This window comes from Staurois parvus, unplaced genomic scaffold, assembly GCF_062004578.1.
Source record: "Staurois parvus isolate SC_StPar_1 unplaced genomic scaffold, SC_StPar_1.0 ptg001275l, whole genome shotgun sequence".
Taxonomy (NCBI): domain Eukaryota; kingdom Metazoa; phylum Chordata; class Amphibia; order Anura; family Ranidae; genus Staurois; species Staurois parvus.
Window position 1 is genome coordinate 11,745 of NW_028319071.1, and position 144,179 is coordinate 155,923.

General features: G+C 43.9%; 2 protein-coding genes across 2 annotated transcripts; one reads left to right on the forward strand and one right to left on the reverse strand.

Moving 5' to 3' along the window:
* Nucleotides 1–15,888: 15,888 nt before the first annotated feature.
* SLC39A6 (solute carrier family 39 member 6) lies at nucleotides 15,889–69,554 on the forward strand. Its single transcript, XM_089660795.1, has 9 exons — nucleotides 15,889–16,474; nucleotides 24,722–24,917; nucleotides 28,428–28,597; nucleotides 41,435–41,623; nucleotides 43,683–43,782; nucleotides 48,342–48,716; nucleotides 57,342–57,422; nucleotides 59,203–59,393; nucleotides 63,080–69,554. The coding sequence occupies exons 1-9, from the start codon at nucleotides 15,950–15,952 to the stop codon at nucleotides 63,230–63,232; spliced, it is 1,980 nt and encodes a 659-aa protein (XP_089516921.1). The 5' UTR covers nucleotides 15,889–15,949; the 3' UTR covers nucleotides 63,233–69,554.
* A 43,596-nt stretch (nucleotides 69,555–113,150) lies between these two features.
* On the reverse strand, nucleotides 113,151–115,600 carry LOC149437654 (olfactory receptor 1E16-like). The gene is made up of 2 exons (XM_089660797.1): nucleotides 114,906–115,600; nucleotides 113,151–113,286 (listed from the first exon to the last, which is right to left on the reverse strand). The coding sequence occupies exons 1-2, from the start codon at nucleotides 115,598–115,600 to the stop codon at nucleotides 113,151–113,153; spliced, it is 831 nt and encodes a 276-aa protein (XP_089516923.1).
* Nucleotides 115,601–144,179: the final 28,579 nt, after the last annotated feature.

Sequence of the window (144,179 nt, forward strand, 5' to 3'; positions counted from 1 at the left end):
CAGTATATGTGATCCTTTCTCTGATTTTGTGCACATCCTGGCGCTGTATAATAAAATCTAATTTCAACTCTTCAACTTTTCCCAGTAAAGTGAAGTGGTTTACCTGAATGGCTTGCAGAAAATCGGATACAGTAGGTTCAGAATTACCACTGGATGTCTCAAGGTTGGGTGAGGAGGGAGTGCACAGATGCAATTATGTTGGAGTTGATATGCAGGTAAGTGGTGACAGGATTGGAGGCTCCTCAAACAGATCTGGAGTGGAGGCAGGGGAGACACATGGAGGTGTAGTGCAGGTGCCATCTTGGCCAGAATGGGAGGGCATACTCATTTTTGCTGGCAGTTGTCTTCTGCAGCAGCTCATCCACCAGGGATCTAATGCACCCCTAGGAGGCTACAGTTTAGGTAGGCGAGGTTGCCAACTCTGTACAAAATGAAGAGTTGGTCAGGATAATGAAAGCAGTGTGCAAAAGCTGACAGGGAGGAGAACTGTTTTGTTTACTAACATTTCTCCCCCCCTCCCATTGGAGATGCTCAGCAATCACTGGGCCGGGACCCGGTGATTGACAGCTGCGGCACCAAATGGCAGTGCAGGTAGGGCACGCGTGTGCCTTGCACGCGCCCCCTACCTGAAAGTGTAACATCACGTATATACATAATTTTGTGCGCCCATGCCACCCTGTAACAGTATATCTGCTATAGGGCTGACGGGAAGCAGTTAACTCTAGAGTACCACCAGTGGAGCCGCTTGTATTTTTGCCCAGGTCTCCCCTTGCTTCATCCCACAGCCAGGCACAAAGTATTTTCCACAGTCAGGCGCACACACACTTTTGCTTATTGTCCCCAATGACCAGTCTAGAGCGTGTTGTTTTTTGAGATTTATTGTAGAATTAGGGATAGGGATTTTTGTAGGATACTCCAAAATGAAAACTTTTCACACTGAGGACATCTAACTGATCTCCTAGTTAATTACTGTTGATGTCCTTGCTGAAGGCAGATGGAAGACTTCTCTTTAGATTACAGCAACAAGTAGTTTAGGATTGAGCAAAGGTCCTTGCAGTAGCAATGATTGGACAAGCTATTCAGAACACCAGCCAGTGTTCCCTTTTCTCAGACCAATGCTGACTGACTATCGAGCACCACAGGTGTAGCCAAGTACATAGAGTCCCCAAGATCTCTCAGTGTCTGTACTCACAATGCCCAAGGACAGAATGGTAGCCTCCTTCCAATCTTCTCACCGACACCCTTCAGTGATACCAGACAGATCCTTGGCAGACAGCTCCCCTCAGTCAGCGTACAGGAGAACCAGGATCATTCTTTCTAGCTCCAGGCCCTCATACTGCCCACCCGAGCAAATCCCAGGTGAGGCAAGCCTGCCTCCAGCCTGGCTTGGTGTAATGCTCTCCAGGAAAAGACTCAGCCCATGTGTTCACAGAACTTAAATACCACTCCCAGAATGCAATGGGGCCACATTCTGATGCAATTGGCCAGGGCTGTATCCAAATTCATGCTGTTCATTTGCCTAGCTGCTACCCATGTTCTGGAAGGCTCTCATAGCTTCCTGAAAGTAGGTGAAACTCAAGACAAACTTAAAACAGTTTGAGAGCTGCATGAGCAGACCTGACTAAACAATTACAGCACTCTGTTAAGCAGAATACCAGGCTGAATTTACCTTACAGCCTCTCTGTTTAAATAGAGAAACACAACTATACTTCTCCTAACTATACAGATCCTAGAACCCATCTAGGAGAGTGCAACAGAATGTTATTGAATGTTACAAAAAGACATTTCATTTAACTTTTATGCACCAAAAAAAGCTGCAAAGATTGGGACTTTTCAGGAGCTACTTTGGATCAAAACACATACAAACGTATATACACACAAAGATAGTGTAAAGCAACCACATACATGCATAAATAAATAAATGTTTAGCAAAACCTGGTAAATAAATGAGTGATATATAAAATAAATAGTGTAGCACAATCAAATAAATAAATTGTGAAACACAACTAATGAATACATAACTGTCCATAAATAAAAAAATAGGTCCAATAATGGGTCTGATTGTCCCAAAATCCAATCACCAATGTGTATTCAGTGTTGAATTAATCTTCATGGAACAACACCCACTGCACCAATAACCTCCACCAAAGAAAAGACTGTCTGCTCACCTCCAAGGTATGACCATTGAGCTAACAGTAGGTCTAATGCGCGTTACCTTAGGGGTCAATCTCCCATTCACATGCCCCGTTCCTATGCTCCAAAGTTTCGAACATGCAGAGACATCCATGCAAGATAAAAGAACAGCCAATATTGCTCTCTATTTACATTTTTTTTTAAAATACTGCTTAAAGTAAAAATGCCACTTGCAAGATGAGGCACATAACCGTGCTGGGATAAACACTCAGTACAAAATTCCACTAGGCAAGATTGCCGCGGGATGACGTCAGTCATGTCTCACACCTGAGGAAGTCCTGCCAAGGAAGTAATGCGTATAGGTGGGTGGAGCTACACACATGACATCATTTCTCAGCCATCTTACCCCACTAAATATATTATTATTTCTGTCTGCGATAAGGCTAGGGTTGCCACCTCATCCTTTAAAACCGAACACATATTAATTACACAGGTTCTGTGGCCAATTTAACTCATATAAGGTACTATGTAAGTCTAATTACCAACTTAATCAGCCAGAGAAGCTGTGAAATTAATATTTAGGTTTGAAAGGATGAGGTGGCAACCCTAGAAAGGGTATATTTATGAATTATGGGATTCCATAGCAAAATTCTAATGGGGCCCTTCTGCGAACTCTCTCTAGAGTCGAATGTGACAATATGTATCATTAGTTTTAACGAGGTATGCCTAAATCAAGGACAGGAAGCAGGAGCACATAGTTAGTAGAATAATAAAGAGCATTGGATAAAAGGTATAGTTTTAGTAGCAATTATAATAATAACTATAATGATATTTTATATTATGACAAAATGAATAATTCTCCTGCACACATTTACTATCTAACCCTGAGGGCTCGTTTACACCAACCTGCACACTAAAACAGGTTCAGTCTTGTGTCCATTGTTTACAAGTGGTACTTTTACTTGTTACAATACAAGGCACTGTTTGGCCCCTCTTATATGGGACATCTGTCAGTTCTTCAGGCAGACCTGATTGGAAGGTCTATGGAGCCCTCCAATCCAAGCTGGTCCAGTCAACTCCAAAAAAAATAGAAAAGTACTGCATCCTTTTCTGTTTTAGCAGACTGGATTGGAAGTACCATGATTTAAATGGACGGTGGAGTTCGATTATACCTGGCCACCCATGGAGCTCAGAGAAGTCTACCCATGTCAGCTCTGTCTTGCTTGGCTCCGACCAGCAGGGAATCTGCTCACAGATCCCCTGCTGATCAGAACGTCCTCTGCTCAGTGTGAAAAGAAGCCTTGCCCTTTTACCTATTTTTTTTAAACTTTATTGAAATGTCACAAAATGGCATTTTATTCATGTATGTGCACCACAGCTTCACTGCAATGGCATGAGGTGAGTGTTGCAAAAAATGCAATATAATATAATGAAGCATATCTGAATTTTTATGCAATACACCACAACCCATCTCAACGCAATGTTAAAGTGACACCAAACTATATTCTTATTCTCCAAAAAAAATCCATACACATCCATGACATTACCCAGCATGCCTTGGAGCCCCTCACTCTGGGATAGGCTGAGGCTGTATCCATATTCAAAATGCATAGCTTCACACCTATCATCCAGAACATTCTGCAGTAACCTGGATACAGAGGAAGCTAGGCAGGCTACCACTTATTGAGCACACAGAGCAGACCTCACTAAACAATCTCCGCTCACTCAGTACAGTGAGCCAACTATACTTTTACCTAGCAAAGATTACAGCCACTCTGCCTACAACTTTACCTATTGTGACATGGGATAGTTAGCTCTCGTGGTAGGAACTATTTTTAAGCGCTTTGTAGCCCACTTTTATGTAAAGGAAAGTGAAAGTTCACAAACGAATGATTTCCCACACATGGGATTTTCTCCAATTTCAACAGAAATCCATACATTGGAAAATGCTGAGCTGCCTGGTTCGTAAGCTCACTCATCTTCAATTGCAGTACCTTTGCTGGATACTTGGCTCCAGGGGCGGACTGACTATTTGGAAACTCGGGCACTGCCTGAGGGCCGGGGTCAGTAGGGGGCCCCATGAGATGCCCCTGGTACCTTTTTCATAGGCTTTTTTGAGTTTGGGCAAGGACACAGGGGCCCCATGATCCCCTATTGCCTGGGGGCCCCATGAGTTGTCAGTCCGCCCCTGCTTGGCTCTCTAGCCTTCAGAAAAAGCATCCTGCAGTGATGACCAGCTCTGGCCTATGGATGGGGGTTCTCCCACTCCGATAGGAGTCGACCTGACTCCTGGAACTGAGACCTCTATCTTTTGGCTTCCAGCTGGGTCTTCTGACCCCTCCATGAGACCTTTAGTCTCCCCCTACTTGCCACCCCCTGCAGGCTGAACAAATGTTTCTCCATGATCACCAGAGGCAACAACAGACACTTTTGCAAAAACATCTTCACTCCGAATTTGAGCTACATCTGCACTTTCTCCTGTTGCCAAGGTTACCGGGTTACCGGTTTTCCCTTACCATAGATTTGCTGTCATTTCCAAGCACAGCAATTCCAATCTATTTCATGAATTTCAGCTTTAAGGGTGTTGTAATTCTGGTGACCTCGGGGCAACCCTCCAGTACACTGCCTGATACTTTATCCCCAATAGAGACAGTAACTGTACTAACCAGCTTTCTTTGGGCCAAGCTTCCTTTACAGCAACACTCTCAAACTTGGCAAACAATTCCTCTGCGTCATTAGCAGGCAACATGAGCTGGATGAAGTCAGCTATGGGATTGTAGACAGCATGTTTAAGAAACAAATACTAAACAGCAGTGGAGGTTAATTGGCAGCGGCCTCTTCATTATTGGTATAAATAACCTTTATTAACCACTTGCCCTCCAGAGGATTTACCCCCCTTCCTGACCAGGCCATTTTTTGCATTACGGCACTCATCCAAATAAAATTTACATCCTTTTTTTCCCATGAATGGAGCTTTCTTTTGGTGGTATTTGATCACCTGTATGTTTTTTATTTTTTGCACTATAAAAGAAAACAGACTGACAATTTTGAGGAAAAAAGCAATATTTTTGACTTTTTGCTATTTAACATGTCCAGCAAAAAAATTTAAAAAAAATTAAACTTTGTCATAAATTTACCCCAAAATGTATTCTGCTACATGTCTTTGCCAAAAAAAAATCCCAATACGTGTAAATTAAATGGTTTATGTGAAGGTTTCAGTGTTTACAAATGGCGGTATACAGTAGATACTGGAGTTTTATTTATTTTTTCTTTTATTAGTAATGGCAGCGATCAGCAACTTATAGTGGGACTGCAGGACTGCGGCGAGCATTCTGACACTGGGGGGAACTGACTTGGTGTCACTGGCATCCTCAGTGACACCAATACAGTGATCAGTGCTAAAATAAGCACTGACACTGTACTAATGGCACTGGGCAGGAAGGGGTTATCATGAGGGGCGATCGAAGGTTAACTGTGTGCTGGGAGTGCTTTACTAGGGGGCTGTGTCAGTGTGCTTCACTGTAAGCAGTGTGCCTGAGCTAACAGGGAGGAGAACTGTTAGTAAACAAAACAGTTCTCTTCCCCATCGGAGATCGTCAGAAATCACCAGGCACCAACAAGTAATTACCAGCCGGGACCCAGTGATTGACAGCCGTGGCCGCGAATGGTGGTGCAGGTAGGGCTCATCCCCTACCCGGTAAAGCAAAATCACGTATATAATCGTGATTTTGCACACCCGTGCCACCCTCTGCTACAGGGCAGACGGGAAGTGGTTAACATACATAACTATATCAATAAACCATATAAATAATGAATTTCAAATAACATTGACCACTTAACCACTTCCTTACCACGCTATAGCCGAATTACAGCTACAGCATGATAGTCCAGAAGAGAGGAGAGCCGGTAATCGGCTTTCCGCGGAGGGGACATGTGCCCTGATGAACAGTGTGGCCCCAGAAGTGCCACCTGTCAGTGTCCATCAGTGCCAGCAGTCAGTGCCCATCAGTGCCACGTGCCAGTGCCCATCAGTGCCACATCAATGCCACATATCAGTGCATACCAGTGCACATCAATGCCACATATCAGTGCCCATCTGAGCTGCCTTTCAATGTCACCCATCAGTGCCAGTCAGTGCCACCTATCAATGCCAATCAGTGCCACCTATCAGTGCTGCCAATCAGTGCCACCTATCAGTGCCAGTCAGTGTCGCCTATCAGTGCGCATCAGTGCCGCCTATCAGTGCGCATCAGTGCCGCCTATCAGTGCCCGTCAGTGCCGCCTATCAGTGCCCATCAGTGCCGCCTATCAGTGCCCATCAGTGCCGCCTATCAGTGCCAGTGAGTGCTGCCTAAGAGTGCCAGTCAGTGCCGCCTATCAGTGCCAGTCAGTGCTGCCTATCAGTGCCGCCTATCAGTGCCATATATCAGTGTCATGCATCAGTGCTGCCTTTCAGTGCCCATCAGTGATGCCTGTCAATGCCCATCAGTGCAACCTACCAGTGCCTCCTCATCAGTGCCCATCAGTGCCACCTATCAGTGTCCATCAGTGCAGCCTATCAGTGCCCATCACTGCAGCCTCATTAGCGCACATCAGTGAAGGAGAAAAATCACATATTTACAAAATTGTATAACAAAAACTAAAAAAAACATTTTTTTTTCAAAATTTTTAGTGGTTTTTGGTTTAAGAAAAAATAAAAAACCCAGAGGTGATTAAATACCACCAAAATAAAGCTCTGTCTGTCACAAAAAAATGATAATAATTTCATATGGGTACAGTGTTGCATGACCGCGCAATTGTCATTCAAAATGTGACAGCGCTGAAAGTTGGGAATTGGCCTGGACAGGAAGGGGGTATAAGTGCCCTGTAGGCTAGTGGTTAAATACGTGCAACAAAAACAAAAACAGATTCAACTGTGAGTAACAAGTGAATCGTGCAATCACTCTGTGTGCACTATTAAATAAACTAATAAATGTGACAAACAGTGTACACTCCAAAATCAAAACAAATAAATAAATAAAAACACTAAAACTAAATAAATAAATAAATCATAAATAAACAAATTAAAATAAAATAAATAATAAAATAAAAATATAATACAAAAGGTGAACACTCCGTGAACACTTCTATAGGGCAAGAATGCATACAATTACCCTCATAGAGTAATATCAAGCCTTTAAGGAATACTCAGGTGTTAGCATTCACTTCCAAGCCTCCATTATGCTGTATATAGGGTAAGCCTTTATACCTCCATCATCCTCAAGGAAGGAAGGAAGGAAGGAAGGAAGGGGAAAAAAGGAAAGGGAAGGAAGGAAGAGGGAAAAAAAGGAAGGAAGAAAAGTGAGGTAGGGGAGGGAGAAAATAAGGAACGGAGGGAGTGGATGAAGAAAGGAAAGGAAAGAAAAGGGAGGGAGGAAATGGATGGAGGAAAGAAGGAAGAAAGGGAGGAAAGAAGGAAGGAATAAAGAAAGAAAGAAAGGGAAGAAGGAAGGAAGTGGATGGAGGAAGGAAAAAAAGGAAGGAAGAAAAGGGATGAAGATAGGGAGGGAAGGAAGGAGGGAAGAAAGGAAGGGAAGGAAGGAAGGGAAGAAAGAGGATGGAGGTAGGAAGGAAGGGAAGGAAGAGGATGGAGGAATGAAGGAAAGGGAGGGAGGGAGGGAATGGATGGAGAGGGAGGGAAGGAAGAGGAAGGAGGGAAGGAAGGATGGAAGGAAGGAGAGAAGGAGAGAAGGAAGGAAGGAAGGAAGGAAGGAAGGAAGGAAGGAAGGAAGGAAGGAAGGAAAGGGAAGGAAGGAAGGAAGAGGGAAAAAAGGAAGGAAGGAAAGGGATGAAAGTAGGGAGGGAAGGAAGGAGGGAAGGAAGGAAGGGAAGAAAGAGGATGGAGGAAGGAAGGAAGGAAGGAAGGGAAGGAATGGATGGAGATAGGAAGGAAGAGGATGGAGGAATGAAGGAAAGGGAAGGAGGGAATGGATGGAGAGGGAGGGAAAGAAGAGGAAGGAGGGAAGGAAGGAAGAAAGGAAGGAAGGAAGGAAGGAAGGGGAAAAAAAGGAAAGGGAAGGAAGGAAGGAAGAGGGAAAAAAGGAAGGAAGGAAAGTGAGGTAGGGGAGGAAGGAAATAAGGAAGGGAGGGAGTGGATGGAGGAAGGAAAGGAAAGAAAAGGGAAGGAGGAAATGGATGGAGGAAGGAAGAAAGGAGTGGATGGAGGAAGGAAAAAAAGGAAGGAAGAAAAGGGATGAAGGTAGGGAGGGAGGGAGGGAAGGAAGGAAGGGAAGAAAGAGGATGGAGGAAGGAAGGAAGGGAAGGAATGGATGGAGATAGGAAGGAAGAGGATGGAGGAATGAAGGAAAGGGAGGGAGGGAGGGAGGGAGGAAGGAAGGAAGGAAGGGGGAAAAAAGGAAGGAAGGAAAGTGAGGTAGGGGAGGAAGGAAATAAGGAAGGGAGGGAGTGGATGGAGGAAGGAAAGGAAAGAAAAGGGAGGGAGGAAATGGATGGAGGAAGGAAGAAAGGAAAGGGAGGAAAGAAAGGGAGGAAAGAAAGGGAGGAAAGAAAGGGAGGAAAGAAAGGGAGGAAAGAAAGAAAGAAAGAAAGAAAGAAAGAAAGAAAGAAAGAAAGAAAGAAAGAAAGAAAGAAAGAAAGAGAAGAAGTGGATGGAGGAAGGAAAAAAAGGAAGGAAGAAAAGGGATGAAGGTAGGGAGGGAAGGAAGGAGGGAAGGAAGGAAGGAAGGAAGGAAGGAAGGAAGGAAGGAAGGAAGGAAGGAAGAGAAGAAAGAGGATGGAGGAAGGAAAAAAGGAAGGAAGAAAAGGGATGAAGGTAGGGAGGGAAGGAAGGAGGGAAGGAAGGAAGGGAATAAAGAGGATGGAGGAAGGAAGGAAGGGAAGGAATGGATGGAGGAAGGAAGGAAGGGAAGGAAGAGGATGGAGGAATGAAGGAAAGAGAGGGAGGGAATGAATGGAGGAAGGAAGGGGAGGGAGGGAAGGAAGGAAGGCGAAGGAAAGAAGGCGAGGGAAGGAAGGGGAGGGAAGGGAAGGAATAAAGGGGACGGGAAAGGGAAAGGAAAGGGCCAGAAAGGAAAGGAACTCACATGGATCCCGGCTTACTGGCACATTCAGAAACATCACACAGCTGCTTCTATTCTGGTATTTTATACACTATTCTTTTCAAATTTGAAATGATTCTATTCGAAATTAAAATTTCCGAAGACAGTTATATTCTTTCTATTTTATTCTATTCTATAGTTTTTCTATTCTATTCCTTCCTCCATGGTATGTTGGTTGCTCTCTTCTTGTTCCAGCTTTCGTGATTGGGGACAGATTTAAACCTTGGGGTTCCCAGGGGCATTTCAGGTTCAGGGGAGCCTTCATACATAGAGTTGGTTTACATGCTCAATGACAGTCACACATTTTCAAAATACATGATACAATGTCATTCTGAGGTCAAGGGTACATACACATGTTGTTATATGCTACCTTCCTTAAGGCTAGATTCACACCTATGCAGTTTGTTTGATCTGTTTCTGCAGTGCTTTTTGCATGCGTTTTGCTTTTTTGCACATGCGTTTCTAACGCATTTTGACTGCATTTTTTATGCGCTTTTTTAACTTGTTGCTGGGCAGAATAAAATGCAAAAAGCATCAAAAACGCACAACATGCTTTTCTGCAGTGTCTCCATTGAAGTCTATAGAACCAAAAATGCACCGTTTTGCATTTAAAAAAGTCCCTGACCCTTTCCAAAAAACTCACCGGGTAAAAACGCAGAGATGTGAACCTGTCCCATAGAAAATCATGTTAAATGGATTGCTGTGCATTTCTGCAAAACGCAACAGAAAACACAGAGATGTGAACCTAGACTAAAGCGGAGTTCCAGTGAAAATAAAAAAAAAAATAACAGTCAGCAGCTAAAAAACTGTAGCTGTTGACTTTTAAAAAAACAGACAGTTACCTGTTCCTTGATCCCGCGGTGTCCTCCCCGCAGCCTGTTTCACCAGCTCCCCTGTGTTTCAAGCGCCGGCATCTTCAATGTGGGCACCCGGCTGTGACAGCTTGTGGCTTCACAGCCGAGTGCCCACTGCGCATGTGAAAGTAGCACTGTGCTTCTCAATGGCCCCGTAGTCTTCTGGGACTTGTCACGTGTCCCAGAAGACTATGGGGAGGGAGGGGTGAGGATAACTTCTGCTTCTGATTACCTAGGTGATCGCAGCAGAAGTAGGAGCGAGTACCTGTCAATTTCGTGTACCCGCTTCCCAAAGGTGCCAATCCTTAACGGGAAGTGGGGGACTAGTCCTTAAAGCGGAACTTCCCCTTTTGGTTGGAGCCCTGCTTTCAGAGTATAAGCACTCTATATGTGGTTCGCTTGAGCTTGCAAAATTAATTTTTGAATATGATACAGTTGCAAGAAAAAGTATGTGAACCCCTTGGGATTACGTTGAGTTTTGCATGAATTGGGCATAAAATGTGCTCTGAACGTCATCTAAGTCACAACAATAGAAGAAAACAGTCTGCTGAACATAATACTACACAAACATTAGATGTTGCCATGGTTTAATTACACATAACATGTAAACATTCACAGTGCAGGGAGGAAAAAGTATGTGAGGCCCTAGCTTAATGACTTCTCCCAGAGCTAATTGGAGCCAGGAGTGAGCCAACCTTGACTCCAATCAGTGTGATGATATTGGATGTGTTGCTGACAGCTGTCCTGCCCTTAAAAAACACACACCTGTTTTGGGTTTACTGGTTTCAAGATGCACTGTCTGATGTGAACCATGCCTCGCAGAAAAGAGCTCTCAGAAGACCTACAATCAAGAATTGTTGACTTGCATGAAGCTGGAAAGGGTTACAAAAGTATCTCCAAAAGCCTTGATGTTCATGTGTCCACGGTAAGACAGACTGTCTACAAATGGAGAAAGTTTAGCACTGTTGCTACTCTCCCTAGGCGTGGTCGTCCTGTAAAAATGACTGCAAGAGCACAGCGCAGAATGCTGCATGAGGTAAAGAAGAATCCCAGAGTGTCAGCTAAAGACCTACAGAAATCTCTGGCACATGCTAACATTTTTGTTGACACATCTACAATAAGGAAAACGTTAAACAAGAATGGAGTACATGGGAGGACACCACGGAGGAAGCCATTGCTGTCCAAAAAGAATATTGCAGCACGTTTGAAGTTTGCAAAAGAGCACCTGGATGTTCCACAGCACTACTGGCAAAATATACTGTGGACAGATGAAACCAAGATTGAGTTTTTTGGGAGGAACACACAACACTATGTGTGGAGAAAAAAAGGCACAGCACACCAACATCAAAACCTCATCCCCACTGTAAAACATGGCGGAGGGAGCATCATGGTTTGGGCTGCTTTGCTGCTTTAGGGCCTGGACGGATTGTTGTCATTGATGGGAAAATGAATTCCAGAGTTTATCAAGACATTTTGCAGGAAAATGTACGACCATCTGTCCGCCAATTGAAGCTCCGCAGAGGATGGGTGATGCAACAGGACAATGACCCAAAGAATACAAGTAATTCAACAAAATAATGGCTGCAACAGCACAGAATACGCCTTCTGGAGTGGCCCAGTCAGAGACCTGACCTCAACCCGATTGAAATGCTGTGGCATGACCTTAAGAGAGCGATTCACACCAAACATCCCAAGAATATTGCTACACTGAAACAGTTTTGTGAAGAGGAGTGGTCCAAAATTACTCCAGATCGTTGTGCAGGTCTGATCTGCAACTACAGGAAATGTTTGGTTGAGGTTATTGCTGCCAAAGGAGGGTCAACCAGTTATTAAGTCCAAAGGTTCACATACTTTTTCCTCCCTGCACTGTGAATGTTTACATGTTATGTGTAATTAAACCATGGCAACGTCTAATGTTTGTTAGTATTATGTTCAGCAGACTGTGTTCTTCTATTGTTGTGACTTAGATGACGTTCAGAGCACATTTTATGCCCAATTCATGCAAAACTCCACGTAATCCCAAGGGGTTCACATACTTTTTCTTGCAACTGTACAATATTAATGATACATTTTAATAAAAGAAAGTATTTTTTTTATTATATATTTTATATTATTTATTTGTTATTACTTTATATAGCTTTTTAAAATAGTTTTATATTATTTTGTATAGAGGGGGTATCCTTCTGTCAAGGGGACCCAGGGCTGTTGACCCTTTGCCCCCTTATAAATCCAACACCATTCGCGATGGGTGGTGCTGGTGGGCGGTACTGTGGACACTATGGGTGGTCTAATCTGTTAGAACATGACAGCTCTGGCTGTGTGGGCACCTATAGTTGTAGTCAATGCTGTGAAAGAGCATAGGAGGGAGGCTACATTCACACACAATATGAGAGCATGTACATCAAATGTAGCCACCCTTAGGAACGAAGACACAACACTAGAGATTGTAACAGAATTTTAGAAAAGATACATTGTGGTGCTGGATTTCAAGGAGGCAAAGTGAAAATGTTCTTAAGCTTTTGGATATGATGTTATTCTTTTCAATTTAGAGTTTACTGACACTTTAAATCTCAATAAAAGGTCACACCTAATTTTTTCAGTATTAATATGTGTTACTAAACCCAGGACGCTGCATTTACTATATCTGGTCTCCCACAGTACTCAGAACATGGAAATGCAATTTATTAGTAAATATAAACTGTTAAATACCTTTTCTCATCAGCAGTTAGAGCAGTCTTGTGACTTATATCAGTCTCTTGCTGAGCACTGGTTAAAGCTTGTAGGAAGAGTTTTCATTCTCCTCTGATTTTCCTATGAGGCTGCATAACGATTGACAGTGCTGATTGGCCCTGTACTGATCACCTGCACTCTCCCAAGAAAAGAAAACTCTCTATAAATACACACCAGACTGAGCATGTGCAGCTTGCCCCCAAGGCTCTGTTCTATCAGCAGATGGATGAGAGACAGTAGAAGAAGGGCAGGATCATAGAAGTCAGGATCAAACATCCTTTTTACTTAATGCAGAGGATTAACCCCTTAGGTTCCTGACTGATTTTACTGTAGTGGGTTTAGTAACACTTTAACCACTAGCCTACAGGGCACTTATACCCCCTTCCTGCCCAGGCCAATTTCCAGCTTTCAGTGCTGCTGCATTTTGAATGACAATTGTGCGGTCATGCAACACTGTACCTATATGAAATTTTTATCATTTTTTTTGTGACCAATAGAGCTTTATTTTGGTGATATTTAATCACCTCTGGGTTTTTTATTTTTTCTTAAACAAACCAAAAACCACTTAAAATTTTGAAAAAAATGTTTTTTCTTAGTTTTTGTTATAACATTTTGTAAATAAGTGATTTTTCTCCTTCACTGATGTGCACTGAGGCTGCAGTGATGGGCACTGATAGGCTGCACTGATGGACACTGATAGGGGGCACTGATGAGAAGGCACTGGTAGGTGGCACTGATGGGCAATGACAGGCATCACTGATGGGCACTGAAAGGCAGCACTGATATATGGCACTGATAGGCAGCACTGACTGGCACTGATAGGCGGCACTAGCTGGCACTGTTAGGTGGCACTGATTGACACTGTTAGGCGGCACTGATAGGCGGCACTGACTGGCACTGATAGGCGGCACTGATAGGTGGCACTGACTGGCACTGATGGGTGACACTGAAAGGCAGCTCAGATGGGCACTGATATGTGGCATTGATGTGCACTGGTAGGCACTGATATGTGGTATTGATGTGGCACTGATGGGCACTGGCAGGTGGCATGGATGAGCACTGACAGCTGGCACTGATGGACACTGACAGGTGGCACTGCTGGGGCTACACTGATCATCAGGGCACACTGATCATCAGTTCTCTGATGATCAGTGTACATGTCCCCTCCGCGGAATGCTGATTACCGGCTCTCCTCTCCCCTCCTCTTGAGCTGTCAGCGTGGCAGCTCGAGAGGAGAGAAATGCTGATAACGGGGCATTTCCCTATTTACATGTGATCAGCTGTGATTGGACACAGCTGATCATATGACCGAGCGGACATCTTCGGCTCTTTCCGTGGTTCGGTGATCCGCTGTGTCTGAGGGACAAAAATCTCTGTTGGCCATCTCTTTCCACAACCTTCTGGATTCCCAGCATGCTTTGCTGTACACTTTCAGTTTCTAAGGACTACATGTAGGCGAGTTGTATATATTATGTTTTGGTAACACTTATGTTTGCCATGTAAAATGCTGCTTGTTTTATCTATGGTTGCCCCTGCTGCCTAAGGAGTTAATGTGATCAGTCATGTGGATCTCCAGTATTCTAGGAGCCCCCTGCCCCAAACCCCCCTCCCCCCATGTTGAGGGCATGTGGTCTAGTATGGTTTGGGGGGAAGGTGCTCGCTCACCCCCCCCTCCCTTTCTTGTCCTGCCAGGCTGTATGCTCAGGTAAGGGTCTTACATGGATTTTGTAATGCAGCAAAATACAGTATGGCCTAAATTTATGAAGAAAGATTACGTATTTGCAAAATTCTATAACAGAAACTAAGAAAATTTGATTAAATACCACCAAAAGAAAGCTCTATTTGTGTGAAAACTTATATACATTTTATGTGTGCACAGTGTTGCATGACCGCGCAATTGTCATTCAAAGCGTGACAGCGCTAAAAGCTGAAAATTGACCTGGGCAGGAAGGGGATGAAATTGCCTGGTCGTCAAATGGTTGTAAACGTCAGACATAAAATATGAACAAAGCATATCCTTCCATAGTGTGTACTTGTCTTCATTAAGTGTCATTTCTGTCTGGGCTTCCTTCCTTTACTATGAGTAACTTCTGACAAGTTTTCCTGACACAGAGAGAAAAATAATGCCAGGGGGCGGAATCCCTAGTAGATTGACAGCCTTAGCTCTGTTCCTGTGAGCTGTCTGGAGAAGGGTGTGTCTCTTCCCTCCAATCAACTCTCAGAGCTCTCCTCACTGAGTGCTGCAGAGTGTAATTTCAACTCCCCGCCCCTTTTTTTCTGAGCTCTCAGACAAGCTGTATAAAGTCAGCACTTTGAATGGATGTAAAGAAGATAATACCGCAGATAAACAGGTACAACTTATGTAGGAGGATTTGTTCATCTCAGTGTATCACCTGAGGCCAGTCACTTCACTGGTCACTTTAACCTTTTTCTCTACAGGTTAGTAAGTTGAGTGCAGGGGCGGACTATTTGGAAACTCGGGCACTGCCCGAGGGCCCGGAGTCAGTAGGGGGCCCCATGAGATGCCCTGGTACCTTTTTCATAGGCTTTTTAGAGTTTGGGCAAGGACACAGGGGCCCCAGGATTCCTTATTGCCCGGGAGCCCCATGAGTTGTCAGTTCGCCCCTGGTTGGTTGCTGTGGGGTCTACAGTTCCATGTGATTAGGACCCCAACAATATATGTGGCTGGGTCTGCAGTGGCTGAATATAAACCTGCACACAACATACAGTCAAGAAACCAGGACCGCTAACTATAATGGAGCAGATCCCATCACTCATGGACCATCATCACATGGTTGTAATGCAGACCTGTCTCCATGGCTCTGGGTGACACCTGCAGGCAGGAAATCCTCCGTTCAAGACTGATATAGGAAGAATCGTCTGTATCTGCAGATATATGGATAAAACATATGGTGATCCCTCTCTTTCTTCTGATCCCCGGGGTTGTCAGCTAGAACACAAGCTTCCACCCAATCAGCACTCACCACATGGGCGGGGCTGTACGGCAGGGCCACGACAAGTCTCGAGTCCCCGCCCCTATCCGGTGACAGGGCAGACACGGCGTGATGTCACAAAGTATGGAGGCGTGTCCCTGTCTCCAAGAGTGCGGATGAGAAAGACTACACGAGGGAAAGGATGCGGCCGCTGTTCATTGTGTGTGTGGCCGCTGTGATGTGCCGGCCGGGCACCGGGACCGAGGCCGCCGTCACCGTCACGTTACCTCCGCAGGGCGGGGAGACGGTGAGCCCGAGTGCCGGCCAGGTGTCCGCCTCTAGCCCGGTATCTCCGGGGGTGGACGCTGTGCTGGCGCTGAGGGCACAACGTCATAACCTGCTTCTCCTATTCCAGAGATATGGAGAGAATAACCAAAGCCTCACCGTGTCCGGCTTCCGGCAGCTGCTCCGCAGTCTGGGGGAGGAGAGGATGAAGAGCATCGCTGTACACAAACATCATCATCACCACCACGATCATCACCATCCTCATCATCATCAGGATCCGCATCATCACCACCACCACCATCATCATCATCGTCACCACCCTCATCCTCCGATCCCCACCACATGTGAGGAGAGGAGGGAGAAGAGACATGTCACCTCTGGGAGCCAGGAGCCTGGAGAGAACCCAGCACACAGAAACATCACCCTGGGAGCTGAAGTGGAGGTGATCATCCTACTGTTCCATGGATCATCACCCACCAAGGACACTTACACCTCACTCACACCGATCCCACGCTGAAGTCGTGACGCTTTTCACGATTTCAAAGTCCGATGTCATCCCAACTTGAGGTGCGACTCGTAAGACACAGGTGTCTATGCAAGTCGCACCTGAAGTCGTGTGTGCACTATGTAAGAAATCGGTGCGGCTCCGACCGAGTCGGAATCGCACCGATGTGCCCGCTTTAATTGCGGACATTAGGGTGCGACTTACCATGCAACTTGCATGACAGATCGCATAGCAAGTCACACGCGGTGTATCCAGGGTGGTAGTGCCCCGTCGTACCGGTGTGATTTGGGAATTGAAATCGCATCTAATGAAAGTGAATGTCAGTGTCCTAACGTGTGATTGGCTGCGGCGCGTTTTCTGAAGTAGTTCTTGCATTACTTTTTCTGCAGTTTTGTTGCGATTTCACACACATAGAATGTAATGGAAATCGCACAGCAAATTGCAAGAAATCATTGGAAATCTGCACAAGTAGTAATAAAGTCTTCAGAAATCGCACTGAAATGGCATGATTTTATATCACGGCGGTGTGACCGGTGACTTAGAAAAACAGTCCAGATGCGTTCCGGATGCGTTTCTGTATGCGCGTTTTTGATGCTTTCCGGTTCTTTTTTTTTTTTTTTCCCTTTTTCTTCAATTTAAATGGGGATATGTGCGTTTTTGGTGCATTTTATTATGTTCCAGTTCAGTTCTGTGCAGGAAAAATGCACCCTGTTCTACTTTTTTTTTTTTTTTTTTTTTCCTGGAACGCACTGGAACTGGAGAGAGCCCAGCACACAAAAACATCACCCTGGGAGCTGAAGTGGAGGTGATCGTCCTACTGTTCCTGGAACACACTGGAACTGGAGAGAGCCCAGCACACAGAAACATCACCCTGGGAGCTGATCACCCTACTCTTCCTGGAACACACTGGAACTGCAAGCGCTGATGTTTTTTTTTCTTCTTCATTGACAACCATATAACCTACTTTCTGTGCGTTTTGGATGCAGAAAAAAACACACTGAAACGTATGTACTGTGAACTGGCCCTTAGCCCTGGTTCACACTGATGTGGTGTGGAATTCGCACCAGTTTCTGTGCGATTTCCAAAGCGCATCATAATTGCACCTTGTTCATGCGAACTACTGCGGGTGTATATTTTAGGTTTAACAACACCCTGAAATTAGTTTGCAAAACATGGTGTGATGTGTGGAATCGGATCGCATGGGTGTGAACACCCATGTGATTTGGTTCTGGTGCTGAAGAATAAAAGGGTCCTGTACTATTTTTCATATGGATGCTTTGCAATTTGAACCATACAAAATGTAAGGCTCAAATTGCACCGCACAGAAATCGCATGTGATTTGCACAGGAATGCGGTATGGTTCCTGTGTGAATCACTTGCGATCACTGTGAACCAGGGCTTAGGGCCGGTGCACAAAACATGCATTCCAGTGCACTTTTTTCAGCATCAGAAGCACATAGAAAGTAGGTTACATGGTAATCAGTGGCTTTGTTCACACCAGTTCTATTGCGTTTCGGTTCCAGAAAAAAAAAGAACATGCTGCATTTTTCCTGCACAGAACTGTACTGGACTGCATCAAAAACTCACCGGACCCCAGTAAAGTGAAAAAAACAGGAAAAATTAAAAAAAAAGTCTGGAACACATCAAAAACCTGTTAAAAAGGTGCATGCAGGAACGCATCCAGAACAGATCTGGATTGTGTTTTTGTGGTGTGAACTGCTCCGTATGATCTGTGTTGTGTTTTTTTTTTTTTGTTTTTTTTTTTTTTTTTGTTTTTTTTGCATTGGTCCAGCATAACTATGACTATTTCATACAAGGAGGACCCCTGACAATCAAGTAGTTGCTGCTACTAATTGCTGCTATTTTGCAGGTCTCCCGCTTGATCAGACTGCCCCACTGTGTACTGACCACAGATCCCTTGCTAAGCATTGCCTCCCTTCATAAAATTCATAGCCCTTTTTCCCCTCCCCATCTTTCAGGACAGCACCCTTGACAGACCTGGGCTCCTCCCCACCTGAGGAAACACCACCTCCACCCAGATTAGTGCGGCCTCCCCACTAGGACCTCAGTAATGGTGTTTCCTCCTGTGGGGAGACATGTTTTGGAAGCCCTTCCAGGGTGGCCAGGGGGCTGTGTTGTGCCTGGAAGACAGGGAGGGCCGTGTGCGGTCTGTGTGCCGTTCCTCCCAAGGTGGGGAGGTAGGCACCTGGTCAGTCCTCTGGGGGCAGAGGGGGGTGTCCCTTACCTCCTGTTGCCCTGCCCCCACCTGTGGAGGAGTGCTGGGCGCCTGCATTTAGCCCATCCAGGGGGACCCAGAGGAGAGGTACCGCCCCATCATGATTGATGCTTGCGGTGAAGCTTTGCCGGGCTGGATGAGGGGGGATGTCATTTCCACTTGAGGAGCAGAACTTCCTCCTGGGACGTGGCTTCCGGCCTCAGTTCCTGTGAAGTGTGGAATGGAGTTGGGCTGATGCAGGGAGCTGCATCCTGACAGGAAGGCCACGTGGACCCCGGGACAGACCACCACTACGAGCCATGTCCGGAGCGAAGGGACCAGGTGATGCTGGCACAAGCTAGTCTCGGGTAGGTGACTCAGAGGAGCCTCTTCCCCTAACTGTTAGGCCCCTAGCTCCAGGGGGTGTCCTCAGCCCTCCTGGTGGTCAGAGGGGCAGGGGGTGGGGGGGTCTCAGCTTAGGAGTTTCCCATGCCCTGCCAAGTGCTGCACGGAAAGTATGCAGGGGGGGGGGGGAGCAGGATGGCTATGGTTTAATGGGCAGCCTGTTTTTGTGCTGTTTTTAGATGCAAACCAGAGAGAAGCCTAAACCACACTGGGGCTAAAAAGAAGTGCGCTTTATGCAGGGTGACACTCAAAGACTCCTGGACTCACATGCAGGTTCTCTCGGGCAACTCCTCAGTCATGGCGTATCTTGTGGTCCCTTGCCTTGGAACTGCTCACCTGTGCCGAGGCCAGTGTAGCCTCCCTATCCACCGTCCACCTGAATGGGGATTCAAACCAGGTGGCAGACTATCTTAGCAGAAGGCAGCTGAGGGAATCCGAGTGGGTGCTCAGTTGGCAGATTTACCAGATCATTGGGAAGTGGGGGTCTTCGTCACAGACCTTTTTGCGTCGGGCCAGAATGCCAAGGTCCTGGTATTTTACTCCTTAAACCGTTGGGACGGGTGTAACATAAATGTACAGATTTGAGTAGCTGAAATGTGACCTTTAGCAATATGTAATCGTAAATGTAGTTTAATTCCTTGTCATTAAAGAAATATTCAGCCATAGGTATTCAGAGACAGATGGTCACCCATTAGCATCAGAAAAGAGAGCTTCCTCAGGCTGGAAGTGACACCTGGGTGCTAATAAGATTTGTCACCTTCTGGGAAACCTGGAAGGAAAAGACTGGAGACAGGTTGGCTTCATGACACAGCGGGAGACCAGAGCTTTGACGTATATCAGGAGATCAAAGGAATAGGCTTCATCTCTCATAAAAGCTAAAATATTAGTTGCAGAGAGATGAAAATACTTCCTTCTGATTGGGCACTCTGTGGGCTACATCGGTATGTAAAAACTGTATTTGTGGACTATGTAGAATGCCAGAAAAATGCAGGAAATGGTTGTGTCGCTGGATCGCGATAGCTGAACAGTGATTGGTATTGTCGCGATCGGACTGATGCGTTGGTGTTGGAAATTCAATCCCTGACTTAGTGATTCAAGCCGGTCCTAGTCCAATTGACTTTGGGCAGTTCAGCACCCAGAACATCCTGTGGGCAGGTACAGGAACACATCCCCCCCCAGAGTCAAAACAGCACCGGCCGATTTTCGTGGTTCCTCCCCATTTTGTTTATCGGGCATGTTGGAAAATGAGTGATAAACAACCAATTTTTTTTTGGGAGTTCCACCTATGGATGGCCTGCTTTAGAGAAAAAGTTTTATATATAAATGTTTTTTTTGCCAACTGTGTCACTCAAAGCAAGAAGTGGGAGGCAATCCCTCCAAAGTGAGTTGTCATCGTAACTAGTGTCCCCTTTAGATTTCCCCTCTGTTCCTGTTCTGGTGGCAACAAAATTGTGGATTTCCTTTTTCCACATCTCAAGTGCTTGCTTTTACCATGTGAACAAGCTTATACAGTTATATTTTCAGGACAAGCTTTTGGGGTGTACCTCCTTTCAAGTCTGAATAGTACTGCTTAGATTTTAGAAGGGGGTAAACCCCAAAAGCTTTTGCCAGAATTCCTTAAAATCGTTTGTTAGAACATTCTTTCTTACCATTGTTGTCAACTAATTTCATAAAGTGGTTGTAAAGGCTGAAGGCTTACCTTCATGCATTCTATTCTAATCCGTGTGCAGCTCCCCCTAATACCTACCTGAGCCCGATCTCAATCCAGTGATGTGCACCAGAGCAGCTCTCCTTGGTCTCTCTACCCTCATTGGCTGAGACACAGCAGGGGGAGCCATTGGCTCCCACTGCTGCCAATCACAGCCAGTGAGCAAGGGGTGGGCTGAGCCATGCTCTGTCGGCTCGGAAGCAAGCAGCAAGTGCCACAGAGCAGGTAAGTATGCCGTGTTTATTATAAGCAATCTTTATAACCACTTTACAGTTTCATCCAGACTTGCTGTTTGAGTGGAATTCCAGCTTGCATTATCTGTTGTGTTTTTCTTTTTTTTTTTTTTTTTTTTTTGTCCCTGAACGAAAACCATGATCACTTAATTTTGTTCAATCTGAGAAACCTTTTTAATCCTGCTCCTTCAAATCTTGATTTTTGTTGAAAACGAAAGTCAATTTGATCCCAGGCCGTTGGCAGATGAAAAATGTAAAAAAATTCTGTGGGTGTATGGCCGGCTTTATAGCCTGTTCACACACATGCATTGCAGTAGCACATCATATGCATTAGTGTATTATGGTGACCTTCATTTTGTAATGAATGAATCTCAGCACACCACATCAGATATGCAGTGTTTTAGAAGATGCATTGCAGCTTGTTCATTTTGAGGCATACTGCTTCTCAGTATGGTATGAATGGGTTCCTAAAGTTTGTGTATCCCAACACTTTATTTTGTTTTTATTTTGTTTTAGTTTTGTATGGAGTAGAGATGGTTCAACACTTCTGGTCCTATTTCACTTGTCTAGTGACAGAACAGCTGTCTTCATTTAAATGTTTAGGCTCCATTCACACTTCTGAATGCGGCCTTTAGGGACTACACATGGGAGTTTCCATCGATTAGCTGCAGTTGGCAGCCTTGTTGAAAGTAAGAGAGCTGACCGCTCCCGCAGCTAATCACAGCTACTTTAAGTGATCACTCATTTAGTCCCCGGTCACACTGGATGCGAATTGGCGTGCGATTTGAAAATCGCATGCCAAGTTGCACCCTATTGTCTGCAATTTACATTGGTCATGTCTGTGCGGTTCCAATTTGGTCGGAGCCTAACTGATTTCTAAAGTAGCACATGCACTACTTTTGGTGCGATTTGCATAGACATCTGTGTCAGATGTCTTGCAAATCTCACCTGAAATTGGCATGTCATCCGACTTTGAGATCGTGTGACTTCACTGTAAGTCGCACGATTTCAAAGTTGACTTTGGTGTGATCGGGGTGTTAGTCTGTATCCAGGACCGTTCACCACAGGTAATCTGTCCATAAGCAACTGTGATTAGCTGTGGGATTTTCAACCTCCTATTGCTTTCAATGGGGCCTATTGCCTTCAGCTAATTGCCAGTGTCTCCCAGCTGTGAACAGGGCATTACCCTCTCTTTTTTTTGTTTTGGTAAAAACTGTAAAATTTGGGATTTTCCATCACTTGCTGTCTTAGCGATACTTGTAACAAGGACAACTAGCCACTTGAAGACCTGCTAATGTGTATATATACGTTGCAAGTTTGAAATGGTCTACCAGGGCAATGCAGCTCTCACCCCATGTAAAGTGCATCAAGAAAGAATTCACAGCGCTTCACTTTTGCCACATTTTGTTATGTTACAGCCTTATTCCAAAATGGATTAAATTAATTGTTTTTCCTCTACATGCTACAAACAAATACCCCATAATGCCAATGTGAAAGAAGTTCGTTTTGAAATCTTTGCAATTTGTTAAAATTTAAAAAAACACATGTACATAAGTATTCACAGCCTTTGCTGAATACTTTGTTGAAGCGCCTTTAGCAACAATTACAGCCTCAAGTCATTGAGTATGATTCTACAAGCTTGGCACACCTATTTTTGGGCAATTTCTCCCATTCTTCTTTGCAGTACACCTAAAGCTCCATCAGGTTGGATGGGGAGCGTCAGTGCACAGCCATTTTCAGATCTCTCCAGAGATGTTCAATCGGGTTCAAGTCTGGGCTCTGGCTGGGCCACTCCAGGACATTCACAGAGTTGGCCCATAGCCACTCCTTTGATATGTGGGCTGTGTGCTTAGGATTGTTGTCCTGTTGAAAGATGAACCGTCGCCCCAGTGTAAGGTCCAGAGTGCTCTGGAACAGGTTTTCATCATGGATGTCTCTGTACATTACATTCGATCATGACTAGTCTCCCAGTTCCTGCCGCTGAAAAACATCCCCACAGTATGATGCTGCCACCAACATGCTTCACTGTAGGGATGGGATTGGCCAGGTGGTGAGCGTTGCCTGGTTTCCTCCAGACATGACGCTTGGCATTCAGGCCAAAGAGTTCAATCTTTGTTTCATCAGAACAGAGTTTTGTTTCTCATGGTCTGAGAGTCCCTCAGGTGCCTTTTTGGCAAACTCCAGGCAGACTGCAATTTGCCTTTTACTGAGGAGTGGCTTCCATCTGGCCACTCTACCATACAGGCCTGGATTGGTGGAGTGCTGCAGAGATGGTTGTTCTTCTGGAAGGTTCTCCTCTCTCCACAGAGAAACGCTGGAGCTCTTTCAGAGTGACCATTGAGTGCTTTGTTACCTCCCTGGCTAAGGCCCTTCTCCTTCGACAGCTCATTTTGGCCGGCGGCCTGCTCTAATATTCCTGGTGGTTCCAAACTTCCATTTACAGATGATGGAGGCCACTGTGCTCATTGGGACCTTCAATGCTGCAGACATTTTTCTGTACCTTTTTCCTAAGATCTGTGCCTTGATAAAATCCTGTCTCGGAGGTCTACAGACCATTCCTTGGTCTTCATGACTTGGTTTGTGCTCTGACATGCACTGTTAACTGTGAGACCTTATATAGACAGGTTTATGCTTTTCCTAATCATGTCCAATCAACTGAAGTTCCCACAGGTGGACTCCAATCAAGTTGTGGAAACATCTCAAGGATGATTAGTGGGAACAGGGTGCACCAGAGATCAATTCTGAGTGTCATGGCAAAGGCTGTAAATACTTGTGTGTGGTGTTTTTTTATTTTTTTATTTTTCAAAAAATTACAAAGATTTCAAAACTAACTTCTTTCACGTTGTCATTATGCGGTATTGTTTGTAGAATGTTGAGTAAAAAATGAATTTAATCCATTTTGGAATAAGGCTGTAACATAAAATGTGACAAAAGTTAAGCGCTGTGAATACTTTCTGGATGCACTGTATGTGCAATGAACAGGGGTGGACTGACCATTTGGAAATTAGGGCACTGCCCGGGGTCAGTAGGGGGCCCCATGAGTTGTCAGTCCACCCCTGGCAATGAATCTCCTTGCTTCCTGGAATACATTGCAATTGAATTGAAATCTCCACCTGGGACACCCAGTGCATGCCTGCAGTTGTATTGAGGCAAGAATGCTCCTCCAGATCTGAACTTTGCACAATCTTTCAGGATGCGTTCTAATGGTGTCCAATAAACAAACCTCTCACATCACTTCAGAGACTTTCAGCGTGCTCAGCTACATTCCCTCATTTCCAGGGAGACTTAGTTTCTTGAACCGGTCTGCATTTGATCCTTTGATCTGTTCCGTGAACGTTTCTCCATATTCACTTTTTTGCTGCCTTTTTTAAAGCTATATCGGAGAGAGTGTGTGTATGTATGTATGTGTGTGTATGTGTGTGTGTGTATATGTATATATATATATATATATATATATATATATATATATATATATATATTACACATACATACACACAGTTTTTTTTTTTTAGTTTTCTTCACCTTTCTTTTATATGAATTAGAAATGGTATTCCAGTTCCCATATGATTACAGCTATGTAAATTCACTTTGAATTGAATGTAATTTGTCTTTTCTTCTTGTAGTGTTTAAATGCCTCACGTCTGCTGACATTGCATGGAATGGACATGCAGATGATGCTTGATGTAGATGAGTTTAGATACATCTGCCCAGCTATTATTAATCAAATCGACAGAAAGTCCTGCTTAATTAATGCTCCTGAGGAAGCTGCTGATGAAGCTATGGCTGAAAGTAGCCATGGTGTATATTCTGTGAAAGTAGGTAAGTAGCTGGAGAAAATGGTAAGAAAAAGGCCACTGTGATCAACTTGCTTCATTATCTTAAAGAAAACTCCAGGAATGTATACACTTTTACAAATGTGTTGGCTTTATAAGAGGATACATCCAAAAAGGGAAATGCCACCTCGTGGACTTATCCCTTTTAACTTTTCATTTTGAGCACTGTGGGGAGTTATTGCAACATTCCCATCACTCTGACAGTAGATGCAGTTGTGCTACACTGCAGCCTCTCTGCCTGCCCCTTGGCTGTCCATTCACAGCATACTTTGTATTTTGCAAATGAGTTTACAAAATACAAAGTGCTCCATGACTGGATAGAAAGAGAGAAGGGGCAGGCAGAGTGGCTGCAAATGACTCTGCAGCTGCAGGATTGGAAACCTGAAGACCCAGAAACATAACTGTACCTCTGGCACTCTGTAAAAGTGTACATTGTACACAAGAGGTAAGTCCATGAGGTGGCATACACCTCACTGGACTTAACCCCTTAAAAGCCAGCCCATGAATACTGTAAGTGCATATATTCCTGGCATTCCTCTTTAACATTTTAATCTGCAGCATCTTTTTTCTGTAATAAAAAGCACTGGTTTATAACCTCTTTCATTTAAAGTATAACTAAAGGTAATTTTTTTTTCAATCTGGTGGTGAGGGGTTGGGACAACTGTGAGGTTATCTCTGTTTGTGTTCCTGTTAGGGAGATTTAACATACTGCTCTGATCACCAAAGTCACCAGGAATAGAATTGAATGTAGATCCAAAATTGTGAGGTGTTACCAGAACAGGAATATAGGGGAAAACTTCAGATGTCTTCCTCACATTGGAAAGAGATCCTCTCACTTCCTGTTGAATCTATAGGACAGGAAATGCAAGGTAACTTCCCTAATGAAATATTGATGGCAAAAAAACTGACAGCAGTTGTATACCTTTCCTATTATCCAAAATGAAGAAAAAAAGTTTTGGCTTCAGATTTTTTTTTTTAAAGGCTAACTCCACCTTTTAGACCTTGTTACATGTGAACACCCGTATTTGGGATGTGGTTCCAAGCAGTCCCCTACAACCACAAAATGCGCCCCCCCCCCCCTTACAGCATGCTGGGGTTCTTCTCCCCACAGCAGCTGTCATATTAGAAATGATTGTGGCTGTTCATGGCTCCACCTACACAGCTTTATCATTCATTTATAGAGCTCTATGAGTAAACTAAGTCCCTTCTGCCACTGCAGCAGATGGTATTGTAGTTCTTAATGGAACACAGATGTGGCGATCACCTCACTCCTATTTCATTGAAACTTCTTCCAACTCTCTACTATAAAGTCTGCATGGACATAAAACTGGAGGAAGAATCTGCAGGAGCCTGACATTGCCATGATTTGCAGGCTTATTTTGCAGAAATAATAAATGCACATTTGTTGCTGAAAATATGGATGTATTTAATACTTTAATTTTTTTTTTATAAGGCGGACGTGGCCTTTAAACCTCCTGTCCTTACCTGTATAACGTTACCTTTTTTGAATTGCTGTCCTACTGCTCCATTCAGTGTTGGAGCTAACAGAAATACCAGTTGTTTTTTTTTGTTTTGTTTTTTTTTTTTTTCGGGTTCAAATGAGTATGTGACTTGCTCCAAGTGACAGTGCTTGGCCAATTGGTGTTGTCACATGGGGAAATCTGTAGTCTGTGAAAAATTAGGTACTCATAACTTAAAGGATAAGTTTACCTTTGGGAACGTGTTTTTAGAGGGGAACATGTAACATGTTCCCATAGCTGCAGCTGCCGGACGCCACCCCCCTTTAAGTTATGTGAAGTGCCGTAGTAGTTCTTTCAAGCTTCTTGTCTGGTCTGCAGGAGATCTGCATGGCATCATTGATCTACTGATCGCTGGTGCAATGCTTTCCAGGCTCCTATAGAGAAAAATAATAAATGCACATTTTTTTTTTTTAACTGCAAAAAAATGTGCATTTATTATTTTTGTCTAAAAGGTGAACTTCTCCTTTTTAAATGGTGCTTTCTGCAGTGGTATAAAGAAGATGCATAGGGTGTCTACTTTAAAGGGTAATCATTTATGCCTTGTGAAACTGAGGTCCCCGATTTGAATCCCCACGATCTGCTTGGTCTTTTCATGTTCTCCTGTGTGGGTTTCCTGCCAGCCTAATTTCTCCTGTCCAAATTGACCCATGTGCATGTATGCATATGAAACCTGAATGTACAATATGTATAGCACTGCATAAATGTTTGGCACTGTATAAATGTGTAATAAATATTTTGTAGAAAATAAAACCTAAATAAATGAAATTATTATTATTATTATTATTATACAGGATTTATATAGCGCCAACAGTTTGTGCAGCTCTTTACAAGACAGTACAATTACAATGCATTTCAGTACAGAAGGAATGTGAGGGCCCTGCTCATGGAGCTTACAATCTAAAGAAAGGGGGAGGTGATACAAAAGGTGATAACTGAGGGGGATGATCAGGTGGAGGTGATTCAAGTACAGTTCTTAGGTGGAGGTGGGGTAGGATTCCCTGAAGCAGCGAGTTTTCAAAGATCGCCTAAAGGCAGGCAGGGTGGGTGCTGACCGGACATGCTGTGGTAGGAAGTTCCAGAGGATGGGATAGGCTCTTGTGAAGTCCTGGAGGCGAGCATGGGAGGAGGCGATGAGGGAGCTAGAGTGGAAGATATCTTGGAAGGAGCAGAGTGGGCAATTTTGGGCGGTATCTGCGGATGAGGTTGGCTGTGTAGCTAGAGGTAGTGTTGTGGATGGCTTTGTAAGCTGTGGTTAGTATTTTTAATTTTATATGTTGGGTTAGTGGAAGCCAGTGAAGGGATTGGCAGAGAGGGGTAGCAGTCATGGCAAAGCACATGTTCACTTTAAGCTGTAGTAATTGGTGACTTTAATACTTAGTGTTACTAAACCCACAACAGTAAAATCCGTCTGTATATGCAGTCAGTCATGCTTGTTATACTCACTGTGGAACCTGAGGGGTTAATCCTCTGCATTGTGTAAAAAGGCTCTTTGATCCTGGCTTCTCTGGTCCTCCCCTTCTCCCATTGTCCCTGTCTCCTTTTCTGATAAGTCTTTGGAGTCACTCTGCACATGCTCAGTTTAGTGTGTATGTGCTAGAGTTTTTTTCTATTGGGAGAGTGCATGTGATCAGCACAGGGTCAATCAGCACTGTTTAAACAGAGGGTCAGGGGTTATGTAGCCTTATAGGGCAGTCATAGGACAATGAGAACTCTCCTTACAAGCTTTAACCAGTGCTCAGCTGGACATTGATAGAAGTCACAAGACTGCTCCAACTGCTAATGAGAAAAAGGTATTTTTGCAGTTTATATTTACTAAAACAATTGCATTTCCATGTTCTGTGTACTGTGGAAGACCAGATATAGTAAATGCAGGGTCCTAGGTTTAGTAACACTTTAAATGTGTGATTTTTGTTTCACAATTCGTGCATCTTTAAGCCTGGTAATCTATTTCTTCTTTTTTTTTTTTTTTCCCACAGCATGGGTCGGTGGCTTTATATCAATTACTGTTATAAGTGTGTTGTCATTGCTGGGAATCATACTGGTTCCTCTGATGAATAAAGTGTTCTTCAAATTTTTGCTCAGTTTCCTGGTGGCGTTGGCAGTTGGCACTTTAAGTGGGGATGCATTTTTACATCTACTTCCTCATGTAAGTAGTTAAACCATTGTTAAATCTCATTTTGTGTGTGAAATGACTATATGTTAACTGCAAGTGGTGTACAGGCTTTAGGGTTTTTTTTAGGGTTTTTTCACACTACCATTACAAGAACACTCTCTGGGTGGAGATTTGCTCTTTTATTTATTTATTTTTTGTTCTAATTCTTCAGAGTGACATTTCATTAATTCCTATGTACGACAGCTCAGCTGCAGTGCATAGAAATACAAGGACAAACAGTGAGCTCCAATGTGAAAAAATGCACACACAACACAGACTTTCTAGTGCAGAAAACACTGGTCTCCAAATAAATGTGAACAATCTCTTAATGTTTTGCAATTAATAATACATTGTTCACTAGCTGCCCAAGATAAAGCTACAGAGCTCATTATAGCTTTCCAGGCCCCTGCTAGGAATTGAGCTTGTGATCTCAGTGCAGCAAGGCATTTGACGCTGACATTTGTCTTTAGCAGTAGAGGTTTTGGCAATCATTTTAAGATTGGAAAAACAAAATGAACAGTAGCTATTAGTTACAAATGATGATCAGGGTCGGACTGACCATTTGGAAACTCAGGCACTGCCCGGGGTCAGTAGGGGGCCCCATGAGATGCCCCTGGTACCTTTTTTTTGTTTTGTTTTGGGTTTTTTTTTCGTAGGCTTTTTGAGTTTGGGCAAGGACAGAGGGGCCCCATGATCCCCTATTGCCCGGGGGCCCCATGAGTTGTCAGTCCGCCCCTGATGATGCAGCTATTTTTAACCATGATTAAAGGATAAGTTCACCTTTTGGACAAAAATAATAATGTGCATTTTTTTATTATTTTTGTCCAAAGGAGCCTGTAAAGCATTGCACCAGCGATCAGTAGTTCGCTGATGCCATGCAGGTCTCCTGCAGACCTGTCAGACTATCTCCTAGCCGTATGGGATGTACGGCCAAGCAAATATTCTGACAGGAAGCTTGAATGCACTACCTCGGCTCTCCACAGCGCTGTGGCAGTTCATTGAAAACTACAAGCCGACAGCTTCTAAGGCTGTTGGCACTTGCAGTTCATTAATTCACAGAAGTCCGTGAATGAATGATGCCGCCATGTAGGCAGAGCCGCGCACAGCCACGCTGTTTTCAAATTTGACAGTATTTTTCACTTTCAATACATTTCTATTGAAACCTGTAAGGTGCAGAACATGGTGTAAATAAAACTTTTTGAACTGGCCTAGAAGATGTTAGACAGCAGGAACTTGGCTGCCAAGAATGTAAAAAACCTCCAACAGTATAAATAGCTCATTAATAAACAACATTCAGCTTTTACAGGTGGAGGCCACTGACATTTTTTTTTCCCTACTCATCTTTTCCAATTGTTTTTCACTAGTTTTGCATTTGGCTAGGATCAGTGCCACTACTGGTAGCATGAGGCAATACCTGGACCCTATAGAGGTTGCACAGGCAGTCCAACTCCTCCAGGATGGCTCCTCAATACATGCCATTGCCAGAAGGTTTGCTGTGTCTCCCAGCACAGTCTCAAGAGGTATGGAGGAGATTCTAGGAGACAAGCAGTTACTCTAGGAGAGCTGGACAGGACCGTAGAAGGTCCTTAACCCATCAGCAGGATCAGTGCAAAGAGTAACGGGATGAGCACTGCCAGAGCCCTACACAATTACCTCCAGCAGGCCACTGGTGTGAATGTCTCTGACCAAACAGTCAGAAACAGACTTCAGGAGGGTGGCCTGAGGGTCTTCTAGGGGGCCCTGTGCTCACTGCCCGGCACCATAGAGCTCGATTGGCATTTGCCATTGAACACCAGAAATGGCAGGTCAGCCACTGGCGCCCTGTGCTTTTCAGATGAGAGAAGGTACACCCTGAGCACATGTGACAGATGTGAAAGGGTCTGGAGAAGCCGTAGAATGTTATGCTGCCTGTAACCTCTTTCAGCATCACTGTTTTGGTGATGGTCTGGGAGGCATATCCATGGAAGAATGCACAGACCTCTACTGGCTAGACAGTGGCACCCTGACTGCCATTGGGTATCGGGATGAAATCCTTGGACCCTTTGTCAGACCCTACACTGGTGCAGTGGGTCCTGGGTTCCTCCTGGTGCACAACAAAGCCCGGCCTCGTGGTGAGAGTATGCAGGCGGTTCCTGGAGGATGAAGGAACTGATACCATTGAATAGGCCCCACGCTCGCCTGACCTAAATACAATAGAACACCTCTGGGATATCACATTTCGGTCCTTCCGATGCTGCCAGGTTGCACCTCAGACTGTCCAGGAGCTCAGTGATGCCCTGGTCCAGAGTTGTTTTTTTTTTTTTTCCCTTCGACTATTTTGCAGATAATAAAAAAAAACGGTGATTAAGTAGCACCAAAATAAAGCTCCATCTCTGCGAAAAAAAAATTATAAAAGTTTTTTGTTGAGGTACAGTGTAGCATGACTAAGTAATTGTCAAAGTGCGAGAGTACCGAAAGCTGAAAATTGGTCTGGGCAGGAAGGGGGTAAAAGTGGCTTGTATTGAAGTGGTTAATATGCAATGTCTGAATAGGCTTGTAAAGTCACTTTAATTGTTGTGGATCATTGTCAAAGATTACTGTCCCATAGTACAGTCACTCTCTTGTGTACTTCCTGGGCTGTTATGCAATTCGGTTTCTTGATCATGTGTTTAGTGTTTGGTTTCTGCTTGTTTCTATGTGGCTAAGCTTTTTTTTGGCATCTTGTAAAATGTATTGGGCAATGTCTCCATTCAGTTGTGGTGGTTTTTTTTTTTTTTTTTTTTTTTTAAACTATCACCATTTTTATTTATTTTTTTTGAGTAACATTTTGGTATTGCTATGGGAAATGGGGAGATTTTATGGGTACCGACCAAAACAAAAAAAAGTTAGGCCCTTTGCAGACTCCACTTTGATCAGTATGGGATCTGGACACTGATCAGAGCAGGCAGATGAGAGTACTTTGTCCACTCAGTTTATGGAGAGCGAACACGCATAGAGTCTGTTCTGCTCTATGGACAGTTGGATGTGAATGGACTCCGCTGTCTGTGTGCACTTGACTGCCCTTCAATCCACCTAGGTGGGGGGGGGCTGATTCCCCCCCCCCCTTCCGTGTGTGTGTGTGTGTGCGTGTGTGTGTGTGTGTGTGTGTATTTATTTTTATTTTTTTTTATTTTTGACACTCTCTCTTTTTGCAGGTTAAATTTGAGGTTGGTGTGTGTACACCTGCTGGTCACCTGGGTGAATGGAGGGTCCGATCAGGTCCGCCTAAAAAACTGATAGGTGGACCGTTCGTGTGAAAGGGACATTATTGGGGATGTGCTACAATGGTAGGACGACAAGTTTCTTCAGGAGGGATGCGCTGTGATGGAGGGGTGGGGGATGAGGTGGATGGAAACTGATGCACTGAGATGAATGGCATGCGTTTGAGTAAAGATGTGCCTTGATAAAGGAGGTGAGCTGGTCAGGAAGGGTTACACTGCAATGAGGTTTGCTAGAGAGGGATGAGCTGTGTTGGGAATGTGAGTTGGATGGAGATGGATGTGCTGTGATGAGGAGCAGTATCTGAAAGGGTTGAGAAAATTTAATTTCATACAATGCCATGAAATACTATTTGCATTCCTTCTAAATTTCCTCTGATTGACAAACTCAGGACAGGGAGGATTCTAATGCTTTAGAGACATCATATGTATCTCTTGAATTAAAATCCTATTACCTGCTTGTATGCCCTGAGCTATGTGCACAGCTCAGTGTACATATTTCAGCAATGCCAAAATGAATGACCTGCGCATGCACAGGAGTGACATCATCTCAGTCGGGTCAATGAAATTGGCCAAAGATCAGTACCCGGAAGCCTATTCAGCCGATGATGATAGCGGTCGGTGGGGAGCTCTAAGAGACCACAGCACTGGATAGAAGGGGAGTATAGTTCCGCTTTAGGGTGGATTCATACCATGTCTGTTGCATGTAGTTTACATTGAAGCACATTAAATGCACTTTAAAGGGTAAACACAACATTTCATATTCCTGATATGGGCCTGCTATACCATATACTTGTTTTAGTGCTGGTTCACACCATAGAAACACAGTTTAGATTAATTTCTATATGCACATTTTTTACGCATTCCGGTGTGTTTTTGATTCCTTCTGGTTCTTCTTTTACCCTCCCTTTTTTTTCAACTTAAATAAGGACATGTGCGTTCTGATTCGTTTTAATGCGTTCCAGTACAGTTTGGTGCAGAAAAAATGCAGCTTGTTCTACCTTTTCTCAAAACCATCTTCCAGGACAGCCCTTGAGATGTAGATCTCCTCCCTCTGGGACAGGAAACACATAAGCCCAGAACTTTAAAAGGTGTACCTCCAAGGCCTCCCTCTTCAGTATTCGTGTTTCCTCCGGAAAGGTTAGGATGCACATCTAAGAACCTGTGTGGAAGCCCTTGGCACAAGGGCAGTGCTGATAGCTCCTGATTTAGAAAGTTACCTCCTCCTCGCCTTGCACAATCACTCCATTAGAGAATAGGAGTGGGGCTGCGCTCTTGTTGCCTTCAAATCCTCAGGGGAGAGAAGCCCACTGATTTGGTGTCCAGCTGACACAGCTGAAGAATCCTGGCCAGCTCGGCGTCCTCCACTGGGCGGAAAGGTGAAGTTAATTGTGACTTAAGGTAGGTGGAGTAGGCTGCTCTCCAAGCTGGTTTCCTGGAAATTCCGGCTGGAATTACATAATCAGTGGGCGCCGGGGACTCGTGGTTCCGGTCTCCACGGTGGTGCAGGCAGCAGTGTTCTCGGGCGGTCGGTGCTGTGTGATGGAAGACCTAGCAGAGGCTATGGCCATCTCACTACAGGAATGGAATGGAAATTGCTGCCCCTCCCCCCCAGCAGGCAGACCCTGGTGGTTCCTTGGGCACCGGCTCCTCTCAGATAGACTTGGGGACGATTTGTTTTCCCTCTTGCTGATCCTGGGGGTGGTTTTCCCAGTCTCTGAGGGCTTTTTGTGAGTCTCAGGTGGTGGTGGGGCACGCTTCTTATTTTCTTCCCCCAGCACAGGGTTGTCTGGAGTGTAGGAGTCTGAGCTTATTAGACTCTATATTATGTTTTGCTTGTAGGTTAAAGCCCAAGACAAGAGACAGAATCGGACTTCCAAAAGGAAGTGTGTACAGTAGTTTGTGTGGCAAAGTTAGGTACAACATGGGAGAAGCCCTTTTGCCGCAGTTGTGTGGATAGCCTAGTTAAGGATGAGTCATCTACGGCCTGTCATATAGTCCTCCTTTTATTAAGGATGATGTGGCGACTACAATTCAGTCGTTTAAATCCCTGCTAGACAAAATGCAGATGCCTCTGGTGCTCTTGACGCAGTCTGTGGGTACAACTCCAGCAGCATAGTCATTCAGCTGGGGGGAGTAAGATCCGGAAGAGGATCCCAGATCCCATGCTTCCTCACAGGCAGGGTCAGACTCTTAGGGAGAGGATAGAGAAGGTTACTCCTCCAGGGGTTCTAGGTACAAATTGACCCTTGATGTAGATGACCTCCTTAAAGCTCTTTTGAAGCCTTAGAAATTGAGGAGGAGGATGTTCATTAATCTAAGCACTACCTCATGTACACAGGTCTACATGCAAAGAAGGCTGGGGTTTTCCATTTCATAGTTCTCTGGTTGATACTATCTTGGAATTCTACCTCCATCAGCTTAAAACCAGCTTTGTCAGCCACCTGTGTCACCAGAAATCTTGAGTGCTGGCTTACTCAGTTAGACGCATCCCTTGGCAGGGACCTCCAGGCAACAGATTTTGAATTATTTTCCTTTGCTGTTCAGAGCAGTAGGTTTCCTTGCAGATGCTTCTGCCATATCGGTCAAACTAGCCTCAAGATCTATTGCCTTAGTAAATTCGGCAAGAAGGGCATTGTGGTTGAAAACCTAGTTGGGTGATTCAGCATCCAAGCTGCGCCTCTGTGCCTTACCTTTTTCAGAAGATAACTTTTTTGGTTCAGGCCTCCAAGAGGCCTTGGAACGTACGGTGGATAAGAAGGCTTTTCCTGAGGGTAAAAAAGTCTTGCCCCACAAGGTTTTTTTCGTGGCTAGAAAATGCAGAGTCAGCAAGACAAAGATGTCTACCCTAAAACATTGGACAGGACAGAAAAGTAAGGGAAAGGGGGATCCTATTCAATCCTCGGGGCCTCAACAAGTCTCCATGACTCGAACGGCCCAGTGGGATGAAGACTGAGGACCTTTCTTCCTCAGTGGGCTTCAATTTCCATACATTTTAGACTTAGAAAAGGGGTACAGGTTGGAGTTCCACTCCAGTCCCCCCTCCAGGTATCTAGTTACCAACCTTCCCAGGGATCGGGAGAAGGCACAGATTCTGTGTGGCCTAATGGGAGACCTTGTGGATCAACAATTCCTTACTCGGGTTACCCAGAAGGAGCAGGAGATGGGATTTTATTCACGTGTTCATAGTGAAAAAACAGTCAGGCAAATTTTGCCTGATCTTAAACTTGTGCCCTCTCAATTGGTCTATAAGGAACAAGCACTTCAGGATGGAATCAATCTTCTCTGTAAGGAACATCCTTTATCCAGATTGTTTCATGGCCACGCTAGACCTACGGGACGAATATCTTCACATCCCCATACACCATGCGTTTTAGAAATACTGAAAGATAGCAGTAAAAATCATGTCGGAGATCCACCACTTCTAGTGTCGGGCTCCACCTTTCAGTCTAGCGTCAGCACCAAGAATTTTTACTAAAGTGCTAGCAGAGGCTTTGACCCCCTCTAAGAATGAAATCTATTACAGTTTTTCCCTATTTGGACAATTTGCTCTTCTTGGCCAGTTCTTATCAAAAGCTGATAGAGCTGTAGAGCTCTGGTCCTCCAGAATCTGGGGTGGCTTAGCAACAGAGACAAGTTGTACTTGACTCCCGCCCAGAAGGCCTATATGGGATACAAGATTTCCTCGGTGGAGAGGAAGATCTTCTTTCCGCAGGAAACATTTTTCAAAATGGACCAGGCGCTGGTAGGGCTAGGTTCTGGGCTTACGTGTTTCTTGTCCTGTAGAGAGGAACTACATGTCTCAAGGGCTGCCCTGGAAGACTTTATAGAGAATTAGTTACCTGTAAGTCTAACTCTGTTTTTTTTTTTTTTATCTGGAACTGACTGCAGGGGTGTGAACTATGCCATTGGGAACCATGTAACCTATCAATGTGTTTTTGGTGCAGAAAAAAAACGCACTGGACTGCATGTGGTGTAAACAGGGTCTTAGTCTTGGTTCACACCTATGTAGTTCGCTTTTGATTAGTTTTTATGTTTTTAGCATGCTTTGTGCTTTGATTTTTCTCAAGCGTTTTTTGCCATGTTTTTACCGTGTTTTGCATTTTTTTGGTTTCTGGTTTGTTTTTTTGTTAAAGTGGAAAAATTTTTGTTGCTGGGTAGGAAAAAAAAGCAAAACGCGGTAAAACGCACTACATGTGTTTCAGCAGCTTCTTCATTGAACTCTCTTGTAGCAAAAATGCTGCTTTTTGCAATTAAAAAAAAAAGTCCCTGACCCTTTCTCAAAAAACATATATGTGAACGTGTCCCATACGAAACCATGTTCAATGGACTGTAGTGCAATTCTGCAAAAAAGCACTAAAATTGCGTTGGCGTGAACCAGGCCTTAAACTTTTTGTTACATTTCTTCAGTTGCTTCCTAGTTTCCATGCCTAGGAAAATAATGTAATACATCCCAGGAGCTTACAAGGGAGGAGGGTTTTTTTTTTTTTTTTTTTTTTGCTAGGCACACCCACCTGCCTGCAGGCCTGAGCTAAGGGCAGATGGATTACAGGAAGTAATTGCTACATTAATTATCTTCCCTTACTGAAGATTACCACAGCCAGAAATGCGGGGGGGGGGGTGGTCAGTGTTATTTCTTAGCAAAATAAAGGATAGAGACATGGATGGAGGGGTGAGCTTTGAACATTAAAAACAAATTAAACCATGTTTTTTGTTTTTGGTGTTCAGATGCAGAACAATCTGCTTGTCCTAATAAAAAAACATAAATTGTAACCAAAACTGTATTTAAATCTGCTTTAAGTAATGTCTGGGGCTTTTAAAAACAAAACGGGCTTTATATATGTAAAGCGCTGCGTAAATTGACGGCGCTATATAAGTATATTAAGTATATGTTTATCTCCTCCCCCCACCCCCCCGTCTCCAGCACCACACCCAGGGACTAGCAGAGAATAGAGAGACCTTGCAGTGTAATGAGCACTGATTGGCTGCTCGTCAGGAAAGGGGAGTGTCTGGCTTATCTTATATCCTTTTTGTTGCCAGAGCTGTTTTTTCGTTATTTGCACATGTTTAAAAAATCATTTTAGGCCTGTAGATGACACAAACCCCCCAAACATGATATATTTTCTGAAATCAGAGATCCTACAGAATAAAATAGCAGTAGTTCTAATTTTTTATGTCACATGATCGTATCAAAAAGGTTTTAGTAAAAAATACACTTAAGTTAATTTTAGGGCACAAAAAGCAATACATTACCCAATTTTTTTGTAAAATTTAAAAGGCTAGGTTGCAGTGAGTAAATAGATATCCAACTTGTCAAACCGTAAAATTTCCTTTCAAATTTGATTACGATGCATTTCTGTTTCTACAAGCTGCATGTAATAGGTGTGAAGTCAAACTATTGGTTTTGCTTATTTATTTTGCGCTAAAATACAGAAACTGAAGCACTGGAAAAAACGCTAACTGGTTTTACAGGATTCCTTGTAAGATCATATGAGCAGCACTGTAAAATATTCACATTAGGTATTTGAAATGTTATTCTGCGAAAATTGCAGGAAAACATTGTCAGTCAATGCTCTTTGAGGGCAGTTCCACAAGTCGTGCTCAACAAAAATGTCAGCTAAACCATGTTCGGTTTCTGAAAGGTATGTAGTTCTTTTGTGCTCTGTAATGGTTTGAGTTTTATGGTTTTAGATTTCTCAAATTTACAAAAGGCAAGATATTATAAAAAATAAAATATTAAACTGATTAGTGATCAATTACGTGGTTTTTTTTTTTTGGTTTTTTTTCTTTCTTCAAATTCCTTTAACCACTTCCCCTCCAGAGGATTTGTGATATGGCACTGAGTTACTTTGACAATTGCGTGGTCATGCAACGCTGCACCCAAATGAAATTTTGTCCTTTTTTCCCACAAATGGAGCTTTCTTTCGGTGGTATTTGAGCACCTCTGGGTTTTTGTTTTGTTTTTATTTTCTGTGCTGTAAGCAAAAAAAGACTGACAATTTTTGAAAAAAAAACAAACCAATATTTGTGACTTTTTGCTATAACACATATCCAGTAAAATAAAATCTAATTTCGTCATAAATTTAGGGCAAAATGTATTCTGCTTACATGTCTTTGCTAAAAAACAAAAGTGTGTGTGTTGGATTTTTTTTTTTTTTTACTAGTAATGGCAGCGATCAGCGACTTATAACAGGACGGTGGTTGGCATTCTGACACTGGGGGGCGGAAGGGCGCTGACTAACTGCCACTGACCTCCCCAGTGACACTAATAGTGATTAGTGCTAATAAAAGGCACTGACGCTGTGCTAATGACACTGGGCAGGAAGGAGTTAACATCTGGGGGCGATCAAAGGGTTAACTGTGCGCTGTTTTACTATGTTGTCTGTGTGTGCTTTACTGTGTAAGCATCCTGCTTTGTATTGCTCTGCTATGCAGAGTAATACAAAGCAACGTGCTAGAGCTAACGGGAGAGATCTGTAGTGTGTGTGTGTGTGTGTGTATATGTGTGTGTGTGTGTGTGTGTGTGTGTGTATATATATATATATATATATATATATATATATATATATATGTATATATGTGTGTGTGTGTATATATATATATATATATATATATATATAATGTGTGTGTGTATATATATATATATAATGTGTGTGTATGTATGTATGTGTGATTTTGCGCAGCCCTGCCGCTCTGTAGCAGTAGTTCTGCTATAGGGCGGTCAGGAAGCAGTTAACCAAAAAGCAGGGAGGAAAACGTGCATTGGATATACGCTCTGTTGCCAAAAGTATTGGGACGCCTGCCTTTACACACACATGAACTTTAATGGCATCCCAATCTTAGTCCGTAGGGTTCAGTATTGAGTTGGCTCACCCTTTGCAGGCTGTCCACAAGGTTTAGGAGTGTCTATGGGAATGTTTGACCATTCTTCCAGAAGCGCATTTGTGGGGTCAGGCACTGATGTTGGACGAGAAGGCCTTGCTCTCTGTCTCTGCTCTAATTCATCCCAAAGGTAATTCATCCGAAAGGTGTTATATCGGGTTGAAATCAGGACTCTGGCTAGACAAGTTCCCCCACCCCAAACTCTTTATGGACCTTGCTTTGTGCACTGGTGCACAGTCATGTTGGAACAGGAAGGGGCCATCTCCAAAATGTTCCCACAAAGTTCGGAGAATGAAATTGTCCAAAATGTCTTGGTATGCTGACTCCTTAAGAGTTCCCTGCAGTGGAACTGAAAAACAACCCCACATCATAATACCCCCCCCCCAAACATTACACCTCAATACTGGTGTGTGTGTGTTATACACTGCTCTAAACAGCGGAACTCCAGGTAAACCGTTCAATATGCAACCAAAATGCGCACACACAAAAAAATTAAAGGAACACTTTGAAAACACATCAGATCTCAATGGGGAAAAATATCATGCTGGATATCTATGCTGATATGGAATGGGTATTGTGTTAGGAATGTAAGGATGCCCCGTTGTTTGAAGAAAATGATCAACGTACAGAGGACTGAATTCACAAACGCCCTGAAAATCAAAGTGAAAAAATTATGCAGGCTAGTACATTTTGCTGAAATTTCATTGCAGCAACTCAAAATTGGTAATCTGTGGTTTGTATGGCCCCTACGTGCTTGTATGCATACCTGATGTCGGGGCATGCTTCTAATGAAACCACTGATGGTGTCCTGGGGTATTTCCTCCCAGATCTGGACCAGGTCATTACTGAGCTCCTGGACAGTCTGAGGTGCAACCTGACAGCGTCGGATGGAGTGAAACATGGTATCCCAGAGGTGTTCTATTGGATTTATGTCAGGCAAGTGTGAGGGCCATTCAATGATATCAATTCCTTCATCCTCCAGGAACTGCCTGCATACTCTCACCACATGAGGCTGGGCATTGTCGCGCACCAGGAGGAACCCAGGACCCAATGCACCAGCGTAGAGTCTGACAATGGTTCCAAGGATTTCATCCCGATGCCTAATGGCAGTCAGGGTGCCATTGTCTAGCCTGTAGAAGTCTGTGTGTGCCTCAGTGGATATGTCTCCCCAGACCATCATTGACCCATCACCAAAACGGTCATGCTGAATGATGTTACAGGACCTAGCACGCCAGCACAGTCAGTTCCAGGTTTTGCGTGACGGAAAAAATGGTAGAATGTGCTGCATTATGCTCATGATGGGATCCATAGTGAATACAGCCAGAAAAGGCAGGTCATCAAAACACATTCTGATCTCTCTGCTTCTACTCTCTCTATTTCTCTCAAAATGTATGAAATAGGTAATGTTTTACTATTTTTCAGTGTATTCTGGGCACTTTGGAAGGTCTCCTGATGTTATATTTAAAAAACGCTTCTAAACACAATCGCACATAAACGCGCATAAAAGTGGTATGCAAATGCGGCTAAACAGACGTTTTTTAACGTATGTTTTCAAGCAGTCAGTTTCCATCGTTCAGAAGTGTTTTCCAAACGTCCCGTGTATATGGAGCCTTAAGAATTCATCAATAACCTCACTTGGATTTAAAAACATTTTAGATTTCAAATAAGTAAACTTCCCTTCCTTTGCTTGACTTTTGGAGTTCTAAAATATCTTTTGTTTCTGTTGAGTTTGAATTTAGAAATAATGTCCTTTTTTGGGGGGGTTTTAATGTCAACAAACTATTTTATTCACATACTGGATTTTTAACACTAGTTGAGGACCTTTTAAAGTGTATGTGAACACTCACCTCGTAAAACAACCTAATCAGTTTAAAAAATGAAATCAAAGGCACAACGTTTTGTGTATAGATATGAAAACATTATAAATATCTTATCTTCCCCCCCCCCCCTTTTTATTTTTGTAAGTGATCATATACTCTCTGTTCTCAGCTGCATAAGGAGCTTAAAGAGCTGGGGGAGGAGAAGCAGCACATTGGTCTTCCCAGTGAATAGTTGTGCAGGAAGAGGAGGGGGTGGTGTCAGCAGAAGTCTAATCATTGGAGGAGAGCAGGCTGAGTTCTGAGCACACCTAGAGAACTGGCCATGCTGTTCTCTCCTACCTAGTGTGGTCAGTTTTTCATAAAGCAGAGGGACTGGCAGGAACACCAGATATTTCACACAAAGGAAGCAATGCAAAGAACAGGTTACTTTTTCATACTAGTACATGGTACAGCAGGTATATATCGGGAATATGAAATGTTGGGTTTACATACTGTTTAACCTTTTTAGGATAGTATCTTATCTATCTGCATTTTTTTTATGTACTTTTTTTTTTTTTCCCTGAAAAGTCTAGTTGAGCATAAAAGTAAAATAAAATGTTCTAGTTTTAATTGATTTTAAAAACCTTTTTACGGAAAATGCACTCTTCTAGTCATATATTCTATGTTGTTAGAGGCTTGTTGACACTGAAGGGTTGAATGAGGACATCGTTCGGTCAGTTGCCACTGTGATAAAGTTCCCAACACAGCTTGCCAATATCAGCGAAGGATGTGTTTACCTATTACAAATATTCCGGATTTCCTGTTTGTCTGCGTAAACCTTAATTTATGGGTTGTCATGTGATCACTTTTGTAAACCCAGTGTATGAAGGTTTATTTATTTTTCTTCTTCCAAGTCTCATACAAAACATTTCCATAGCCATGGTGGAAGTGTGGATGAAAGTCATGCGGATGAAAAGGCTGAGGAAAGCGCTCATTTGGATGCTACCTTGAAGGGCCTAACGGCACTTGGGGGTCTCTATTTCATGTTTTTGGTGGAGCATTTGATTACCTTGATCAAGCAGTATAAAGACAAGAAACAAAAGGTATTGTGGCTTATCCTTAACAGATAATTTGGTAAATGTATTTGGAAAACCTAGTCTGCAGCTTTATATTTTTAATTATGTAGGATAAAATCTAATGTAGCCTGTCAATCATTTTGCTTTCAGAACTTGTATAATGTTTTGTTTTTTGTTTTTTTGTTTTTATAAGCCCCGGTTCACACGGTCACATCACATGTGATTTGCACAGGAATTGCACTGCATTCCTGTGCAAATCACATGAGAATCTGTGCGATGCAATTTGAGTCCACCATTTTGCATGGCTCAAATCGCACATCCGCATGAAAATGGTGCAGGCACTTTTTTTTTTTTTAAGCTGTACCAGGATTGGATCGCATGGGCATTCATACCCATATCGCACTGCATTCTTTGGGACATCGCTAACTTTTAATTGACACCCACAGCAGATCACATGAACACAGTGCGGTTGCTGTGCGATGCAGGAAACGCAGCGATTTTCTGTGTGTTTCCCACATTGCATCAGTGTGAACCAAGCCTAAAGCTGAACTCTAAGAATTCAGCCACTTTGTAAACCAGGATTACAAGGGGTAAGTCCAATGAGTTGTATACCACCTAGAGGACTTTGATATACAATTTTTACTGAGAGCTGGGAGTACAGCTATCGCGATACTTGGGTGCTCCTGTGCTGGGCCTTCTGACCTCAGCTCCAGCAGCTGCAGAGGTATATGCAGCCACTGTCTCCCTTCCCCTACTCCTGCCAATTGCAGAGTTCTGTCGTCGTATGTGTACTTCTTTTTTCAAAATACAAAGGCTTCTGTGAATGAACAGCGGAGGGGTGGGCAGAGATGCTTTGTGTGAGAAGGTAGTGTCTCTTCTGTCAGAGCCTTCAGAGTATAGTGATAGCTGTACTCCCAGAGCTTCTTAAGACTGTCAGATGTAAATAGAGAAGTCCAGAAGGTGGCCTGCGCCTTGTTGGACTTAACTCATAGTATGCCAGCACATTTTACAAAGTGGCTGAATTCCTGGAGTTCAGCTGTAATTGCATTTTCATGGAAGAAAAAAAGTGCATTTTATCATGTGTGCAAAAAAGTGAAAAAATGTATCTGACAGTGAATGTGATTAGCAGCTTGCTGATCAGTAGGAAGGTTCAAGTAGTCGAAGGCTTTAAACCAATCTTGAATCCAAAGAAAATGTGTACTAAAGGAGCATGCTGAGGGTAACGGTATAAGGTACACATGCATGGCTGCACAGGACATATATTTGCTGATTGTGGTGTAATCTGAAGGTTAGAAATGGCCAATCAAACTTGGTTCACATTAGCCAACTCCAAAGTTGCGCAATTTGCCATGGGACTTTGGAGTACAACTTTGATCTGACTTTATATTCTATGGATCTAAGTTGCAACAAAGTAGTGCAGACACCTTTTCAAAGCCACTGTGACTTTAACTCTCACTGATTTGAATGGGTGCCGTTGAAGAGAACGGGTTGCGACTTGTCATGTGACTTTGATGTCCAAAGTTGCACAAGTGTGAATGGAGCCTAAGACCGGAAGGGATACATAGCATGGTGCTCACTGTGCTCTAATTATGGTAGCAGATTTCTCCATGTCTTAAGTGTGTTTGTAAAAGTATACTTTCACATTTAATAGATGATCTGAGGTGAACCCAAATGTCTGTAAATAAAATGTTACAGCACCTTTTTCTAAGACCTTGTACCTGTAGAATACCTTCCCAGTACCTGTGCCATTAAATTGAACTTCAGTCGCTAGAACTGGCTCCTGAAGTTTGCTGGGAAAAAAAAACCCTACAGAAGTATGGATCTGCTGCTCTTCATAGCTTTCTATGGTTTCACTGGTTTCTCCCTCTGACCTGATGTCCTCACTCTTTCTGCAGTGACATGAGGTAAGAGAGGAACCAGTGAAAGCTGTGTGGAACCCAGAAGATCCCAGCAGACGTCAGGGGACCAGCTCTAGTGATTAGAGAGAGTGAGTATTTATGGCCTTCTACAGGTTTGAAAAACTAGCAGCGGGATTGCTTTATTGGCTGATGTTTTGTGATCTAAATTTAAACTTTTGTTCTTCAAGAATCAGAAGAAAGCTGAAAATGATGAGGACTTAGAAGTTAAAAAGCAGCTGTCAAATCATTCACATGCTGAAGATAAAGAAACTTCAGAAGCAGATTTCCGTATGTATATTGTTCATGCATCTATCCATTACAATGTACAGACTAGACTAGTATATTTTGTTTTCTTTATCATTGCTCCAAAATCCATACACCTGAATGCTGCAGTTTTCTTGTCTTGGAAACTAAAAGATATGAAACGGCTACGCACAAAGCGGTAATCAACCCAAAAGCAACCATTTTATTATACAGCAGCTTACCAATTCTTAAATGTGGTGGCTGCATTGTTTTTCCTTTTATTTTCATCCGGTTATCAAGACCGTAAGTCTGGTTTTTTTAACAGAATACGCTCCTTTTTTTTTTTTTTTCTTTTTTTTTTTTACTCGCTTAATATGCACCAAAAATGCTTCAAGCGAGATTTTTAACACCACAAGGGAAATGCAATGGACCATATTCATGATATTATTTAAAAAGTTTAATATAATAAAATATATGTATGTATGTGATAGCAGTAACACTGGCTGTGAGGGAGAAAGAGCTGTCAGTAACAAAGGCACCACACTGTTGGCCTTACACCAATCCAGTGGTACCACGGCAGTCATTAACTATAAATATAAATATATATATATATATATATATATATATATATATATATATATATATATATATATATATATATATATATGTGTGTGTGTATATATACATACATACATGCATACCAGACCTAGGGAGACTGACAGTTGTTTTGTGTTTCTTCCATTTGCGAATGATTGCACCAACTGTTGTCACCTTCTCACCAAGCTGCTTGGCGATAGTTTGGTAGCCCAGTCCAGCCTTGTGTAGGTCTACAATATTGTTCCTGACATCCTTGTACAGCTCTTTGGTCTTTGCCATGGTGGAGAGTTTGGTTGTTTGATTGCTCCTGTGGACAGGTGTCTTTTATACAGGTAACAAAATGAGATTAGCAGCACTCCCTTTAAGAGACTGCTTCTAATCTCAGCTTGTTACCTGTATGAAAGACACCTGGTAGCCAGAAATCCTGCTGAATGATAGGGGATCAAATACTTATTTCCCTCATGAACATCCAAATCAGTGCATAATTTGTTAGACATGCATTTCTTTTGAATTTTTGGTTGCTACTCTGTCTCTATTCTGTCTCTCAGTGTAACAATACACCTACCATTCAATTTTTAGACTGATCATTTCTTTGTGAGTGAACAACCTTTCAAAATCAGCAGGGGATCAAATACTTATTTCCTTCACTGTATGTATGTACGTATACGTACACACACACCGTATGATTACTGACAGGGAGGACGGCTGCATTGTTTACAAAAATAGATTTTGTTTGGGTGCCGCATTGCATGACCACTCAATTGTCAGTTAAAGTAACGCAAACAGCTTCTGTAAGGAGTCTAAAATGAGATAAAATCACCTTGAAGTAACAGAGCTCAACTCTGTGGACATGTGGAGTGTACGGAGATCCACGAGGCAGTGTTAGCAGTATCAGCCATTAGTGGTCTCTAACAGCTGTCAAAATTCAGTCCCTTGATATGCTGGCTTTGAAATTGGAGAAAAGCCGCAATTGCATTTAAAAACTATGCTGTTTTTAAAATGCAATTACCGTCTTTTTTTTTTTTTTTTTTTATAGTCCTTTTTTTATAGCTCAGAAAAGGAGCTGTCATTCTCGGGTGGCTAAAAGAAACAAAGGGGCAGAGTCATCTAGTGACCTGCCCCCTTTTTTTCCTTTAGCCCTCCGAGAAGGACAGCTCTTTCTCTGAGCTTATAGTGAAGGTAATTATATTAAAAACTGGCACTGATATATAGTGACAGCCAGTGAGAGGGAGCCTCTCTGTACACACTGCTCCCTCTCTGTATACACCACTTCATTCCTACTCCCACCTTGCACACACTGCCCCCCCCCCCCCCCTACAAAGAGGACCTGCCACTTATATGCTATCACATAGAGGACTATTGGTTCCCTATGTGATGGCAATAAAATCATAAGAAAAAAAAATATATATATAAATAAAAAATTGGAGCCTCCCCACCCCCACATACACAGATGTTTTGGTGTGGCTTTCGGCCACATGCATTCTGAATTTTCGGTATCGGTTTCGGCACCAGACTTTTCATTTCGGTGTACCACTAGTGTTTAGAGCTGTTTTTATTTTCTTCTGTTATAAAATTTAGCACAAAAGAAGACCTGAGAAAATGTCTTTTTCTGAATTGTTTTTCCCCAACACACTCTGACCAGAGCAATACAGTGTTACCATAGTAGCATTGTACTACTCAGGGCAAGTAATCAGGATTTTACACGCACACACACACACACACCCTCTCCCCCTCTCTCTCTCTCCCCCTCTCTCTCTCTCCCTCTCTCTCTCTCTCTCTCTCCCTCTCTCTCTCTCTCTCCCTCTCTCTCTCTCTCTCCCTCTCTCTCTCTCCCTCTCCAAGTTCTCCTACTTAAAAAGATGAGAGAGGCCTGTAATTGGCATCATAGGTAGACCTCAACAATGAGAGACAAAATGAGAAAAAAAAAATCCAGACAATCACATTGGCTGATTTGGAAAGAATTTATTTGCAAATTATGGTGGAAAATAAGTATTTGGTCACCTACAAACAAGCAAGATTTCTGGCTCTCACAGACCTGTACCTTCTTCTTTAAGAGGCTCCTCTGTCCTGCACTCATTACCTGTATCAATGGCACCTGTTTGAACTTGTTATCAGTATAAAAGACACCTGTCCACAACCTCCAAACAGTCACACTCCAAACTCCACTATGGTGAAGACCAAAGAGCTGTCGAAGGACACCAAAAACAAAATTGTAGACCTGCACCAGGCTGGGAAGACTGAATCTGTAATAGGCAAGCAGCTTGGTGTGAACAAATCAACTGTGGAAGCAATAATTAGAAAATGGAAGACATACAAGACCACTGATAATCTCCCTCGATCTGGGGCTCCACACAAGATCTCACCCCGTGGGGTCGAAATGATCACAAGAACTGTGAGCAAAAATCCCAGGACCACACGGGGGGGGGCGGGCCTAGTGAATGACCTGCAGAGAGCTGGGACCAACGTAACAAAGGCTACCATCAGTAACACACTACGCCGCCAGGGACTCAGATCCTGCAGTGCCAGACGTGTCCCCCTGCTTAAGCCAGTACATGTCCGGGCCCGTCTGAAGTTTGCTAGAGAGCATTTGGATGACACAGAAGAGGACTGGGAGAATGTCATGTGGTCAGATGAAACCAAAATAGAACTGTTTGGTAGAAACACAACTCGTCGTGTTTGGAGGAGAGAGAATGCTGAGTTGCATCCAAAGAACACCATACCTACTGTGAAGCATGGGGGTGGCAACATCATGCTTTGGGGCTTTTTCTCCGCAAAGGGACCAGGTCGACTGATCCATGTACAGAACAGAATGAATGGGGCCATGTATCGTGAGATTTTGAGTGCAAACCTCCTTCCATCAGCAAGGGCATTGAAAATGAAACGTGGCTGGGTCTTCCAACGACAATGATCCCAAACATACCGCCCGAGCAATGAAGGAGTGGCTTAATAAGAAGCATTTCAAGGTCCTGGAGTGGCCTAGCCAGTCTCCAGATCTCAACCCCATAGAAAACCTTTGGAGGGAGTTGAAAGTCTGTGTTGCCCAGCGACAGCCCCAAAACATCACTGCTCTGCTCTAGAGGAGATCTGCATGGAGGAATGGCCCAACATACCAGCAACAGTGTGTGCCAACTTTGTGAAGACTTACAGGAAACGTGTGTATGTATGTATGTATGTATGTATGTGTGTATATATATATATATATATATATATATATATATATATATATATATATAAAATTATGATTGCTTATACCAATGTATTTCATTGCTATTAGCAACTATTTTTACTGAATTAAACTGTTTCATTCAGTGTCTTTTGTTGTGATTTAGCTATGATTGACCAAAGCTTACATGGGGTACAGATGGGCTGTGATTGGCCCTGTCTGTACCATGTGACCAATCACAGCAAACTACACAATTGTATACAATGGATGGCATGAAAGCAAGCCATCCATTGTGTACAATTGTCATGAGATCTGCTGTGACTGGTCACAGCAATCACATGACACTGGCAGTGGGCCGGTGTTGGGATCAGTCTGGTGGACACAGCCGGTGACAGATCTCGCCGCTGCGTTTCTACGTGGCTTCATGAGCGGCGCCTTCTGAGAGGACATCATATGACATCCACTCAGGAGGAGGAGAGTCCCTCCTGTCCATCAATTTGCTATAGGCTGGGCGGAAAGGTGTTAAATAGTTTCTCATCCTTGTAATTGCTACTTTGTCTGGACAGTTTGGTCTGTTAAATGAAGTTGAAAAATAAGACTTATTGGCTGAAGTACCAGGTGAAAATAAGGTGAAAAATAAAACTAAAAAAAAAACCTAAAGCAGCCACCACATCTAAGAATTGTTAGGGTGCAGTTTTTCTTTTTTTTTTTTTTTATTCTGTTTTGGGTTTAATTATGGTTTAACAATGAGGATGCAGTAAATAACCTAAAGTGTTGATAATGACAGTATACTTGAAATTGGGTCTCTTTAAAAATAACTTGCTACCTTTTACCTTTTATCAAGATACGGACAATGAAGGCTACATAGATGGTCAAGCACAAGATGTATCTCAACAGCCAAGTGCACCAGAGGAAGAAGAGGAGATAATGATTGCTCAGTCTCATGATGAAACTAGTTATAGGGAGTACGTCTCCAGAGGATGTGAAAACAAGTGTCATTCTCACTTTCATGACACACTTGGACAGTCTGATGACCTTGTACATCATCACCATGACTACCACCATATCTTACATCATCATCATCACCAAAATCATCATCCACATAGCCATTCCCAGCGCTACTCCCGGGAGGAACTAAAAGATGCTGGCATTGCCACCTTGGCTTGGATGGTAATAATGGGTGATGGATTGCACAACTTCAGTGATGGTTTAGCTATTGGTAAGTTATTTAAAAACCACTCTACAAAACACTTTGTATTTTTATGGACCTCTTACCACTATTGTAGTTCAGTAAAACAATACTTTTAGTGTGGTTATGAGGTCTCCATGCTGCTAACAGTCATACTTATGAAGAAATGCAAACTAAAATAAAAATAAAAAATTGGATTATGTTGTCCTCCCACTGAAAGTGAGAGGAATAACACTTTTGAAAGCTGTCATGTGAACAGATGTTCCCACAGGGAGATTCCCCTCATGTTCTGGTGATCACTGTTGGATTTTAGATTTCCATTCACTTTCTGGGCAAGTGGCAACAGTGAACAAGGTAGAAAGTGAAAAGCTCTCCGATGGGGTAATGGCAATAAAAACCTGACAGAGGTTCTCATACTTCTACCCAAAACTGGAATAATGGTTTTGTCTTTAGTTCCCCATAAAATCTTGGTGAGCACAAATTATTATGCTGACTTACTCATCAGAATTCCGGGCAGTGGCACGTTATATATAAATATAGAAAGTCTTATGCTTCCAGGAGAGTACTGCCTAACCTAAAAGCTGCAAGCACCAAAAAGTGTCCCACCACTCAATTGGGAAATTTTATAAATGTAGAGTGCTGCACTATGAGCTAACAAGTGCCAAAAGTAAACTAAATATTCTACCCATACACCCTAAATCCAATACATAAACCTTTTAGGTAGAAAATATTAAATATTTATAAACACCCGTCAGAGCCTAATGCCAAGGCCAAAAACAAATACTCTACCAGTGTGTTAGTAAATTCACTAAACTGTGTTCAAACTGAAAAAAATGTGTAAATAGGGTAATAAGGATGAATCAATATAATAAACAACAGGCAGACCTGCTAGACTTAGCTGTGAAAATATATCACAATAAATAATCAACCAGTGTAAATGATAGTGCAATCAATATACTGTGATCAGAATGAAACCATAAAATCTACATCTAGTCTCAGCCGTGTGAGCAAATAAAAATAAAGTGCTTAACAGAACTGAGTGAACAATATGACACAGTGGTCAATGCCACATGGGACTGTCATTGTTTATTGGAGTCCCACTCCGCAATCAAACAAACAAATTTAGGTGATAGAAGATCCTTCACTTAATATACCGCTGTGTCACCACCACCAGGCATGAACGCTCAGCTCCATGGATTGACCAATTGGTAAAACAAGCGCTCAATTCCAATCCACAATCCTCAATATAGCAAGTCTGGTTGGCGTCACCTCCTCGACGTAATGGGGCTGACGGGCTTCTCCTCCAGGCACTATCCAACTTGGGATGTGCTCAGATATAAAGACAGGAGCCTCTCATAGTGCAATCAACTTTTATTCCAGAAAAACATAAATTATAAAACCGCACTCACATAGAGCTCCAGGGCTAAGAACCCTCATAAGGCATAATACATGGGGTAAACAAAGATGGCTGTCATCATCGCACCAGAAATGATGCCACATAATATGTGACGCAACGTGTTTGGATGGAAGCTTGGAGCAATGTAACTATGCATATACCATACCATACCTGTCTGATGCCCCTGGAACCTGGAAATCACCACTTGCTTCCTAGTTTTCTGCGGCTTGGCCGGCTTGACGCATTGTGAACACAGTAAGTTGGCTGCTCAGTTCAGGGAGTCCATTCAGAGAATGCTTTGCATTTTCATAGCCTCCCTAGCGGTCTGATTTATGTCCATATTTCTGTGCTCAAAGCGGTATATTTTTTTGCATGGAAATATGTAGTTTTTTTTTATTTTAGGCCTGTAATTTTTAGGAATAACTCACTGAAAACTGTCCGAACAAGAGTCTAGTAAACATCCCGGGTATGTTAAAATTTGAAACACAAAATCTTAAATTAAAATTTAATAATCATAAAAAAAATCATAATATAATAAATTTAATTCAATAATATAATCAAACCGTTTTCAGTGTCTGACGAATTTCCCCACGGATGCTTTTTTGGATGCCATGGACATTTCTCAGTTTCAAGTAAACCGTAAAAATGCAGGCAGGGCACAGGACAAAGCACTCGGGACAAAATGTATGTGAAATGGTTAGATACAGTAATGTTTCACTATGTGATTTTAGTGAATGTCACTTTTAAAATGTTAAAATTTTCCGTCCCCCGTACGTCCTGACGTCGCAGGGAACGGAACCCAGAAGACAGATGCCGGCATCGGCCAGAGGACATTGCCGGGGACACTGCAGGAGGGACATCGCGGGAGTGCAGGACAAGGTAAGTGAAGAAGAGATCCCAGAGCAACGCTGCAAAGTATTCCCCAGTGTAGCTCGGGGTTAGCGCTTGTGGTGCTGAAACTTTACCCCGAGCTACACTCGGGAATACCTCCAGGGAGGTTAAGGAATGCAAAGCGTCCTCTGCTTGGACAAGGTGGAAAGTGTGGCGTGGAGTCCAGCATCTCCACATCATCGAACCAAGGAACACATTGCGTTAATTCAGACACTGCAAAACATTCTCTGAATGGCGCCCATTCCTAGATCTCTTGTATTCTCAGTGCAGGAGAGCAGCCGCTCAGCATGGGACTCGGAAGCAAATAGAGATCACTGAAGTAGTGGTGTCCACTTCAGTGATTTTCAGCTTTCAGGGGTATCGGAGAGGTATGGTCGAAGCTGGACTAATGTAACTATGTATAACATGCTGATGCCTGGAGTTCTTCCTTAAAAATGCCATACATAACTGCACAAAAGCATAGGAATACCTGCTTCTGCTGCCTGTGTTGATAAACACTGCTCTGCTGCAGAGTAATCCCTTGGAAAAGTCAAAACTTGGAAGTCGATTTCCTGTCTCTCCTAAACTGTCGAATGGTTCCTTCATGGCACTTTCCTGTAGTGACGTGACGGCTGGTAAGAGGAGCCATTGAAAACTATGGGAGGCAAGGGATCAGTAGTGTCTGTTTCAGAAGATACTCTGGCCAGAGATTACTTCAGCAGAGTGATGCTCACCAGTGCACTTTGCAGGGTAGGTAATTATTTCTATACATCTTTGCAGGTATTGCATTGTAATGAAATGCTGGGTAAACAGAGTTGCTTGAAAGATAGTATATTACAGTAAACCTATATTTTTAGACATTTGGGTGTTTACATTGAAATTTGTTTATATTTTAATATTTGACAAAATAGAAGTGCAGCGCTACAAACAATGTCCTTATAGCAATTATGCTAAAATGACTCATGAGAAAAGATGATTGTCCAATGCAATAATATCAGATGTGGTAAGCAGTTCAATTATGAAAAAACCTCCAAAAACGTTGGTGTAATCCAATCCAATATCGAGGGGTAGATAGATTGCCCACTTACCAGAAGCGCAATCTCAATGCGCATGTACAAGTCACATGTAGTCGCGGTCCGTAGGAGGAGCCTTCGCACGCCTTGACGTCACGCCGCCGGATCAGGAGGTCCGGCGGCCAACCCTTGTTTTTCACTGGTCAGTGTTTTAGATGTTCTTTACAGCCTCTTTTACTGGCTACAGGCTGCAGGCATGTGCTTTGTAATCCTTATTTGATTTTTTACACATTGGATTTAATAAATATTTTATTTAAAATACTACACTATGAGCACCTTTACTTCTTATACAGTGGGGCAAAAAAGTATTTAGTCAGCCACCAATTGTGCAAGGTTTCCCACTTAAAAAGATGAGATTGGCCTGTAATTGGCATCATAGGTAGACCTCAACTATGAGAGACAAAATGAGAAAAAAAATCCAGACAATCACATTAACTGATTTGGAAAGAATTTATTTGCAAATTATGGTGGAAAATAAGTATTTGGTCAATATCAAAAGTTCATCTCAATACTTTGTTATATAGCCTTTGTTGGCAATAACAGAGGTCAAACATTTCCTGTAAGTCTTCACAAGGTTGGCACACACTGTTGCTGGTATGTTGGCCCATTCCTCCATGCAGATCTCCTCTAGAGCAGTGATGTTTTGGGGCTGTCGCTGGGCAACACAGACTTTCAACTCCCTCCAAAGTTTTTCTATGGGGTTGAGATCTGGAGACTGGCTAGGCCACTCCAGGACCTTGAAATGCTTCTTATGAAGTCGCTCCTTCGTTGCCCGGGCGGTATGTTTGGGATCATTGTCATGTTGGAAGACCCAGCCACATTTCATCTTCAATGCCCTTGCTGATGGAAGGAGGTTTGCACTCAAAATCTCACGATACATGGCCCCATTCATTCTGTCTTGTACATGGATCAGTCATCCTGGTCCCTTTGCGGAGAAACAGCCCCAAAGCATGATGTTGCAACCCCCATGCTTCACAGTAGGTATGGTGTTCTTTGGATGCAACTCTCTCCTCCAAACACGACGAGTTGTGTTTCTACCAAACAGTTCTATTTTGGTTTCATCTGACCATATGACATTCTCCCAATCCTCTTCTGGATCATCCAAATGCTCTCTAGCAAACTTCAGACGGGCCCGGACATGTACTAGCTTAAGCAGGGGGACACGTCTGGCACTGCAGGATCTGAGTCCCTGGCGGCGTAGTGTGTTGCTGATGGGAGCCTTTGTTACGTTGGTCCCAGCTCTCTGCAGGTCATTCACTAGGCCCCTCCGTGTGGTCCTGGGATTTTTGCTCACCGTTCTTGTGATCATTTTGACCCCACAGGGTGAGATCTTGCCTGGAGCCCCAGATCGAGGGAGATTATCAGTAGTCTTGCATGTCTTCCATTTTCTAATTATTGCTCACACAGTTGATTTGTTCACACCAAGCTGCTTGCCTATTGCAGATTCAGTCTTCCCAGCCTAGTGCAGGTCTACAATTTTGTTTCTGGTGTCCTTCGACAGCTCTTTGGTCTTCACCATAGTGGAGTTTGGAGTGTGACTGTTTGAGGTTGTAGACAGGTGTCTTTTATACTGATAACAAGTTCAAACAGGTGCCATTGATACAGGTAATGAGTGCAGGACAGAGGAGCCTCTTAAAGAAGAAGGTACAGGTCTGTGAGAGCCAGAAATCTTGCTTGTTTATAGATGACCAAATACTTATTTTCCACCATAATTTGCAAATTCTTTCCAAATCAGCCAATGTGATTGTCTGGATTTTTTTTCTCATTTTGTCTCTCATAGTTGAGGTCTACCTATGATGCCAATTACAGGCCTCTCTCATCTTTTTAAGTGGGAAACCTTGCACAATCGGTGGCTGACTAAATACTTTTTTGCCCCACTGTATCTGGCACTGAGTCCTCATACCTCAGCCCCAGCATTTTTAGGCTTCTGTGTGGATCCGAGGAGCAGTGTGATCCGACCAGACCAGTATCTCACCATTTGAGGGACCACCTGGGTACCACCAAGCAGCGCCTACATGAGACCTCGGCTACATGTGACCTGTACATGCGCATTGAGATTGCGCTTCTGGTAAGTGGGCAATCTATCTACCCCTCGATATTGGATTGGATTACACCAACGTTTTTGGAAGTTTTTTCATAATTGAACTGCTTACCACATCTGATATTATTGCATTGGACAATCATCTTTTCTCATGAGTCATTTTAACATAATTGCTATAAGGACATTGTTTGTAGCGCTGCACTTCTATTTTGTCAATTTCAGTTGGAAAAGTTTTTGTGGTTCCTTTTAGTGCATTTGCCGCTCACTGGAGTGCGCTCACTAACTTATCTACATATATTTTAATATCTATATTTAATGTTTTATGTATGTAGAAGGGTTGTAGATTATCTGCTAGAACCAAGTTCAGTGTTTTTGATGTGATTGAGCTCCATGAAGTCTTAAATAAAATGTGTCATTTACAGTCATCTCAGCTTACAAAGACCTCTCGCTTCAGTCTCACTGCTTTTTTGAATTGCTGTAGTTTGGCGTCATAAATCTTTGAAGCATGGGAAAGCTATAGGCTTGCATGTTAAGGAGTGCTAAAGATCAACAAGTTTGTAGCAAAGCAGAGCCTCCATATGCAAAGAGTAATTATTGCAGCACCCAAGCACATGCGGAATTGTAGATAGAAATTAATTGTTAATGTGGTAGACAACATTGCATCATGTAAAGCAGTGTAAAGTATTTCAATGTGCATTGTTTAGGAGATGTCACCTGCTGTGTCTTTCAATGATGTAAATCACACATGCTCACTATTGTCCTGATTGATGGCACACTCGGTATGCCGCCAGTCTGTCCATCTACGTGTTGTGCCTCCATCAGCATACCTCCATGGCATTGTGCAATCCTGCGAGAGCACTGACCATGTGACTAGCTATGTCACGGGTTTTGTACAGTGGCATACAACATAGGCAGCGAGGAGGATGGCATATTCTATTGACAGTTATGTAGGGCTAAGTCACCATGATAACTTTTAGATGGAAATGAGACTTGGATCACTTCTCTTGCGCACATGCGAGATTCTGGCAGTGAAATACTAGAAAGGGCAAAAGTAAAGATGAGGAAGGAATCTGGAGGTAGCTGGAAAGCTGGCCGAAGCTTTGTACAGAGCAGAAAAATACCAAAATAAACTGCACAAATGTAAGAAAGCTGTGACGATGCTCCTGGGTACATTGTTGTGTTTTGAAAAGCGATACACTGTGCCATTATGCTTGCTAGTGATTTTTGGTAGAGTTTACTACTGCTTTAAGACATTGGCTCATATGCAAAAAGTCAGCTTCTTTTAATATCTGAAAGACTGCTTTTCCTTCAAATAAATATTCAGTTATTATTATACATTTTTAATAGGTTACTGTGGAGTACAAAATCCAAAGCCTGGTCCTGCTGGGGATTGTTTTACGTAAAGGCATCTGAGGCAAAGTTATTTGGTGCACTGGAGAGAAGTACACCGTGTTCCAAATTATTATGCAAATGATATTTTTCTCATTTACCTAAATAATTGATGTAAATAACAGTCAGCATAATTCTCATGTTATCAACTATTAAGAGTACAATTCAAATTTTATTGAACAAACCTCCTAATGATAACAGGATTTTTTTTTAAACATAAAACACTTCCAATGTACTGTTCCAAATTATTACGCACAGTAAGTTTCAAAACACTTTATAGGTTGTAATGAACTGAAAATTGTCATTTGTTGTGTTTGCAGCATATTTACTGAAATCAAAAGCTATTTCAATCAAACTTTTAACAACATTTTAACTTTTTAAACATTTTAACAGGTCATGTTACATTGTAACATAGGACCCCTTGTTTGATAGCAGCTTCACAAGTCTTGCATCCATTAAACTTGTGAGTTTTTGGACAGTTTCTGCTTGAATTTGTTTGCAAGATGTCAGAATAGCCTCCCAGAGCTGCTGTTTGGATGTAAACTTCCTCCCACCCTCATAGATCTTTTGCTTGAGGATGCTCCAAAGGTTCTCAATAGGATAGAGGTCAGGGGAGGATGGAGGCCGCACCATGACTTTCTCTCCTTTTATCCCCATAGCAGCCATTGATGCAGAGGTATTCTTTGCAGCATGAGATGGTGCATTGTCATGCATCAAGATGATTTTATTACGGAAAGCATAGTTCTTCCTTCTGTACCAGGGAAGAAAGTGGTCAGTCATAAACTCCACATACTTTGCAGAGGTCATCTTTACACCTTCGGGGGCTCTAAAGGGGTCGACCCGCTCTGTTCCCATGATTCCGGCCCAAAAAATTACTCCACCACCACCTTGCTGACGGCGCAGCCTTGTTGGAACATGGTGGCCGTCCACCAACCATCCACTACTCTATCCATCTGGACCATCCAGGGTTGCTCGGCACTCATCAGTGAACAGGACTGTTTGAAAATTAGTCTTCATGTATTTTTCTGCCCAATGCAGCCGTTTCTGCTTCTGAGCATTGGTTATTGGTGGCCGAATAGAAGGTTTATGCACAGTTGCAAGACTCTGGAGGACTCTACACCTTGATGTCCGTGGGACTCCAGAGGCACCAGCAGCTTCAAATATCTGTTTGCTGCTATGTAATGGTATTTTAGCAGCTGCTCTCTTGATCCGATGCATGGATCTGGCCGAAATCTTCCTCAATGTGCCTTTATCTGCACGAACCCGTCTGTGCTCTGAATCAGCCACAAATCTCTTAATAGTGCGATGATCACACTTACGTTTTCGTGAAATATCTAATGTTTTCATACCTCGTCAAAGGCATTGAACTATTTCACTCTTTTCGGCAGCAGAGAGATCCTTTTTCTTCCCCATATTGTTTGAAAATGGTGCTCTGCTTAATAATGTGGAACACCGTCCTTTAGTAGTTTTTCCTTAAATTGGGCTCACCGGCCAATCTAATTATCACAGGTGTCCGAGATTCTTTGTTTTCAGTGATCAAAAGAGCCCTGACACACAATGCCATCCGTGCGTTAAACTAAAAAACAAAATATTTAATCTTTGTGACACTTAATTTGCAGAATAATTTGGAACGTGGTGTACAGTAGCCCAGAGAATCCCGGCTTTCTATTTACTGAAGTCTGCTTCGCTGGAAGTTGATTGCTTATTGGTTGCTATTAATTACTGCGTTTTGCTCCTTTTTAGAGTTGGATTCTCCTGACCTAAGCAGTTTGAAATGCTCTTTCATTTTTAAGCTTGTTGCTTTTTGTTATTAATGTATTACAATTGTATTATATTTATACATTGCATGCATAATAGGAGGTGCTAATAGTTGCTTTAAATTACAGGAGCAGCATTTACCGAAGGCTTATCCAGTGGATTAAGTACATCTGTAGCTGTTTTTTGTCATGAACTACCACATGAATTGGGTAAGACTGAACTACATGGATGTAGCTTAATAGTACTGTGATTGTCCATGGAGGGGTGGATATGTCGGTCGCACAACATATTTTCTTGAAGAGGAACCCATTTTTAAAAAACGAAGGGTTAGCCGCGATAAATATTGTAGCACCGCCATCTTGGATTAGGGAGCAGGCCGGGACTTCTTGATGAATTACAACTGGCTCGCAAGTGTACATGAGCAAGATTACGCCGTGCCGTGAGACTGGTCTACAGCATTCTTGGATATGTGATGTGTTTCAGGAGGCTGCGGGTGGGGAGCGGGATGAGCAGTACTTTCCCTTTTGAGTGTAGTTCTATTTTACAGTGGAAGTAAACTTCATCTTTAAAAAATTTGCTGACAGACGGGATATTTATGACAGAAGAGCCCCTATCGGTCTCTTCTGCCATAAATCCATCCTGCCTGTCAGCAGTCATGCACAATGAGCCGTGCATGTGCAGCTCAACGAACATTTACGGCCCCAATCTGTGCCTTGGAGATGTGACACTAGTGCACTTGCGTGGGAGTGACGTTATTGTGGCCTGGCCTATCAATCGACAGAAGGCACGGAACACAGAAGGAAGACTGGACGAAGATGGAAGCGCCCAGGGCTTGCTGGACTGATCCCACCGCAGCTTCTGATGGTCTGCCATAATATACTAATATGCCGTGCATACTAGCACATTATGGCATAATCCACCTGGGGGCCCCTAAAGAGAATTATATAGCGGAGTAACCACCGATTTAAGTCACTCCTGGATATAGGATGCTAAAGTGATTAGATGAACTCCAACAAGCATGTAAACACTTTTTTTTTTTTTTTTTTTCCTCTCTCTCTCAAAGAAATTGTCTGAAATAAGTATTTAACCACTTCCCGCTGGCCGTGCACATATATGTAAATGCTTTAATGTGCTGAGAGCACGCTCCCATCACAGTAATCAGTGGGTACCAGAAAGCTCCCAATCACAAGTATGCATCAGGAGCTTTCTGCTCATGTGACTGTCTATCACAACGTTCACATGATCGCAATACCCCCCCCCCCCCTCTACCTCCCAGCATTTAGAACCTCTGCAAGGGCCTGGAGGCGGCTGCGGCGGGAAGGGGTTAACACCATACAGTACCAACCATTGCAGGACTCTACAGGACCTCTTTATTAAGGCAGCATCTACCTCGTTAAAGGTGCCCTGAAACATTGATGATGCTAACCTAGTAAATACTGTATTTCCTTGATACAACGGAGATACCCTGGCTTCTGTTAAATGGTTATTATCTCTGTTCAAGATTGAATTACTTCACTGCGGTTATGGGTTTATATGGTAATATGGAAAGACTGGGTAACAGTAGCCTGTGGCACCATATTGATGCTCTGCTTTTGGCTCATTAGTGGTCCAACAAATGAAAACTGTTAAGATCACAGTATATCCCATTTCAGGATGGGAGCCCGATTTTATATAAAAGTAATGGCTATTTCCCAAATATACCCATCTGACTGGTCTGCACCCTGTGTTTGCATGCCACCGTTTCTATTTATTGCTGTGAAAGGTCTGTCCTCAGAAAATATTACACTTTTTAATACATTTATTGATGCCTGAACACCACTAATTACCTATTTAAGTTCCTTAATGCCAAGGGCTCCTGTGCCCTTTGTAGTATATAAGCTTTTAAGCCTGGAATGTCTGTTCAGAAACTCTAAAGAATGTTGATTGTAAATTCTCTTATGTGTGCTTTTGCGGTTTCGTGACATTGTTTCTTTGCATTTTATTTCCTAGGGGATTTTGCAGTCCTTCTGAAAGCTGGAATGACTGTAAAACAAGCTGTGTTATACAACGCCCTCTCTGCTATGCTGGCATACCTGGGTATGATAACTGGGATTCTTATAGGCCATTATGCAGAGAATGTTTCAGTGTGGATCTTTGCTCTTACAGCAGGGCTATTCATGTATGTGGCTTTTGTTGATATGGTAAGTGCATCTGTTTAATACTGTATTTTACTATGGTATGTAGGGGACTCTACACACTTAATAGTGGTGACATAAGAGTTCAAATGAGGCTGGGAAAAAAAATTCCATATGAGCCGCACCGCTCCAGCCAGGCCATACTCCCTACGTGTTTTAGTCGCTCCCAGAGCTTAATTATGTTCTCCATGGTTAAACACTGGGGTGGAGTGAAACACATTGGAGGCGTGGCTTGGGTGGAGCCTGGGCTGAGGCTTTTGCACTTTCTTTCTTGGGGTTTTCAGAAATGTTCGGCTCATATGGGCATGTTTTTCCCTGTACACTGCTGCCTGGAGCCGGGACAAGCTCCGTCCTAGCCTGCACTCACCATTGTTGGCTTTATTGATTGGGATCCTTAGAGCCTGCGCAGCACCCACAATTTCTGTTTGGGGTCACATCAAATGCGGCTGTTGTGTGCTTATTCAGCCTCCTCTTATGGCTCTGGTGAAGAGCAAAAGAGTAGATCTCAGCCAGAATGTAAAGTGCAAAATAGGTCAGCTGGTAAAGATGTGCTGCATTAAAAAAAATATCCAAAGACAAATTTGAACAATCAATCACAAAAATAGAATTGATAAAAGTTTGAATGTGATATTTGTATCCAGTCTCAGGGAAACAACAGAAAAGCTTATAAGGGAAGTAGGTAGATAAAATGACCCATCTACATGTTATGTATTGGTGACAGAGATAGGAAAGCAAAAGTCCTAGTACATGATTGCCAGCTAGAGGAAAGGCAGACTTTTGATATGGTATCTGCTGTCTGTGGCTGTACCTCTTCCAACTCTGCAAGATATTTGAGACTTGTCATAGACCTGTGGAATGTTTGCGCACATGTGGGGGCTACACTTGCATACGCTTCAATTTTTCCTGTTTGTACAGACATGTTGCTGGTCTACCAGTTTTCAAATACCTGGCAAAAAAGTAGTGTCATGGCTTCACATGTGGTCCCTGGCCATCTATGATCCTGGGAGGCCAGAAGCGATGTCATGACGTCAGTTCTGGCTCTGGCAGATGTAAACGCTGCCATTTTCTTTCCTGGAAAGCAGAGATTGATGTTGTGTGTTTTTATTTTTTTTATTTTTTTTATTTTAATTTCATGCTTTCCAGGGTAGAGGAGATATCTGGCATCTAAGGCTACATTCACACTAGCTTTGTTAGTAGGCATTAGACAAGCGATTGAGGAACGTTAAAAACTCTTCCCAATCACCTATGAAAATTCTACACATGACAGCGCACAGTGTTGTTCACACTGAAGTGTTAGCGTCGCGGCAAAATTGACGCCTCATGTCGAGTCTGGAGGCGTTGAAGCCTCCCATTCAAGTCTATGGTTACGCACCTCAAACTGCTGGCAGGTGTTTGCGGGGCATTTGCAGAGCGTTGATACCATTAAACTTCATTATAGGCTTTTGTGGTGCAGTTGTGACGCTTGCCAAACACCTCAAAAACACGTGTAGGGCGTTAAAAACACTTCCCTAATGCCTTTCAAATGCTATAGGGGCGTTTGGCAAGCCTTAGAAATTAGTCAAGTGTGAACGAGCCCTTATTGAGCCCAGATATCTCCATAAAGAGGACCTGTCATGCCTTATTCCTATTACAAGGGATGTTTAATTTATTTTATCACTTTTATGCTGAATACAAGACATGTAAAGTTCAGTGTAAAAATAAAAAGATATAAAAATAATATAGAAAACATTTTTTTAACGCACCCCTCGTACTCCCGTACACAAGCGAACGCACACCTAGGTTGTGCCCGCGTATATAAACCTCGTTTGCACCACACATGTTGGGTATCGCTGCAAATGTTAGAGTGAGAGAAATAATTGAAACGCTAGACCTCCTCTGTAATTCTAAACTAGTAACCAGTAAAAAATTTTTTAAAGCATTGCCTGTGGAGATTTTCAAGTAACCTAGTTTGGCGGGATTCCACGAGTGTGTGAAATTTTAAAGCGTGGCATGTTGGGTATCTATTTACACAGCGTAACATCCTCTTTTATATTTACCAAAAAATGATATATATTGTTTTTTGCATTAAAATCCATTAAAGTGTATTTTTTCCACAAAAATTGCATTTGAAAAATTGTTGCGCAAACATCATGTGACAAAAAAACCTGCAATGACAACCATTTTTCTTTTTTTCCTCTCTAGTCTCTGCTAAAAATAAATTATATATATATATGATGTTTGGGGTTCTGAGTAATTTTCTAGCAAAAGAAAATATTTTTACATGGAGAGAAATGCCAGAATTGACCTGGGCTGGAAGTGGTTAATAAAATGTGTCATTTTTATGTTCAATATAGCATGACTGTTATTAACCACCTCCTGGCCGCCATATAGTACAATGACGGACGCAAGGTGGTTATCTCGTTCTGGGAGGAAGTCCTATAACGTCCTCCCATTCTCACCGCACATGCGCGGCTCAGGGAGCGCACGGCGATCGGCGGTGCGCTGCGTCCCCCGGACACAGCGGATCACTGATCACGGAAAGAGCCGAAGATGTCGGCTCGGTCATGTGATCAGCTGTGTCCAATCACAGCTGATCACATGTAAACAGAGAAATGCCGGTTCTTGCCATTTCTCTCCTCTCCAGCTGTCACACTGACAGCTCGAGAGGAGAGCCGGTAATCTGCATTCCTCGGAGGGGACATGTACACTGATCATCAGGGCACTGATGATCAGTGTGCCCTGATGATCAGTGTAGCCCCAGCAGTGCCACCTGTCAGTGCCTTGTGCCAGTACCCATCAATGCCACATATCAGTGCCTACCAGTGCACATCAATGCCACATATCCGTGCCCATTGGAGCTGCCTTTCAGTGTCACTCATCAGTGCCAGTCAGTGCCGCCTATCAGTGCATATATCAGTGCTGCCTTTCAGTGCCCAATCGTGATGCCTGTCAACGCCCATTAGTGCCACCTACCAGTGCCTCCTCATCAGTGCCCATCACTGCAGTCTCATTAGCGCACATCAGTGAAGGAGAAAAATCACTTATTTACAAAATTTTATAACAAAAACTAAAACTTTTTTTTTTCCTTCCAAATTTTCAGTGGTTTTTGGTTTAAGAAAAAATAAAAACCCCAGAGGTGATTAAATGCCACCAAAGTAAAGCTCTATCTATCACAAAAAAATTATAAAAAATTTCATATGGGTACAGTGTTGCATGACCGCGCAATTGTCATTCAAAGTGCAACAGTGCTGAAAGCTGGAAATTGGACTGGGCAGGAAGGGGGTATAAGTGCCCTGTAGGCTTGTGGTTAAAAACACTTCATAATGTTTCCGTATACTCAGGGGCGGACTGACAGCTCATGGGGCCCCTGGGCAATAGGGGATCATGGGGCCCCTGTGTCCTTGTCCAAACTCAAAAAAGCCTATGGAAAAGGTACCAGGGGCATCTCATTGGGCCCCCTACTGACCCCGGGCCCTCGGGCAGTGCCCGAGTTTCCAAATGGTCAGTCCGCCCCTGCATATACTCGTTTCATATTTATTGTATTATTTTTAGCAGTGTACTCTTTAGCATTGCATGCATGACTGTATATTGCGTAATATAGCAGATTTTTTTTATACAGCATATGTATTATATTCCTGTGTTGTGAACCATGTGTGTGATCCTTGTTTCTTTGGTCATTGTACTGAAACATAATCCCTGTTTCTGGTTTGCAGGTACCCGAGATGTTGCACAATGATGCAAGTGACCATGGCTGCAGTCGTTGGGGATATTTTCTCTTGCAGAATGCAGGAATTCTTTTAGGATTTTTCATCATGTTGGTTATTTCTGTATTTGAATCTAGAATTGTTTTCATTGTTAACCTATAACTATAGGTTGCCTGTGGTCATCAAATTCACACAACAAACAACATTAATATTATTTTTTTTTGTTATGCAGTGAGCATATCTATTTTTATACTAATTGTGAAAAAACTGCACTTAGTGACTTTGGAGAAGATGCAGTAACACTGCAAAGGTCATTAGCAAACAAATGGTTTGTGCCAAATGCATCCTTTTTTTTTTTTTTTTTTTTTCTTTTTTTTTTTTTTTTTTAGCTACCATTTTTTATGCATTTAATAGATGCTGTCTCAATAGAAGTTCTTCATGTATGTCATTTTCTACCATTGGCAAATCCTAGTTTTTGGAGATTTTGTTTATTCTTTTTCTCCATTTTTATCACTTCTGTGTGTCTTTCTGAGCCCAATATATAGGTCAGCATCAACTGCAAAACACAGAGCCAGTTGGGGAGTCATTAAGTTGCTTATCAATGGTTATAATTGTTCTTTCCAGTGAAAGAGGCTTAAAGCTTTATTCCACCTTTACAATAGAAATTAAATTACCAGGCTTTGTTAAAAAAAAAAAAAAAACACAAAAAAAACAAAAAACAAACACTGCCTCCTGCAGACTTGCCATTCCAACCGTCCAGCACTGGTCGTCTTCTTGGATGAATGACACTCGCCATCCTTCAACCCACTTTCTGTAAGCTCAGTCTGTCATGGATATGCACCTTAGGAGCTGCACAAAGAGTCACACATTAAGTGAGCACTGTTCATACATGAGTAAAGACCACCTACTGCCGCTGTCAGACAAGAAGTACATGTGTCATCATGTGACTGCCCAAAAAAGACTGCTGGATTTATTGTGTATGCTGTTTATTTTGTTAATGTATGGGGCAGCAGTAAAAGTGGAGTTGGGCTTTAAAGTCACTTGCTAGCTAAGTTGTAAAGCAAAGATATTTACAAAGCAAAGTCAACTTTGTAAATCTGCATCTTCTGCGGTGTTTGGCTATACTTATACAGCATATGTAAACTTTTACTGTGCCAAAAGAAGGTTCAAACTTTATTGGTGGGCATGCAAGGACTGCAGCAGCCATGTATTATAGTGCTTATTTGAACAATTTATAGCTATCAGCAGACTGTTGGAAATGGAACGAATTGCCATTGGGTAAAATATTAACATTTCCAGGGTACAGGGCATGTTTTGAAAGTCTGAATAGGCTAATAAAGCAAATAAGGTAACAAATTCTATTTATAACATTTAATATTTCAGTGCCCTGTTTTTCAGTTTCAAATTTCTCACAACAGAGTTACACTCTAAAAAAAAAAAATTAAGTTTGAGTATTGTGCATGATGTAATGCACACAATCATCAAGCTGGGATATGAAGTCTAACGTACTCTGTGATTAACTCTTTTCTCTTAAGAGCAACTCTGGACAAACTTTAAAATTCATTGTTAGTGGTTTGCAGATTGAGCATATCCCAGCTATTACCAGTGGTGCTCCAAAGGTTAAATCCTGTAGGATTGGATGGAAAGTGAGCTCTATTATCAGATTCCTTCAGTGAATGAAGATTTTAATGGGAGGCACTTGATTACACACAACAAATAGCATGTGTGTCAATAGACCTGTGGTATGTTTTGGTTTTTTTTTTGCTTTTTTTTTTTTTTTTTTTTAATTTGTATCATATCTTTGTAATCTTCATTCTATGGATGGTGCATCCCTTTAAAACGTAAAAAAAACACCATATGTTGTATATCAATGTTGTAATAATGTTCTTTGTCATAAACAGCACTATAAATGCTGCATGATGCCACACCTATTTGTATACCATTAGATGAAGTTAGTGTGGCAGGATAGTTTTAATGCAGAACTGAGAAGCCAATTGGTTAGACATTTCAAGTTGCCTTCTTTGAGGGCCCATTCACACCAGGGAGCCATTCTACACGTGACCGCTGGTGTGCCCTGTGCAACACATCGCCTTGTGGCGATGACATAATCCTGGTACATCATATTGTTTTTTTCTCGCAGAACTTTATTACATTGTCACAGGTGAGTTCTATTCACTGCTGCGGTGTTGCAATGTGGTGATTCACATTGCAACTCACTGCACTGAAACAAATACTACATGCATACATTTCGACTTGTCTATGCATTAGGACTGCCCTGGAAATAGCTGCCAGAGCAGCCTCACCACATCTGGTGTGTACGAACTTCAAGGACATTTTCCACCTTTTTGACCATGTTTCATTTTACACCCATATTTAGGGTCACATTTCCTATCTCTCATGCCGCCCAACCCTCACTTGCCTGAATCACAGGGTGTTTCTCCCTGTAGCATCCTGTTTTGTCTTTACAATTTAGTGTGGCTCCATCCACACAGCCGTATCACCCATTCAAAGAGATCCTGTTAATGGTAAGACTATAGGTCTCATCTGCCCGCCACAGCAGGGGGAATCGGAGATCGCGCTGGCACAAGTGCAGGGACATGTAGTCCATTGATTTCTTCCCCCAGCCCCATAAACAAAGGTCACTACCTCTGTAAAAACCTGGGGCTGAGGGTAAACCATGCAGGAGCCTGTACATTGCACCTATGACACCCGTGTGGTTGCAATGTTCTGCAGGCTTGAATTCTATAAAAGCACACTTTTTTTTTATTTTAATAAGGTGGGGTGCATTTATTCTTCTTTTTTTTTTTTTTTTGCTTTGCTTTGCAAAAGGTGGATTATGCCTATGGCTGTACTATCAGTATGTGTCTCCTGGCCATAGTATGTCTATGTATGCATGTGAGGATATAGACCCTAGATTATAAGCTCTTCGAGGGCAGGGATTGATGTGAATGTACAATATGTAAAGCACTGGGTAAATTGTCAGCACTATATAAATACCTGTTGTAAGTCATAAATAAGTTAAATCGGTTATAATATTTATACAGGGTTTTTACAGCGCCAACAGTTTGCACAGTGCTTTACAATATAAATTGAGATGGTATAGGTACAATACAATAAAACAAGAAGGTTAGGCTATTAAGTCACAGTACCATGCTATGTATGTTAGGAGGAAAACAAACTAATGCTTGTCAATTTGAGGTCAATTACTGCTGTCAGTCTTATATTGATTTGATCCACGGTTGCACAATCTTTACTGTTGTCCAGCTTTAAATGTCCGTCTGTTTTTCCTTTACTGGTAAAGTGAAAATGTTACTTTTTCAGGAGACACTTTAGAACAGTGGTTCTCAACCTTCCTAATGCCGTGACCCTTTAATACAGTTCCTCATGTTGTGGTGACCCCCAACCATAAAATGATTTACCCAGTAATTATAATTCATGAAGTGTCGTTTTACCTCCAATACTGCTGCTTTCAACACAGCAGCTGCCTTCTACGCAGTAGCTGCTCTTTACACATCGGAAATATGTGTTTTCTGATGGTCTTAGGGGACCCCTGTGAAAGGGTCGTTTGACCCCCAAAGGGGTCGCGACCCACAGGTTGAGAACCACTGCTTTAGAATATATGGCCATGTAGATGCCAAAGACCAACACAGATGTTACTGATTGATATAGGTTTACAGACAGTTGCCTAGTGTGCACTTAGCTAATTACAATTAATAAGATCTTGAATATGGTACGTTTTGTAGGTCTTGTGTTTTCCCAATGTGTCGCGTTACTTAATGCCTTATTTATTTTATTAATACACTTGCTTTAGAAATAGATATTTTTGTTCCAAAGCAATGTCTCCTGTGATTTGCACATTTAAGACAAAACGTCTGCATAAACCTCCCCAGCAAATTTCACACAGAGCTCTCTTGGCACCTCTCTGCTTCATTTCTTTGATAGAGTGGTGCTTCCAGGGAGAGCATGTGACAATGCAACTGAGTTGCTAGGACTGCATATTGTCACAGGGGAAGACAGTGGCAACATCCACCTTGGCTAACTACCACACTGAAGTGTACTGTGAGTGGACCCTTCCTGCAGGGGGGTGGTAAGGCAGTGTAGATGTAAGTATACATTGCTGGGGGTGGAGGATGGGCTATTAACAGGCAGTGCCATTCTGTTCTAAATGGGCAGGTGACCATAGCTCTTTAAAGTCCAGTAAAATATTAAGCTTTGAAAAACCTGGTCAAATTATGATTTTGAATATAAACATTTCTATTTCTAAAGTTGTGTATCTACATTATTCCTGATAAATGTGTATAAAGTAATGCAAATATAATTGGCTTTTCTGTTTAAGAACAATTAACAATACCTTGCATTAATTGTAGATTGCATGCGGTTCTTCTAGTTTAGGGTAGGCTGCCTACTTTGAGTTAAATAATACACATTCTTGTAATTTTGTTTTTCCCTACATAACCCGATCTCACACCTTCCACCAAATGTAAAAGTTGGGGCAGAGTAACCTTGTGAGGTTCCTTTTGTAATGTTCTGTTTTCAAGAAGCACTCAAAAGGAAAATACTGTATTCTGATGTCTGTATGTTATGATGGAATTCAGTATATGAACTTTTTTTTTTACTATTTTACATAGCTCAATTTATAATTTTGTCCACAAATACATAAGTCCGGTGACAATAACAGGGGTTTGGACAAACTACAACATTGGCAGGGGTCTGCTTACAATGATACCTCATATTTAAACTTAAAATAAAAATGGCTGCTGTGGGTGCTCAAGCAGCCCTGGTGGTGTTTAATCACGGTCAGTCTTGCTAATCAGCCTGGCCTGCTTGTAACATGGAGAAAAATGTATAAAGTATGTAAAATAGAAAGTTAGTATGTGAACTCTTTTTATTTATTCGGATTATCAGTATACACTAAGGCCCCATGTACACGGGACGTTTCTGAACGGTGGAAACTGACCGCGGCTAAACAGACATTTTTTTTAACCTACGTTTTCCAGCATTTGCATAACGTGTTTATGCGCATTTGCATTTAGAAGCGTTTTTTAAAGATAAGCACAGGAGAACCTCTGAAATAGTTAATTTCTTTCAGTGCATTCTGGGCATTTCGGACTGTTTCAGAAAAATACATACAGTAGAAGCAGAGACAGCAGTATGTGTTGAGATAATTAGGTGTGAGTTGCTCATTTAACATTTCTTTTGTTTCCAAGGGTGGGAAGGTGTCTGGTGGAGTGAGCCATTAAGGTCACCTGGCAGGGGGTCTTCCTGAGGAATTTGAGGTGTGAATGGTCATTAACATATCTTTTGTTTCCAAGGGTGGGAGAGGTCTGAGGTCATTATTGGTCATTACAATGTGTGACAAGCTTGGCAGGAACATCCTGTGTTAAGTGTTTTGTCCATCTGAGCACCTTGAAAACTCTTTGCATGTATTTTTCATGATGAAAAAAGGCTCTGGATAGCATTGGGAACTGGAAGAGTTAAAAAAAAAAAAAAAAAAAAAAATTTTGAAATGCTGATAAAAATTGATCTGTGAACGCAAGTTTGTTGCGTTCAAAAAAACGACTGTAAACTCAACTGCCTGTAAACAACTCTAAACGAAGATGTGTACATGGACACAAAGGAAACCATTAGGGAGAGTTCAGGGGCTGCTGAAAAAACCGCTGAACAGCTCTTAAACGTGTGTTTATCAGCTGCAGCGTACATGAGCCCTAATAGTGGTCCTTTTAGATTTGCACCAATGATGATCATCTGCTGCTGTATTTGTCAGAAATTTGTGTCATCCCTATTTTCTAACAGACCTACAAGAGCAACTAGGGGAAATCATAACTAGGCAATTTACTCGAATGGAGGTAACAATATGTTTGCATGTTCATTTCATTGATTACCCTTCTCCCAAACCTAGCATGGCCTTTTTTAAATTGCAATGTGTTTTCTGAAAGCGTACAAGAATGTGTGTTGTGTTCCACAAATTTAGGAAGCTTTGCCTAAATCTTTGTAACACTCTACCTGTAAGGATGTTCAGATATAGTCGAAATGTGTTGGGTTTTTTTTTTTTTCATTTCTGATGTAAAATGCAAGCAAACGCTCTCCATTGTGTTTATGGATTCAAAATTACTGTTAGTCACAGAAAGATGGTTCTATATTTTTTTTTTTTTGCACAAGAAATGATTTATGAAAATGGTCACAAAACAAAGCTGGAGCAGAAGTGGAGCTGTTTCAGGCTTCATCTCCTAGATTAATGTTATGGGGAACAGATTTGCTTTTGGTCCAGTGTGTAAGTGTTAGTATATTTTGAAATGTGTGTAATGTTTCATCTTTCCATCTGCATATACAAATTTGGCTTTGTAAAATTGATATTGTTTACTCTGCTGCTTTTTTCATTGTCCAAGGTCCTGTGTGCATGTCCCAAATGTTACATGCAATTTTTCTATTTTTTCACATTTCCAGATGCTGTACTGTAGAGGAAATTAAATTAATTCATACATGTTTTGTGTTTCCTCCTGTTTTTATTTATTTTTGTCAAAATACATTTTAACTGAACAAGATGTTTACCATATATGTGATTGAAGGGAGTCTGTCACAAGGCAGGACACCCATATGGTTGGGCTGTGATGGAAATTGCCAGTGCTGGACTGCTGTCACAGATTTGTTCTTGGCCACTGAGGCTAAAGCTGGCCATACATGTGTAGATGTTCGGACGAAAATGTTCGTAAGAAAAGTCGTATGAAAATTCTTTGTGCATTCAATGAATGGATGAATGTTATTCAAAAATTGAGTTTTTGTTTTTAACATTCGATTTTAAAACAAATGTAATTTATGAACAATAACCACATATACTGGTTGAAAATGTGTTTAATCGAGATAGGTTTTCCTTCCTGCCCCTTTGAATTTTCCTGTCACTGCTGTCGAAAACAAACATCGATTTGACCCCACTAACGATTAGAAAGTCAAACGAATATTCTTGAAAATAAAATTTGTGAAAGAAAATCTATACATGTATGGCCAGCTTAAGCCTGCCCTGAACCAAGTATGCTGTACCTGATTCAAATAATTGATACTGCCATAATGGCCTAGTTTTTCTGTATACACTGCTCAAAAAAAATAAAGGAACACTTTTTAATGAGAGTATATCATCGAGTCAGTTAAACTCCTGGGATATTGATCTGGTCAGTTAAGTAGCAGAGAGGGTTGTTAATCAGTTTCAGCTGCTTTGGTGTTATTGAATTAACAGGTGCACTAGATGGGCAACAATGAGATGACACCCACAACAGGAATGGTTTTACACGTGGAGGCCACTGACATTTTTTCCCTAGTCCTCTTTTCTGACTATGTAAATAGAAAGGCTATAGTGAGCGCTCCAAAATGTCAGCTGAACATTCAAGGAAAACACATAAGTCCCAAAATGGATATACAAATATAAAATGCAGCGCTGTGCGATATTGCTCTAGTATAGGTAACGGTAATATAGACATAAAACCAAACATGGAATATGGAATTTATATCATAGATGGATAAAATGCAGTCCTGTAATAGTGCTCACTGTTCTCCAGTGCAAATGATAGAAATGCGCACTAACCAGAAGCGTATTGGTAATATGCATGTATATAAATAATCCTGAAGAATCCCCTCTCTTTCTGGTCAGAAACTCCTATCCAGTTTCTGACCAGAAAGAGAGGGGATTCTTCAGGATTATTTATATACATGCGTATTACCAATACGCTTCTGGTTAGTGCGCATTTCTATCATTTGCACTGGAGAACAGCGAGCACTGTTACAGGACTGCATTTTATCCATCTATGATATAAATTCCATGTTTGGTTTTATGTCTATATTACTGTTACCTATACTAGAGCAGTATCGCACAGCGCTGCATTTTATATTTGTATATCTCTTTTCCGACTGTTTTTCACTAGTTTTGCATTGGGCTAGGATCAGTGTCACTACTGGTAGCATGAGGTGATACCTGGACCCTACAGAGTTTGCACAGGCAGTCCAACTCCTCCAAGATGGCACATCAATACGTGCCATTGCCAGAAGGTTTGCGGTTTACCCCAGCACAGTCTCAAGAGCATGGAGAAGATTCCAGGAGACGGCAGTTATTCTAGGAGAGCTCAACAGGGCTGTAGAAGGTCCGTAACCCATCTGCAGGACAGGTATCTGCTCTTTGGCAGTGCTCATGCTTTTTCTCCTTGCACAATAGTCCTACAAAATTACCTCCAGCAGGCCACTGGTGTGAATGTCTCTGACCAAACAATGAGAAACAGACTTTGAGGGTGACCTATGGGCCTGATGTCCTCTAGTGGGCCTTGTGCTCATTGCCCAGCACCATAGAGCTTGATTGGCATTTGCCACTTAACACTAGAATTGTCAGGTCTGCCAATGGTGCCATGTGCTTTTCACAGATGAGAGCAGATTGACCCTGAGCATGTGACATGTGAAAGGGTCGGGAGAAGCCGCGGAGAACATTATGCTGCCTGTAACATCGTTTGCCATGACCGTTTTTGTGGTGGGTCAGTGATGGTCTGGGGAGGCATATCCATGGAGGGATGCACAGACCTCTACAGGATAGACAATGGCACCCTGACTGCCATTAGGTATCAGGATGAAATGCTTAGACCCATTGTCAGACCCTATGCTGGTGCAGTTGGTGGTGGGTTCCTCCTGGTGCACGACAATGCCCGGCCTCATGGTGAGAGTATGCAGGCAGTTTCTGGAGGATTAAGGAATTGATACCATTGAATGGCCCCCACACTCACCTGACCTAAATCCAATAGAACACCTCTGGGGTATCATGTTTCGGTCCATCCAATGCTGCCAGGTTGCACCTCAGACTGTCCAGGAGCTCAGTGATACCCTGATCCAGATCTGGGAGGAAATACCCCAGGACACCATCTGTCGTCTCATTAGGAGCATGTCCCGATGTTGTCAGGCATGTATACAAGAACATGGGGCCATAAAAACTACTGAGTACCATTCTGTGTTGCTGCAGTGAAATTTCAGCAAAATAGACTCGCCTGCTGCATCATTTTTTCACTTTGATTTTTGGGGTGTCTTTGAATTCAGTCCTCTGTAGGTTGATAATTTTCATTTCCATCAAACGATGGGGCATCCTTACGTTCTTAACACATTACCCAGTCCATATCAGTATACATATCCAGCATGAGATTTTTCCCCATTGAGATCTGATGTGTTCTCAAAGTGTTCCTTTAATTTTTTTGAGTAGTGTATTTTTAAGTCTTTATTTTTTTTGGATAAAACTTTAAATACTACTATGCATATACAAGGTTCAAGGCTTCCAAAATCCTGCTATCTCCTAGCAGAGTGACAAACAACTTTAATTATAAAAAATAAAAGGGTATTTGGTAGCCCAGGGGTCCTCAAACCTTTTAAACGGGGACAGTTCACTGTCCCTCAGACCGTTGGAGGGCCGGACTATAGTTTAAAAAAAAAAAAAAACTATGGTCATCTCCTGTACTGTGTCCGCATTTGTTCAAAGACTGCGGACATACAACGGCGGTGGGGATACTGGGCCGGCCGCTCTATAAGACGCACAGACATTTCCCCCCAAGTGTGTCTTATGGAGCGAAATAGTGTCCCATCATTGGTGTCAGTGGGAGGAATAGTGCCCCACCATTGGTGTCAGTGAGAAGAATAGTGCCACATCATTGGTGTCAGTGGGAGGAATAGTGCCCCATCACTGGTGTCAGTGGGAGGAATAGTGCCCCATCATTGGTGTCAGTGGGAGGAATAGTGCCCCATCACTGGTGTCAGTGGGAGGAATAGTGCCCCATCACTGGTGTCAGTGGGAGGAATAGTGCCCCATCACTGGTGTCAGTGGGATGAATAGTGCCCCATCACTGGTGTCAGTGGGAGGAATAGTGCCCCATCACTGGTGTCAGTGGGAGGAATAGTGCCCCATCGTTGGTGTCAGTGGGAAGAACCGTGCCCCATCGTTGGTGTCAGTGGGAAGAACCGTGCCCCATCGTTGGTGTCAGTGGGAAGAACCGTGCCCCATCGTTGGTGTCAGTGGGGGGAGGAATAGTGCCCCATCGTTGGTGTCAGTGAGAGTAATAGTGCCCCATCATTGGTGTCAGTGGGGGGGGAATAGTGTCCCATCGTTGGTGTCAGTGGGTGGAATAGTGCCCCATCATTGGTGTCGGTGGGGGGAGGAATAGTGTCCCATCATTGGTGTCAGTGGGAAGAATAGTGCCCCATCATTGGTGTCAGTGGGGGGGGTTGGAATAGTGTTACCATATCTATGAATGTGACACCATCCATAATTATATCACACAAATAAATCCTAAATAATCCAAGGACTCCGAGTGTTTGTGATCATGAGTCTTTGCCTGTCTTAGCATGAGAATACTTCTATTTTAAATGTGAGTGCAATTTTAATAAAACGAATTGCGGTTTTAAATATATTACACAATAATGGCTTCTGTGTGGCTTTGTGAATATGTGAGTTCGCCCTACAGAAAAAATACAGTGGTGAAATGAATTTCTAAGGATACAGATACCTGTATTAATTAATGGAAGCAAGAGGGAACCTGTCAGAGGTCTCTACACAATCCCCAGAGGAGGGGGAGACATGGTTATTGACCTATAATAATCTATAAATCAATGTATGAAAGTGAGGGTCCATCTAGAATCACATGTGTGATGATGCACATGATTATATGAAGAGGCTTACAGCACCGGGATAGTAGGCTCACTCACCAGCAGGAGCATATTTGATTATTAACGGAGTGGAAGAGATTTTGGAACTGTTAGTTTGCACCTAACTACACTAAATGTTGGATTATGTATAATTAATTTGTGTGAGATAATTGTGGATGGTGGCATATTCATAGATATGGTAACGCATGCAAATTAAATTTTCAGCAAAGCAACACAATTACTGTTTTATTATTTATATGTGATGAACACACATTACCAGTGATTGTGGCAGCTCAGTTTATTGTTTTTACATGGGACACTATTAGTGGCAGCACACAATCATTTTTTTTTTATTTTTATAAATTTAATATATTTGCTCAGTTTGTTCAACACATCCCTCCCTCCACAATGCTTTTGGCAGCCCATGGGACACTCTTGACAAATGATGGAGAAAAGGACAAAATATGGACTTTGTAGGCACGTACCCAACACAACAGTTTGTTAAATAATTATAACATTTATTTAACAAATTCATAAAATAGCATATATATCAGAATACAATATAAAAACCAACAATATAACTCTAATATGTTAAATAAATATCCCTAAATAAGTAAACTAATACACATATAGTGAACCCAAAAATCATATAATCCCAAAAATATCAAATATATAAAAATTATTGATAATCAACAAAAACTATTATCAAAATGATAAGTCACTCGTGTCCAAAAATAAAGTCACTCCAAACTCTGTATCCAAAAAATGCAACTTTGCAGATCCTTTGGTATCGAGCCACTCCAATGGCTCCCAAAAGAAAAGTATGTACCTCAGAAATAAAGAAAACTCATATAGTGCATTAACTTAATAAATTCAATATCATACCCATATACCATATGCACTGTGCAACTTCAAAAAAATGTGAAAATTAAAGTGAAAATGTGAACACTATAAAACTGTGATAGTGCGTCACTCTGTGAATACAGTAATCTAAGTGGCCATTCAGTGTACACTTCTATAGTGTAAGGCATAAATGCCTTTACAAAAAAAAACAAAAAACACCTTATCAATACTGCAGAGTTAAGCAGCATGCTCCCATATAAAAACCCATATAAAAATATAAAAACCACTTAAAGGGAATCACTAGTGATGGAGCATGACTTGGTATACCCCCTAACAGTGAAGGTTTGAAATAGGCAAGAATGGCATTGGCAGCTCAACCCCTTCCATAAACTTCCAACTGTTGGGATGCTCCTGTCCACCAGAGTGCCAGTGCTCTACATGTTTTGTGATGGAACGTCGCTTCTTCGGGATCTATTATCTACATGAAGGCAAAACAAGCATAGTAAGCAATCATATACAGTTAACAATTTTTCAATATGCAGCAAAAGATTATACATCACTTACTAAAAAGTTAACCGCTTTCCTGCCACCCTATAGCAGAATTACTGCTACAGGGTGGCAGGGCTGTGCAAAATCATGTATATATACAGTTGTGTTCAAAATAATAGCAGTGTTGAAAAAAGTGAATAATGCTCAAAATCCTTCTAATAGCTTTTATTTCCATACACACAAATGCATTGGGAACACTACACATTCTATTCCAAATCAAAACATGAAGAAAAATATATCAAATTTGTGTTGTTCCTCTGAAAAAAGTGAATATTAGACTGTTCAAAAAAATAGCAGTTTGTATTCTTCTTTACAAACTCAAACATTCACTATATAAACTGAAAAATGTTTGAAGATTTTGCTTTCCTTTGAATCACTTAATGAATATTTAGTTGTATAAGCACTGTTTCTGAGAACTGCTGTACATCTGTGTTGCATGGAGTCAACCAACTTCTGGCCCCTGTGAACAGGTATTCCAGCCCAGGATAATTGGACTACATTCCACAGTTCTTCTCTATTTCTTGGTTTTGCCTCAGAAAACTTGTGGGGTGACATCAAAAATGCAGTTTCTATTGGATTAAGATCCGGGGATTGGGCTGGCCACTCCATAAAGTCAATCTTGTTGGTCTGGAACCAAGATGTTGCACGTTTACTGGTGTGTTTGGGGTCGTTGTCTTGTTGGAACACCCATTTCAAGGGCATTTCCTCTTCAGCATAAGGCAGCATGACCTCTTCAAGTATTCTGATGTATTCAAACTGATCCATGATCCCTGGTATACAATAAATAGGCCCAACACCGTAGTATGAGAAACATCCCCATATCATGATGCTTGCGCAACCATGCTTCACTGTCTTCACAGTGTACTGTGGCTTGAATTCAGTGTTTGGGGGTCGTCTGACACACTGTCTCCGGCCACTAGACCCAAAAAGAACAATCTTACTTTCATCAGTCCACAAAATGTTGCGCCATTTCTCTTTAGGCCAGTCAATGTGCTCTTTGGCAAATTGTAACCTCTTCAGCACGTCTTTTTTTCAACAGTGGGACTTTGCGGGGGCTTCTTGCAGATAGCTTGGCTTTACATAGGCGTCTTTTAATTGTAACAGTACTCACAGGTAACTTTAGACCGTCTTTGATCTTCCTGGAGCTGATTGTTGGCTGAGTCCTTACCATTTTGGCTATTCTTCTATCCATTCGAATGGTAGTTTTTCGCTTTCTTCCACGTCTTTCAGGTTTTGGTTGCCATTTTAAAGCATTTTCGATCATTTTAGCTGAGCAGCCTATCATTTTCTGCACTTCTTTATATGTTTTCCCCTCTCCAATCCGCTTTTTAATCAAGGTACGCTGTTCTTCTGAACAATGTCTGGAACGACCCATTTTCCTCAGAATGTCAGAGAGAAATGCACTGTAACCAGCATGTACAACATTTGCTGCCTTCCTTCCTTAAATAAGGGCAATAATTGCCACCTGTTTTTCAAAGGATGAATGACCTCACTAATAGAACTCCACACTGCTATTATTTTGAACATGCCCCTTTCAATTAGTGATTCAATTACACAGAATCAGCAGCATGCATGTCATGACTGTTGGGTCTGTTGGATTTCTATTACTCTACTACACCTGCTAGTAAATTATTTGCCATGTAGAAATGTCATTTCTACCAAAAACAGTGATTGATCAGGTTAGTGATGTCTGACTGCTATTATTTTGAACACAACTGTATATGTGAATTACACCCCAAAATACATTCTGCTACTTCTACTGAATATGAGGATACCACGTGTGTGAAACCTTTCGGAAGTCTAGCCACATACAGGAGCACGAAATCCAATGACCACTTTGAAAGCCTGAAGGTGCGTAACTTCCTCATCTGATTTCCTCTTTACCTATCACAGTTTTGGAGGCTCTGAAATGCCAGGATAACAAAACCCACCCACCAAATGCCCCCTTTTGGAAAGTAGACACCCCAAGGAATTTAAGAAGAAGCATGGCAAGCATTGTGCAGAACTTTTTTCTCACAAGGTTTTGAAAAATAAAAAAGAAAAGAAAAAATGTTTTCGTTTTCTTTTTTCATTTTCCAAAAAATTGTGGCAACAAACGAGAACTTCAAAATACTCACCACATCTCCTTTAAAAATTCCATGGTGTGCCTTCTTTCCAAAAAGGGGTCATTTAGGTGGGGGTTGTACTATTTTGACATTTCAGGGCCTCCAAAACTTTGATAGGTAATCAGGAAGTGTAATGAGGAAATAAAGCCCTTTAAAAGCCGAAAGGCGCTTATTGGATTTTGGGGTCTTGTATGTACGTGGCTAGACTGCCAAAAAGTCTCTCACATGTGATATCCTCATACTCAGGAGAAGTAGCAGAATGTATTTTGGGGTCTGATTCCACATATACCTATAGCATGTGTGAGCAATATATGAATTTTTTTTGGTCATTTTCCAAAAACACGTAGGAAAAACATGTTTTCTATTGACTCAACATGCCTCTCAGCAGACACCCTAGAGAATAAAATGGTGGGTGTTGCAATTTTTTATGTCACATAGTACTTGTGCAGCAATTTTTCAAACGCAATGTTTTTTTTTTAAACTGCGCATGCCCCGTGCAATGGCTACAAACTATCCATCCATATTTACAAACTATCCACAGATGACGCTTTAAAAGCCTTTACAGGCTATCATTTAAGTTTTACACAGGAGGTCTAGTGCTAGCATTACTGTCCTCGATCTGACATTCGCGGTGATACCTCACATGCATGCTGCAACTGCTGTTTACATACCTACACAGGACCGACGCTTGCATATGCCGTTGTGGGCGAATGAGGGTAATTATATATATATATATTTTTTTTTAATTATTATTTTTACACTGTCCCTTTCATTTTTTATTTTTTTTTATCTGTTCTTTTGTTATCACAGGGAATGTAAATATTCCCTGTGATAGCAATAGGTAGTGACAGCTATTCTTTTCTGAGAAATCTGGGGTCTTGTAGACTCTAGATATCTCCTCTGTCCTTAAATCATCAGATCTCACCAAGATCAGTGTGATCAGATGCTTTCCCAATGTCAAAATGGCTCTGTTTATATCCGGCAAAACCGAAGTGATGAAATGCTTGTAGCTTCCGGTTTCTTAGACTATAGAGATGATTGGCTCCATTCTGGTCTCCGATCAGCTCTATGGTCAGCTGGCAGAAAAGCTGGCTGCATTCTCAGGTTCCCCGATGGTACGGGACTGCCCGAGAAAGTCGTGGAAGGCAGCAGGAGGTGGGGTGGAGGTGAGGTGCAGCTGTAGGCATCATCCAGGTATAACCACTCAAAGTCCAGTGATGTACCAGTACGTTGCTGGCCCTTGTTGGGTATATTTCTCTGCCTTTTTTTTTTCTCTGCCAGAAAAAGTGTGTGGTATACCCAGAATTAGAATATACCACCCTGCATCCACCCACTTCTAATGGTAGGCATACATGAAATGTTATTTTTTTGGGTTCAGACCGTGAGCTGCTGGGGCATGCTGGAACAATGATGTCACATGGGGGCGGGGTCAAATACATGTTGTCACTGGGTGGCCCCACCCCTTATATATTTAAGAACTGTCAAGCCAGCGGTGCAGTCAGACGACCCGGAGCCAGTGTCAGGAGCGGAGCCTTTTTTCAAAAAAAATTTGGGTAGCAGTGGTGGGCATCGTGATTGACGTAGAATCTACTTCGTGGGACATTCTTATATTTTCCTTCTTTTAATAAAGGACTTGTCAAAGACTGTCTCCTGTCTTTTTCCACACTACAGTTTTTTCTTTGTGAATGGGTACCATGTACCCCATACTCATTCACATGGGGGGGGGGATCTGAGGACCCTCTTGCTAAAGGAGGCTTCAGGATTCCAATAAGACCCCCGCCCACAGACCCCCACAACCACAGCCCAGGGTTGTGGGGAAGAGGCCCCTGTCCATAAAGCACCCCCACCCCTCATGTTGAGGACATGTGGCCCGGTATGGTATAGGAGGGGGGGCTCGCTCGCCCCCCCCCCCTTTTCTAACCTGCCAGGCTGCATACTCGGATAAGGGTCTGGCATGGATTTTTGGGGGGGACCCAATGCAATTTTTTTAAAGATTTTGGCGTGGGGGTTCACCTCAAAATCCAAACCAGACCCGAAGGGCTTGGTAAGGATGGAGGGGGTGGACCCCACATCTTTTTTGTATTATTTTTGAATTGCCGGCAATTTTTTTTGTTTACATTTATCTGTCAGCTGATGACTCATAGATTGTTAGGAGCTCAATGGCCACCCATTCCTTAACAACCCATGACAGTACTGACAGATACCAGTACATACCTCATGCCTGGACCACTACTTATTTGAGATTTTCAGTATCGCATGCAATATGTGGTCATGTGACTGACGTAACTCATGTGATAAGCTTTATTGAATTGTGCCCAGATTCCTCTATTCATATCAATCAATGTGGGTGAATAAATCTCTGCCACAAAAAAAAATTCAAAATATATGCTGAAGCATAGGGGTGATCCACCCACTGGTCACCCCAGGCTCTCTGGGGAGTGAAGGAAATAAGTATTTGATCCCCTGCTGAGTGTGAAGAGTTAGACCCCCAAAAAACTTTAAATTCGGAAACCATAATAGGTTCCCATGCAAATGGTCTGGCAGGGTTTGAATTTGGGTTGGCGGTGATAAATTGTTGTGCGTGGATGGGGGAATGGGGGAAGTACGGGTGCTGCAGAATTTGTGGGATGCGATCAGGATTTGCAAGAACACCTGGAAGGACACTATGGGCTCTACGGCCCTGTGTTTGAATTCTTGGTGGCTGCCTGTAGGCCTTTCTTTGGACATTTTGGCCACTTTCTTTGGACATTTTGGCCACTAAATTTATAGGTACCTAGTGTGACTCACGGGAAAAAAGCACCTGACTGTCAGGGACTGCTTGAACTGCTACAAAAAAATTTACTTGTTAGCGCTGGCAGAAATTAGGCCTGATCTGGCTAACCCCGGAGTTTTATGTGCAATGTATCAAGTGATAGTGATCTACTGACACTGCACTTGCTAGGGGAGAAGGGGGGTTTAAGTGTAGGGACTAAACGCAGGTGCTGGCAGATGCCGGGCTGATCCTGCTAATGCTGCGTTTTTGGGGACACTGTACTATTGTGAATTCTGCTATAGTGCTGATCTGATCAAAGATATTGTGTATGTGAATGTGTTCCTGGCATCAAAGGCTTAAATGTGATGACTGATGTAGTGATGGGCAATCTGATGCTATCTGGGAGGAACGCTAACTGAATCCAGTGCTATCTGAAGTCACCTGTGACACTAATACAGTAATCGGTAAAAAATTCTGTACACTGGATTGTTGCGCCGTTCAAAACCCTGTCACCAAACGAAGCAAACACAGTGTATCTCTCTGGGACGCTTTCAAGTTGCGCTTTGGCTTACAATCTCCCCACACTCCTCTCCTGTCCTTCCTTCATAACCATGCCTTTACTTCAGCCTGGACATCCCTGTCCGTGTTCCACAATTGGTCCTCTAGCAATCTCATTCGGACCCATAGCTAACAAACCCAGATACTTTTAAACCATTCCCATCCTTGTGTGAGACCTACGGTCTTCCAGGTTCTGAACTATTTCGATACCTGCAAATCAAGCACTTTCTCACACCCTACCTATGAACTGATTCCTCCTTACTGGATGTGTCCAGATTTGAAAGGATCTGTAAGAGTGACCCACATGCCCGAGGCCTAATCTCTACACTTTATTCTCAATTATTAGCTCCTCCACCACACTCAACTATGCAATACACTGTAAGATGGGAGAGAGACCCTGGTCTTAACTTGGATCCCACTGACTGGGATGATATCTGGTGTCAGGGCTCTGGGTATGACCAGAGGTGTGTGGACTGACACAGGGAAACGCAGGCTTCAGGTATACAGTAAACAAGACAATTTATTAAAAGACTAAACAACACAAACTCAGTGCAAGGTAAACATAACACAGTGCAAATAGCCCAGCCTCCAACAGATAACCATATATACAAATCAAACGTAGTTGGGCAGGCCAGGTCGGTAGCAAACGGGCAAACGGTACCAGGAGCGAGCGGAAGAGTGGCCAGGAATAGCCGAGGTCAGGACAGGCGGAGTTCGTTCAGAGTCAGGATCAAAGCAGGATCAGGCAGGAAGCAGACAGGATGCAGGTACAGGGGCTCATGGGAAACATACACCAAGGCACTGATCACAGGCCTGGTCCTGCTTAAATACACCTCCTGCAATCAGCCTCAGGTGATGGCCTGATTGCAGGAGTGAGATTCTGGCTGCTGAGAGCACCCGCTGGCCAGCCTTGGTACTGCAGCCCACAAGGCAGGTGAGTCCCACCACCATTGGCGAGTCCATTCCTGACATCTGATTAGCCAAAAAAAAATCGGCTTCCCAGAGTATAGTGGCCCTAGAAACTAATTACAAAGTGCTTCTGAGATGGTACATGGTTCCCACTCGGATAGCTAAATATCTCCACTCCTAAACATCCGCTTGATTTAGGGGCTGCTTCGACCCTGGCACTGATTTCCATACTTGGTGGGGTAGCCCCGTGGCCCATTCTTTCTGGACTGAGGTTTTCCATATCCTCTCTACTATGTTCTCCTATTCACTACCCCCTGACCTGGCCACAGCCCTCCTTAATACACGGCCACCAGACTTGTCTCATAGATACTTCAAACTCCTCTTGCAGGTCGCAACTGAAGGAAAACAAACCATAGCCAAGGCCTGGAAATCCCATCACCTCTGTATCCTAGAAGTGAAACACAGGATCACCAGAGCCATGATTCATGCTAAGGTTGAAGCAGTCCTTTTAGATAAAGTATGTAAATAGGAAATGCTGTGGAAACCTTGGGTAGAACAGTTCCTCCCAGCTGATTTTGACGAATCCCTACTTTTACCATGCTAGAGCCTGTGCAAGTTTTTGGAAATGGAGGAAGACTGCATCCTCTTCCATTTGGGTGGGCCAGATTGAAAGCAGAGCCACCCATACAGCACAATGGGGTGTGTCCATGTCCGCTCTCTGAAAACTGAGCAAACATGGACCTGTCATCCACTTGCTCTGCTCCGATCAGCAGGGGATCTGTGATCGGATCCCCTGATGATCGGAATTCAAACCGCCCATGTGAAAGGACTCTTAAAAAGATCAGAGACTGGCCTATGGAGAAAGGCTTCCCATGTGTTCTGAGATAGATTTATATTTAGGACAGATGGTATCATATTGTAGAGCCACATCCAGAAGCGGCTGGCTTTAGGGCAATGCCAGTGCCATCTCCACCTGTCAAGCGTATCTCTGCTGCCTCACTCCTAATAATGGAATGGTATCCTGCTATGCAGCTGGCATGTACTCCATGCATGCACTCACTCAACTCTTTCACTTCTGCACCTGTGCACAGGGGAGATAATGCCTTGAACAACTACCTCGATGTGAGAAGATATCCCACCTATCACAGGTAAATATTTAATGACAGGCTGCTTGTAATACCTTTGTGTCCCCTAGTACCCACTGCTGTCTTCATACCTCAGTATGCTTACTGACCCAGGTTGGAAACCATGTGTGTGAGTGCCAAGTACTTACATGCACCCCTTTAGAATAATTTCAGACCAGGCACGACAAAGTTTCTACACTCTGCTTGAATAACATTAGCATTCCACATGACAGAAACACAGTTCTTTCCTTTACCTAGCCCCTAACTACAGCGGCTGCCCCAACATACCTGCACAGGCAAAAGTCCATTCTTGGAAAGTCCTCATAGGATATTCTCCAGCATTCTCCATTCTCTCTTCTGCCCTGCTCTCCTCCCTTCAGTCCTGACACAGCAGATCACCGGTAAATACAGTTGCTGGTTATCGGGTGCACTTTCCTCATGCTGTCAACGCGTGAGGATAGTACTGCTGAAAACCAGCAATTGTCAGAGGACGAATCGGCACCGATCACTGATGAGCAGTGCCACCCACCAGTGCCGCCCACAAGTGCCCAGCAGTGCCATCCAGCTGTGCCCATCAGTGCCTAGTAGTGGCACCCAGCAGTGCCACCAGTCAGTGTCATTAGCCAGTGCCAACCATCAGTGCCCAGCAGTGCCGCCTATCAGTGCCCATCATTGTTGCATATCAGTGCTGCCTATCCGTGCCACCTCATCAGTGCCGCCTATCAGTGCTGCCTATCGGTGCAGCCTCATCAACGCACATCAGTGAAGGAGAAAAATTACCTGTTTGCAAAATTTTATAATAGAAACAAAGAAAAAAAATGTTTTTTTTCAAATTTTTTGCTATTTTTTCATGTATAGTGCAAAAAATAAAACAGCCAGCGGCAATTAAATACCACCAAAAGAAAGCTCTATTTGTATGAAAAGAATTACACAAATTTCATATGGGTACAGTTTTGCATGACTGTGCAATTGTCATTCAAACTGCGACAGCGCTGAAAGCTGAAAATTGGTCTGGGCAGGAAGGGGGTATAAGTGGCCAGTAGGCAAGTGGTTAAACACTAGAGAAAATTCCCATGCAAAGTGCATCTTCTCTTGTAAATTCAACAACCTATTTTCCTTTAGTAAATCAACCCTACATACACTTACTACATACACTTGTTCCCTTCACGCTGCCAAACAAGCCTACTTTGTTACCCTCATTAACACCTTCTCCTCCAGTCCTCGTCGGCTCTTCTCTACTTTTAACTCTCTACTTTCTCTGCCCCCACCTCCACCCAGTACCTCACTCACCGCCCACGAGATTGCTAACCACTTCAAAAACAAGATTGACGCAATTCATAGGGACATCGCCACTGCTCAGACTTCCACCCCACCTAGCATTCCTCACACTAAAACCCCCTCAACACTCCACTCCTTTGACCTCGCTACTACTGAAGAGGTCACTAAGATCTTCTCAGAAGCCCGCCTCACCACCTGCCCCCTGGACCCTGTCCCCTCACAACTCCTACGGTCACCCTCTTCTTCCATCCTACGCTCCCTGACTCACATCTTTAATCTTTCCCTCTCTACTGGCACCTTCCCCTTCCCTCTAATTGATTCTATTGATTCCCCTTCCCTCTAATTGTTCTAATTACATAGACTATTCTGCCTGGCAGGGGGCAGTTTAGGCCTCATGTACACTGGGCATGTATCCGGGGGGGGGGCATGACACTCCAGCATATAGGTACAGACAGAAGGCACTGGTGCCCCATTCAGCCCCATTGCTGGCCGCCTGTACAACTCTATAGGATTCTGACAGCTGCTGGATGGTGCACCGAGCACTACTAATGTTTAGAGCGGTCAGTCTGTCTGCAGTCGCAGCGAAACGCACCAAAAACGCACTGGAACGCACATGTCCCTATGTAGATTGAAGGAAACGAGAGGGAAAAAATGAACCAGAAAGCATCAAAAACACACCGGAACACATCAATAACATGCACCCGGAACACATCTGGACTGCGTTTCTATAGAGTGAACCGGCCCTTCTCCCTTGTTTTACCCAAAGCCTGGGCAGCCTAGATCCCATGGTGTGCTCTGTGTACATGACACACTCCTGACCCCTGCACTATGGATGGTACCTGGTTGTCACTATTCTTGCTGCCTTTTTCTTCTCCTCTGGGTGCCCAAGAGGGCCCCTTTTAGATCGGTTGTATAGGGCCACCCTGATTGTGATTTATTGGCTGTACAGGTAGTGCAGTCAGCATATGTTTGGAAATCTTTTCAGTCTGATAGTTTGCTGGGTGATCACACGGATCCTCATAGCACTCCTGCAGGTGATGTCCTGGAAATGTGTGTTGGGATTTGTATTTCCTCTCCCATGATGACGTCGGTCTAGGCTGAATATATACAGTGCTGTGTAATGGGAAATTGTCTATTCCTTTTATTATTGCTAAGTGCAGTAACCCATGGCAACCAATCTGATTTCACTTTACAGCTGTCAGGTGACTGAGAGAGGAAATCTGATTGGTTACTATGGATTGTTACATTCAGAACTTGTCTATTTGTGTTACTGAATACCCTCCATGTCTCTCTATCAGACAGTCACTCTCTGCGGTATTATGACACTGCAGTCTCCTCTCCGGGATCCGGGCTCCCTGTGTTCTCTGTAGTCGGATATGTGGATGATAAGGAGATAGAGAATTATAACAGCGACACTCGGCAGTATCTTCCCAAGACTGAGTGGATGAAGAAAGTGGGACCTGACTACTGGGAGAGAGAGACACAAAGCGGTCGGAGCAGTGAGGCTGTTTACAAGCACGATGTACAGATATTGATGAGACGATTCAACCAGACTGGAGGTGAGACAATTCTTACATTTCTATTTCTTTATTACACCAAATACAAACATGGAATAAAATGTATACAAATGTGCCAGAAATGTGTCTGATGTATGAAAAGATTGGGGGCTGTTTACTGAATGCTCAGTGAGTATGGTATACATCGGGGGCCGCAACCCGTCAATCACGATCGACTGGTCGACCAAGGGGAGCCGAAAGGTCAATGATGACCGCGGTTCTGCCTCCCCCCAGCCTCCGCCGCTCTCAGTTATCAGCCCATGGAGAGCAAGAGGCAACATAGTGCTGGATGAAGGGTGGGGTCAGGGGCGGAAGCTGCTCATTGATTGGTTGCTAGGCTGTCCAAGCAACCAATCCCTAGCTTGGTATTCTGAACTCTGGCAGCTCCTGCTCCTGCCTTCCACCCATCACTGTGTTGTCTTCTGGTAGTGCTACCCGTGTGTGTTATGGGGGGGACACAGGAGACACTGTGGGGGGCTTAGGAGACACTGTGGGAGGGAGTGCAGAGTAAACTACAGTGGAGGGATTTTGATGAGAAAAGGACAGGGGACACTGTTTTGGGGGATGTGGAGGCAGAGGACACTTTGTTGGGGGGGATGTAACACTTCTATGGGGCAGGGTAGAGGACTTCACTAGATAAGAAGTTACCCCCAGAGTCCTGTATGTGGCCCCCAAAAAACTAGACTGGTCCTGTATTTATAAGATTACCAGGGACATGTCTAGTACTCTGTATGTACACCGACATTCCATGTGACCTCAGATCATGAAATCAGAGGATACTACAAACATTACTACTGTACAGAAAGTGTGCAGAAACCTTTGTAAGGCTACGTTGCGTTTGATCTGTTTCTGCGGTGCATTTTTTTATTTATTTATTTATCTTGTTGCTAGGCGGATTTAAAACTTTTGGCGGTTTTGCTCCCGCACTTATTCCCTTGGTTCTGTCTAAGATTATAAATGTAATAAGTGATTACAACCTTTTGTCTATACATGAATTTAGCCAATCCTGATGTGGCGAATACCAATAAAGTTAATACCAAATGATAACAAATGTGCAAAAAATATAACAAATTATAATGTAGCCGGTATAACTTTAAAAGTAGTAATATTACAATGAAAATACAGAATGTTACCAATACAAAGAGATGACTACAAGAGTTACAGAAAATAAACACAGAATAATACGTTACGCAGACATCCTGATGACTGGGCTTCCAAAGAGAAAGTGTGAGTCTTGCTTTGGTGTTATATACTCTTTGAAAAGACCACTCCTAGACACACCCACCCAGGTAAAGTCACACCCCTCCTCATATCTTCACCTCTAATGGGTGGGCTCAGGACAATAGTCAGTTTAGGTCACCAGCTGCCTTCCTTCCCCCTCACCTCAATTGAGTCCTTTGAAGTGCCATCCCCCACAGTTATTTGTCACTTTATTACAGCAGTTCTCAAAATGTCCAGTTCCTGGAATTTCTTTAGAACTGAGACTTAGATACCTATCAAAAGTTCACAGTATTGTTCATGAAGGTAAAAATGATTGTAGGCCCAAAATAGTCATTACAAGATGTGGCAAAAACGCAACACACGCTTTTCTGAAGTGTTTCCATTGAAGTCTATAGAACCAAAAATGCAACTTTTTGTGTTCAAAAAAGTCCCAGGCCCTTTCAAAAAACTCACCGGGTGAAAACGCAGAGATGTGAACATGTCCCATAGGAAATCATGTTAAATGGACTGTACTGCATTTCTGCAAAATGCTGTGGAAAATACATAGCTGTGCACCTGGGGTGAGATGGGGCCCAATCCTCCAGAATTTACACCTTATTAACAAACATTCTTATCCAACAAATTCTAGAGAGATCTCGGAGTATGAGGCCCTATTCACATCGTGTAGCAGAACTGCGATTTTGACAGGCGATTATCATGCGATTTTGAGTGTTGCATAGAGTAGCCCATTCACTAGAGTAGGCTGTGCTATGCATGTTTGTCACCTACAAAGCTCCTGATCCTTTTCCGGTGACAAGCTTCACACAATTTTGAAGGGGGCAGTTTGCCACAATAGCCGCGCAACAATCGCGTCAGAGTCGCATCCCATTTGGGGTGTCATTGAAGGATAATGTTTTTATGTTGTGCTGCAGCTGCCACAGGATTTGGGATCGCAGGAGGAATGGCAGCGATTCTTCTCACAATCCCAAATCACGAGATGTGATCGGGGCCTAAAATCTCATAGCTCCTATGGGGCTGGTTGCGGTCACATGGTTCTGTGCAAACATAATGATGTCACACTTGTGTGATATAATTGGAGCTTTCAGTGGGTGGGTGGAGCCTGGCGGCTGATTTAAAGTTCCTGTTCTGATTGGTGGATCAGGTGAGGTAGGAGCCAGAAAATAAATGTTGGTTGTCTTACATATATCACTGCAGTGCACAACCATATACATTGAATAATGCAGCATTTCTATATAAAAAGCATTAACAAAATTATATATAAACACAGAAATCACACAGACAGTCTATTCATGTGAAATCAAACTACAATAAAAATCCCAGAATTCCAAACTGAATGACGCTCACCAGACTTTTATCTTTCTGGTATAGAAAGGTAAAAGGCGTTTTATCAGACCTCCATGGCAGCACACCTCCAGCTTGGTCCACTCCACCCTCCACTGTACTTCTCCAACATCCAGGTAAACAATAAAAGGCACAAAGAACAAAACTGCACTAGTGCAAAATCATGTTTATTATTTAATAAACACAAAATGTTACACATAGACTCCCATTTGTCTTGTGCAGCAAAGCACTATATAATAAAGTGCTAGTAAAGGTGCCAACCACTCCGCCTAGTCAGCTCCCCATCTATCATGCTGCAGCTCATCCGCCAGATACATCCAGCTGCCAATCTGCACCATGACTCTGCCCTTCTGTGATGTCATCAGGCTCCGCCCCCATGCATTTTGTTCCAAATGGAGTTTGTCAGGAGTACAGTCTGGTTATGCATTCCCGCTACTGTATAACCCATTATCATGGTGAATTAGACTCCAGATGGCAGCAATCTTCTTCTAGTTATTATTATTATACAGGACTTACATAGCACCGACAGTTTGCTCAGCGCTTTACATAATGGAGGGAGACAGTACAGTAACAATACAGTTCAATACAAGAGGGATTAGAGGGCCCTGCTCCTTGGAGCTTACAATCTAGGAGGAAGGGGATAGTGGTACAAGTGGTAATTCGCTGTGGGGGATGGAGTGATAGGAATAGTAGTGGATTCCAATATTTAGCTGGGGTCGGGGTAGGCTTCCCTGAAGAGATGGGTTTTCAGAGTGCGCCTAAAAGTGAGCAGAGTAGGCGATAGCCTGATAGATTGGGGTAGGGAGTTCCAGAGGATGGGTGAAGCCCTTGAGAAGTCCTGGAGACGAGCATGGAGGAGGAGACAAGGGAGCTAGAGAGTAGGAGGTCTTGCGAGGAGCAGAGAATACGGTTTGGGTGGTATTTAGAGACAGAGAGATAGCCGGTTGCAGTGGGTCTCGAAGGAAGAGAAGTATAGAGAGGGAGGGTTTGGGTGGACCTGGAAGGTGCTCAGCGGTGACCGAAGCAAACCAACCCTACCACCTTTCCGACCACTGGGTCTGGGTGAGTGGGTCCAGATGAGACCTCCATAGGAGAGTGCTTCGGGGAAGGCAGAGTCTGTTGCTTGGACCCAGGTTTCGGTGATCGCTAGGAGGTTAAGGGAGTGGGAGACAAAGAGGTCATGGATGGAGGTGAGCTTGTTGCAGACCAAGCGGGCGTTCGAGAGTGCGCATGAGAACAGGAGGGTGGTTTTGGGGAGCAGGGGGACAGATATAAGATTGAGGGGGTTGAGGCAGTTCACGGAAGAGAGAGGATGTCTTGTGTGTGGGCGAGGTAGTGGGAGACCAGGGTTTAGGGAGATATCCCCGGAGGTTAGGAGAAGAATGGTAAGAAAGGTGACATGGTAGCGAGATGTATATGAGCACGTATGCCTTCCAGTTCTGGTGTTCGGGTCAGCAGGAGAGTGGAGTATCAGGAGGAGGTGAGAGCAGTAGTAGGGAGATGAAAGCAGTGAAGGTGAGATGTACAGTTGTTTGGGTGGAGCAGAGGGATGGAGAAAAGAGATTTTGGGGATGCAGGAGAGGAATATGAGGAGGAGGAGTAGAGGAGTCATTTCCAAGGTAAGCGGAGTGGGAGTCAGGTGTGGAGAAGAGGTTCCTCGGGTGCTTGATTGCAGATGGCCCAGTGTGCAGTGGAGTCTTTCGTAGTTGTGTCTTCTTGCAGCTAGAGTTCTCGTGCTTAAGTTCGGTAGAGTTCAGTTATGTGTCTTGTGGCCAAGGGTGGTACTGGTCCCAGGGGATCTATGGCGCCCGGTGCCGGTATAGAGGAGCAGTGGCATAGTTGGAATCAGGCTACAAGTTCCAATTTGTGTAAGTTCTAAATTGTGAGGTGAAATTGAACTCGGAGCGGTGAGGGAAGGATGTCAGCTGTACTCACAGGGGGTAGATAGATAGGTCTCAGGTCCGGGTCAGGCCACGTTGTGGTAGGCTGTGGCAGGCCTCACCAGGCAGGGATCATCTGCTGGGTTCGGGTGAAAGTAGGGATGTGTGTGCGAGGTTCTGTTAGGCTGCAGGCTCACTGCTGATCGGTCAGGAGACGGGGGAGTGTGCCGTGGTGGGCTGCGATGGTTCTTTTAGGCTGCAGGCTGTAGGCTTATTGCTACTTGGACTTCAGGGGGAGTGCGCTGTGGTAGGCTGCAGGCTCAGTGCTGCTTGGGCTTCAGGGGGAGTGTGCTGTGGTAGGCTGCAGGCTCAGTGCTGCTTGGGCTTCAGGGGGGGTGTGCTGTGGTAGGCTGCAGGCTCAGTGCTGCTTGGGCTTCAGGGGGAGTGTGCTGTGGTAGGCCGTAGCAGGCCCTGCAAGGCCGGGTGATGAAGTCGCTTCGGAGGGGGGGCCTAGGTGACACAGCTCCCCTCCTCCAGGTACATGTGGGGTTCAGGAGGCCACCGGAGCTCACCCTCCACTGCTATATGGGTGGCAGTAGACAGGCAGGCGGCTGTATGGATCTGGGGCCCGGACTTGATTGCTGTAGGCCGTGCAGGCCCTGTCAGGTCGGGTGCTGCGGCGGGGCTCCGGGCCGTGCTTCTGGGGGCTCAGTGTATGGTCAGGGAGGCCTTTGGTGCCCGCCCTCAGCTGCTGCTCGGCCGGCCACGACCCAGGACCTCAGCTGCTTCTCGCCCCCTTACCTGTCAGACGCCGCAGCGTGGGGCGCTGCGGCATGTTGAATCTATGGAACATTTTATTTTTTGCCAGACATTTTTTGAATATGACAATTTTTTATTAGTTTGTTTTACACAAAGTTGTCTCTTTAATGATATATTTCTCATGCATGCCATGGGTATATGTGGAATAACACCCCAAAATGTATTCTTCTACTTCTCCTGAGTATGGGGATACCCACTACCTATCACAGTTTCAGAGGCTCTAAAATGCCAGGATAGTACAACCCCCCCCCCCAAAATTACCCCTTTTGGAAAGTAGACACCCCAAGGAATTTGATAAGAGGCATGGTGAGTATTTTACAGATATCATTTTTGTCACCGGGCTCTGAAAAAAAAAGAAAAAATACATTTTTTGTTTTCTTTCTTCAATTTCTAAAAATGTGGCAACAAATGAGATCTGCAAAACACTCACCATGCCTCTTGGAAAATACCTTAGAGTGTCTACTTTACAAAAAGGGGTCATTTAGGGGGGGGTGCTTCTACTATCCTGGCATTTCAGGACCAACATTAGAAGCTTATGCCACACATCACCAACTCTTGAAGACCAAGACTTTTCTGACACTTTTTGTTCACATGAAAAAAAACTTTTTTTTCTAGAAAATTACATTGAACCCCAAACATTATATATGTTTTTAAAGCAGAGGCCCTAGAGAATAAAACGGTGGGTGTTAAAATTTGTTTAGCGATTTTTCAAACGCAGATCTTTTGGGAAAAATACACTTTTTAGAATTTTAATGCACAAAAACACAATATATTGCCCAATTGTTTGATACAATATAAAAAATTATGTTACGCTGAGTAAATAGATACCAAACATGACATGCTTTAAAATTGCGCATGCCCGTGCAATGGCAACAAAGTACATACATTTTTATTATCAATAGGCGATGCTTTAAAGCCTTTACAGATTACCAGTTTATATTTACACAGGAGGTCTAGTGCTAGAATTGCCCCCGATCTGATGTTGGTGGCGATACCTCACATGAATGGTGCAACTGTTGTTTACATACCAGCACGGGGTCAACGCTTGCATGCGCAGGGGAGCAAGGGTGTTGTTTTTTTTGGGTTTTTTTTAGTTATTTTGTTTTTTTTTATTATTTTGACATTGTCCCTTTCATTTTTTTTTTTCATCACTTTTGATGCTATCACAGGGAATGCAAATATCCCCTATTACTTCAATGGGCATTGTCATAGATTCTTTTTTGAGAAATCTGGGGTCTATCAGACTCTAGATATCTCCTCTACCCTTACATTGTCTAATATCACCAAGATCGGTGTGATCAGATGCTTTACCAATTTACAAATAGCGCTTATGACGGGAGTCACTTTGGGTGGGGGGCCCATGGAACCCGTCTTACTTTGGAGAAGTGGGGAGACCCCTGTCTCAGTTTACCATGTCCCTCTTATGTGTAAGTCACCCTGTTAGCCATTCCAGAGACTGGGGATTTGATTGACTTTCCTGCTGAGGAGGAATCAGCCGGTGTGCCTCCAGCAGAAGAGCTGGCATCAGGGCATGGCATTGTTGACCTCTGCTCACAACAATCAGCACTGCAGGAGCTACAGGAAGAGGATGCAATCTGCACCTCACAACTGCAGCTTGAGCTGATGTCCGTGGATGGGACTTCGGTCTCCACTGACACAACCCCAGAAAAGGGTCTGGCATTGGGACAGGAGGATGTCAGCCTTGCTTTGTGAACACTGGGGGATGTCCATCAAGTCAAAGTGGATGAGACTACAGTCACCACCTGGATACCTCAGGGATGGTGGGCAGTCAGCCCAAATCCCCAACACCATGATGGAGTCGGCCCAGCCACCCTGTCTTCTTTCCAGCAGCTGAGAGGACTTCAGGGAGAAAGACCAGTCCATACTTTTCCCCAGTGGTGGGTATGTTCTACGAGAGAGGCAGAGGTCGGCTGGGTGAGTAATGCTTTGTGTGGGACAATTTGCTTGGGTTACTGTGTGGGTGATGGCATTGGGGAACTGGAAGTACAGACTAACTTTGGAGTCAACCCGTTTGGGGTCTCCTTCTGTGTTAGTTTCCTGCCGAAAGGGGAGATATGTGACTAGAGTCACTTTGGGTGGGGGGCCCATGGAACCCAGTTCACTTTGGAGAGGTGGGGAGACCCCTGTCTTAGCTCCCCATGTCCCTCTTATGTGTAAGTCACCCTGTGCCTGTTAGGGGCACAGAGCGATCTGTCCTAATATTGCGTAGACATGTTTAGGAGATAGGTGGGGTGGGGGTTGTGGATTGTTTGGTGTTGTGTGGTTGCATCCCATTGTTCTGTTGTTTGTCCGGCTTGGGAGCAAACTATTATAGGATGTATGTGTTTGTGTGTCTCTTGTTGCTAAGTGTAGATTGTCCCGCCCTGTGTCATTGTGCAGGGAGGGAGGATTGTCCTCTGAGTGTATAAAAAGCCAGTTCAAGTTTCAAATAAAGAGTTTCATGTTCAGATAAACGGGTGTCGTTTAGTCCTGTATGGTCGGCTGTGGTGTCTGTGGTCGGTGTTCGGGCGGGGAAGCGGTACTCTAACGGAAGTACTCAAGCACAGTCTGGGTCAGTTCCTTTACAGCGCTGTATATATCCTGCAACACTGAAGTGATGAAATACTCATAGCTTCCGATTTCTTAGATTATAGAGGTGATTGGAGCCATTGCGGTCTCTGACCAGCTCTATGATCAGTCAACAGAACTGCTGGCTGCATTCTTGGAATCCCCTGTGGGACAGGAGAGCCCAAGAAAACTGTGGAAGACAGCAGGCAGGGAGGGGTGGGGGGGGGGGAATGTCCCTTTCCACTGCTTGTAAAAACAATTCAGCAGCTAATTGTCCACTAGAATTGCTTTTACATGAAAGCTGACCTCCAGCTGAAAAAATTATACCAGGATGATGCCTGTAGCTGCAGGCATCATCCTGATATAACCACTCAAAGTCCAGCGACATACCAGTGCATTGCTGGTCCATGTTGGGCATATACAGTATGTAACAGCAGAGAACACGGGCGTATGATGAATCGGGTCTTTGGATCAATATGACCGCAAATCATTATTTTTTGTAATGCCCATGTTGAGGGTTAGGCCCAAAAAAGTTTTCCATGTGAATTGTCTGGCAAGAGCTGAATTTGGGAGGGCGGCGATGTATTGTTGTGTGTATAAATTGCCTTGGCCCACGATCAATTGATACAAATCTTCAGTGAAAAACGGCAGAGGGGCTAAACGCTAGTGCTGGCAGCAAACAGGGCCAATTCTGCTAACTCTGCATTTTTGGGGACACGATACAAAGGAGGCACTAGTATAGTTCTGTACGTGATCAATATCTTGATCCCTACAACCAGCCACAGGCACAGGCGCGCACAAACCTGTAAACCTGAAGGTTTGTCATGATGCACTTGTATGTTGTGTTGCTCGGGGGAGCTGACTGTCAGCAGTAAAATTACTACTGACCAGTCCATAAGTGGTTCAATAGAACTATTTATAACCCCAAAGGATCAATAAGACCATATATTGTCAAATTCCTGCATGGCATTGTGTAAATAATAAGTGTGCCTCTCAAAGGCAATACACCTCTTCAGTTCACATATCCGCTCTTCCACCAAAGGAGCTGTTAAAGCGGTATTAAACCCAAAACCAAAAATGTAATAAATTGCAGCAGGGAGTGTTAGATGTACTGGCAGATTTAGATACCCAAGCAGTTACAGCAACAGCTTTTTCCTTTTGGGTTAAAGGTTTTACATAAAAGCTGATCATTGTAAGCATCTCTGCCAGTGGTAAATGGTTTGTCTCAACCCTCTAAACTGCTACATCTGCAGAGTACAAACACTATACTAGTAATGGTGATGATAAGCGACCTATAGCGTGAGTGCGGTAGTCTGCAGGCAATCTAACGCTAGCTGACCCTGGCTGGGTGGGGCGCTAACTAACCCTGATGCTATCGGATGTCGCTAGTGGCAGGAAGTCAGTGATCAGTGAAAGATTATATGTACTGACACTGACTAATGGTATTGGCTGGGTGATGGGGCGATCAAAGGGTTAATAGGAGCGATCAAAGGGTTAAATGTGCTAATCTACCGTGTGTGTAAAATGTAGCACTTTCACTCGGTGCTGTGTTCCATCTTCTCTTCCTGGACCGACCAGGGGGCAGCGATGCGCGGAGGCGCTTTCACACCCCAAAATAGGAAGTGACACAAGATTATGTCGCTTTGCCAACAGCTGCTGCTCGCCCGCAAAATGTGGGTAAGTGGTTGGCAAGTAGTTACAAAAAAAAAAAACTTAAAAAAAAATTCTCAATATGTTTTTTTTTTTTTTTTACATTTTTTTAATTAATATTTTTTTTATACTATTGTCAGAATAGTTCAATGTTACCATAGTAATATTGTACTATTGTGTGTGTGGATGTGGTCAGGGATTTTTTGTTTATTTTACACTTTTCTGGAGAAATTAAGATCATTTCTCCTGCAATGCAAAGCTTGCTGTCATTAACCTAACTTATTCATGAACGGTCATGAATGAGTTTAGTGTTGACAGCTCAGGATAGTGATCTGTGATTGGCTGGAGCTGGTCACATGGTACAGGGTGCTGTGATTGTCCCGATGCATCATGTGACAGCTGTGGGGTAATCACAGCTCTCTAGGAAGAGGAGCAGACTTGTTATGAATGAGATTGATTCATAACAGCTTTGCTTACAATGTGATCGCATAGCGATCACATGATCACCGGGGCCCGTTCACCGGGATCTTCATTCTGCTGTGTCCGCTGGATACAGCAGTCACGAGGGAGGAGTGCTGCACACCCACTAGTGCAGCCAGAGCGAAGTATGGGTCTAAGAAGAGAGTTCTGATGTTAAAGAGACTTGTACACAGTCCTCAGTTGCTAAACCCTTGGGCATCCTATACGCCCCTTACCCCTTTTAAATTACAATCCCCTAATAAAACCTAAAAAACAAGCTCAAGGACTGGTTACTGTTTCCTGGATGCATGTCTGTGTGAAGGAAATGCATATTGCCTGGCTGTACAGGACTATAGGGGGACCCAAAACTTCAGCAAGTCCTAAGGGGGTAGTGCGACATTAATAACTGATTGTACAGGTAACCTTGAATAGTGCGGTATTTTTGAGATTGAACTCAAGCAACATCAGGCGTACTGCAAATGCAGACACCAATAACAGGTGACAGAATCCCTTCTTGTATAATTTTATAATGTATCAGAATGGACAACAGAACCGACTGCAATCACCTGAACTGACTACATACAGGAGGGCAGTGTGCTCATGTAGAGGGGCAGAATGTTGTCAGTGTATAGAACGTCACTGGGTGTGAAGACAATGTAGCAAAAGAGAATAGAAATGTCCAGACAAAATTAAGTACACTACCAATGAAAAAAGTGTATCTATCTATCTTTCTATTTATCCTGGATGGGTGCTATGTGGCGCCGATATTTGGGTTATGGACCTTTTAAGGAAAAAAAGGTGTGTGTACTCCAGGTTAGCTATTTAAAGGAGAGGAGTGACTCGTAGTTCTCTCTGTATTAGCAGAGATGTATTCAGGAACCTGGAATTTTGGAGGTTTGGAGTGACTTTTGGTTGGAAAAAGAACCCCACTCCTGACTACGGGACTCCAGTCCCTGGGGGGTTAAGCAGCCTCCAGGATGCAGTACATAAAACAAGAGGCTCTGAATATCAGGTGTGGGGAGTAGGAGTGTTGAGAGAGACTTGGAGTGCTGCCCGTGTACGTGCTGGGAGCTGCCAAGTAGCCAGAGTAGGACTGGGCTAAACCCTATCTATGAACTTTATGTTCTCTTTAGTCCTCATGCACACTGGACGTTTTTACAGCGGCTGTTTTGGGCTTTTGGGTTTTTTGGCAGAGATGTTTTTTGGTTGTAAAAAAATCCAGAACTAGTGGGTTTCTAGAGAAGTTTTTTAGCTGTAAAAATGCTCCAACGCTGAAAAATGTGGCAAACCAGCGTTTCTGGACGTCTTTTGAGCAAAAAAAAAATTGGGGGGGGGTTAAAAATGCTGAACGCAAATTTGGCTAAACGCTAATGCAAAAATGCTGAAAAACTTGCATTTTGAATGTGACTTTACATAGCTAACGCTAGCAGTGTTATTAAAACGCCCCGTGTGCATGGAGCCTTATGCTGTTTGTGCTGAAGATCAGTGGACTTTTCTGTTCTATTTTCTGGAGTTAAGTGAATCTTGTGTTGCTGTTTGCGTGTATTTAAAGAATAAACACTTTTATGTTTCAGACAAATGGCTTTGCACATGGTCCTGAGGAGCTATACCTCTGAACATTACAAGTGGTGTTTTGGATGCGGGCGGAGTGCATTGCAAATGCAAAAGCCCTTTAAAACTGAAACTGACATTTAAAGAGACAGTGTACCTATGGCATGTGTTGGATAAAGTCAGCTCAGACACTGCAAGCAGCAGGAAAAGACAGAGGAGGTCATCAAAGCACTTGTGCAAGCCAACGTGCCCCAGCAGCAAGCCTGTGTGGAGGCTAACCGTTGCTATGAGGAGGCAATGGCTCTGCAGCAGGCCCTGGCACAGGCTGTAGCTGCACAACAGGAAAACACTTGGTTGCTGGCCGCCCAGATTACAGCCCAGAAATAAACTACACAGGCACAAGTGGCTGCCTTGCAGGAGGCAGTGCAGCATCTTCCCCATGGACGAAAGCAAGTGGTCATTGCCCCTGGCAACCAAGTAACCGTGATAGCGAGTCACTATTTACAGAAACTGACACCCAGTGACGATGTGGATGCCATTCTAACCACCTTTGAGAGGATAGCAGAGAGAGAGGGGTGACCTTGGGACCAATTGGTTGGCATTATCGCCTCCCTTTCTTGCTGGTGACCAGCAAAAGGCCTGCTTTGACTTGCCAACTGAGCATATCAGAGATTGAGTGACTGAAGGCAGAGATCCTGGCCCACCTGGGGGTGACTATGGCCATCCGGTCTAAGAGGATGCACCACTGGAGGTACCATCCTGATCGGCAGGCAACCAAGGGCCAAGATGCATGTACTGATGCAGCTGATCAAGAAATTGCTGCAACCAGAAGGGTTGACAGGCCCTCAAATGGGGCGGCACAGTGGCTTAATGGTTAGCATGTCTGCCTTGCAGTAAATGGGTCATGGGTTTGATTCCCGACCATGGTACCTCCTGCATGGAGCTTCTCCCTGTGCTTGTGTGGGTTTCCTCCGGGTACTCCGGTTTCCTCCCACACTCCAAAGACATGGTGGTAGGTGAATTGATTCCTGTCCAAATTGGCCCTAGTATGTGTATGTATGAATGTGAGTTAGGGACCTTAGATTGTACGCCCCTTGAGGGTTAGGGACTGATGTGAATGTACAATATATATGTAGAGCGCTGTGTAAAAATTGACAGTGCTATATAAGTACCTGAAATAAATAAATAACAGGTGGTGATGGACCAGTGCCTGCAGTCCCTGCCAAATGACCTGCAGCACTGGATAAGCCATGGAGACCCTGTAACAGCGGACCAGCTGGTCGAGTTGGTCAAAAGGTATACAGCGGTGAAGGACCTGCTCGGGCCTGCCAAGCGTCAAGAACCCATACCAAGGGTAGCAAGGCCAGCTGTGGAGCCTAGGAGGGAAGCCCTGCCAGACCCTGGAACTTGTATCCCTGCCTCAACTTCCCCAGACCCATGGAGGTCTGTCCCTGTCAAGAGAAAGGGGGACGTACAGTGTTGGTGTTGCCGATCCTGGGGACATGCCCAGGCACAGTGCCCACTTCAGGAGGAACCCATGCAATGTAGGGCTGGCTGGAGAGCCTTGTTTTATATCCAATGTGCCACACATCCTGACCTAACTGCAGGTCAGTTTGAATGTGAGGTGTGGGTGAACCACCACCCTGCCAAGGCTATACTGGACACCGGCAGCATGGTTGCGCTGGTATGCGCCAGGGTGCTTGGGAGACTCGACCCAGTAAGACACTACGGGTAGTATCATTCATGGGGACACCAGGGAGTACCCCCCTGGTTCAAGTGACTATTGCCTATGGTCGTACCTCGAAGACACAAGACGTTGGGGTGATGAACAGTTTGATACATGATATTATAGTGGGCTGGGACTGTCCGCTGTTTCTTGAACTGTGGTACCAGGTACACAGTGGACTTCTTGGACAGCGAAGAGGACTGGGGACACTGGGCCTTGAAGAGCCAAATTCTGAAGGGTTCGATCCAGAACCCCCCACAACAAACACCCCTAATGTTGAGGTACCTGTTGTTGATAATGACTTTTCAGAAAATGTTATTGTGATAATGTTCATGGTTTAGATCTCCAGACCAAGTTGACCTCTGAGGGGAGAGAGAAATTTCTCCGTTACAGGTAATGTTGGGGGAGGATGAAGAGGAACTTTATCCACTGCAGCTCCCGCTTGAGGAGGTGAAGGGGAAACTATCAGGAGGCCAGTGCACCCAGACCTAGACATATCCTGGGGTGCGCTTGGCACTGCCCAGTTACAGGATCCTACTTTGGTCAATGCTCGAGAGCAGATTTCAGTTGTTAGTGGGGTACCACAAGTGCCTGGTGCAGATCAAATGTTTCCTCATTTTGCGTTGAATGGGGACTTGCTTTATCGAGTGGTTGATAACCGTGGGGAACCTATAGCAATTGCAGGTTCCCCACCCTTATAGGCAGATGCTTCTTGATATAGCCCATAACGACGCACTGGGAGGTCATCTGGGGGCTGAAAAAACAGGGGCCGGAATAACCGACCGATTTTACTGGCCAGGGGTGAAGACTTAGGTGAAAAGGTGCTGTGTATCCTGCCCCACTGTCCGTTAACTGCCCCTGTGTCACACTACAGGAACCCCCTGATACCCTTGTCCATAATTGAGGTGCCATTTGAGCGGATTGCTGTGGATCTTGTTGGGCCCTTAATGAAGTCAGCAAGGGGACACCAATATATATTAGTTGTCCTGGATTACACAATTTGGTATACAGTAGCGGTCCCTTTAAGGAAAATGTCTTCTAAAGCCATTGCTCAGGTATTTCAAATGCTTTCACGAACTGGGTTCCCCAAAGAGATAACAGACGAGGGTACCCCTTTTATGTCGGAGGTGATGGTGGACTTGTGCAGACTGTTTCAGATTAGGCAGTTGTGGTTGTCCGTTTATCATCCGCAAACAGACGGCCTCATTGAGAGGTTTAATAAAACCCTGAACTCAATGGTAAAAAGAATGGTTCAGGTGGACAGGAAGGATTGGAAAATGTTGCTCCCTGCCCTATTGGTTGCCATTCGGGAGGTTCCACTAGTATCCACGGAATTCTCACTGTTCGAGCTAGTGTACGGGCGAAGACCCTGGGGGTTGCTTTAACTAGTAAAGGAGATGAGGGAAAGTGAAATCTCACCACACAAAACAGTAGTAGAGCATATCTCCCAAATGCAAGAGAGAGTGGCTAGAGTTGCACTTAGGGAACATCTCCAGAAGGCTCAGGATGCCCAAAGGAGGATGTACAAATGGTCAGCTAAAGTCAGACAGTTTCAAGTAGGAGACTGAGTGGCTTTTCTGATACCCACGGTGGAGAGCAAATTATTGGCCAAGATGCAGGGGCCGTTTGAGGTAGTGGGTGATGTGAACTACAAGGTACACCAGGCAGGGAAAAGCTAGCCATACCAAATGTATCATGTAAAGTTGTTAAAACCCTGGAGAGATAGAGATCAGGTGTCCGCTGGGGTAAGTGTCAATTCAGGGGAACTTGGGTGCAGGTGTCTGGTACCCTGTCTAGGCCACAAAACCAACAAGCAAAAGTGTTTCTGTAGAAAAATCGAGAAATGTTTTCAGGATTGCCTGGTCTCCCCAACTTCACTGAGCATAACATTGTAACAGAGCCCAATGTAAAGATCCGTTTAAAGCCCTATCGTATCCCAGAAGCCAATAGAAAGGTAGTGTCCGAAGAAGTGAAAAGTATGCTTGAGCTTGATGTCATTGAAGAGTCTCTGTACCAAAGCCCAACAGCTCCCTGCGCTTCTGCAATGGCTTTATGAAACTTAAAGTTAGATGAGCACATTTAACCCTTTAATCACCTAGCCAGTGCCATTAGTACAGTGTCAGTATATAGAATTTTTCACTGTATTACTGTCACTAGCGACATAAGATCAGGATCAGTTAGCGCCCCTCCCAGCTAGAGTCTGCTAGCATTAGAGTGCCTGCACACTATCACACTCACACTATAGGTTGCTGATCACCGCCATTACTAGTATAGTGTTTGTACGGATCAATATATTGATCACTAACAGTTATACTAGAGCCTCCTTTGTATAATGTCCCTAAAAATGCAGTGTTAGCAGGTTCAGCCCTGTTCGCTGCCAGCACTAGCGTTTAGCCCCTCCGCTGTTTTTCACGGCAGACTTGTACCAATTGATTGTGAGCCAAAGCAATTTATACGCACAATACATCACCGCCCTCCCAAATTCAGCTCTTGTCAGACAATTCGCATGGAAACCTATCACGGTATCTTGAGTTTAAAACTTTTTTTTTGGGCCTAACCCTCAACATGGGCATTTCAAAAAAGAATGATTTGCGGTCATATTGGTCCATAGACCCGATTCATCATATGCCCATGTTCTCTGCTGTTCCATATATGCCCAACATGGACCAGCAATGAACTGGTACTTCGCTGGACTTTGAGTGGTTATACCGGGATGATGCCTGAAACTACAGACATCATCCTGGTATAATTTTTTCAGATGACAGTCGGCTTTCATGTAAAAGCAATCCTAGTGGCTAATTAGCTGCTGGATCATTTTCACAAGCAGCAGGGATGTTGGATTCCTTATTCTACGTATAGCACTATCCTTCTTAAAGTAGGATACCCCACCAAGTCACTTTCAAAATCCTTCCCCTGAAGTACAAATATCACCAAATAAATCTTTCAGTAAACTTGATTTACCCTCTAATAAATATAGTGTATACAAATAAAGTCCAAAACCAAAAAAATAAAATAAAAAAAAAATAAAAAAAATAAAAAAACCAAAGTCCAAAATAAAGTCCCAAAAATATTACTTCATAGAAAACAATCTTTATCTGTAATTTCTCAGTTCTTCATATCTTCAAAACCATCTTTGTGATATACTTCAAACCAAATCTTCATATACCTCAAAGAAAAGAACTCAACATGTGTATTATCTCAAAAAAAGGGGGTATATAAAACGTGCCACACGTGTTTCATGCAAACAAAAATGACGTGCCACCACAACCGTGAAGAGAAATCCCTCTGCCTTAGGAATCAATCCACTGCATACCAATAGAGGAAGTGCATAATTACCCTCAGAATGGTATCAAGGGTCTGAGTACTTATTTCCAACCTTTTATATTCCTTCAGCCTTTCCAGCCACTTCCCACAGACCTCATAAACAGACCAGGGATCAGTGTCATAAAAACTCATAGCACTTTATTATAGCAATTTACATTCAAATAAGATGAAATCAGCTTCCACACCAAGACGATTTATCCACAATCCTGCCTCTCCTCAAAAGTGTGTAGGTATCCACACCATCCCACTCCCGAGGGGGAACAGATCGCCTATGGTAGGTTTCCAATACCTCAAAACCCCATGAGGATTCCAGGAAGGCACAACCGCGTGTACCAGGATCAAAGATGGCCGCCACCGTACTTCCAGAAGAGCGTCACTACGTCACCACGTCACGTGCCCCAGACGCGTTTCGTCACATCCGGACTTTGTCAACAGAGATCCCTGAACAAATCGTGTTTGCAACCAATGGCCGGCATTTGTGGGAGTATTTTGCAGTATAGTGTCCCATAGAAAATGCTGATTCTGAAAGGAAAGGAAAGGTTTTCTGACAAATCTGTTGGGGTGTACTCATTTATGCTGAACACTGTAAGTGCATTTCTTAAAGAGAAACATTGACAATAAAGGAATGATAATAACATCATTGGGTCTATTTATAAAAAAATGTGCAGAGCTATTTGTCTGTTGAAACTGTATATACATTGGTTCTGGGGCGAATGGGGCAAAATCAAATGTTCTCAGGCTATTTCCTCTACAACTCAAATGTTTCCCAATCACAAAAAAACTAGTGGTTTTTGAAAATACTTAAGTATGGCCATTAGATGGAGCTGATGATCATAGAAAATAAATGTATTATTTCCTATAATCTTCAGAAACATCTAGTGACAAAAATGCAGCTGTTTCCCTTGATTTTGTCCCATTTGCACAGAGCTCCTACGTGTAAACAGATAAAAAATTTTTATAAAAATGTAAGGAATATATCAAAGGTCTTTTGTGGTATAAATAGTTAGCCAACTATTCGTGTATACTTACTTGTGTTGTTTAAATTTCTATCCCTGATGACCCACATGGAAGAAAAATATATTTGAAAGATATTTTTAAAATATTCTTCCCAAATATATTGACATATATTTGAAATACTACAATTTTGGCCATATTCAATATATTTAAAAAAAAAAAAATATATATATATATATATATATACCGTATTTTTTGCTCCATAAGAAGCACTTTTTTCCCCCAAAAAAGGGTGGAAAATGTCAGTGCGTCTTATGGAGCGAATATGGAGTGGCCAGTCTGGTGTTTCCACCATGTCAGAATACCGGGCCGGCCGCTCAGCTCTTCTGTGCAGCAGGACCTCGGTCCAGCGCTGTACAGTCTTCCCACGCCGGCATCTTTAGTGTGGGCACCGGGCTGTGACAGCCAGGTGCCCACTGCGCATGAGCGAGAAGCACTGCGCTTTGTGAATGGCCCGGCGTCTTCTGAGACACATGACAGGTCCCAGAAGACTACGGGGCCATTCACAAAGCGCAGCGCTTCTCGCGCTGTCAGCCGGGTGCACACAATAAAAAGAGGACAACTCCGCGGAAGTGGGAGTGGGTACCTGTCAATTTCAGGTACCTGCTCCCCCTCCCTCCCCAAAAGTTAGCAGTCTCTTGGTCATCCCCTGTACTGTCTGCAGTCTCTAGGTCATCCCTTGTACTGTCCGCAGTCTCTGGTCATCCCCTCTACTGTGTCCGCAGTCTCTGGTCATCCCCTGTACTGTATCCGCAGTCTCTGGTCATCCCCTATACTGTGTCCGCAGTCTCTGGTCCTCTCCTGTACTGTGTCCGCAATCTCTGGCCATCCCCTGTACTATGTCTGCAGTCTCTGGTCATCTCCTGTACTGTGTCCGCAGTCTCTGGTCATCCCCTGTACTGTGTCCGCAGTCTTTGGTCATCTCCTGTACTATGTCCGCAGTCTCTGGTCATCCCCTGTAGTGTGTTCGCAGTCTCTGGTCATCTCCTGTACTGTGTCCACAGTCTCTGGTCATCCCCTGTACTATGTCCGCAGTCTCTGGTCATCCCCTGTACTATGTCCGCAGTCTCTGGTCATCCCCTGTACTATGTCCGCAGTCTCTGGTCATCTCCTGTACTGTGTCCGCAGTCTCCGGTCATCTCCTGTACTGTGTCCGCAGTCTCCGGTCATCTCCTGTACTGTGTCCGCAGTCTCCGGTCATCTCCTGTACTGTGTCCGCAGTCTCTGTCATCTCCTGTACTGTGTCCGCAGTCTCTGGTCATCCCCTGTAGTGTGTCCGCAGTCTCTGGTCATATCCCGTACTGTGTCCGCAGTCTCTGGTCATCTCCTGTACTGTGTCCGCAGTCTCTGGTCATCTCCTGTACTGTGTCCGCAGTCTCTGTCATCTCCTGTACTGTGTCCGCAGTCTCTGGTCATCCCCTGTAGTGTGTCCGCAGTCTCTGGTCATCTCCTGTACTATGTCCACAGTCTCTGGTCATCCCCTGTACTATGTCCGCAGTCTCTGGTCATCTCCTGTACTATGTCCGCAGTCTCTGGTCATCTTCTGTAGTAGGTCTGCAGTCTCTGGTCATCTCCTGTACTGTGTCTGCAGTCTCTGGTCATCTCCTGTACTATGTCTGCAGTCTCTGGTCATGTCCTGTACTGTGTCCGCAGTCTCTGGTCATCTCCTGTACTGTGTTTGCAATCTCTGATCATCTCCTGTAGTATGTCCGCAGTCTCTGGTCATCTCCTGTAGTATGTCCGCAGTCTCTGGTCATGTCCTGTACTGTGTCTGCAGTCTATGGTCATTTTCTGTACTATGTCTACAATCCATTATCAGAATATTTTTTTTCTTGTTTTTCACCTCTAAAACCTAGGTGCGTCTTATGGAGCGAAAAATACGGTATTTACCGTATTTTTCGCTCCATAAGATGCACTTTTTTTCCCCCAGAAAAGGGGGGAAAATGTCAGTGCGTCTTATGGAGCGAATATGGAGCGGCCGGTCCGGTATTTCCACTGCCGCCGTGTCAGAATACCGGGCCGGCCGCTCAGCTCTGCAGTGGGACCTTACCTGTTCCTCTATCCAGCGGCGTGCTGTCTTCCCGGCTTCTGTAGTGTGCGTGACAGCCGGGTGCCAAGTGCGCATGCGCACGAAGCGGTGCTCTTTGTGAATGGTAAGGCAGTACCTGGGACACATGACAGATCCCAGAAGCCGCCGGACCAATCACAAAGCGCAGCGCTTCTCGCTCATGCGCACTGGGCATCCGTCTGTCCGCCGAGTGCCCACACTACAGAAGCCGGGAAGACAGCGCGCCACTGGATAGAGGAACAGGTAAGATCAAAGAACAACTCCGCGGAAGTAAGAGTGGGTACCTGTCAAATTCAGGTACCCGCTCCCCCCTCCCCAAAGGTCAGCAGTCATCTCCTGTAATGTGTCCGCTGTCTCTGGTCATCTCCTGTACTGTCTGCAGTCTCTGGTCATCTCCTGTACTGTCTGCAGTCTCTGGTCATCTCCTGTACTGTCTGCAGTCTCTGGTCATCCCCTGTACTGTGTCCGCAGTCTCTGGTCATATCCCGTACTGTGTCCGCAGTCTCTGGCCATCTCCTGTACTATGTCTGCAGTCCATTAGTTCAGAATTTTTTTTTCCTGTTTTCTGCCTCTAAAACCTAGGTGCGTCTTATGGTCAGGTCCATCTTATGGAGCGAAAAATACGGTATATTTACAAAATATACGAAAAATATCTTTAAAAATACATTTCAAATATACTGTATGTCTTTAAAAATACAAATCTACATTTTTGGAATGCATTTACAAATATATGTAAAAATATATGTTAAAATTACTTTTTTATATGTTAAAAAAATCAGAAAAATATATTTTATAAAATATATATTTTTAAAAATATATATTTTTTAAATATAGTCTTCAGATTTTTTTTTAACATGTTTTTTTAAGAGGGGTTTATGAATTTGGGTGACTGCAGCTTTACCAGAACCTACTCGGGGCCAATCCACCATTTCAAGATCTAAGCTTTATGTATACAATACCGGAGAAAAGTATTCTTTTTTGCCGCATGTATGGTTTAGGAAAATTCCACTTACCTGTCACAAAGTCTGACCAGAGTTTGTTTCTGCCAGTTCATCCACAGTCCCCACATCTAGTACGATTCATATACAACATGGGAGGACTAGTATCTGTTCTTAGCACTGTCTGACCCTCCACCAGTTTCATACAGTAGACAGGACACAGAAAGATTGCCAGCATGCCAATGCCATATCTAAGGCCAGGAGAAATTTATAGAAGATATAGAACCCAAGAGACTAATAACATCCCCCCCAGAGCATAATTATCTACTGTGACTGTCGGGTACATGGAAATGAAGGTTGATTAGGAGTGACATGTGTTCTTTTTTAATGAACGTTTTGGTAACTTTGCAAGTTTAGTCTAAACTGTACGAGGGTGCGTGTCCGTACACACCAGAAAGCCCAATGCTAAAATGTAACCTTGATCTAGGAATTTAAAAAGTATGTCCCTGTAAGGGACCGCCTGGCGGTACCACTAGCACTCCACTGGTCAGACGTCCCCAGCGCACAGAATCTAAGCCCCAGGGTACGTGTTCACCAGGGCCCCTGATGGTGGGGATGGACTTGAAGTACCCTGAGACCAGGTCGTGGCTACTGAGTACACCTGTCAGTGGTAGCAGTATTCACCAGGGGCTCCCACAGGGAAGAGCCTGATATGAGGAGGTTGGGTGATCCCGTTGGGATGGATGGATGGCTGAGCAAGTGCAAGGTCAAACAGGCCGGGTCGGTAACTGTGGGGACAGAGCGGTACAAAGCAGCGGGCAGAGAGTAGTCGGGTCACATGCCAGGTCAGCAACGGAAGGTCAGATCTAAACGGGGGCATCCAGGAGAGAGGTCAGGCAAAGCAAGGGTCTGGGCAGGAGAAGGCAACAAGGTCAGGTACAATCCGGGTCAGTAACTCACTTAACACAGGTTCGCAGATACAGGATACAAGGAAAGACCAGAAGGCACTGAATGACAGCTCAGGGCCGTTTAAATATCGCGCCCTGCGCTGTCATTGTTGCCAAGCGCGCCCGCGGCCTCTACTGCGCATGCGCGGGCTTGAACGCCACGTCCGGCCAGGACCTAGTGCCCGCGTCCCTGCACAGGGCGGCGCACTGCGCCTGCGCCGGGACCAGCGCCGCGGCGATCCCCGACAGTCCCAAACTGCTCAGATATCAATGTACATGTACCCATGGGGAAAGGAGAGCACCTACTATATTGCACCATAAATTATCCCTGAATATAAGTTATTAAGCCAGTGTAAATACCTATCTGTAAAAACCGTTACTATTAGGTCTTCTCTATCCAGAGGATATAAAGATAGATCAATGGATTCTCTCAATCCAGAGAAAAGGAATATATGTATTGATGTTAAGGTTCAAACAATCGTCTATCAATGCAGCCTACTGAATCATAAATATCATTGTTGATAACTCATCTGTATCTGTTACTGAAATGTAATTTATCTTATAGTAATGCAAGGTAGATCATAAATTCCATTATTGATAGAACATGGGTATCTAAAGGAGGGAGACAGAGCTATAAATATTGAATTTGAATCTGTCTTCTGATGATATAGACCTCCTATATAACTCCAAGCCATCAATCTCTCTTGCTACAGATACACTATATTGCCAAAAGTATTGGTCGGCCTGCCTTTATGAGCACAGGGACCTTAATGGCATCCCAGTCTTAGTCCGTAGGGTTCAATATTGAGTTGGGCCCGTCCTTTGCAGCTATAACAGCTTCAACTCTTCTGGGAAGGCTGTCCACAAGGTTTAGGAGGGTTTCTATGGGAAGGTTTTGTTGGTTATGTGTTAGAGAAGACACTAGTAGCTTGTGATGAGGCAGAACTTGGTTTACTTGTGTGGCTTAAGTTGCAAACATACAAAACATTTCAGCAACTGTAACAGCAGACATCTTGGTTGTAAAGAGAGAGAGAGAGAAGAGAAAGAAAACCAACAAGTTTTACAGATATGCACAACTGGTAACCTTAGTGTACAGTGCCATCTACTGGTCAAGTGATATTAACACACAACACTATATAGTACATGCTGTTGCATCCCCAACAGGTTTGACCATTCTTCCAGAAGTGCATTTGTGAGGTCAGGCACTGATGTCGGGGGAGGAGGCCTGGCTCAGTCTCCGCTTGAATTAATCTCAAAAGGTGTTCTGTCGAGTTGAGGTCAGGACTCCACCCCTTGCTTTGTGTACTGGTGTACAGTCATGTTGGAACAGGAGCTTCATGGAATGGGTTTCCATGGCTGAGCAGCTGCATCCAAGCCTTACATCACCAAGTGCAATGCAAAGCATTGGATGCCATTGTGTAAAGCAGGCCGCAACTGGACTCTAGAGCACAGGAGACATGATGAATCTTGCTTCTGTCTGGCAATCCAATGGACATGTCTGTGTTTGGCGGTTACCAGGAGAATGGTACTTGCCTGACTGCACTGCGCCAAGTGTAAAGTTTGGTGGAGGGGGGATTATGGTGTGGGGTTGTTTTTCAGGGGTTGGGCTTGGTCCCCTAGTTCCAGTGAAGGGAACTCTTACGGCGTCAACATACCAAGACATTTTGGACAATTTAATGCTCCCAACTTTGTGGGAAGAGTTTGGGGATGGCCCCTTCCTGTTCCAACATGACTGCACACCAGTGCACAAAGCAAGGTCCATAAAGACATGGAGGAGCCAGTTTGGGGTGGAGGAACTTGACTGGCCTGCACAGAGTCCTGACCTCAACCCCATAGAACACCTTTGGGATGAATTAGAGTGGAGACTGTGAGCCAGGCCTCCACCCCCGACATCAGTGCCTGACCTGACAAATGTGCTTCTAGAAGAATGGTCAAACCTTCCCATAGACACCCTCCTAAACCTTGTGGACGGCCTTCCCAGAAGAGTTGAAGCTGTTATAGCTGCAAAGGGTGGGGCCAACTCAATATTAAACCCTACGGACTAAGACTGGGGGGCCATTAAAGTTCATGTGTGTGGAAAGGCAGGCCGACCAATACTTTTGGCAATATAGTGTAATTGTTTTTCAACACCACGTGTATTCTTTGAAAGCAGCTTCCCTTTGACTGGTATTTCCGTCAACCTTTTTTTTTTTTTGTAGGAATACAATATTGACACAAAATTAATACTTATGCTGCAGGAACCTCATTGACTTAGTGAGTTGGCATATTTCGACGGTACCTCATTAGCAATGAAAACTGACAGTAGTTCCAATCCTTCTGCACTGTATCCATCCCACTGGATATCACATGAGATAAAATACTGCATGGTTTCATGAGCTAAATACCGCATATTTTGATGAAATAGCTATTTAAGTAGCTTTTTTTTGTGAATTGCAAACATTTTTTGAAAAATGGTATTTTATTGCAAAAGTTAAAAAGGAAAATACCGCTTTATGAATGGAGCGCAATGTTTATTACAGATATTTCAACTAAAACATAACAGATAATCATAAAAACTCCATGTTGCTGGTTATGTCCTAAACTAGCCTAAGCGTTTTGGTGGTCCGCTTCTTCAGGACTATAACCGTATTTCAGGACATACACGTGTACCAAAAAAATCCACCCATTCCTGTCCAAATCACATGCAATTCTTTACGTTGCAATTTGCATCCATACATTTTGTATTGACACAAATCGCACCGCAAAGTATCTGGTTCAGGTATCAGGAGCATTTTCACGAGTAAAAGTACTATTCGGTATTTGGCACCAATACTGGTATCAGTGCATCCTTTATAAGTGAAACTTCAGGCAAACAGATAAATGCACAGTTGAAATACATTTTTTTTTATGGCACCGGCCTTTCTTGTACCCTATATAACTTGAGGATTTTTTGCTGTTACTTCTATTACTGTTGTAGCTGTGATACTGGTTTGTAAATCTTTCTGCTATATGCACCTCGCCCAGTTGGCTCATGATGTAACTTTTGATAAGTCTGTTCTCATTACAAATGGAGGGTTTTTAGTCACCCATGGTTTCCTGTATATCTGGGAAAATCTTATGATTTTGGCTTGATGTTTTTCTTTTCTTTGTTTTTTAGCCTTTTTTTGTGTATTGTATATATTCGGTACCTTTGTTTAAACAAAATGCATCTGACATACTGTATCAATTCTGAGTTTTAAAGTCAGAATTCTGAGTTTCAAACTCAGAACTCTGAGATTGCAAGTTTTGGCCATCCTAAAATGTATTAAAGACATGGGCTCTTCCATAGCATCTGATACCGATCCTGTGTAAATTTCTTTAAAATCAATAAAACCAAAGTGAAACAAATACATACTGTATATAGGACTTGTCTAAGGCTGCGTTAACAACTGAGTGTTGTATTTTTGTGGGTTTTTTTAATGTTTGTTGAGCGTTTTTAAGTGTTTTTGTACAGCATTTTACAAACGTCTTGGAGCTTTGGAATTTTTGTATTAGCCAATAAAGAAAACTATCATCAATTACATAATTTGTTACTATGGCTGGCCATACACTATACAATTTTCTTTAGAAAATTGCTTTAGATTTACCAAAAACCATATAATAGGAGGTCAAACCTAAACAACACTTTCAATTGTATCCAATTAGGCAAGACCTTGCACTACATAGTTGAAGGTAAATCTAAAGGAAATTGGGCAGAAATTGGACAGAAAATTGTATTGTGTATGGCCAGCCTATGTGTTTCTGCTTTAAGCTGCTTCAGAAGCGCACCAATCTGCCCAATTCAAGCTACGATAGTAGCTCTAAAACGTTTTCAAACTTTAGGCATTTGGCCTTAGGCGACTTGGACTAGAGATGTGAACCACCTCCACAGAAAATAACTTATTTTTTTCTCCCTGAGAGTTTTGGAGCTTCGAGCATGTATTTCTTTCTAGCCTTGAGTTTTAACACTATCATACCAAACAATGTAGCTATGCTGTTGATCTGACTTTTCTCTGTTGCAGTGAAGCAATACATTTAGGTCACCTTCCCACCCCAAAACCAGATCATAGTACATTAGAGCGTTGGTCAGCGGGAAGAATGCTCCTTACAATTGTGGTCGGTGGGAAGACTCCTAGCCTTAAAGATAGCTAAAAAAATCATAGGCTGTTGTGGTTCTTTATCTGAGAGGCAGAAATTGCTCATTGCTCAAGGAATTCCTAGCAACCTCTGAAGGAAACCTGATTGATCTAGACCAGGGGTATTGAATTAAAATTCAAGGAGGTCCGGTCACTAAATTCGTCTTCTGGCCGAGGGCCGAAAATAAATGTCCCCATTGGTGTTCCCCCTTACATCAAGTTCCCCCTCCAGAGTAATTTATTACATTGGGTGCCACCATCAGACTTCCCCCATAAATCAGTCGCCAACATCAGAGTTCTCCCCTATATCAGGTGTCCCCTTCAGAGTGCTCCCTTAAGTAATGTGTATCCATCAGAGTGCCCCCATACATCAGGCATTTCCATCAGAGTGCCCCTTACATTGGGAATTCCAATCAGAGTGCCCCTCTAACATCAGACATTTCCATCAGAGTGCCCCCTTACATCAGGTATTCCCATCAGAGTGCCCCCTTACATCAGGTTTCTGCATCAGAAGGCCCCCTTACATTTGGTGTCTCCCATCAGTATGCCCCCTTACATCAGTGGTCCCCATTAGAGTGCCCCATTATATAAGGTTCCCCCATCACAGTGACACCTTACATAGGGTATGGCAATCAGCGTGCCCCCTTAAATTAGGTGTCGCCATCAGAGTGCCACTTTACATCATGTATCCCCATCACATCAGATGTGCCCATCAGAGTGCTCTTTTACATCAGTTGTCCCCATCAGAGTACCCCTTTACATCAGGTATCCCCAAACACAGTACCACCTTACATCAGGTATGCCCGTCAGAGTGCTCCCGTAGTCTCGAAGTACTCCTTTCCATATTTCCCCATCAGAGAACCCCTTTACATCATATTCCCCATCAGAGTGCCCCTTTCCATCACATGTGCCCATCAGCATGCCCCTTTCCACAGTATGTGCCCCCTTAACATTGCATGTTCCCATCAGAGTGCCCCCTTAACATAAAAGTTTCCCATTAGAGTGCCCCTTAACATAAAATGTGCCCATCTGAGTGACCGTTAACGTACATTGTGCCCATCAGAGTGCCCCTTAACATAAAATGTGCCCATCTGAGTGACCGTTAACGTACATTGTGCCCATCAGAGCGCCCCTTAACATAAAATGTGCCCATCTGAGTGACCGTTAACGTACATTGTGCCCATCAGAGTGCCCCTTAACATAAAATAAGGGGCATGCTGATGGGCACATTTTATGTTAAGGGGCATTCTGATGGGCATATTTTATTCTAAGGGGCACTCTGATAGGCACATTCTATGTTGTGCCCATCACAGTGCCCCTTAAAATTAAATGTGCCCATCAGCATTACACTTTAACATTAAATGTGCCCATCAGAGTGCCTCTGAAAGAAAACACCCTACCTTGAGGGCAGACAGGAGCGGGAGGCAGGAGCTTGCCGGGATCATTGCTGATGGGGGAGGGGCACACACTTGTGGACAGAAAGGGAGCGGGAGCTGGGAGAGACAGTGTCATTGGCTGCCAGGGCGACCGCCCTGCTGAGCAGCGGATCTGTTATTCTAGTCTGGTGGGCTGGAGGTTTGGGCGGCAGTGCTGCTCGGACTGTTCTTGCACTGTGGTCCACTATTTAGTGACCGCGGATCTAGACCAGCCTTTCTCAACCTTTTCAACGCAGAGGAACCCTTGACGTAACTTTCCGGTCTCAGGGAACTCTTGCTAAAAATGTCTTTATCTACAATACATGATACATTAATGTGATAGTCAGAGGTAAGAATGCTCCTTACCCTTGTGGTCATTGGGAAGAATTACCCCTTTACAGATTGCTAAAAAGATCATTAGTGTCAGTGGGAACTTATCTGAGAGGTAAAAATTGCTCATTGCTCAAGGAACCCCTGGCAACCTCTGGAGGAACCCTAGCGTTTCACGGAACCCTGGTTGAGAAATCCGGATCTAGACAAACTACATTTCATTTTGTTTTAAGTAAAATACATAATTGCATTTTTTGTGTTTTATTATATCTGCCTGGAGTTCAGATTTAATTTTATTAATTTATTATTTTTGTGTTGAGTGGACTTTGACACACACATTGGGAATGAAGTCCTTTCCCCTTAATAAATCTAATCTTCTCTTTTTTTTTCAGGAGTCCGTTTTAAACTTTCATCCCTGCAGCATTGTGTGACCCTCTTCATCGCTCCTTTAACCTCCTTGTTCCTTAGACTGTATATAAATGGGTTGAACATTGGTGTGATGACACTACAGTTGTGACCAAAATTATTCAACCCCCAATGCTGTAAAGGGGTTTAGGGACTATAGTGTACATTTGGAATTGTATTCAGAATCAAATCCTACAAGGACGTTGTAACTACCCAAATGCAACTAAAATGACATCAATTGTTTATGTAATACAGTAGTAAATGGTTCTTATGTGGTTTCTTCATTGCCACAATTATTCAACCCCTTAAAGACTACCACTCTGAAGAACAGAGGTTCATACAGGTGCTTTCCATCAGGTATTGAAAACACCTGTGGATGTCACCGAGCAGCAATCAAGCATAATAAGCACCAATTAGGCAGCTTTAAAATGACTGTGATACTCAGCTCCTTCTAGACATTTACTGGTGTGGTTACAAACATGGTGAAGGCAAGAGAATGGTCCAGGAAGACAAGAGAAGAGGTGATTTCTCTTCACAGGAAGGGCAATGGCTATAAGAAGATTGCAAAGATGTTAAACATACCAAGAGACACCTTAGGAAGCATCATTCGCAAATTCAAGGCAAAGGGCACTGTTGAAACGCTACCTGGTCGTGGCAGAAAGAAGATGCTGACTTCGACTGCTGTGCGCTACCTGAAGCGTAGAGTGGAGAGAAGTCCCCGTGTGACTGCTGAGGAACTGAGAAAAGATTTGTCAGATGTGGGTACAGAAGTTTCAGCCCAGACAATAAGACGCACACTGCGTAATGAAGGCCTCCGTGCCAGAACTCCCAGGCGTACCCCCTTGCTGTCTCCAAAGAATAAGAAGAGTCGACTGCAGTATGCCAAAAGCCATGTGGACAAACCACAAAAGTTGTGGGATAGTGTTCTGTGGACTGATGAAACAAAATTAGAACTGTTTGGGCCCATGGATCAACGCTATGTTTGGAGGAGGAAGAACAAGGCCTATGATGAAAAGAACACCTTGCCTACTGTGAAGCATGGTGGAGGGTCAATCATGCTTTGGGGCTGTTTTGCTTCTGCAGGTACAGGGAAGCTTCAGCGTGTGCAAGGTACCATGAATTCTCTTCAGTACCAGGAGATATTGGATGGAAACGTGATGCAGTCCGTCACACACCTGAGGCTTGGGAGACGTTGGACCTTTCAACAGGACAATGATCCCAAGCATACCTCCAAGTCCACTAGAGCATGGTTGCAGAGGAAAGGCTGGAACATTTTGGAGTGGCCATCGCAGTCACCAGACTTAAATCCGATTGAGAACCTCTGGTGGGACTTAAAGAAAGCAGTTGCAGTGCGCAAGCCTAAGAATGTGACTGAACTGGAGGCCTTTGCCCATGAAGAATGGGCGAAGATACCCGTAGATCGCTGCAAGACACTTGTGTCAAGCTATGCTTCACGTTTAAAAGCTGTTATAACTGTAAAAGGATGCTGTACTAAGTACTAAGATTGAATGTCACTTGGGGGTTGAATAAAACTGATAATGCTGTGAGCACAGAAAAGACATTTGTGGTTATTTCATTATAACTGTTATGTTATATTTGTCTGACCTACAAGTGCCTCTTTAATGTAAATGTAAGCAAGATGACTGAATGATCAAAAGCAATGTCAAACTGGCCAAAACACTCAATTTCAGTGGGGGTTGAATAATTTTGGTCACAACTGTATAGACCACACTGATGACCCGATCATAGGTTACAGAGTAGAGGGAACTTGGCCGAAAGTACATGAATATGATGGAACTGTAAAATAAGATGACCACGGTTAAATGAGAGGAACAAGTGGAGAAGGTTCGCATTCTACCTTTGGAGGTCCGTAGTTTCATAATGTCTTTTATGATGAGAATGTAGGAGCCCAGGATAAACAACATGGGGCCCATGACAATTAAGGACCCCTCAATGAAAACAGTCATTTGCTGGGCATAAGTGTCTTTGCAAGACAGCAGCAACATGGCCGGAACATCACAAAAATAGTGATGGATAACCCAATTGCAATAGGGAAGAGTAGATGTCATGGCGGTGAACAGGGTGGAATGTAAAGTAACAAAAGCCCACGAAGAAGTTACCAAACTGATGCATGTCCTATTGCTCATGATGGTTGTGTAATGCAAGGGTTGGCAAACAGCAGCATACCGATCCAAGGCCATGATGGCCAGTAGAAAGCTGTCCATATTACCAACTGCATGGAAGAGGAAGAGCTGCAAAAAACAACCATGAAATGAGATGGCCTTATTTTGAGTTAGGAGGCTACAAAGAGCCCGAGGGATGGTGATAGAGGTCATGCAAATATCAACAACAGAAAGGTTTCCCAGCAAGAAGTACATTGGAGTGCGGAGCTGAGACTGGGTCAAGATGAGCATGAAAATAAGACAGTTGCCCAAAACACAGAGAGTGTAAGCTACCATAAAGAAGGAGAAGAGAGGCAGTCTAAGGTGTGGTTTCTCTGAGAGGCCCAGCAGAGTGAACCCCCTGACAGTTTGATTCTTCAAATCCATATTTAACAAAAAAGGATTATTATTTAATTTATTAATTTATGGCTCTTCCCAGCAGTAGTGATAAAGTGTAACTCAAAGCACAGACACAATTTGCCATAGGTTAAATCAAAGGTTTTAAAAACAGTACACATAGTTTTCATGCTTGAAAATGGCTGCACAATTAATAGAAATCAGATCAGTAGAATTAATGGCCTAGTGATAATGTAAAAAAAAACCCTTAAAACATAATACTCCTCTATGAAAAAATATCTTGTAGACTTTGGATAACAGACTATTGTTTTACATACAGGTGAAACTTGAAAAATTAGAATATCGTCCAAAAGTTCATTTATTTCAGTAATGCAACTTAAAAGGTGAAACTAATATATGAGATAGACTTATTACATGCAAAGCAAGATAGTTCAAGCCGTGATTTGTCATCAATGTGATGATTATGGCTTACAGCTCATGAAAACCCCAAATCCACAATCTCAGAAAATTTGAATATTCCATGCAATCAACAAAACAAGGATTGCACATAGAACAATATCGGACCTCTGAAAAGTATAAGCATGCATATGTACTCAGTACTTGGTTTGGGCCCCTTTTGCAGCAAATACTGCCTCAATGCGGAGTGGCATGGAAGCTTCAGCCTGTGGCACTGCTGAGGTGTTATGGAAGACCAGGATGCTTCAATAGCGGCCTTCAGCTCTTCTGCATTGTTCGGTCTCATGTCTCTCATCTTTCTCTTGGCAATGCCCCATAGATTCTCTATGGGGTACAGGTCAGGCGAGTTTGCTGGCCAATCAAGCACAGTAATCCCATGGTCATTGAACCAGGTTTTGGTGCTTTTGGCAGTGTGGGCAGGTGCCAAGTCCTGCTGGAAAATGAAGTCAGCATCCCCATAAAGCTTGTCTGTGGAAGGAAGCATGAAGTGCTCCAAAATCTCCTGGTAGACGGCTGAGTTGGCCCTGGACTTAATGAATCACAGTGGACCAACACCAGCAGATGACATGGCTCCCCAAATCAACACAGACTGTGGAAACTTCACACTGGACTTCAAGCATCTTGCAGTGTGTGCCTCTCCATTCTTCCTCCATACTCTGGGTCCTTGGTTTCCAAATGAGATGCAAAAGTTGCTCTCATCAGAAAAGAGGACTTTGAACCACTGAGCAACAGACCAGGTCTGTTTTTCTTTAGTCCAGGTAAGACGTTTCTGACGTTGTTTGTTGTTCAGGAGCGGCTTGACAAGAGGAATACAACATTTGAAGCCCATGTCCAGGATCCGTCTGTGTGTGGTGGCGCTTGATGCACTGACTCCAGCCTCAGTCCACTCCTTGTGAAAGTCCCCAACACTTTTGAATGGCCTTTTCCTGACAATCCTCTCCAGGCTGCGGTCATCCCTGCTGCTTGTGCACCTTTTTCTTCCACACTTTTCCCTTCCACATAACTTTCTATTAATGTGCTTTGATACAGCACTTTGGGAACATCCAACTTCTTTTGCAATTACCTTTTGAGGCTTTCCCTCCTTATGGAGGGTGTCAATGATGGTTTTCTGCACAACTGTCAGGTCAGCAGTCTTTACCATGATTGTGATTCCTACTGAACCAGACTGAGAGACCATTTAAAGGCTCAGGAACCCTTTGAAGGTGTTATGGCTTAATTAGCTGATTAGAGTGGGACACTTTGAGCCAAGAATATTGCACCTTTTCACAATATTCTCATTTTCTGAGATTGTGGATTTGGGGTTTTCATGAGCTGTAAGCCATAATCATCACAATTATGACAAATCACGGCTTGAACTATCTTGCTTTGCATGTAGAGTCTATCTCATATATTAGTTTCACCTTTTAAGTTGCATTACTGAAATAAATGAACTTTTGCAAGATATTCTAATTTTTCGAGTTTCACCTGTATGTAACTAAAACAGTACTTAAAGTGTATCTAAACCAAAAAATAAAAATGTAATATATTGCAGCGTACCATTCCTTGCGTGGTTGCATTAGTTTTCTTCTTTTTAGGCCAAGGACATTTTCTGCAAGTATAGAAAAATACCTGTTGGTCCTGCCAAAATATTCCAGCTTTCATGTAAGTTCCTGTGCATTAAATTGAAATCTCAGTGTCATTAGCTCTCATCAGTTCTTTTCTGTGATCTACACGTTCCCCTATGGAGATGAGGAGAGGGTTGGGTGTTCTGAAATCCTATCCTAGGGTGACAACTCTACTCCTACATAGATACTAAAACTAAACAAAAAATTGGTCATATACTAGGTTCAATAAATTAAAAAGACGCGAATGGACATACAAGGATGCAGCACTCACAAAAATATCTTAATACAGAACAAACCTAGAAGAGTGCAAAATAGTGTTATACTTCCCATTTAAATATCACTATATTGCCAAAAGTATTGGTTGGCCGGCCTTTCCACGCACATGAACTTTAATGGCATCCCGGTCTCAATCCGTAAGGTTCAATATTGAGTTGGCCCCACCCTTTGCAGCTATAACAGCTTCAACTCTTCTGGGAAGGCCGTCCACAAGGTTTAGGAGTGTGTCTATGGGAAGGTTGGACCATTCTTCCAGAAGCGCATTTGTGAGGTCAGACACTGATGTCGAACAAGAAGCCCTGGCTCGCAGTCTCTGCTCTAATTCATCCCAAAGGTGTTCTATGGGGTTGAGGTCAGGACTCTGTGCAGGCCAGTCAAGTTCCTCCACCTCAAACTGGCTCATCCATGTCTGTATGGACCTTGCTTTGTGCACTGGTGTGCAGTCATGTTGTAACAGGAAGGGGCCATCCCCAAACGTCCCACACAGTTAGGAGCATGAAATTGTCCAAAATGTCTTGGTATGCTGACGCCTTAAGAGTTCCCTTCTCTGGAACTAGGGGGCCAAGTCCAAACCCTGAAAAACAACCCCACACTAGAATCCCCCCTCCACCAAACTTTACACTTTGCACAAGGCAGTCAGGCAAGTACCGTTCTCCTGGTAACCGCCAAACTCAGACATGTCCATCGGATTAGCAGATAGAGAAATATGATTTGTCACCCCAAAGAACACGTGTCCGCTGTTCTAGAGTACAATGCTTTACACCATTGCATCCGACGCTTTGCATTGCACTTGGTGATGTAAGGCTTGGATGCAGCTGCTCTGCCATGGAAACCCATTCAATGAAGTTCTCCATGCACTGTTGTTGTGCTAATCTGAAGGCCTCACAAAGTTTGGAGGTCTTTAGCTATTGACTCTGCAGACAGTTGTCGACTTCTGCGCAGTGTGCGCTTCAGCATGTGCTGACCCCATTCTGTCATTTTACATGACCTACCACTTGGTGGCTGAGTTGCTGTTGTTCCCAGTTCCTTCCACTTTGTTATAATACACTTAACAGTTGACGGTGGAATAATTAGTAGCAAGGAAATTTAACGGATGGACTTATTGCACAGGTGGCAACCTATCACGGGACCACGCTTGGAGTCACTGAGCTCCTGAGAGCGACCCATTCTTTCACAAATGTTTGTAAAAGCAGTCTGCATGTACTGAAATGTATTGTAATTGTACTATCTCACTTTATATTGTAAACACTGTGAAAACTGTTGGCGCTCTATAAATCCTCTATAATAATTTACAGTATACTGGACATTGTATCATGTCTGTCACACAAATCAACCAATTGTTTCAAACCAATGTGCTGTAATGGTTACCTCTATATGAGGGGCCAGGGAATATATCTTAGTGTAGCGTCTCCTATAGCAGTCCCAGTTTCTATAATCCAAGGAAGCTTAGCTTACAGGTAGGTGACTGCCCCCAGGAATTACATGTTCAGTAACCAAAAAGTACTGGAGACTGAAGAAAGAAAGAATAAAGAGGTCCTGTTGTTCCAGTCATGTAGTTGTCCGCAGGGGATGACTGTGACTGTTGTATCACGGAACTCTTAAGGCGTCAGCATACCAAGACATTTTGGACAATTTCATGCTCCCAATTTTGTGGGAATAGTTTGGGGATGGCCCATTCCTGTTCCAACATGACTGCACACCAGTGCATAAAGCAAGGTCCATAAAGACATGGATGAGCAAGTTTGGGATGAAATAACTTGACTGGCCTGCACAGTGTCCTGACCTCAACCCAATAGAACACCTTTGGGATGAATTAAAGCGGAGACTACAAGCCAGGCCTTCTTGTCCGACATCAGTGCCTGACCTCACAAATGTGCTTCTGGAAGAATGGTCAAACATTCCCATAGACACCCTCCTAAACCTTGTGGACGGCCTTCCCAGAAGAGTTGAAGCTGTTATAGCGGCAAAGAGCGGGCCGACTCAATATTGAACCCTACAGACTAAGACTGGGATGCCTTTAAAGTTCATGTGTGTGTAAAGGCAGGCATCCCAATGCTTTTGGCAACATAGTGTATGTGGTATTGCCATATTCAGGAGGATTAGTAGAATGTGCGTTGAGGTGTTTTCTAAGTATGCCTATGCTGCGTGACAAATACAGTATATTATATATTAAAACTTGTGGCAAAACAATGACATCTTCAAAAGACTCACCATGCTTCTTAGAAACTACTTTGGGGTGTTTGCTTTCCAAAATGTGTTCATTTTTGTGGGTGTTTTCACTGTCCTGGTGCTCCAAGGTCTCTAAAAATGTGATAGGTAGTCAGGAAATCAGAGGTGTAATTTATGCCCCTATAACAGACTTTTTCAACCAGGGTGCCCAGGCACCCTGGGGTTCCTTCAGGCTTCTTCACGTGTGCGTTGGAAAAATGCCTAGGAATTGTCCAAAAATGTATACAAGCCAGCAGGTGGATCAGTCCTGCCTTTTAGTACATAAAGCCACAGATTTCATTGTGCAATTCTATGACTTTCTAACTGCCAGCATCCTAACAACCAATGACATCATCAGTTGATAAGGACAAAGTTAGGTGGTTGCACATCATTGTTGTTTTCCCTCTCCTGCCCCTCTCCATCAGCACTGGGGTCTCATTAGCAGAGGGAAGGATAGGAACTGAGAGAGACACAATGGAACACTAGCCAGTACCAGTATGCAAAGGTATATTTGCTTTGGAAGAATAAATCACCTCTAATTGTTGGGTGCACTGTGTGTGGATGTGTGTAGAATAGTTTTTTACATTTTAGAATGGGGTGCCTTGAGATTGTGCAGAATTTTAAAGGGTGCCTTGAGATTATCTATAATTTTAAAGGGTGCCTTGACTAAAAAAAAGCTGGGAAACACTGCTTTAGAAAACCTGAAGGTACTCCTTGGATTTTGTGCATCTCTGTGTGGCTAGGCTGTGAAAAAGTCTCACACATGTGGTATCACCGTACTTGGGAGGAGTAGCAAAATGTGTTTTGGGGTGTAATTCTAAGTAGGACTATGATGTGTTAGAAATAACTTAATAATTGGTACTCTTGTTAAAAAAATGCATTTTCCATCAAGTACAGATGGGGCTTCCCTTTGAAGCTCACATTCTCCTACCAAGGTCATCAATACCAGGCCTCCTCGCCAGCGGATCTTTGACGACACTTTCGGGAGCTTAACCTGGAACTGCCACAATCCCAGAGTGAGGAGACTTCAATTCCTACGCGTCTTCGAAGCTCCCAGGCTTCGCGTAAATCTCCTCCTAGTCAAGGTAGTGCCCAGGCTCTCCGAACCCTACAAGCTCAGCGCTTTCAGGATGCTTCCGTGACTTGATGTTTGGTAGCTGACCGCCAATTTATAGCTTCGTCACGTGCGTATCTCTGCTGCCACTTTCTAGATTTGACTCTGGATTTGCTCAGGGATTCCCTACCTTTGGGTGTTTTGTCTCTTCCATTCCAGGGTGGATGTTGGTTTTCTCCGCACTGAATGGTTGAGATATCCATAACCCTGCGAGTTTTGCATTGTTCATTTATAGGTGTATTAGCCTAAGTTATTTATATAATGGTTTTTATATTTTATATTATTGCCGAGTTGTTTTGGTGGACGATCGTGTCCCCCTCCGAGCTGGCTAGCGGTCTGGTATTTTTTTTTTTTTGTCCTGCCCGCTACCTAGCCTCTAAGTGGGTGTTCTACCCACAGTTGATTATTACAATGTTTAAAGCGATTTCAATGTTTCAAAGATATCTTGCCTGTATATCAGATGTCTTCTTGCCTTTCTTTTCTGTTTCTTTCTCTTTGTCTTTTGTTATGTGTGCTTTGTGTTTTTGTAATTTTTTTTTCAGGGCTCCCGGGGACCATGGTGGATTTGATCTTCCTCCTTTTCGATCGCCATGTCGTTGAATTGGTTATCATTAAATGTTCAGGGGATGAATTCCCCGCAGAAACGGGTAAAAATATTTAAATTTCTCCGGGCTCGTCAAGTTGACATTGCATGTTTGCAAGAAACTCACTTCTCCACTACTTCCGCCCCAAAATATTTTGATGCGCGCTACCCTCAGATATTTCAGGCTAACGGCCCTACTAAACAGAGAGGCGTTTTGGTCGCCTTTCATAGTAAAACTCCCTTTGTCTGTGTGAGATGTATTGCTGATCCCAATGGCAGATACCTTCTGCTTCAAGGCACGATTCATGGCATAGATGTTACCATACTGTCCTATTACGCTCCCAACGTTAACCCTGGACCTTTTCTGACGCATTTATGTTCACTCTTGGCCACACATCAACGGGGTACGCTTTTGATGGCAGGGGATTCGAATTTGGTACTAAATCCTGCATTGGATAAATACCCAGCGGATCGTTCTGACCCTTCTGCGTCAGCGAAGTCCTTTAAACGTGCGTTAGATACCCAGGATTTAGTAGACTTATGGCGTGAATTTCATCCTCGGGGGACAGACTACACTCACTATTCATACCCTCACAATTCTCACTCCAGAATTGATCACGCCTTCGTTTCACGTAAACACCTCCCTTTAGTTCGCTCTATCTCTATTCTAACGGTCCCATGGTCAGATCATGATCCTATTCTGGTGGTCTGCCGATCTCTCTTATGTAGGCCGGCTTCCTCTTCATGGATAATGAATGATTCTTTGCTTTCGCTGAAGGAGATTCAGGCGGAACTACAACGTAAGTCTCAGGAATATTTCCAATTAAACTCGGGTTCTGTCTCTTCTTCAGTAACAGTTTGGGAAGCGTACAAGGCAGTTCTTAGGGGACATATTATCCAAATAGCGTCAAGGCGAAAGAAGGACAGACAGTTTAAGCAGCGCCAGTTGGAATCGCAGTTAGCCTCCGCGTCTACCCAATTTAAACAGTCACCTTCCCCGTCGAACCGTAGACTGTTGGATCAGGCTCGTTTGGAATTGGATCTTTGTTTAACGGATGAGGCTGAGCGTTCTTTGCGTTGGACTCGCCAGAAATGGTATAGTAAAGGAAATAAACCGGACTCTATGTTGGCTCGTAGACTACGTTCATTTGCACAGCGTCCCAAACCGATATCTTTACGTACTCGTCACAATACCCTTACGAGCAATCCTGTGGCGGTTTTGGAGGAGTCCCGATATCGACTGGCTAAACTCTACTCTGATCCTACCCAGGCTGATCCTCAGTCCATTTCCGATTTTTTATCCCGTCTACCCCTGCCTACTTTAACGTCGGCTCATAGAGATTTGATGGACCGTGATATTCAAGTTTCTGAGGTTTTGCATTGCATAGCAGACCTGAAAACGCGCCCAGGTCCTGATGGATACTCGGCACTATACTATAAGAAACTGGCTGATGTTCTTGCTCCTCACCTTGCCGCTATGTTTAATGCAGTGAAAGGAGGCTCGAATTTTTCCCCGGATGCTTTAACTGCTAATGTGGTTATGATTCCTAAACCGGATCGAGATCACTCATCCTGGGCAAATTACAGGCCTATTTCTCTTATCAATATTGACATGAAAATTCTTACTAAGATTTTGGCTATTCGATTGAACTCCTTCCTTTCTCGCTTGATCAAAAAGGACCAGGTGGGATTTGTTCCCCATAGGCAGGCCGGAGATGCTATCAGACGTATTTTACAACTGCAACATTTGGCCCATACTCGTAAACTCGATATGATGCTCTTATCCTTAGACATCAACAAGGCCTTCGACACTCTATCTTGGCCATACCTTCTGTCAGTCCTTCATCGCTTGGGCTTTGGTCCTTCATTCCTACGCTGGATCTCTTCGCTATACACATCACCCCGAGCGAAGCTTAGATACTATGGATTTGAGTCCCCTACATTTTCGGTTGCCAGAGGCACTAGGCAAGGCTGTCCGCTTTCCCCTTTGCTTTTTATTTTAGCCTTGGAACCGTTGGCGGAAGCCATTCGTATACATCCCGATATTAAGGGGGTTGAGGTGGCGGGCTCTCATCATAAATTGTCTCTGTTTGCAGATGACATATTGATGTCAATTTCGAACCCGAGGGTTACTTTGCCCAACTTGCTCGCGGTTCTCGATTCTTTTGCGATTCTTTCGGGCTTACATGTCAACCCTGCTAAATCCAGAGCTATGTCTATCACCATTCCACCACCACTTTTGATTACCTTGAAGCAAACATTCCCTTTTCAATGGCTTTCGGCATTGCCATATTTAGGAATTAAGCTTACCCCGACATATGAAGGATTGTATCAGGCTAATTTTCCCCCTATCTTTCGAGAGCTGACTGAGCTATTGTCCTCCTGGTCTCATTTCCCACTTTCTTGGTTTGGCAGAATTAATGCGATCCGTATGACCTATCTTCCGAAGCTGCTGTACTTATTTCGTGTTTTGCCGGTTACAGTACCTTCGCATGTCTTGCGTATCCATCAGCGGAAACTTCTGTCCTTTATTTGGGGTTCTTCTCGACCCAGAATTAGCAAACATATCCTATTTGCGCGACGGAGTATGGGAGGGTTGTCGGTTCCAAACCTCCAGTCTTACTATTTGGCGGCTAACATTGCTCCTCTAGCTCATGTTCATGCTTCTCACCACTTCCCCCTGTGGGGCGGTGGTGGATATGATGGACTCCCACCCGATACCGCTCTCCTCTTTGCCATGGCTTCCCATTTCCCAGCGCCCATCTACCCTTAGTCCGACACCGACGCTTTCGTTATGCCTTTGGGATTCTATTAAATATTCAGCTGGCCTTATTTCCCCTCACTTGCCGCTGTTACGTCTATTGCATAACCCATTATTTCCTCCGGGTAAGGACAATCCCAAACAGTTTGCCTGGTGGCAGACGCATGGTTTTTATGATGTCCACTCGCTCCTATCTCCCACTAGAATAATTACCTTCGAAACTTTACGATCTTCTTATAACATTCCTCTGCGAGAACACTTTGGTTACCTTCAACTTCGCCACTTTATCAACACATTAATACGCACGCAGCTGGGACCTTATCGTTTGTCCCCCTTTGAAAGTCAGTGCAGACACAGACCTCATGCCCCGGGTTTGATCTCTTTGATTTACGCTTCCATTATATTTTGTAGAACACCTCCGGTTGGTTCCTATCATCAGCGCTGGCAGTCTGAATTAGGGGGGACTTTAGACCAACAGGATTGGCAGACCAAGACCCAAGCGCTATCTAAGAGTTCCAGGAATGTTCTTATCCTTGAAAATGCCTATAAAATTCTTTACCAATGGTACTATACGCCTGCCCGTCTATCTACTTTTATACCTTCATATTCCCCGGTCTGTTTTCGGGGATGTCAACAATTGGGCACCATGGCCCACATCTGGTGGACTTGCCCTAAAGTAAACAGATTATGGATTAGGTTGTATGCCCTCCTTCGCACTATGCTTCACACAGACATTAAGCGTAATCCGTATGAAGCGCTTTTATTTAAACCATTGGAGGGCCTTCTCCGTTCTGAACGGCAGCTGGCATCACACTTATTTGTGGCAACGAAACTGACAATTGCGAGAGCTTGGAAAAATCCCCTTCTTAGTTTTGAAGCTGTCAAAAACCAGATGAATTTCATAATGGTCAATGAAAAACTGACGGCCGTATTGTTGGACACCCATACAAAATTTTTGCAAGTATGGCGTCCTTGGCTGGATATAGCTCAACCTTCGAGATTCGACCAGTCCCTTCTATCGATATAAAGATGGATTCTGTCGTGATTGCCTGGGAGTCCCTTTCGTTTTTTTTTTTTTTTTTTTTTATTATTGTTGTTGTTGTTGTCCTTGTCTCTCTACTGTTTGTCCTTTTCTATTCTCCTTTCCAAGCTGCTCTTAATCATATTCTATGGATTGAGTTTCCTGTTTTATAAGCTACATTTGCAGTACTATCTATGTACCCCAGTCTTCTTTTAGGTACCTAGGGTTTGGAACAGATTTCACTTCTTGGAAAGGTTCTACTTTGTGTCTGTCCTGTTTTGTATAATGTTGATGTAGCAAAACTTTCTTATGAACTCACATCATTATGGACCCAGAACGGTTCGCTAATAGTTCCTCACTATTTCTTTCCCTTATCCTTGTCTTTATGAAGCATTTATGAAAAATTTTTCATTTCAACTTATGCCTTTATCAATGTATGATTTAAATTGGTTTCCATTTATTCAGTACAATTCATATTCGATGGTCACTGAATCTGTAACCCGAATGTTTGTTTATCTCTGCTTCATCTACAATAAAATCTTTGTAAAAGAAAAAAATGCATTTTCCATTTATTTCCTACATTTTCCAAAAACATGTGGCAAAAAATGAAATTTTCAAAACATTCACTATGCTTTTCAGAAAATACCTTGGAGTGTTTGCTTTCCAAAATTGGGTAATTTTGTGGGTATATCCACTTTCCTGGTGCTCCTAGGTCTCCAAAAATGTGATAGGCAGTCAGGAAATTAGATGCGTAATTTGTGCTCATTAAAAGCCCAAAGGTGCTGCTTAGATTTTGGGCCATTCGATACATCTAGGTTATGAAAAAATCTCACATATGTAGTATCCCCATACTCAAGAGACATAGCAGAATGTGTTTTGGGGTCTAATGATAAGTATACCTAAGCTGTGTGTGAGAAATAATTTGTTAAAATGAAAGCAAAAAAGCTAATTTTATTTCATTTATAAATTATCCAAAAAATTATGACAACAATTTACTATTTCGAAAAACTCACCATGAGTCTTACTGAATACCTTGGACTGTTTACTTTCCAGAAAGGGGTCATCTCGGGGGTATTTTTACTGTCCTGACATTTTAGGGCATCAAGAAATTAGATCGGCCATCAGTACATTAGGACTGATCAATTTTCAAATATGCAGTATATATATATATACTTATTTATTTATTTTCAGTATATATACCATAGTTTTGTTCAGTCTAACCTAACAAAAATTATGTCATTAACTCCTTGTCGCCAGCAAACAAAAATATGCGGCCTCACAGAACTGGCCTTTTTTCCTTGGGGCTGCATATTTGCATACCTGTCTTTCTGCTGGGAGTGCACTCCTAGCACAAAGACTGGGGTTTCACTGAGAGCCCCGGGTCCAGTTACAACATTCGGGACCCCGGACTCCCGATTCTGGGTCACATGATCTCTGTGATAGCCTCTGATTGGCTATCACAGTGATCAGTCACTGTGAAGCCCGTCCCCCTTGTTTTTTTTCTCTCTGAATGGAGGAGAGAGATACATTGTATCTCTCTCTCTTCTTGCAGAGAAAAAAAAACCCAACTGTTTGTAAAAACAAAAAAGATAAATAACTAAATATTAAAAAATAATAGAAAAAATAATAGAAAAAATACCTAGGTCAATGTTTGATCTAGTGCAGGGTCAAAGGTCAGAGTTTTTTTTTTTTTTTTTTAAATGGTGTTTGTAAAGAAAAAAACAAAATGCACACTATTGTTTCTGGGCTGTACTACAGGTACAAATAACATACACATATATGGTATCACTGCAATCATCAAGAGCAGGAGAAATTATTTTGGGTTGTTCTTTGGTGGTAGGTTATGGTAGTAACAAGAAACACACAGCTAAATTTAAAAAAAAATTTTTTTTTTACTATTTTGGGCCAGTTTTCCTTTGATAATAAAAAAAAATAGAGAATATCCATTACCATTTACTACCAAATGAAAGCCCAAATTGTCCTGAAAAATACAAGGTATAATTCATCTGGGTGTACAAAGCAGTTGTGATGATATGGACGGTTTTACTAACACATGTCAAAGTTGTAAAAGTTTACTTTTAAGATTTGTTTTACCTTTAGACGTGAAGGGGTTAACCTTGTATACATTGTATGTATTGAAGCACTGCAGTGTGTGTAACCCCTCCACCCCCCTTTAAATCCCCACTGCCACTGCTGTAAACCTTATGGTAGTGGCGGCAAAAGGGTTAAACTACATGAATACACGTTTACACCTGTCAGCAACCTCGGTCTATGTTCTATGTCTGTCCCAACCCCTGTAACTGTCACTTTGGCAAAGCAGCTTGGTCTCCATATAAATGTGGAGACAAATAAAAATTAAAGCTTGTGACATAAAGAAAGGAATTTAAATACCGTTTACTAAGTCACCGGTCACACCGCTGCGATTTAAAATCTCACAATTTATGTACAATTTCAGGTGCGATTTATGAAGACTTTATTGCTACTTGTAAAGATTTTCAACGGTTTCTTGCAATTTGCAGTGTCATTTCTATTATATTCTATGTATGTGAAATAACAACCAAGGGCGGACTGACCATTTGGAAACTCGGGCACTGCCCTTGGGCACGGGGTCAGTAGGGGGCCCCATGAGATGCCCCTGGTATCTTTTCCATAGGCTTTTTTGAGTTTGGGCAAGGACACAGGGGCCCCATGATCCCCTATTGCCCGGGGGCCCCATGAGCTGTCAATCCACCCCTGATAACAACAGAACTGCAGAAAAAGTAATGCAAGTACTACTTTAGAAATCGCGCTGCAGCAAATGTTAAGACACTGACATTCACATTCATTAGATGCAATTTCAGGTGCGATTTCAATTTGCAAACCGCACCTGAAATCGCACCAGTGTGACCGGGCACTAACTCTATAGGTATTAGCCCCATACAGTACACTTACCAGAATACATTATTTTTAAAAAATAGTGTTTTGTTTTTTTTAAACTCATTGATAAGGCTAACCTAATCACTTAAAAATGCATATATTTAAAACATATTATACTTAAAAAAATAAATTTAAAGAAAACTGTAAAAAGATTATAGATTCACTTTAACCGTTTTCTTAAACAGCATTAAAAAAAACCCGATAACCTCAAAAAAACCCCACAATTCATAATGATTAAATTAGGGTTATTATTTTTATAGAAACATATTAAATATTTTATTCAGCAGTGTAATAATATCCATGTATCGTTTATATTGTATATTAATTGTGATGGGAAAATTTATAGCAATAAGGAAGATCATTAAAATACAAAGTTATTGTGTATTCAAATAAAAAAACCTAGCCATTGTCAATGAACGATCGCAGACGTGACATACCGGTGAAAGTACGCCTGGGGTGAGACATGTAACATTAACGGCATTCTGACGTTTGTAATTTTCTTTCGTAAGAGTGGAAATCAGAAGGATTTAAAAGAAAGAAGCAACCCAGGAGGATCATATGTCTCCCAGACTAATAAATTACAAGTCTGATATTTTCAAGGTGTACAGGGAATAGAGGAGATACATCAACACATAATAATGTTTACCATACCTGGGGGTCATTCACAAAACACAAAGAGCATTAAACATACGGGTGTATTTAGGGTGAATTCTCTTAGCAATTCATCCAATAAAATTCGTTCATAAATGAGGCAAAAAACTTCCTGTGCCTTGCGAATGTTTTTTATTGATTGAAAATAGAAAATACAGCATTTGATTACTAGATGGTGTTAAGTATCATAGAGAATTCAAATGATACTTGGCCCCACCTAATGGTCAGACGCTGTATTTTCCATTTTAAATGAATGTATAACTTTCACACAAAGCAATCAATATATACTTATTGGGATTTTTTTTTTACCAAAAACATGTAGCAGAATACATTTTAGCCTAAATTTATAACCAACTTTGAGTTTACTATATATTTTTTATAGCTGAAAGTAAAAAATATCATTTTTCTTCAAACTTTTTGGTCTTTTTTTGTTTATAGCGTGAAAAATAAAAAGCGCACAGGTGATCAAATACCACTAAAAGAAAGCTCTATTTGTGTGGAAAAAAAGGACGTAACTTTCGTTTGGGTGCAGCATTGCATGACCGTGCAATTACCAGTTGAATTAGTGCAGCGCCGAGTAGCAAAAAGAGGCCTGGTAAGGAAGGGGGATAAATCCTCTGGATGGCAAATGGTTAAAGACCCCTATTTCAGAAGGTAGTTTCCTGCATTTTGCAATTTTCACCAGTATTAGTTTTTAATAATATATGTTTAAATTAATGTCATGACTTGTTTGTTAACTAATGAATCTTGTTCATTAAATCATAGCATCTTATTATTCTTGTCTTTTTTTATGCCTAAGACAATTGTATTAAAGTTGGATTATCGTGATCTTGTTGTGTTAGCTATTGTGAAGCATCTTTTGGTCCCTATAGGTTATTAGGGTTGTAGTTTATTTATGTATTTATTTTCATTGTGTAACACCCTGCTAATAGGATGCATGATGTTAAAATGAACAGTAGATGGCAGTGTCCTGCAGAACAGTGGCATTCACACTCTGTCCAGCAGCCTCATGGAACTTGTATTCTGAATCGCAGGACTTTGCTAGGGAACAGCGTAGTAATGAACTACATCTCCCAGAGGGGCTGGCGTGTGGGTTGGGTCTCTCTCTCTCTATATATATATATATTGTGACAGTAGGCAGCTGAAATCACCTGGTTGCGTCCTGGATGGATGATACATTTGTCCAAGGTTCAGACTCTATGGGGATTTGTTCCACTAGGGGGAAGTGCTGAGTCCTTCAGCACTGAGGTAATGAGCCCAGCTGAAGGTAGTAGGCTCATTAAGGCTGTTATAAAACTTCCCAGCTTGCTTAGGGAGTGGCTCCAGCCTGGAACCAGGAAGTGCATTTCTGACACTGTGGGGAGAGGCTGTATTGAACTGTGTTTTGCTGAGCTCCAGAAAGGCCTGAAAAACCAGGGGCTTGAGTGTCCCAGCCAGCCCAGGAAGGATGGTGAATCCTGGGCCTGGCCCTGCAGGAGGAGGGTCCCCTGAGGGGCTTAGTACCGGTCCCAGCTTTCCACCAGTGGAGGACCTGGGAGCGGCCTGGAAGCATTGAAGCAGCGTTTGTCCCTGCAGGGAAAATATGTGGCGGCGCTGAAGCGCAAGAGTGGAATCCTCTGGGAAAAGTACCAGAATGACGCCAGATTCAAGGCAGCAAGAAGCCGCAGTGTTGCAGCTGTGAGGGGCTCGGTGGAGGAGGCCTCCTCTGAGGAGGAATTGTCAGAGGAGCTCATGGTGGAAGGTGAGCAGGTGCAGGGGCCAGCTGAGCCCGCTGCATCTTCCCAGCATGGCACTGATCCCAGAAAGGAAGACGCTGTGGCCGCGGCGAGTGTGGGAGAGTCTGGTTCCCTCCCCCTTGGGCAGCAGCAGTCGGCTGATTGGGGGACAGAGATGGAGGAAGCGGAGGCAGCGGGAGAGCTTTGCTTCGAGGTGGAAGTGGGGCAGGTACTACAGGCGGATGCCTTTCGCTTTGCTTTGGAGGAGTCTGATGGCGAAGTGGAGGAAGTGGCGTCACGGAAGTCACGGAAGCCGCCAAAGCCGGTTCTAACAGAGCAGGCGGTGTATGTGAAGCTCGAGCGTATGCCTAACGCTCTGGAGAGTAGCCTGCTGGCAAGAGCTGGAGAACCGGCGGTTAAGGACATGGTGCAGGACTCTGACGCATTGGGTGGTAATGTGCCTGGTAATGTAGTGGTGGCTGGGGATGCATGTGCTGGAGGGTCTGTGGTGGGGGTTCCCTCTGTAAGTTCCGGGGGTTGGTGTTACTGCCCCTGTCAGTGCTCCGGTCCAGGTCTTGCCTAGTCACAGTCCCTTGGGGGTGGTGGTTGCTCCTGGTGCAGTGCCTAGTTCCCCTGGTCCCCTTGCTATTGTCTCACCACTACTGGTCCAATCCCTCGGCCTTTGGCCTTTGCTGAGCCCGTTTCATCTGGGGCTGGCTCTACAGGCTCAGCTGCTCCAGCTGTGGTCCCTCTTGTTTCAGGTCCCTCTGCAGTGGGTACCTCTATGACCAGGCCCACTTTGAGTTATTTGGCGGCATTAAGAGGGGGTCAGGAGTCAGCTAGGCCACTCCAAGCAAGGGCAGGGAACCTGCCAACATCTGCGGTTCGCAGGAATGTAGTACAATTAAAATGGACCGGGGAGGGTCCCCCTCTGAGCCGCAAAGAGGTTATAGACCAGGTCCTAGAAATGGGATTCCGGGCGATCAACATTTTTGCCTTCATTGCCCCAGTGGGCACGGGCGAGTATGACCTGTCCTTTGTAAGGGCAGATCAGCTCGACCTTTTCTGGCAAAAATTCAAGGCCACCTACATCAAAAGCCCCAGGTGGGCGGGTCTCACCCCAAAGCTTATTTCACGTCAGAACGTGATTAAAAAGGTGACAATTCTCGTCCGGAATGAGTCTGTTCTGGCCTCGGATATAGTTGTCTGGCTGGGGAGATATGGAGATGTGTTGGGACCCCTTCAGAAAATTTTAGATGATAGAAAGATCTGGACTGGAGGATGGACGGCACATGTCCATTTGAGGGTGGTCGGTCACGTCCTGCAACATGTCCCCTCCTCTGCATTTTTGGGGAAAGACCGGCTGATCATTTTTTATCCGGGTCAGCCTCGGGTGTGCCACAGATGTGGTGGCAAGGGGCATTTCGCCGCCACCTGTCCTTTTATTAGGTGTTCCCTATGCCAGGAAATCAGTCACTTGGCAAGGGACTGCAACCAGATTCGTTGCAATCTCTGCGGTGTTTTAGGACACTCCTATAGTCAATGTCCTGAGGCTCTACGCAACTTGCCTATAGATGAGTTGGCAGCAGAGCTGGACCGGATGGATGCTGAGGAGGCTGAGTTGGGGGTGGAGAGGGCTGGTGTGGCTTCTGCAGTGTCTTCCGGGGCAGGAGGGGAGGCGTCTGAGGCCCAGCCCGTTTCAGTTACCCCTGCTGAGCCTGATCCAGTAGAGTCACCTGCAGTCCCTTTTGTAGCACCTGTCCTCCTTCCCAGGAGGAAATTGGTTGAGGCCGCCAAAGGGGCGGAGGTGGTCGAGTTAGGATCTAGGTCTGTTGTGCCTGTTCCCCCGGTCCTTCTCCCTCGCAGGCGGAGTGGGGGGGGTCCCTCGGGAGGCCCATGGTCCTGTTCGGGAGGAGCGGGATGGGGTTCAGGTGGAGGAGGGTTGGTCTCTTGTGGGGAAGCGGAATCAGCCTGTCCTTTCTGAGGCGGGGTCAGTCTCCTCCTTGGAGGTGGAAGACTTGGCCCAGGATAATCGGTTTGGGGCTCTGTCGGGGGAGGAAGGGGGGCTTCTAGTGACCCCACGTCCCCGATGGAGGATGAGGAGGGAGGTGGGTCCCTGAAGAGGGTGAGGGATCCTGCTCGAAAGTCCAGAAGGAAGGTCAAGAAACGCCTTTCTCAATCTCCTTAATGGCAGTTCCCGCTCCGTTGAAGGTGGCAACCATTAATGTTGCCAGCCTGAAATCTGTAAGTGCACAAGAAACAGCCTTATTTTTGATCAGTGGTATGGATGCTGATATTTTCTTTTTGCAGGAGACCAGGTTGCCCAGCTTGGCGGATATACACCTGGCCAAGTGGGAGTGAAGGCGTGGGCCCTCTTACTGGTCTCTTGCGGCTGAGCCTTACTTCGGGGTTGCGGTTCTTTTTACCGGCATGGTAACGTGCCGGCGGGTTATTGAGGTGGAGATTGGAAGATGTCTGATTCTGGATGTCCTTGTGGGGGGGCAGGAACTGCATCTGATTAATGTTTATGGGCCGCAGTCCAAGTGGGATAGGAAATGCCTCTTCACAAAGATTAAACCTTTCCTTTTTACGTCCCGGCTGGTAGTCTTTGGAGGTGATTTTAACACCGTAACTAGGCCCAAGGACAGGAGAGGCTCCAATGACAGGCTGGGATATGACAGCGTTTTTCTGAATGCTATAGTCAGGGAAGCAGGTCTGGTGGATGCCTTGGTTAAGAGCAGCCCAGACAGCACTGGTTACACGTTTAGGAGAGATAAAAGTCAGAGTAGGATAGATAGGTTTTTCTTGAAGGAGGACTCTGCCTTTTTGGTACCTGAGTGTCGGGCAATGGAGTTTTCCGATCACCTTATGCTTACTGTGACTTTAAATATTTCAGACGCCACTGAGAGGGAAAGGCATCTGGAGGCTGAATTTGGCTCTGCTGAACGACGAGGAGGTGCGACAATCCTTCGAGGAGTTCTTTCAGGCCCAGGTGACCATGCTGGATTTCTGCAACAGTAAGTCGGAGTGGTGGGAGCTTACTAAAGTTCGGATCGGCAGGTTTTTCAAGGCCATAGGTAAGAGAAAGCAGTTTAACAAATATAATGCCTACCAACGGTTGCGGAGGAAGCTTGACCGCCTTGTTTCCAGCGGTGGAGATTCTGGGGCAATCTCGGAGGTTAAGATTCTCCTCAGAGAGTACCAGTATGACCGGCGGGCCTCTTTGGTTCTGGAGAGGGATTATGGGAAGCACCACTCGCCTGACCCTTTCCAGAACTGCAAACGGGGTGCAACGGTTAAGACGGTCTCTGCCCTGAGGGATGGTACGGGGTCCCTGACGAGATCCAGGTCAGGGATTCTGGAAGTCTCTAGGTCCTTTTATGTGGACTTGCTGAGTGAGAGGCGCCTCGACCGGACAAGGATTTTGAGCTTTTTAGGGTTTACACCAGGTCTGGAGGGTAGCGTCTCGTCTGCAAGTTTGACTGGGGAAATTACTGCAGAAGAGGTGGCCAAAGCTATTGACAGTCTGGCCATTAAGAGGACTCCTGGGCCAGACGGTTTAACAGCTGAATTTTTTAAGACCTTTAAGTCCAGCTTGGCGCCTCGCCTTGCGGAGGTTTACAATTGCTGTTTGGATGAGGGATCCCTCCCTCCCTCCCTCCATGAGACAGTCTGCAGTTATCCTTCTGTCAAAGGGTAAGGATCCTTTGGCTATTGAGAACTGGCGCCCCATTAGCCTGCTCAATGTTGATAGAAAGATTCTGGCCAAGATCTTGTTCTGGCGCTTGTCGTCAGTGGCAGGCGTTTTGCTTTCTCGTCAGCAGCATTGCTCGGTCCAGGGCAGGAGCACCTTCACAGCAGTGTTAGCTGTCCGGGAGGCTCTGGAACGGTGTAAGGCTGAAGGATGGGGAAAGTTTTTGCTGTCAGTGGACCAGGCAAAGGCCTTTGATCGGGTCAATCACGAATACCTTTAGCGTCTCCTGGACCGGTACGGTTTGGAGGGGAGGTTCATTGGCTGGTTGAAGACGTTATACAGGGAGGCTGAGAGCTTCATGTTGGTGAATGGTTGGGTTGGGCGGCCCTTTGGGGTTGGATCGGGGGTGCGCCAGGGATGCCCGCTGAGTCCTCTGCTCTACGCCTTCGCTATCGACCCCTTCGTCAGGAGGCTAGATGATGGAGCGTTGGGTGGGGTGCCGGTGGGTGCTGCTGGTGATCCACCCCTGAGGGTCATTGCCTATGCTGACGACGTTTCTGTCTTCATCCTTGGGACTGAGGAGGCTCAGGAGGTGGTCTCGGAGATGGATCAGTATGCTGAGGCGTCTGGCTCCAAGGTCAATCGAGACAAATGTGAAGTTCTTTGGATGGGTAGGGAGGGTGAGAGCTTCTCACTTCCGGACACCTTCCCAGTGCCTCAACAGAGTGTGAAAATCTTAGGCATCAATTTTGGCCCTGCTGATTATGGCAAGTTAAATTGGGAAGCCAAACTGTCTGATGCTGAGGTCAAGGTGAGATGCTGGAAGGGGTGGCGGCTCTCCTTGAGGGAAAGGGTTGACCTGATCAAGACTTTCCTGCTTCCTGTATTTTTGTATGTCAGCTTCATCTGCCTCTTGCCAGAGTCACTCTATACAAGGGTCTACAGCTGCTTCTTCCAGATGTTATGGGGGAACAGGCTGAACCTTGTTAGGAGGGATGTAACTTATTCATCTAGGTGGGAGGGTGGCCTAGGTATGGTCAACCCGATAGTATTCTTCTCTCTGATGTTCCTGAACCATAATCTTGGTAGTATGTTAGCAGAGAGATCGCCTGCATGGGTAGGACTGTTCCAGATCTGAATTAGGCCCTTTCTGAGCAGTTGGGAGAGTGGCGGGCCAGTGAGAAGCCTGCGGGTCAAGCAAGGTAAGCTCCTGGCTTATGTGGCCCTGTGCCTGAAGTTACTCCGGCGGTGGCATGTGACGGCGGAGGAAGTCAGATCCCTCCCTAGGAGACTCCTAGGTGAGAGGATTGTGGCGACCGCTTTCCATGCGACGTTGGCCTTGAAGGATTGCCCAGGCCATATCATGAGGGAGGGTTTACACTTGATAAATCTAGAACGGATTCCCTTGAAGTTTAGGAACCTGGCCTGGCTCGCCTTTCATGGCAGACTTTACCTGAGGGGCAATTTGAAGTGCCGTCCTCTGGATGACCGTGGTTGTCCAAGGTCGGAGTGTGGGGGTGAAGTGGAAACTATGGACCATTTCCTGCTTCAGTGCCCCTTTAACGTAGAAGTGTACAGAGAGGTGGGTGGGGCTCTGGGTGTCTCTTTCCTCCATTGCATGTCTTATGCAGAGTGGGTGTATGGAGCATTTGAAAGCCACCAGGATTTTGATTTGGACACCCTGTTCTTAGTTAGTGTAGTGGTCCGGTATTACACATGGAACGCACGATGTCAGGTCTCTATTCGGAAAAAAGTCCTCCCCATTCAGGTGGTGGTGCGTGACATCCTTGGTGAGGTTGGGAAAGTTCGGGGCCTTGAGAAAGGCAGGTGGCGGAGGAAGGCCTGGATGGAAGCGTGGAGGAACATCAGGCCTGTAGCTGCTGTCTGCTGATCTCGGGTGGTGGCCCTATTTTCCTCCTTTTTCACCCCCCTAGATTTGTCAAGAAATATTCCATTTTATGAAAGGTCGCGACGCTGAAGGTCTATGTTTCTTGGCCTTCCTTCTGGTAAGTTTGTACTGTTGTTTATGTGTTAAGTTCTCTTTCTATGGTGAGTTTAGGCCTTAAAGGCCGAGTATTGCGGGAGATTGGAAATTGCATATGTCCTTTCTTTGGCCAAATAGGCCTACTGCATGGGACTATCCTGTGCTATATAAGTTCTTGGATATGGGAATGTTTTTGGCCATAAAGGCCTATGTATATATGGATTTTTTTCTCCTTTTAGGGATGAACTTTCTCTGGCCATTAAGGCCTTTTGGACTTAAGTAATAGGCCAATATAGGCCTTGGACTACTATATAGTGAGCCTAAAGGGCGGTCTTTGTTAAAGTTTTTCCTTTTCAGGAGTTTCTGGACTTTTGTTTGTGCATGAGTTTCATGTTTGTATTTATTTATTTATTTATTTATGTTTTTTACTTTTATAAGAAAAGTATGTTGGATATGTATGACTCAAATACATAATAAAATATCTCCAACCTGGAAGCAGATCTGTGCCTGAACTGACTGGTGTCAGGGCAGGAACGATGGAATGGGCAGGCAGGCCTATGATACGGTCACGCTGCGACTGACGACAGCCACTACCCACAGACCAGAGTCCCTCAGGGCGCGGAGTCTAAGCCCCAGGCTACCCTTCACCAGGGCCCCTGATGGTGGGGATGGACTTGACGCAGCCTGAGACCAGGTCGCGGCCCCCGAGTGACCCCAGCTGCGATAACGACTGCCACCAATGGCGTACAGCTGGTGGGAGCTAGATGGGATCACGAGTAGAGTAGTCAGACAAGCCGGGTCAATAACAATGGAGCAGACAGTATTAGACGGTAGGCAAAGAAGACTCAGGTCACGGGCCGGGTTCAACAACGGGAGGTCAGATAAAGGGTTAACGCAGAGAGTAGTCTTGTCCAAGCCGAGTCGGTTACCAGGAGAGCAATGGGAACAACACAAGAGCTTGCAACAGGGCAACATACAGGACACAAGTGCAGAGCACACTTGCAGACAGCAGGTTTAAATGTGCTCAACCACACCCTTCTGAGGAGGAGCCGCAGAAGCCTGAAGGCATAAAGGTTCCCACCATGCTTTGCAGAAAACCAAGATGGAGGCCAGCTCATGGAGATGCACAAGCTCTGAAGAAAGGTAGGACCTTGACAACTGGGGAGCAACATCCTATCTGTGTGCAGGGAGACTGAAGCCTATGTGGTTAGCCTCCAACTACCAGCAACTAGGTATAGCATCAGGCTGTACCTAGTGGATAGCTAGGGAAGCTATTTTATACAGTAAGTAGCCAAGTTGGCCAGGATTTGATTTGATGTTTCTTTTTGGTTTGACGTTTTTCTGTAAATATTGTAAATAAACTGCACCTTTTTGTTTTTCACCTCCACTGTTGTTGTGCTGTGCCTGTGCTTTTGTGTTGTGCACCCATCCAGGGGGTCACACACACCCGTTGCCGAGCGAACCCCGTTAGATATGGTGGAGGACTGCAAGCAGTTCGTGGTAACTAAAGGCCAGCATGGAGGAGATAATAAGACAGTTGGCTTTGGCGAATGCCAATCAACAGCAGGCAAATGCCAATCAACAACAGGCAAATGCAAGTTTCCAGCAGAGCATTGCAGCCCAGCAGAAAGCCTTGGAACAAGCAGAGGCCCGCCATAGGGAATTGCTGGTGCAGCAGGACCAGAGACACCAGCAACAAATTGAGGCTGTCTTGAAGCAGCTCTAGCAGAGGCAGCAGACTGAGGCTGGTGATGATTCTGGTAAAACACCATCAAATTTTGTGGGCCGTTTATTGCCAAAAATGACTGGAGATGATGATCCTGAGGTGTTTCTAACCACATTTGAAAGGACTGCTTAAAGGGAAAAGTGGCCTAAAGAACAGTGGGCTGGATTGATGGCCCCATTACTAACTGGGGAGGCGCAAAAAGCTTATTATGACCTGGAGCCGGACCAAGCCAAAAACTATGATGTGCTGAAAGCGGAAATTTTGGCCCGATTGGGTGTTACCCTCGTTGTCCGTGCTCAGCGTGTACATAATTGGACTTTTCGGCTTGGGAAACGTCCCAGGTCACAGATGTATGATCTCATTCACCTGAGCAGGAAGTGGCTGCAGCCAGAGACTTTGGCCGCCCCAAAAATTGTGGAACGGGTCGTTATGGATAGGTTTCTAAGGTCTCTGAGACCCAGAGACAGCAGACAAGCTTGTGGATCTAGTGGAGAGATACTTGGCTACGGAGAACCTGACCTCCTCTTCCAGAGACTCACAGACTTTCCACCCTAAGACCAGACCATCCCCAGTGGCGGGTAAGATGATTCCAAGGGGTGAGGGTGGAGAGAGTGAGAGGGTGGGAGTATTACCCAATGTCTGGCAAGAGCAGCCAGGAAGGTCAAGGCCACAAGAGGCGGCGAAAAAGGTTATTTGTTACCGCTGCCGGCAAGAGGGACATATTGCAGCCATTTGCCCAGTGGTGGATGAGCCTATGCAGTGTGACTTTCTGAGGGACAGACATCAGTCGCTGTTTGCGACAGTGGTATGCACTGCCAGCCCGGGCACCGAGAAACATTTGTGTAAAATGACTGTTAATGGAAATAATGTTGTTGTGTTTCTGGATTCAGGTAGCCTGGTAACCTTGATAAGAGAGGAGATGGTCCCTACTGAGGTCTCTGGGTATAAAAAGGTGGCTGTTATTTGTGTGCATGGGGACACTAGGGAGTATTCCTTGGCAACCGTGTTTTTTGAGACCCCCATAGGTAACCTGTCTCATCAGGTAGGATTGGTGCCTCACTTACCACATGATGCCATTGTGGGGAGGGATTTTCCAAAATTCTGGGAACTCTGGGATTGCCCTGACCCCCCCACTGCCTCCCCTGCAGACCAGGAAGGTGAATCCCGGAAATCGCCTGAGTGTGGTGAGGTCTCTCCCAAGTTCCCCTTGTTGGTACTAGCCGGTGAGACCCAAGGAACTGGGGAGGAACCTGCCTCTTCAGATGAAAACCTGCCGGCTGTTGAGTTTTCGGACTTAGAGCTGCATAGGGAAAATTTTGCCACCGAACAGTTGAAAGACCCCACACTGATAAAAGCACGGGAAAATGTGGTAAAACTAGATGGCGAACTAGTAAGCCCTGAGAAAACTTCTGCTTATCCCTACTTCCTTGTGGAAAGGGACCTACTCTATCGAGTCGCTCAAGGTGCGGAAGAAACCATTGAGCAACTGGTGGTGCCCAGACCTTACAGGAAGTTGTTGTTGGAGTTGGCCCATGGACAGATCCTTGGGGGTCATTTGGGGGCGGAGAAAACACGGGAAAGAGTATTGCAGCGCTTCTATTGGCCTGGGGTCATTAAGTAGATAGAAAATTACTGTTCCTCTTGCCCTGTGTGTGTCAGAAGTTGGCCCCTATGCCCCATTTCCGTAGTCCACTTGTACCTCATTGAGGTCCCTTTTGAAAGGATTGCAATGGATCTGGTAGGCCCACTGGTGAAGTCCGCTAGGGGGCATCAGTACATGTTGGTCATACTCGACTATGCCACCCGCTATCCAGAGGCGATTCTGCTCCGAAATACCTCTGCCAAGACGATAGCTAAGGAGCTATTTCTCGTTTTCAGCCGAGTGGGTATTTCAAAGGAACTGCTTACGGACCAGGGAACCCCCTTTATGTCCCGGGTGATGAAAGAGCTGTGCAAACTGTTCAAGGTAAAACAATTGCGCACCTCTGTGTATCATCCCCAAACCGACGGGTTGGTGGAAAGGTTCAACAAAACCCAGAAACAAATGTTAAAGAAGGTGGTAGATAAGGATGGAAAGGGATTATTTAATACCCTATTTAATGTTTGCCATCCGGGAGGTACCCCAGTCCTCTACAGGGTTTTCACCTTTTGAGTTGCTCTATGGGAGACACCCAAGGGGGCTGTTAGATATTGCCAAAGAAACTTGGGAAAGTGAGAGGTCTCCCCACCGGAGTGTGATTGAGCACGTCGCCCAAATGCAAGATAGAATTGCCCAAATAATGCCTATCGTAAAGGAACATTTGGCCCAAGCACAGTTAGCACAGCAGAGGGTGTATAATCAGGGGGCCCAGACCAGGTCATTTGCCGAGGGAGAAAGAGTGCTAGTGCTAATCCCTACGGTGGAAAGCAAATTCCTGGCCAAATGGCATGGCCCCTATGAGGTAATTGAGAGAGTGAGCGAGGTGAATTACAGGGTCAGACAACCAGCAAGGCGAAAACCTGAACAGATCTACCACATTAATCTGTTGAAGGCTTGGAGGGTTCGGGAATCCCTAGTTGCAGAGGCTGGGTCACCAGCGCCATCTGACTGCTTGGTTCCGGAGGTTGGAATAGCAGTCACACTGTCTACAACTCAAAAACAGGAAGTTAAAGTGTTTGTGCTCCGCAACACAGACGTTTTTTCTGAGCTGCCAGGACAAACCTCGGGGGTGGAGCATGACATTATCACCCCACCGGGTGAAAGGGTAAAATTAAAATCCCAGAGGCTCGGCGGGAGGCAATACGTAGGGAAGTACGGAGAATGCTGGAGTTGGGGGTGATAGAGGAGTCCCAGAGTGACTGGTCCAGCCCCATAGTATTGGTGCCCAAACCAGATGGAAGCTGGCAAATTTGTAACGACTTTCGACAGTTAAATAAAGTTACAAAATTTGACACCTACCCCATGCCAAGGATAGATGAACTAATCGACCGACAGGGAGCAGCCCGGTACATGACAATGCTCGATTTGACAAAAGGTTATTGGCAGATTCCCTTAGCTGAGTCAGCAAAGGAGAAGACTGCATTTGTAACCCCAGAAGGGTCATTCCAGTACAAAAGAATGCCGTTCGGGTTACAGAATGCACCAGCCACCTTTCAGCGAAAAATGGATCAGATTCTTCGCCCCCATCAGAGGTATGCTGCAGCTTACCTGGACGATGTGATTGTCCATAGCGCAGATTGGGCCTCACATTTGCCAAAAGTTCAGGCTGCACTAGACTCAATACGGAAAGCTGGGTTTACGGCCAACCCAAAGAAGTGTACGATTGTACAGGAAGAGGCCAGGTACCTTGGGTACACTATTGGGAGAGGGGTAATAAAACCCCAAATTAACAAAGTTGAAGCGATACAGAGTTGGCCACGCCCAAATAACAAGAAGCAGGTACGGGCTTTTCTAGGAATTGCTGGCTACTATCGGCGATTCATCCCCCATTTTGCTTCTCTTGCAGTGCCCCTAACCAACCTGACAAAAGGGAAGGAGTCGGTCATGGTTAAGTGGTCCCCAGAGGCTGAAGCAGCCTTCCAGTCTTTAAAAAGGGCCTTATGTAGCCAGCCAGTACTATACTCCCCAGACTTCTCAAAAGACTTTGTGGTCCAGTCAGATGCATCCAATGTTGGCTTAGGAGCAGTGCTGTCCCAGGTTTGGAAGGGGGAGGAGCACCCGGTAATCTACCTCAGCAGAAAGCTAAAATCTCACGAGGCAAATTACGCCACGATTGAGAAGGAGTGTTTAGCAGTAAAGTGGGCCCTAGATTCCCTTCGGTACTATCTGCTAGGCAGACATTTTGACCTGCTCATGGATCACGCTCCCCTGAAATGGATGGCTCAAAATAAGGAGACCAATAGAAGGGTAAATAGGTGGTTCCTGGCCCTACAAGAATTTACCTTCACGGTAAAGCATCGCCCTGGAGTTCAGATGGGAAATGTGGATGCTTTATCCCGGGTTCATGCCTGCCTGGTTACTGGTGTTACAACCCCAAGATTGAAGCAAGGGGGGGGGGTATGTGACAGTAGGCAGGTGAAATCACCTGGTTGCGTCCTGGATGAACGATACATTTGTCCAAGGTTCAGACTTTATGGTGATTTGTTCCACTAGAGGGAAGTGCTGAGTCCTTCAGCACTGAGGTAATGAGCCCAGCTGAAGGTAGTGGGCTCATTAAGGATCGTATAAAACTTCCCAGCTTGCTTAGGGAGTTGCTCCAACCTGGAACCAGATCTGTGCCTGAACTGACTGGGGAGCAAACATCTTATCTGTGTGCAGGGAGACAAAAGCCTGTGTGGCTAGCCTCCAACTACTAGCAACTAGGTATAGCATCAGGCTGTACCTAGTGGGTAGCTAGGGAAAGCTGTTGGTACAGTAAGTAGCCAAGTTGGCCAGGATTTAATTTGATGTTTCTTTTCGGTTTGACATTTTTTGTACATATTGTAAATAAACTGCACCTTTCTGGTTTTTTCACCTCCACTGTTGTTGTGCTGTGCCTGTCTTTTTTTGTGTTGTGCACCCATCCAGGGGGTCACACACACCCACTGCCGAGCTAACCCCGTTACAATATATATACCGTATTTTCCGGCGTATAAGACGACTTTTTACCCCTTGAAAATCTTCTCAAAAGTCGGGGGTCGTCTTATACGCCGGTATACGGCATGCTGACACTTTTTAGGGGGGCGGCGTGATGCCGCCGCCGCCCCCCCTTCCAACGGAAGGGACACTAAGTACAGGGGTGGGCAGGGGCTGCTGTCTCTTACCTGGGTCCAGTCCCGCGACGATCCGGTCCAGGAAGCGCGGCTGCTCCTTCAGTCATTTCTGCCACTGGATGTTCGCACGGCTGCTCAGCTCCGCCTCCTCACCGGTGATTGGCCGCCAGAACTGTAGCTCAGGAAAGGCACCCAGGCGGCCAATCACCGGCGAGGAGGCGGAGCCGAGCGGCCCCGCAAAAATCGAGTGAAGGAGCGGCCGGTAAGTGTGCCGTCCAGAGGTGCTGCTGCAACCACATATGCTGGCTGCAGCAGCACCATACTAGAACAGGTGTAATTGGTGTCAGTGGGAGGAATAGTGCCCCATCATTGGTTTCACTGATACCAATGATGGGGCATTATTCCTCCCACTGACACCAACGATGGGGCACTATTCCCCCCCCCCCCACTGACACCAATTATGGGGCACTATTCCCCCCCCCACTGACACCAATTATGGGGCACTATTTCACCCCCCACTGACACCAATGTTGGGACACTATTCTTCCCACTGACACCAATGATGGGGCACTATTCCTCCCACTGACACCAATTATGGAGCACTATTCCTCCCACTGACACCAATGATGGGGCACTATTCCTCCCACTGACACCAATGATGGGCACTATTCCTCCCACTGACCCCAATGTTGGGACACTATTCCTCCCACTGACACCAATGATGGGGCACTATTCCTCCCACTGACATCAATGATGGGACACTATTCCTCCCACTGATACCAATGTTGGGACACTATTCCTCCAACTGACACCAAAGATGGGGCACTATTCCTCCAACTGACACCAATGATGGGGCACGATTCCTCCCACTGACACCAAAGATGGGGCACTATTCCCCCCACTGATACCAATGATGGGGCACTATTCCTGCCACTGATACCAATGATGTGGCACGATTCCTCCCACTGACACCAATGATGGGGCGCTATTCCTCCCACTGACACCAATGATGGGGCGCTATTCCTCCCACTGAA

Coding starts and splice junctions, on each gene's coding strand:
- LOC149437654 (XM_089660797.1), bottom strand. CDS start 115,600: ATGCTCATCTTGACCCAGTCTCAGCTCCGCACTCCAATGTACTTCTTG. Junction 113,287..114,905: donor GTCATCAGTGTGGTCTATAC/AGTTGTGACCAA, acceptor TCACAACTGTAG/TGTCATCACACCAATGTTCA.
- SLC39A6 (XM_089660795.1), top strand. CDS start 15,950: ATGCGGCCGCTGTTCATTGTGTGTGTGGCCGCTGTGATGTGCCGGCCG. Junction 16,475..24,721: donor CCCTGGGAGCTGAAGTGGAG/GTGATCATCCTA, acceptor TTCTTCTTGTAG/TGTTTAAATGCCTCACGTCT. Junction 41,624..43,682: donor ATAAAGACAAGAAACAAAAG/GTATTGTGGCTT, acceptor TTGTTCTTCAAG/AATCAGAAGAAAGCTGAAAA.